The sequence below is a fragment of the Peromyscus leucopus genome, chromosome 15, assembly GCF_004664715.2.
Source record: "Peromyscus leucopus breed LL Stock chromosome 15, UCI_PerLeu_2.1, whole genome shotgun sequence".
In the NCBI taxonomy this organism is placed as follows: Eukaryota; Metazoa; Chordata; class Mammalia; order Rodentia; family Cricetidae; genus Peromyscus; species Peromyscus leucopus.
The window spans coordinates 33,092,077-33,235,328 of record NC_051076.1 but is presented as its reverse complement, the minus strand read 5'-3'; the positions used below and the strand labels follow the sequence as shown (position 1 = coordinate 33,235,328).

Here is a 143,252-nt window from a genome sequence, read left to right as displayed (position 1 = left end):
TTCAGTGAGGCACAGGAGTCCTCGTCAGAGCAGTGGGCAAGAAGATATAACAAACATGCACGCTAGAAAGGAAGGAGAAACCTCTGCTTTCAGATGACATGGTTTTGTATGTGTATAACCCTGAAGATTCCACAAGAAAATACTGCTAGAGCTGGGCAGGTGGCGCATGCCTTCAATCCCAGCACCTGGGAGGCAGAGGCAGGCAGATCTCTGTGAGTTTGAGGCCAGCCTGGTCTACAGAGTGAGTTCCAGGACACGCTCTAAAGCTACAGAGAAACCCTGTCTTAAAAAACAAAAAAAAAACAAAAAAAAAAAAAAACAAAAAAAAAAAAAAAAAAAAAAGAAAAAAGAAAAAAAAAGAAAAAGAAAAAGAAAACACTGCTAGAAATAGTAAATCCAGCAATGTTACAGGACAGAAAATTAACATAAAACTCCATGCTTCTGCTCAAATGAGCAACCCAAGAAGGAAGGCAAGAAACAGTGTCATTTAAAATGGCCTAAAAAAGAGTGAAATGCACAGGGAAGAGTCAGCTTAACAGGGAAGTAAAGCTCCACACACAGAAAACCACAAAACATTGAAAGAATTAAAGAGGCTAAATAAATAGAAAGACACTGTGTGTTCATGGATCAGAAAATGCAATATCAATAAAAACCATTCTTCCCAAAGCTATCCAGTCATTCATTGTCTTTCCTGTCAAGGCTGCAATAGTACTTTTTGAAAAACAACAACAAAACCCCACCAGAGATATTTATTTGCAAAATGCACATGGACCCTCAAGGGACTCCACATTACCCTATTGGGGAAATTATAAAGGCCACTCCACGTAGTTAAAAGGAAGATTTATTTAGTGGGTGACTTACAAATGAAGGAATAGATAGGTTGCGGGGGTCTGGGGAAGGTGTATCGCAATCCAGCGGTGTTCTCTGGAGCTCTGCTCAGTCAACCTCCACCGTCCAGGGTCCAGGAACAGAGAGAACGCTGGCCCATCCAGGTCTCGGGTCTCCAGACGCCTCCCTTGACCTCGCCTCGTAGGCGTGACAGTTGCCAGAGTCTCAATGGGGGTTGGAACTTCCAGATCCAAGCTGGAATAGCTACCCACTACATTACCCAAAATCTTGGAAGTGGCAGGCCTCAAATTTCCTGAATTCAAAACATATGACAAAGCTACAGTAATCAAAACAAAGTGAATCCTGGCATCAAAACAGACAGGCAGACCAAGAGAACAGAAGAGACCTCAGAAATAGACCCTCATGTCCATGTCAAAGGATCTTCAACAATGGAGCTGGCATCATGTGTGGAGAAAGGGTCAGCCCCGACACATGACAATGGAAAGAAACACTGTGCACTCATATGCTCAAGAAGAAAGTGGACCCTTGTCCATTATATATAAGAATTAATTCCAAGTGAATTAAAGGCTTGGCCTTGTGACACAGACCTGCAACTTCAGCTACTCAGGAGACACAGGCAGGAGGATGACATGTTTAAGGCTAGCCTGGACTACAGAGTGAATTCATGGGTAGCCTGGAAAACCCTATGTCAGAACGAAAAGTAAAAATGAGCTGGGTATCTAGCTCAGTGGCGGGGCAATTGAGGCCCTGGGTTCAATCACCAGTACAAACAAATAAATAAATAAACAAACAAGCAAATAAAAAAATTAAAGACCTAAAACCAAGACCTACTGTGAAAAGGCACAGCATGGATTTGGCCATGGTTCCTTGGATGTGACACCAAAAGTGCACAAAACAGTGGCCAAGATAGACTCAGGGACTTCACAGACCTGAAGAGTCTGGACACTAAAGAGAACAGCATGGCGAAAGTCAAGCTATGCCACTGAAAATAATCATGCATCTGATAAAAAGTTTAATATTAAGAATATACAAAAATAGCGGGGCAGTGGTGGCGTATACCTTTGATACCAGCGCTTGGGAGACAGAGGTAGGTGGATCTCTGTGAGTTCAAGGCCAGTCTAATCTAACAGAGTGAGTTCCAGAACAGCCAGGACTACACAGAGAAACCCTGTCTCAAAAAACCAAATGTGTGTGTGTGTGTGTGTGTGTGTGTGTGTGTGTGTATGAAAATATACAAAAACATGCAAAAGAAAGAGAACTCTTATAATTCAGCAACACACTAAACAACAACAAAATCCACTAACTCCGTTAAAAACCAGCTGAAGGACCCGAGTGTGCATTTCCCTAAAGAGTGTATGCAAGTGTAAGAAAGGACGTTCGATGCCACCAGCCATTAGAAAAACAGCAGAATCACAGTGAACAGTGACCTCACACCCATTTAAGACAGTGACTGCGGAAGACCACAACTCAAAACACGAGGAAGGGTAGTTGTTGGGAGCACAGCATGAAGGTCCTGTGCACAGAGATCTCCAGAAAACCAGGAATGTTAAGTACACCACAGGATTGGTTGTCTTTTCAAAGAAACAGACTTTTCCCCAAATTCTATTGTGTTTAAATATGCTGACAATAACGCCCCCGACATCAGACTCCCCGAGGTTTGATCCAGGTTGGCAAAGTCAATCTAAACTCAGTTTTCATGCTTACCTCTTCACAATTCATTTCCCTGACTGCCTACACCTGCAGGGACCCCCTCAATTAGTAAGGGTGTGGCAAAATCAGAGCCCCTGTGCACTGCCGTCCAGAAAGCTGGGAAATGGAGGTGATTAGCAGCCTGGTGATCTACATTACCTGTTGGGGCAAGCTGTATCAAGCTCCTAAAACCAGGACTGGAGGGGGCTAATAACCCAAATGACCTCTACACTATCTGTATGACTGAGATCACACCAGATCCTCTCTTGGGTCCTTAAGCTCATATTGGCAGCCTATCTATAGAACCCATCTTCTTAGAAGAAATGGCATGTACCCTGAGTTGAGTTTCAGTGTAATTATGCTTCCTTGTGCATGGGGGATTGTGTTACACCAGGAAACTGTTTTTTCCAAATTCTATTGTGTTTAAATATGCTGACAATAACACCTCCCTGACATCAGACTCCTGTAGTCAGACTTTCTCATCAGACTTTCTTGGACCACCAGGCCCTAAATAATGATATGGAGACATTATTGATTATGGAAGCTTGGCCTTTAGCTTAGGCTTGTTCCCAACTAGCTCTTATAACTTAAATTAGCCTGTTTCTATTCATCTATATTCTGCCATGTGACTCTTTACCTTTCCTCCATAATGTATGTCCTGCTTCCTCAATGTCTCGCTGGCATCTCTCGCATGCCTCAGATTCTTCTCCAGTTCCTCTCTTTCCCCAGAAATCCTGCCTATTCTCTCCTGCCTAATTATTGGCCATTCAGCTCTTCATTAATCCAATCAGAAGGCCCCTTTCACATAGTGAGATCAAATATCCTACAACAGACTCCCTGAGGTTTGGTTCAGCTTGACGAAATCAATCTGATCTAAGTTTCCATGCTCACCTCTTCATGGTTCATTTCCCTGCTTGCCTACACCTTTAGGGACCCCCGCCCCACCCTCAGAGAGTATGGAGAAATGGAATCCTGTGCTTTGCCAGTGGAAATGGAAAATGATGCAGTCCTTGGGAAAGACAGTATGGAAGTTCCCCAAAAATATAAGACAAAGGTAGAGGATGTAGCTCCATGGTAGAGCACTTGTCTAGTATACAGAAAGTTGTGGGTTTGATCCCCACCACAACAAAAATAAATTTAAAATTATACTATCATGTGATTCAGCAATTCAACAATGGTATATATTCAACAGTATTGAAAGCAAGATCTAAAAAGAAAATTGCAACCTTATTTGTTATAGCATTGTGTACAGTAGCCAATATCAGGCAGCTGCTCAAACATCCACAGAAAGATCTATGAGGGAACATCAAATAGCTTCAGAGTAACAGAAAATCTTGTTGGATCTACCTTGATGAATCTTAAGGACATTACAAAGTCAAAAAGGAACACATAACTTCAATTATATTATAGAGTACTCAAAACTGTAGACGCATGAAGAAGAGTGGAGGTCACCAGTGCTGGGCAAGGGAAGCTTTTGCTTAGTTTGTCTTAGTATTTATTTATTTTTATTCTGTGTGTTTGTTTGAGTTTCTACATGTATGTATGTGCAGCATTTTGTGTGCCTGGTGCTAGAGGAAGCCAGAAGAGGGTGCTGTGGACCTAAGCCCCTGTTCAGGGCACCATCTGTGGGGGGCCAGCTCCCACCTTTTAAAAGGTTCCTATGAGGAGGAGAGAGCAATAAGACGTATTAGGTAGACTGATAGGCCTAGCCAATGAGAGGAAAGAAAGAAACACAGGATAGCTTTGGGAGGACCTGGGTCAATACCCAATGGCCCAGAACTTTATTCAAACTGGCTTTTTATAGCAATGCCACAGGGTGACGCAAAAGACCTCCCCTTATGGGGATATTTTATTTGTGCTGATATGTGATTTTATTTGACCATAAGCTATGGTCTGCCTCAGGAAGGTGTGTATTTTCCAGGACTGAAGACCACTGGCTGGAGAGATGAAGGCAACTTCAGACAATCATCCACGGGGTGTCAGAGTCAGCCGAGATGTGATCCAGGTGAATGACTTGACTTTAGAGGGGGTTGCTAACGTGGGCCAAGCTGAGCAGTGGCAAGGGGAGAGGCAGAATACCCTGGCCTGGGCTTTGCACGCTGCCTCAGTCTTTGGTTAGGCATTGAGACTAGCTGTGGAAGCCACAGCAGACACAACTGGATCCATGTTTGTTCTCTTTGCCAGCCGTCTCTGAATAACAATGATTGGTGTACCAACCGATGATGAAATGCATGATGAAGAGAGACAATGCTCGTAACGGTGGAATCTGCACCCCATGTTCCACACACCCAAGCTCAGCTGCTGATGAATGGGAGGAGTTCTTCCTGAGGCTTTGGGTCTTCCAGAGCTCCCAGCATGGTGCTGGCCACAGTTTTGCTGTTCATTTTCTGTGTCCACCCCCAATCCACTCTCACCCCTGCATGAAGCATGTGTGTGTAGTGTTTCAATCATTACCCTACCCTGCAAGCTGCAAGACTTCTGTGAAGGCTACCACAATCTGTTTGGTGAAGCCTCTTGAAGCCTCTGTGTGGTCTTCTACTATGGATTTCTATAATCCTGGCAAATTTGCTTGTCCAAAGACTGGCTTGTTAGGAAAATGACCCATATGGATAGCCTTTGAGGCTGTGATGGTCACACAGGAAAGTCACAATGCCATCTCATCATGATCCTTGTAGACGGAATTTTCTTTGGGCCGCCAGCTCACAAATAACAACAGGGAGACTTCTTATTAATTATGAAAGTTCAGCCTTCGCTTAGGCTTGTCCCACTAGCTCTTATAACTTAAATTAACCCATTTATTTTAATCTGCATTCTGTCACATGGCTCTGTCATTACCTCATGTCTCCATACTGCCCATGCTGCTTCCTCCGCATCTGGCTAGTGACTCCACCTTTCTTCTTCCCAAAGTCTTCTCTGTCCCCGGAAGTCCCACCTAACCTCTTCCTGCCTAGCTATTGGCCATTCAGCTCTTTATTAAACCAATCAGAAGGTGCCTTGGCAAAGACACATCTTCACAGTGTAAACAAATATTCCACCACAGATCCTCATCAAATATACTATCCTTCAGGACATCTGAGATGGTCTCCTGGCAGCTTGTGGTGAGGAACTGCATGCTGGTGTCCACCCTCACAGTGCCTGTGGTGTGCTGTCCTCAAGACATTGTAGGGTGGATGCATGGGAGGCTGCCAGGTTGCAAAGGTTCAGTTATCCTCCTGACTGCGGCGGCGGCGGCGGCGGGGACTTCTCAGCAACACTGGCAGGGGAGAGGGAGGGGGGTGGTACAGGAATGGGATGCGGTGGGAATCCTCCCAGACCTTGACTGTTCCCCCTATTGCTGTGGTTCCCATCTTCCTAACGCTGTGACCCTTTAATACAGTTCCTCATGTTGTGCTGACCCCAGCCATAATATTGTTTTTCATACTACTTCATAACTGAAATTTTGCTACTGTTATAAATCGTAATGTAGATATTTTTTGGAGATAGAGGTTTACCAAAGAAGTCTTGACCCACAGGTTGAGAATCGCTGCTCTAGGGGAACACATTGATCCACCTGGCTCCAGAGGCCTTCTCCATGGGTACCAGGTGCTTCTTCAGGTACTGTGGCACATGGCTAAGTCACTTGCTCTCAGCCAACCCAGGATGTGCTCCAAGTCAGGAGGAGCCACCAGCTTTGAATTTTCAGGAGACCTAAGTCAGAGTGAAATTTAGGTTATGTATGTGCATGTTATGTGAATAAAATATGTATTATGTATTCACTTACTTATTTTGAGGTAAGATCTCACTATATAACCCTGGTTGGTCAGGAACTGGCTATGTAGACCAGACTGGCCTCTAACTCAAAGGGATTTAGCTGCCTCTGCCTCTCAAGTGCTGGATTAAAAGCCTGAGCCACCGTACCTGGCCTTAATATAATATTTTCAAGATTTACAAAAATCTTTCTTTGTTTCTTTCTCTTTCTTTCTCTTCTTTGAGGCAGAGTCTCATCTAGTCAGGCCCCAGGCTGACCTGGAACTCTTTTGGTTGTTGAGACAAGCCTTGACTCCTGACTCTCTTCTGTCACTTCAGTGCTGAGATACAGCATGTGTCATCATTAGTGGCGGCCATGACTGGACTACCGGTTTGTTTTTTTATTGCTCTTCAGTTTGCCCAGACCAGGATGTGCTCCAAGTCAGGAGATGCCACCAGCTCTGAATTTTCAGGAGACCTAAGTCAGAGTGAAATTTAGGTTATGTATGTGCGTGTTATGTGAATAAAATATGTATTATGTATTCACTTACTTCTTTTGAGGTAAGATCTCACTATATAACCCTGGTTGGTCAGGAACTGGCTATGTAGACCAGACTGGCCTCTAACTCAAAGGGATTTAGCTGCCTCTGCCTCTCAAGTGCTGGGATTAAAAGCCTGAGCCACCGTACCTGGCCCTTAATATAATATTTTCAAGATTTACAAAAAAACTTTCTTTGTTTCTTTCCTCTTTCTTTCTCCTTCTTTGAGGCAGAGTCTCATCTAGTCCAGGCCCCAGGCTGACCTGGAACTCTTTTGGTTGTTGAGACAAGCCTTGAACTCCTGACTCTCTTACTGTCACCTCTCAAGTGCTGAGATTACAGGCATGTGGCATCATGCCCTGATAACCCTTTGGAGTTTCTGACTCAGCAAGCTAAAGTCTCTTGCTATAAAACACTATCTGGAATATTCCAGGAATCAGACAAGTTCCAGTTCTATCCCAATTCCACTCTTCATTTATTCCTTTGAAAGATACACTGGTCTTGTTTACCCAGCTGTTTGCCCCAGGAGCAATGAAAGAATCCATCCTTTTTCCCCCCATTTTATTTTTTCTGAAAACATCAACAGCAAAGCCCTAACCATCACCAATTCAACACAGCAAGCAGGGTACAGTCACCATATACTGAATAATGAGCATGCTGCCTGCTAAAAACATCTGGCTTGTTTTCTTGGACCTCTTCCTGGAGCACAAGGGTCGGGCAGAGAGGACCTCATGGGGTGGGAGGAAGAGTGCATAGGACCATCTTACTAGAAGACATGGGTCTTAATTCCAGATGATGTTTTCACTGTTGTGGGTTTGGGGACCCGTCTAAGGGTTTCTATTGCTCTGAAGAGACACCATGTCCGTAGCAACTCTTATAAAGGAAAAACATTTAATTGGGGTGGCTTACATTTTCAGAAGCTCAGTCCATTATCATCGTGGTGGGACGTGGCAGCCTGGAGACAGACATGGTGCTGGCTACATCTTGATATACAGGCACTAGGAAGTGGTCTGAGTGTCACACTGAGCAAAGCTTGAGCAAAAGAGATCTCACAGCCCGTTCCTACAGTGACATACTTCCTCCAACAAGGCCATACCTCCTAAATAGTGCCACTCCTTTGGAGGGATCTTTTCTTTCAAACCACCACGGGACCAATCATGCAAACTCTTTTATCATCTGTCTCTGTTTGAGAATCTGAGGGGAAGCGCCTGCAAGCTGTTGCTAGGATTAGGTAAGATCGTGTCCAGAGAGCTACCTAATAAATAGGGACTAAGGCAGAGGAGGGAAGGAATCCTTTTCCAAATTGCTTCTTTTAATCCTTCGATCTGCCCCCCTTTCTTTTCTTCTCACCTCTTGCTGGCACAAGGGATCCAGGGTGCTGTTGCTGTGGTCAGGATCCCATCCAAGCTCCCCCTGGGTGTCCTATAGCTGCCTGAGTGGTGTCGCACTGGGGAGGATTCTCAGAAAGGACGACTCTGGGGTTAACGGAAGGCTCCAATCAGATTCTGTGCAGTCTGTGAAGCTGACTGCAGAAACGGCTTCCTAACAGGACACAATGATGAGAGAGGAGAGCTAAGCTTAGTGCTCCAGATTAGCGACAAGGAACGGGGTCTGACTGGGATGTGTGAAGGGGCCTGGTCTGCATCCAGCCCTGCATCCAGGGGAAGGGCCACTTTCCGGGGCTTTTTGTGAGGGACAGGTTTATATTCTAGGAAGATGACTCTGACAGCAGAGACAGGGCAGCACATTTGTGGACAGGAGAACCGGTCAGGAGAGCATGAGGGTGAGACCCAAAAGCTGGAAATGGGGAGGAAGAGTGAGATTTCAAAGACATTTGAGTCGACTTGTCAAGCTAGGATGGGCAAGGGAGCAGAAGTGGCCGGAATAGCAAGATTTCAGAATAAAGCTGTCAGATTTCTTAAATGCAGGCACAGGACATCCAGTGAACACGGAATATCAAATTATGGATAATTTTCTGTATAAATATGTCCTGTGCAATATTAATCCGAAGTTCTAAATGAATGAAGTGTCCTGTATTTTATTCAGAGAGCTTTATTTCAGTCTCATCTTAGATATAGAACCAACCTGTTGTCTTTCTTCTTTTTATTTCTTTGTTTATTTTAAAGTTTCTTTTTTTTTTTTTTTTTTTTTTGGTTTTTCGAGACAGGGTTTCTCTGTGTAGCTTTGCGCCTTTCCTGGAACTCGCTTTGGAGACCAGGCTGGCCTCGAACTCACAGAGATCCGCCTGCCTCTGCCTCCTGAGTGCTGGGATTAAAGGCGTGCGCCACCACCGCCCTGCAAAAGTTTCATTTCTTTGGGTCTTTTTCTTTTAAGATTTATTTATTATGTACACAGAAGTGGGCGCCAGATCTCATTACAGATGGTTGTGAGCCACGGTGTGAATGCTGGGAATTGAACTCAGGACCTCTGGAAGAGCAGTTGGTGCTCTTAACCTCTGAGCTATCTCTCCAGACCTTCTTTGGGTCTTTTGATACAGAATCTTATAATGTAGCCCAGATTGTCTGTGAACTTATGATCCTCCTGCCTCAGCTTGCCCAGTGTAGGGATTACAGGCAGCTTCACGTGTTAGCCACATCCAGTGACAATGGCCACTGTGTATTGAATTCCCCAGTAAATGGTCCTGCTGGGAAGGAACAAAATGCTTGTGAGCTAGAAGGAGTACTTGATCTTTCACTTACAACTGGGGCATGAGCAGAGCTAGGAGTGTTTCTCAGGCATCATCTTTGTTTCCATGTCATGGGGCTTGCACCATCATTTATTGAGTATGTTGAGTATGTGCTTGCGTGTGCATCTGGAGGCCAGAGGCCAGGCTCAAGTGTGAGTCCTTGGGAGCTGCCTACTGTTTTCTCAGACAAGGTCTCTCTCTCTGGTATAGATGGAGGTTTTTTGTTGGGACCTCCAGCCAGCTCCCAAACAACCACACTGAGACTTAATATTAATTATAAATGCTTGGCTGCTAGCTTAGGCTTGTTACTAACTAGTTCTTATAACTTAAATTGACCCACATGGCGGTGCCTCTGTCACATGGCAGTACCTCCTTCAGCATGGCACACTCGTTTTTCTTCTCTCTGAGTCTCCTCCTGATTCCCATGACTCTGCCCTTCTTCTTCCCAGCATTCTCTTAGTCTGGTTTTCCTGCCTAACCTTATTCTGCCTAGCTATAGGCCAGTCAGCTTCTTTATGAAGCTAATCACAGTGACATATATTCACACAGTAAAAGGAATATTCTATACACATGGGACCCAGGGCTGGCTGACTGGATTAAGCTCCCAGGCCAGAGGGATCCAGGGATCTACTTGTCTCTATCTCCCCCACACTGGATTTACAAAGGTACTCCACCACGCTCAGCTTTAATCTAGATGCTGGAGGTCAAACTTGGTCCTCCTTCTTGCAAGGCAAAGACTTTGCTCTCCAAGCCATCTCACCAGCCCATGGTTTTTACATTTTAGCATTGTTCTAAGTAACAATCAGAAAATCACCAGTTCTGGGGATTGGTTATTTTTTTTCTATGCCCATTATACTAAAGAAATAACCATAGTATGAGTTTTTAAGTCCCTCTGATACCTAAACCTTGATTCACACTTTAGGAAATATCAGGAGAATAGGCAGGTCTGCCTGGCTGGTCTAACTCAAGGAAGGTCTACCAGCCACTGTCTGAGTGAAAGGGAATTGCCCAAGTGTGTTTGCAGACACTGGACTAGACTGGATTAGCCTGGTACGAGAGGGAAATCTAGGATCCTATTAAAGGACCCATGAGTGGGAATCATCACTCAGCTCCCAGACATCCAGCAGGCAGGAGTGGATTAGGATTGTCTATGTGGATGGGCCTCACAGCCCAAGAGAACTGAGAACTGGTAAGAGCCAAGGAGGTGGCTGGAGAGTGTTGAGGGGTTCAAGTCCCCAGACAGATACCACCTCCCTCCAAGCGATTTAAGCTGATATTCAAGAACGCTTGCTGGCCCTGGGGTTGGGACACAACCTGTAGCCAGGCTCCTTGCACAATGTTTAATTGTTGCTAGTTCGTTCAGACAGCGTCTCCTGATACTTGGTAGGGGTTCAGGTTGATGTCAGCCCTGGGCTATCCAGCAGAGAGCTTTCCCAGGTTTCTCGCTGCAGACTGGAGCCACCAGAACTGTGGCATGCTGACCTTGACCCAATCAGCCATTCTTGCCCAGGCATCTCTGACCCAATAGGTCACGCCAAGAGCTCAGAAGCTTCGATCATGATCTTAGCCCTTCATCCACACAATGGCTCCCACTGTGGAGTTCACAAATGCCACAGGCTCCCCTTCCTCCAGGCGTCACAGAACCACTGTCCTGGTAAAAGGACTCCTGGCTTATGGCAGGGAGATGCCGGTCCCTCTCTACTCAACACTCTCATTAAATCCCGCATGCACTGCCTGCTTTGGTTTGCTGGGTTAGAAACACAAGAGGCCGCAGGATCTGCTCAGTGCTCTTGTGACCCAGGCTGATCCATCTGGGGCAGGAGAGGGTGATGTGTAGGGAGAGTTCTGAGTGGCTTCGGGCCAATATCATCATCTCCATTTCACAGGTGAAGAAACAGAAACTCAGAGAGTTTGGCCCGGCAGAAAAGGCTGAACTAGAATTAGATCTCAGGATTCTTGACCTCAAACCTGGGGATTTTTATTTTTTTGGTTATTTATTTGGTTATTATTTTATTGGTTATTTTTTTTTTCGAGATAGGGTTTCTCCGTGTAGTTTCAGTGCCTTTCCTGGAACTCACTCTGTAGACCAGGCTGGCCTCGAACTCACAGAGATCCGCCTCCCTTTGCCTCCCGTGTGCTGGGATTAAAGGCGTGCACCACCATCGCCCGGCTGCTCAGAAGGTTTGATCTTAGCAAGTCTGTGTAACTTCTTCAAAATTCACCTTTTCCCTCTGCTCAATGAAATGATGAGAATTATTAATCTCAAGAGGATATTGAGAGTCCCAAATAAATGAATGAATCTAGAGCCTGTGAGGGGCTGTCAGGCCAGGTGGAAAGTGAAGTGCCACTCTCCTGGGATGCCTAGAAGGCTGCCTGTCTTGTTTTCTAAGTTTTTGTTAGTGTATGCTAATTACACATCATAGTGAGTTTCATAATGACATTTTCATATGTGTATATAATATGTTTTACATTTTGATCATAGTCACTTCCCACTGCCCTCTCTTATCTCCCCCTCACTCCTGTTCATTCCCTTTATCTGCCTAGCTAGTCTCCCTTCTACAGCCAATCCCCCCCACCCCCCCACTACCCCCCACCCCCCACAATCCCACCCTTGGAAATCCAATGAGCCTAATATGAGTTGCTTACAGGAGCACCTTATCTATTGAAGAAAAATCTCTCCCTCTTCCAGCAAACATTAACCTCCCATAGATCCTCAGGTAGGGTGAGACCTCATAAGTCCTCTCTTCCATAACCAAGGCTTAATGGGCCCAGTCTTGTACAGGTCTCCTTTCAGGTAATCAGAGTTGCTGCGAGCTCAAGGCAGGTCCTGTCGGAAAACAGTGTTCCACAATGCCGTCAATGCGTCTGTCTCCTTGAGCTCTTTTTGTCCTTTCTTCCCTAATGACCCCTGGGCTTTGGAGAGGGTGATACAGGCACCCCATGCAGAGCTGAGTATTCATCAGTCGATTCTCAGCACCTTGAACAGTTATGCGTCTCAGCAGTAACTGCCACCCACTGCAAAAAGAAGCGTCTCTGGCCAAAGCTAACAGCCTTACTATCCTAGAACCATAAGCCTGAGCATCAGAAAGGCAGTTTGACAGGTACAGCATACACATTTAGCATTGTTTCGGGACGTTTTTAACTTGCCAGTGCAAGCCGGCTCCCCTGGTGTGGGTGAGAACTGCGAATCTGCAGCTCTCGGGTCTGCACGCCCGCTCCGTGTTCTACAGTGGGCAGACCCTAGTGTGCCCATGCTCTGTCACATACTGTTCACTTCCGAGGCTCCACCTACACAGTGTGGCCCACCCCTCCTCAGAGGCTCTGCTCCTGGGCTCCCGGGCTTCCCTCTGGTGGGTGCCTGTTGGCTCCTGAGCGAGCTGTAATCACAGGAAGCTGATGAAGGTCCTGAAACTCACTCCTCGGTGAATGGGTTTGAGTATCAAGACTAGTGCCTTCCATAAGAAGGAAACCATTAGACGTCCACCCCACCCCACCCCGCGCGCGCATGCCAGCCAGAGCCACCCTCCTTCCCTTCCACGCAGCAAGGAACAAAAGCAGCCTTAGTACCCGGCCACCCTCCTGGTGGAGTCTGTGACAGTCTTCCGTGCTTGTTCTACCGGAACCTGTTCTTAGCTATTAGCTTTTAAGCTCCTTAGGAGAAAACCTTTTTTTTTTTTTTTTTTTTTTTTTTTTTTTTTATCACCTATTACATCACCCAGGGACAGATAAGGTGCCAGCATTTGCCCCCTGCCAGCAGGGATTTGAGCTTACTTCCTGGGAGGGGAAGAGCTGAGGTTGTGGAAGAAACTTACACAGTGCCCCACAACCAACACAGGGAAGGAGGTAAGATTCGAACGCAGAGCCTCTGTGGCTGAGTCTGGCTCTCTACCTGAGTCCAGGACTACCGTTTAGAATCACAGGTAAGCACAACAGGGTGGGAACCTGAGGTCCTTTGTGGGAGCCTCCGTCAACACTACCATAGCTTCATGCCCTTGATAGGCACTCCGAAGAATTCGGGTGAATGGTGGTTATCAACTGCTCCTGACCCCACCCCCACCCTGGCAGTGCACAGACAGTATTGTGCTTATTGGGTATGCTTTGGTTGTTAGATTGATATATTTTTTATTTTTTAAAATTTTATTCTCTGTGTGTGAGTGGTTTGCCCACCTGCACGGTTGGGTACCATTGTATGCCTGATGCCCAGGAAAGAGGGTGTCAGATCCCCTGGAGATGGTTGTGAGCTGCCATGTGTGAGTTGGGGATGGAACCGGGTCCTCTGGAAGGACAGCCAGTGCTCTTACTGAGTCATTTCTCCAGTCCATGGATTAATATTTTAAAACAACCAGACTAGCATTCCAAGAGCTGAAGGTAGAATGCTTTGAAAAGCCTCCACAATGGGAAGGGCTTCCTGTGGTCCTTTATGCTGGGAAACCTGGAGCAGGGGCTTGGCAAGAGCCAGCTGGGACTGACGTCTGTCATACCCACAGCCGTAAAACTGTGGCGTAAGCAGATGGCACTTCCAACAGGTGTCCACAGGAGAGAGAATGTCCCAGGAGGCATGGGCACCCCTCCTGGTTTCCTGGTATGGTCCAGTCTCACGTCTTTTTGTAGAAGGGTCTGAAGTCATTCATACATGGGGCTCAGATAAAGCCCTGTGTATAAAGGTGCTTGCCACCAAGCATCATGACCTGAGTTTAGTCCCTCAGACTTACATCATGGAAGAAGATGACAGAGTCCTCTGACCTCTACATGCACACTGTTACACACACACACACACACACACACACACACACACACACACACACAACTGTAATAAGAAAATTAAGAGACTGGGCGTGGTGGCGCATAACTTCAATCCCAGTGCTGGGGAGGCAGAGGCAGTGGCAGCGGCAGGCATATTTCTCTGAGTTTGAGGCCAGCCTGGTCTACGTAGAGATCTCCTGACCAGTCAGGGCTACAGAGTGAGGTCCTTTCTTTAAAAAGAAAGAAAGAAAGAAAGAAAGAAAAGAAAAGAAAATAGAAAGAAAGAAAGAAGGAATGAAGGAAGGAAGGAAAGAAAGAAAGAAAGAAAAAGAAAAGAAAAGAAAGATTTCTTAAAAATAAGTAAAAGAAAGAAAGTTAAATATGCTAGCCTGATAATGAGTCTTGGGGTTTTTTTGTTTTTTGAGATAGGGTTTCTCTGTATAGTCCTGGCTGTCCTAGAACTCACTCTGTTGACCAGGCTGGTTTCGAACTCAAAGAGATTCTCCTGCCTTTGCTTCCCAAATGCTGGAATTAAAGGCATGCGCCACCACTGACCTGCAAGGCCTGTTTCTTGATTTGGAAAGCACAGTTAAAGCAGGCTTTTAGAAAGACCCAGCAGATCAAAGGCCATGGAACTGGCCTGCCTCTGCACAGCCCAGAGATATGCATCGCTTTGCTGTCTTCTTGCTCAGGTCAGCAATCCAGGAGGAGCTTTCAGACAGAAAAAGCACGCTGGTCTGTGCAGGTCATTATGGCCCTCGGGCTGATACAGGAGGGCCGTGGTTGGAGGCCTGACTGGGTTATCTAGTCCTGTTTTGATAAAACCAACCAAACAAAAAACAACCAGGGCCACATCAACTCTGTTTCCTGAGGATTTTGCATGGAACCTTGGTGATAGGAGAGCAGTGAGGGCTGGAAGAGCGGTTCATGATTAAGAAGAGCACCTGCTGCTCTTTCAGAGGACCTGGGTTTGTCCCCAGAGCTCACATTGATGCATCCATAACTCCAGTTCCAGGGGAAGTGACACCCTCTCTTCTTCTTCTTCTTCTTCTTCTTCTTCTTCTTCTTCTTCTTCTTCTTCTTCTTCTTCTTCTTCTTCTTCTTCTTTTAAAACCTCTGCAATTATTAGTTTATTAGTATCATCCAGGACTCATGTTCAGTATTCCTCCTCAAATTACATAAACAAACACAAATGTAAAGAACCCAAGTCAAAATTATGTAACAAACAGCACTCCATCACAAAAGCGCATAACATTACAAGAACGCTATTTTAAAACACTGGCACTTTAAGAGAATGATAATCTCAAAAAAACCACAAAATTGCCAAATTGTTCCCTAACTGCTAAGAAGATTAAACATGACTAATGAATGAGTTTGGGTTTTACAAAGAAAAACCAATGGATCGGACAACTGGTACTAATGTGCAAAGTTTATCGTCTTCTCTTGTATCTGATTTATCAAGGAACAAATCACAATATAGGAAAATATACCCTTACTTTAATTTTAAATGTGGCATAATTTTAAGAAAAGCTGGCTCAACTAATTAAAAATACTTTTTAAACAGCCAAGTTTCCTGAGCAATCCTTAGGTAGATGGGCAAAGGCATTACAGCAAGTGTTCTCATCACAACTGGTGCCAACAAGAAGTTTAATATGGCAGTCTTGTATTTTAAGCTCACGCTTTTGGGGATACAGTGACACCCTCTTCTGACCTCCAGGCACGCACATGGTGCCCAGACGTATAGGCAGGCAGAACACTCACACGCATAAAGTAAAATAAACAAAAACCTTTAATTTTTCTTTTTAAGGAAGCAGCGGCTGCAGAACTATTCCTTTGATCTCATTGCACAAAAGAAAAGGTGACCCAAGGTCCCTGACGACACATGTAGAATTGCATCTGGGGGAAGTGAGCGTGCTCCCAAGGAGGCCTTCAGATCGGTGACTCGCCGTGGGCGGCAACCCCTTGCAGTTCCAGCTCTTTCCACACGAGGATGGGGTCACTGCTGGGTGACAGTGCACTTCTCAGTGCCGCCAAACCAAGCCAAAATCTTGTTTGTTTTCTAGGGTCGGTCGCTAACTCCTCCCAGCCCAGTCATGGAATTCCACGGGTTTTGTTTTGCAAGAGGACTCAAGAGATCCACAGGAGCTGGCGAGATGCCTCAGTGGCTAAAATCCTATCCTTGAGAGTGTGAGGACTTGAGTTCAGAGTCCTAGACCCCCTGTAAAAGCCAGACAGGGTAAGACACATTTGTAATTCCAGGGTTCCGATGGCAAGATGGGAGGTGGACAGAGAATCTCTGGGTGTAGCAGGCCAGCCAGTTTGGGGGTGCAGTAGTAACGGAAAACAAAAGGTCCTGTCTCAAGCATGGTAGAAGATGAAGGCTGACACATGAGGTTTCCTCTGACCTCCACGTGCACAATTTCACATGTATGCACCTCCTCAGGCACATCAACACACACACACACACACACACACACACACACACACACACACACGCATGCACGCACGCTATCTGCAGTCTCACCCTGAATCCCTAGGTGTCTCTGTAGCTGTCCACACAGCACTCTCTCTCTCTCTTCCCTTCTCACTGTCTAAATGAAGCAAAGTATAGTTGTAAAGGATTTACTACAAAGTGACTGCTTACTTGGCCCTGAGGGGGTCTGTATTTCAAGGCACTTAAACTCATATATGTTGGTTTTCTTTTTTAAAAAATATAATTTATTTATTTTTAATTTTATGCACACTGGTGTTTTTGCCTGCATGTATGTCTGTGTGAGGGCATGAGATCCCCTGGAACTGGAGTTGCAGACAGTTGTGAGCTGCCTTGTGGGTGCTGGGAATGGAGCCCAGGTCCTTTGGGAGAACACCCAGTGCTCTTAACCACTGAGCCATCTCTCCAGCCCCTGCTGGTTTTCTTCAGACCAGTGAAATCTGTGCAGGGGAACACGCCGCATTCACTTGTTTCACCACGTACAGCTCTGCCATAGGTCAGCACTGCTGACCCTCTGTGTTCTGAGTCCTGGCAGGGATCAGGCGCTTCAGATGGACATCCATGTGTAGTCCTCCCACAGCATCATGGGATGATACTTCCATTTAAAATGTTTTATTTATTTTTACTTCATGTTTATGAGTGTTTTGACTACCGATGTTAAGGATACCTTGTGCACGTAGTGCCTGCAGAAGCCAGAAGAAGTTATTAGATGCTCTGGAATCTCCATGTGGGTGCTGGGAATAAAATTTGGGTCCTCTGCCAGAGCAGAAAGTGCTCTTAACCGCTGAGCCATCTCTGTAGCTCCAATACTTCCATTATAAGTCAACAAGAGGGTAAGCAAACTTACTCCAGGTCATTTATCTCTTATTCTAGTTTAGACCTGAAGCTGATGCTTTGACATCCTGGTCACAGGAAAGCTACAATTGCAGATCTGGAGCACTGAAAACATGCCTCACTGCAGAAACATGGGACCCTGGGACATGGCAAATTTCTTCAGTGTCCATCCACGAGTTCCACAGTTCTCATTTTTTGTTTTTGGTTTGGTTTGGTTTGGTTTTTTTCATAAGCATTTCTGGGCTGTGACTGCAAGCTATGGAAAGAAACAGTGCCCTCTTGTGACCAGAGGACGCCACACAGTCTTCAGTCTTAGAACTGCAGAGACACCCACCTCCTCCTTCCCTCCTTCCCTCCTTCCCTCCCTCCTCCTCCTCCTCCTCCTCCTCCTCCTCCTCCTCTCTCTCTCTCTCTCTCTCTCTCTCTCTCTCTTCTCTCTCTCTCTCTCTCTCTCTCTCTCTCTCTCTCCATTTCCTCCCCTCCCCTACCTGTTTTTACTCTGAAGCTGGGTCTTACTGTGTAAATGTAGAACTCACGAAGTAACCCAGGCTAGTCTCAAACTCAAACTCCTAATCCTCCTGCCCCAGCCTCCCGAGAGCCAGGATCACAGGCTTGCACTACCCTGGCTTCTTGCTGTGTTCAAAGTAAGGCTGGTGGTGTGATTCCAGAGCAAGATTGAGTGAAGCATCCAAGCAAGTGGGCGAACACTACATCCCAGAGAGACAGTAGCCTGCTGCTCTGATACCTTGGAAGGTGAAGTTCAGAACTGCTTAGAAATTTTAAATGAATGGACCACACAGTCTCAGGAAATCCATCTGAGCTGGATATTACTTCTCCTGATTGACAGCAGAATGCAAACTTGCATTCTCTTGAAAGAGGCTCTGCTGCCGCTGCTGCTGCTGCTGCTGCTGCTGCTGCTGCTGCTGCTGCTGCTGCTGAACAGTAACATTGCTGTGTTTTAAGGAATTAAGGAAGAATAAGGGACAGGCAAGATGGCTCAGCAGTTAAAAGTCCTTGCTGTCTGGGCCTGAGGACCTGAGTTCAACACCCCCAGATCCCATGTTAAAAGTTAGGTATAGTGTTCCTGTGGAGAGATGAGAGGTAGTGACGGGAGAACAGGCTGGCTAGCCTGGAGTACTCAAAAAAAAAAAAAAAAAAAACCACAAGACGCATGAGACTCCACTTCAACAAAATGGAAAGATAGTGCTGCCGCCCAAAAGTTCTCCTATACCTGGAACACACAGAAGCACATTTTAAAAAGGGTCTTTTTGAGAAAATTGCAAAGATTTTACCTAGACACACAACCCCCAGTGCCGACTTCATCTCACAGACCCAGACCCGAATCTCCTTTTGACGCGGCTATTGTTTTGATACCTCATCTCACAGTGTAACCCAGGCTTACCTTGAACTTGACATCCTCCTGCCTCAGCTTCTCAGAGAGCTGTAGCTGCAGATGCTCCTGCTATCTCTGGCTTCCAAGTCTCTTTCAGAAAAACAGTCTGAGTCTCCTGTAGCTCATTAAAGAAAGGGAGGCATCCAAAGGATTCTCGAACAGGAGGTGCTGGGACGCCTTCTGTTTGTTAAAGACGCAGCCTCGCTCACAGATCTGACACCATTACTCTAGACTGGGCCGGAGGAATCTGCTTGCTCTAGAAGGAAGCTGAATTTTTCAATAATTTCAAGAAAGAGTTGGAAAGGGGTATTTCGCCACAGGAAGAAGGTGATGATTCCAGCTGGGAAGGGAAGTCAGGGGAGATGGTTGCCATTGCTCACACGACGAACATCTCTCGGCAAAATGCTTTGACTTATGTTTATTTTGAACTGTGGTTTCTTTCTGTTTAAAAACAGCCTATCTTTTATTTATTCTTTGACAATATCATACATATAAACAGTGTATCTTGATTGTATCCATCCTTATTCCTCTCCTCTCACTCCCCACAGGCACCCCCAACAATCCTCTTCCCTACTTCAAGGTTTTTGTTTTGTTTGTAACCCACTGTCTCTAGGAACTGATGTGATTTTAGAGCAAATTGAAGCCACTAGATCAGTTAGGAGTTTGTGAGGCTTATGTGGTCTGGACAGCATGGATTGCTGAAGACCAGGGCGCCTCCTTTTGTTGCCATATTTGCTGTGCTGTTCAGTGTACAGAGAGAACAGCCTTTGTCTGGACCACTGCTTCTTAGAGTCTCTCTCTCTCTCTCTCTCTCTCTCTCTCTCTCTCTCTCTCTCTCTCTCTCTCTCTCTCTCAACAGTCCTAGCTGTCCTGGAACTCACTCCATAGACCAGGCTGGCCTCAAACTCACAGAGATTCGCCTGCCTCAGCCTCCCAAGTGCTGGGATTAAAGGTGTGTGCCACTTTCAGGCTAGGCTTCTTTAAAATTAGACTCCCACTCAGGACAAGAGTGGTTAGAACTCTTCTGAATTAACCAGACCCACTCTTGGGTAAATGACACCAAGAATTTGTCTTTCTCCTTTCATGCAATATCTATGTTTATTGTGTGTGTATGAGTGTTTCCTTACATGTATGTGTGTGTACCGTGCACATACCTGGTGCCCTCATCCCGGATGAGAGCCTCAGAACTAGAGTTACAGGTGGTTGTGGCCACCATGTGGACCTGGGAACTGAACTTGGGTCCTCTGGAAGAGCAGCGAGTGCTCTTCACCACAGAGCCACCTCTGAAGCCCTTCCCAGTGAACTCCTGGCACTTCCATACTGATGTCAGTAGCAGGAGGTGACTTTTATTGTTGTACAACGTTCCTCTAGGTCAGTGGTTCTCAGACTTCCTAACGCCATGACCCTCTAATACAGGTTCCTATGCTGTGGTGACCCCCAACCATAAAATTATTTCTGTCGCTACTTCATAACTGTAATTTTGCCACTGTTATGAATTGTCATGTAGCTATCTGTCTTCTGATGGTCTTAGGTGACCCCCCCCCCGTGAAAGGGTTGTTTTGACCTCCAAAAGTTGAGAACCTTTGCTCTAGGTGAACATTTCCTACATTATCCTCCCGCTGAGGAAATTCCAGCAGGTTCTAGTTCATCTTATTCTGCTTTTCTATTATAAAAGCTGAGCAAGGACTTCTCGAGAATGTTCTTCCAATAATGTGGGCAACCAGGTTTAAATTTACAAGATAACTGTGAATTGTTTTCCACGCGGACCAAGCCCTCTTACGTTCTCACAGTGATGTAGAATACAACATTGATATTTGGTTTAGTCAGACTCACTTTTTGCCCACCTGTCGGACACGGAGCCCCTGATCTTATATAATTTATAGTATGGGTGTGGAACATTTCCACAGTAGCCTCACTCTAAACGTTAGTGACTATGAACCAATGTTCATCGAGCACAGCTTTGATCCGTAAACCGTCCTAGTCAAAGGGCCAAAGGCTGAAGAAAGAAGAAGAAGAACCAACTCTCACGCAGACAGATTTCCTCGGAGGATGCTGGATTTGTGAGTCATGGAGTGTGACTAGAAAACCACGGGCTTTTGCTAAGGCCGGTTGGTCTGAGAAACCCAGGCTCGTCGAGGATGAAAAGCAACCCAAGTTCCCAGGGATTTTATGCAAACAGACACCTCCTAGGTTTAGTGGGACAGCTACACCCCGCAGCAGGCTCTGTCACAAAGGAGGGACACGTGACTTTGACCAAGAATGTGCTCTCGTTAACCTGTGTCAGGAACAGTCCCCAAGAATCCGTGACTTGGTCTAGAGACGGGATGATGTGATTTGCCTCCTGGTGTGCGATAAAACACCATGAACAACAGTAACTGGAGAAGGAAAAGGTTTATTTTTTATTCGGCTTGCAGGCTACAGTCCATCATCACGTGAAGCCGCGGCAGGAACTCAAGACAAGAGCTTGACCCAGAGGCCATGGAGGAATGATGCTTGTGGCTCGCTCCCAGGACGCAGCGCAGCTGCCTTTCTTACACAGCCCAGCACCACCTACCCAGACGTGGCATCACCCATGGAGGGCCGGCCCTTCTCCATCAATTAACAATCAAGAAAATGGCCCCAGAGATATGCCCACAATGCAGTCTGATGGAGGCAATTCCTCAGTTGAAATCCCTCTTCCCAGATGTCTCTGGTTTGTGTAGACAATGACTAACCAGCTCATCACCAAACACACAAATTCCACAAAATAGCAGGAATTAATAAACCTTTTAGGAATAACTCTGAATATCAGTGAACTCGACTCTCCTAACAAAAGACACAGACTCACTATGGGTTCAAAAAAACAAAACAAACAAACAAACAAACAAACAAAACAGGTTCACTGCCTCCAAGCAACACCTCACCACTAAAGACAGAGTCCTCATCAGGGTGCTCGAGGCTACACAAGACCTTAACACTAGAGGGCGCACTTGCGGCTGCTCCTGTCTGCCTTCTGCCGTCTCTAGATTGTCAAATGCCAACGGAGACAAAAGCTGCCCAAGGCTAATATTAAAGAGCCTCTCCTTGTCGAATACGATTTCTACCGAGGGTTAATAGGATCCCAGGCAGCTCACTGGGAACAATAGGATCTACCTCACAGGGTGCTTACGAGGATTGTGATCAGTGAATTCAAGGTGGGGTAGGTTATGTGATGATAACTGTATTAGTCAGGGTTCTCTAGAGGAACAGAACTTATAGAATGAATATATATATTCTAATAAATATTAATTTATAATTTATTAATTATAAGTATATAATATAAATATAAATTATATAATTTATTAATTTATTAATATATATTAATAAATATATTCTAATAAATCCAAGACTGGCTTACAGGCTGTGGTCCAGCTAGTCCAACAACGTCTGGACTACCAATGGAAGATCCAAGAGTCCAGTAGTTGTTCAGTCCACAAGGCTGGATGTCATGTACCAAGTGTATGTCAGTTGATGTCTAACACCACTCTATTGTGTCTTTTTGCAGTTTTATAAGCCTGAAAGAAGAACTTTGAAAGTATGCCCAGAAAGCCAGGCATGGTGGTGCACGATTTAATCCCAGCACTCAGGAGGCAGAGGCAGGTGGATCTTTGCGAGTTTGAGGCCAGCCTGGTCTACAGAGTGAGATCCAGGACAGCCAGGGCTGTATATACCGCCTCCTTTCCGCCCCTGCCCCCCACCAAGTATGCTCAGAATGTCTACAGTGAAAGAAATATATGTCCTTTACCAAAATGCTCAGAAAGTCACTTTGATGTATAAAAATGGTCCGGGGGCCTGGGTGTCCAGGATAACAAAAGACACAGAGCTAAGTTAGCATACATATTAAAGTGAAAACAATTTCATTCTTTATCAGAGAAACTTCCTAGACCAAGGCTCCAAATATTCAATTTCAGATACGCTGCTGTGGTGGATCGTGTGTGACTCCACCCTAAAGACTGAACAAAAACCTGCGACACTTTGGGTAAGCTGTGTTTCTTGCCAGGAATGACAATAAGGAGTTCGGTGAATTCATCATAAGGAAGAGCAAGTGCCAAGCAAGCCGGACTCCAGCAGGTGACAACCGGGACCAACAACTCTCGGAGGACCCACCGGCATCGTCAGAGGGAAGTGCTGAGCTTCACAGCCCAGCGTTTTGGTTTTATTAATTGAACAATTAATTTTTTCCTGGTCCAATCACAGTTTCCCCTCCCTCCATCCTCTCCTCCTAGTCCCTCCCCTCCACCTCCCCTGCTTCCCTTGCTAGGAGTGTGTTATGTGTGTGTAACTAACACGTTAAGTCACAACGGCTGATTTCTTTGAGAAATGTCTGCCCCTTACTAGGTGAGACGCAGCACCTGCAGCGTTGAAATGCGTGGAGCTTGCTACTACATTATTACTTTATTACAGACCTGCTTTGCCGTGGGCCGCTGAGGCCGGAGCCCGCTCAGCCTGTGAGTCTTGTCCCTGAACATCCTTCCACCTCCTGGTGAACTTATGCAATCACCCACAGCCCCTGCGGGAGTCTGAGCAACCACTGAAAGGGTTTAATAGACCTCCCCGTGCCTCCTGTCAAACACGCCTTCTCGACATCCACGCGGAGCTGAGAATGATTTAAGCGCATGCGTGAAGAAATAGGGCGCTTTGGGGTGTTTGCAGAACAAGACGGAGTGCTATGAAGAGGGGACAGCGACATAATTCACGGCTAAAATGACTTGTCTTTCGTGTTTATGGCTTTGTGAGGGGAACCTGGTTGTAATGTTTGTAATGCATCAGCTTTTGAAAATGTTTGCCATGGGTTTTTCTTTTTTGGTTTTGTTTTGAAGTGTGTGTGTGTGTGTGTGTGTGTGTGTGTGTGTGTGTGTGTGTGTGAAGGCTTGTTGAAGATCAAGGTCAGTGGGAAACTGACCTCATGTAGACACAGGGCTGGAGGAGCCCCTGCCACAAGGAACACTGGCCCAGCCTCCCTGGGAGCTGGAGGACCTGGCTGGAGCTCTATACAGTCCCTTTAAGTACCTTACCTTTCCTTTTCAACAAGTCATCAGGCTTTAAAAAAAAAATCTATACCATTCTTGAGGGAGAGAAAAACTTAAATTTTGATAATGGCCAATGAGGAAACGAAGGAGGGAAGTTGGAAGTCCAGTGTTTTCCTCATCAACGCTTGCAGAGACAAGGCACATGACCGTCAAGGAGGCCCTTCTCCCTGCCCGGACTCAGCCCCAGAATAGAGAGAGACAGTGCAGGGCACATCGCCCTAGTGAGGCAGGCAGCCCTGGGCTAATGCAGTAACTGTGGTAGAGTTACTGGCTAAGCAGAGAATGTGTTCACATTTGTAATCATTTAAGGAGCCTTAGCTGGCCTTGAACTACTGATCTTCCTGCCTTAGCCTTCCAAGTGCTGGGATTACAAGCATGCATATCTCTATGCTTTGTGAAAGATTTGTTTTCTCTTTTAAGACTTATCTGTGTGCAGTGTGTGTGTGTGTGTGTGTGTGTGTGTGTGTGTGTGTGTGTGATGTGTGTGGATACTCTTGGAGGCTAGAGGATGATGTCGGATCCTCAGGAGCTGGAGTTAGTTATAGGTGGCTGTGAGCTGCCCAACGTGGGTCCTGGGAACTGAACCTGGGTCCTCTCCAGGAAAAGCAGGAGTAAATGCTGAGCCAACTGTCCAGCACCAAGACTCATTTTAAAAAGTTGAGTCTGCCGGTGTGCACACGCTTTTCCACACTTACAGAGGGCGATCTGTGAGTTCGACAGCTGACTACAATGAGTCCAGAAAGCAAACACAGAGAAATGTCTAAAAAAAAAAAAAAAAAAAAAAAAAAAAAAAAAAAAAAGTTGAGTCTGGTTTACAGTTTTCACAACTTCCTAAAGAATGAAAAGCTTTGGCATCTTTCTTTGTTCGTAGTTAAAAGAATCTTCATCAAAATAAAGCCAGAGGAAGACTTGTTCTTTGATTTTAGCCAATTGCTCTTTTCGCTATTAAAAAAATGGGACAAAGGAAATTGACACACCATCTTATAAATTGTAGTTGAAAAGCACAATGTCCAGCTGGGTGGTGATACACACCTTTAATTCTAGCACTCAGAAGGCAGAGGCAGGGGGATCTCTGAGTTCGAGGCCAGCCTGGTCTACAGAGCAAGTTCCAGGTCAGTTGAGGCTACACAGAGAAACCTTGTCTTGCAGGGAAGGAAAAAAAAAAGAAAGAAAGAAAGAAAGAAAGAAAGAAAGAAAGAAAGAAAGAAAGAAAAAGAAAGAAAGAAAAGCACAATGTTCACGTTAGGAATGCCTGCAAATTTCAGCCTAGGAAGAGAGATGCTATTACACACTTTACATAACAAATTGACAATACATAGCTACATAAAACTCTCTTATTTTTATTTCACAAACCTTAATGAATACAGAGTGCCTGGTTTTCACAAATGGTTCTTTAGAGAGAGAATGGTTATACTGTAACATTTCTTACCTTGCTGACTTGCTGTACAATCCTAGTTACTTAGTTTTCAATGCCTGTATTTGCACAAAGTGTAGATTTCTAACCTTAGATATGAAATATAATTTATGTTACTCTTTCCATTTGTGGAAATTAAGAACAGGGTCCTTCATACTTCCATCATCTTCTCCCGTCTGTTTTCATAGCTCTGTAGTCGTCACAGAATACAAACGTGTCATCGTGTATTTTGCGAACATGATTTATACACTCTAGAGAAGCCCAGGAAAGAGGCCGGATTCACTAGGGCTCCAAATGTCCTCCTTAGCATCCTGGTGCTGTGCCGCTCCACCACACCCCAGCGCTGGCTCCCCTGCATGGATGGAACCAGCTCACCCTGGTCATTTTCCTAGAGGGATGGGGTTCATGGTCTATGTCAGGAGGAGCTAAAGCCCATACTCTGTCTAATCAGCAACCATGGAGCTGCTGTGCAGACTCTCCATGGCTTCCAACTCCATATGGTGGCCGATGCTACTGAGTCCTTGTCTTTAAAAGCCACCCGAAGCCGCCCCCACCCCCAACAGCCAGACTGAAATCTACAGGCTGCAGGTTGTAAATGAAGAACAAAGCTGTGTGGGTTTTTAGCACTAAGACATGCCCAAGCTCAGGGGTTAAAAGTCTATGCTCAGGAGCTGGAGAGATGGCTCAGCAGTTAAGAGCACTGGCTGTTCTTCCAGAGGTCCTGAGTTCAATTCCCAGCAACCACATGGTGGCTCACAACCGTCTGTAACGAGATTTGGTGCCCCCTTTTGGCCTGCAGTCATACATGCAGGCTGAATACTGTATACATTAAAAAAAAAAAACAAAAAACAAAACAAAAAAAAAAAAAAAAAAAAAAAAAAACTCTATGCTCTTCCACAGACTCCTGGTTCAATTCCCAGCACCCACTTTCAGCTCACAACCATTAGTAACTCCAGTCTCAGGGGATCCAATTCCTTCTTCTGGTCTCCTCTGGCACCAGGTGAACACATGGTATACAAACATACATGCAAGGCAAAACACCCACACACATAAAATAAAAATTTTAAAAATTCAGACGTCATTCCGGGACCTTGAAAATGGTATAACTGGACCGGACACGTGTTCTCTCCTCTGTCACCACTTGCAAGACCCCCAAAGACCAGTTCTTCCTTTCGATGATACATGAGTGCCAGTTTCAGAGTCAAACACCCAAGAACAGATAGAGAGAGGTCTGTCAGTTGAGACAGAATAGAAGGTCATTTGTTTCAAGTTGCTTTATTTGTGAAGGAACATTGTGAACTCTTCCCAGCCTACGGGAAGGTAACAACTTTGACAAAGGGCAGTTACGTGTCTTGAAAAACCTCTTTGGTTGCAACATTCTTATCCTTTTATTCTCTTCATTAATTTGTGTATAGTCAGGCTTCTCTAGAAGAACAAATACACATATACATATATGATATATGTAAATATATAAAGTCAAATGAGCTCATGTTAAAATAGTAATAATAGTTACCTCATATCTAAGCAGTGGAGAACGGGTAGTTGCTTGGTCCTTGAGGCTGGTGTCTCAATAGTCAGAGCAGTCCCACAGTGGCTGTCTGAAGTTGGAGAGCAGCCCAGGAGGCTGGATTTCTCGGCAGTCCCTTTCTGGCACTGAAAACCTGGATGGTTCTTGGAGAGCTGCTGGTCCTCAGTCAAGGCTGGAAGCCTGGAAACATGGGTTCTGACATCAGCGAAGCAATCAGGAACAGGCAATGAGATCAATTAACTCAGCCACCAAAGGCAGCGCAAGGTAAATAGTTACCCAAAGTGAGGCCCACACTTAATGGGTTTTCCACGTCAGTTAAGGCAACCAGGACCGTTCTGTTGAACCTTCCCATTCAGGTGACTTTAATTTGTGGGGTGGACGTTAAAGCCACCCATCACAATCTGTGTATTTTGCCCTTGCAAGACAATTACTCTTCCAGTACAAGGTTCCCAAAGCAAAGTCAATTACAAATAAATGAATGCCAGCCATGTCATGGCTAAGACTCCAGGGGACTTTTTATTCTACCTTTAAGCTGGCTAACAATTGTATCGCCATCTTGTAACGAACCATGAATGCCCGGCAAGCCGTCCGTCCCAGTGATGCCCTTGAGGGTTATCATACAGTCCTTTGGAAGAGTTTCCACCGCTTTTGTGATGTCTTTTCCATTATCTGCCACATTTCTGCAGTTTTGACGAGAGGGTAAATAGGAGTGCATGAAGCGATGGTCTAAGTTGGTATCTTTCTCATTAGGAAAGGCGGCACTTTGATCCAGCCCTGGCAGCGATGTAGTTACTTAGTTTAGCTATTCGTATAGCAGGAGCAGCGGGACAGATAGTCCCAGTAATGGGCAGCCACAGCGGGGCGCTCTATCCCACTAGTGCTTTCTCTCCCCGCAACTGGTCCTGTGCCAAGGCAGCTTCACATGGCTTCCTCCCGCCCACTCCAGACCCTTCTCTTGCTCTCCCGATGCCCCTGAGAGGGCGGAGAGACTGAGGGCTGAGGCCACAGCCAGCAGACCCAGGAGAGCGGTGGTAGAGCTTCGAACCTTACGGAGGTTGGACTGACCCTGCTCTGCGCGCATCCTTGGCTGGGCATCTCGGAGTAGCGAAGCTTAGCAACCTGGTATGTGCGGGGCAGTTAGGAAAGAGAACTGGGCACACTGCAAGCTGGGCAAGAGTGTGTTTGAGAGACAATTACTTACCCGGAAATGGAGCAGAAAGCGCGGAATAATCTAAAGGAAAATAATGGCTGGGGATGGGAAAAGTGAATATGTGTATGGGGGGGGGTGCAGTCGGGGTGGGTGGGGGGGAGGTGACAAGGAACACAATTATAAGAAAGCAAGATAACGGAGCAAGCTTGAAAAGCGCGAGACAATCCTGGCTCAAGAAATTAAACCTGCTCCTGCCTTGACAACTTCCTAATCGGATTTATAAGGCAAAGGTTAGTTATACACAGTGTTCTAGAACCCAGCAAGGAAGGGTTCTTGAATCACAGTCTTCAAAATTCAACCACCTGCGGGTGTGAAAACGTGTGATTATCAAAACTAGCACATCTGGTTTAGAGGTGTGGCTCTTTCTAACGTGCAGATGGACAAATATTTAGCAAGCCTTAGTTTTAGAAGAGGGGCGTGGTGCAAGATGTAAACATGCAGAATGCCTCAACAGCCGACGGTTCTTTCGTTTTTCATTTCTTTCTCTTCTAGAAAGTCACCAATGCACACAATTCCCACTTTCCTGTCACTTTCCTCACGAATAGAATAATCCTTCTTGAAGGCTATCAATGAGGAACTCAGGGACAGAAAGAGCATTCCCAACTGAGGCCAGTGGCTTCCAGTTTAGCACCGGTTTTTATAACAGGCCTGGAAGAAATGAAGATATTCTAAAGAGACAAGCTTGTCTCTCACTCTGAGTGTCAGATTATTGAAACAATGGACCCCTGAAGAATTTCCCTAAGAATCTCATGCTTCATAAGGTTCTAACAACTTGTTAGACTACCCTCCAGGGTGAGATGAAGCCCAGATAAGGATGGGACTATCGTGGACAGGGCCACATCTTGACCAGGGCTGCTTAGATGGGCACATCCTTAGTCCTCTATTTAAATTTCATCTCACTGCAGGATCCTGAAGACGGACTTGGGGGAGTTCCTGGGTCGCTTGGAATAAATCTCCTTTTTCTGCTTTCCACTAATTTTTTTTGTGGGGGGTGTGGGTTTTGAGACAGAGTTTCTCTGTAGCCCTGGCTGTCCTGGATCTCACTCTGTAGACCAGTTTGGCCTCAAACTCACAGAGATCCACCTGTCTCTGCCTCCCAAGTGCTGGGATTAAAGGTGTGTGACACCACTGCCCGGCTTAGTTTGGTCCTTAATTGACTAACTGAAGATGTATGGCCGACGTATGATAAAAACAAACAAACAAAAACATTTTGTTTGTTTGCTTTTAGCATATAAGGAAATTTACCAAGGCACATGTCGTGAGCCCCAAGTTCCATACCAGGTTTACAGAGGAACTCAGATTCTGCTATTGCCAGGCATGCTTGCCACCATGCACTTTCAGTTTCTGTGACTGAAGGATTTTAATCCTCTTCTTCCCCTTCCCATCATGCTCTGCTTCCAGACCAAGGCCAAGGAACTCAGGCAGCTGGCCTAAAGAATACAAAGAAATTGTAGGCTTCTTGTGTCATATAGCGTCTCCTCGACTCCAGAGTAGTGTTTCCCCTTGGGGTCATGCCCTGTGTTAACCCTCTCTCCTTGAGCGATGGATGTCGTTCTGAGATTATAAAGAGTTGAAAGGAGATTCCAGCAGAACCAGAGAAGCCTTTCGGGGGCAACGAAAGATGCTGAGCTGGAGCTGAGCTGGAACTGCTAAGTAACCCACATCTGGATTCCTGACCACAGAATGGTGACGTAACATCTGATGGCTTAGCTCATTACATTTGAGGGCAATTTCTTAAGGAGAAACACAAGCATTCACACAGGAAAGAGTGCAAACCAGAGCAGGCTCTGGGGTTGTTTACCAGGGCACATCTGTGTGAGCATTCTCCACTTCAAAAAATTAGCATTATGAACGGAGGAGCTTCCCCCTGCCAGGACCGCTCCAAAGAGGCTTCTGTTTTCCTGTTGTCCTCTGCGAATGGCTTGTCTACTTCTGAATTTCATAAAGGTCAAGTTGGATGACATGTTCTTTGTGTCTTGTGATTCATCCACGTTGCTACATTCATTGCTGCAATATTGGTCGAGGTCAGACTGTACCCTGCTCTAGGTTACTTCATAATGTGGGAAAGAGTGGTTTTCAGAATGGACTGTGTCCTGGCAGACGAAGCACTGGCCTCCATTTTGAATGCCAGCAGAGAAGCAGGATGACTGTGCACCAGAGTGGGCATATAGACGATACCATCTGTCCACCACAGAGTCATAAACGACTTATTCTTAAAAGTAAAAAGCGTTGGACTGGAGAGGTGGCTCAGGCATTAAAGGCTAGGTCTACAACCAAAAAGTCAAAAGAATGTTATCCTGTAAATTTACCAAAGTAGATTGGGATCATATGAACACATCGTATATTAAAACCACCTAAGGGGCGGGAGAGATAGCTCAGTAACTAAAAGCACTGATTGCTCTTCTAGAGGACCTGGGTTCAGTTCCTCAAAGCCACATGGACAGTCACAGCCATCTGAAACTCCAGTTACTGAGAATCTGACTCCCTCTTCTGGACTCTGTGAGCACTGCACACACATGGTACGCACACATTCAGGCAAAATACACAAAGATATAAAATAAATAAATCCGAATTATTTTATCATATAAGGAAACTTATCACACACATGAGACAGAGAAAGGGGCTTCAACTGAGCCCCTTAAAGAGAAGGACACTTCACACTTCACTTGTGATCCCCCTTCCCCACATACACACCCCTGCCACAACCTGCCATGTGACCACCTGGTATGTCAAGGGATCAATAGGCAGAGAATTCTCAACTGTCTCAAGTTCAGCTCAGCCCCCACTGCTGACGCAGCCTTCTCAAATGGCCATCCATCCGGACCTGTTAGCCATTCGCTCACCTAGATCCAGTCCTGTTCTCCATCTCAGTGGCCTCCAGGGTCCTGCATCTTGGCTTCTGTAGTTCATCTGGCCCTGGGGTTGCACTCTGCAGCAGAGTCTGTAGCAGACCTCCAACAGTTAATTGTGGGACACCCCCTCCCTGGCTCCTTGTGCTTCTCTATCAGCTTCCTATTCTGCCTTTCGGGTCTCTTTGGAACTCCTCAAACTCTACTGTGGTGACCCTTTAATCCTTTGTAGCCCTTCTGTAACACACGCACGCGCGCGCACACACACACACGCACACACGCACACAGAGCGAGAGCGTGTAAGAGAGAGAGAGAGAGAGAGAGAGAGAGAGAGAGAGAGAGAGAGAGAGAGGCAGACAGACAGAAATAGAGAGAGAACATTTTATTAGGCAATGTGTGACCTGAGAATTAACATTATTGGGGTCGAAATATGAGAACCTATGTTTGCTTTGGCCAAGGAAATCAGGACAACTTGGCAAATTGCTGCCAACCAAACCAATACACCGTGCAATAATTTATGATTCAACACATTTGTATACTTGTAGTGGGTAGCTGTTCTATGGCCTTGAAGCACCAGCCCAGAGATGCAACAGGTAACTGCTCCACCCGCCTATGACTTTGAAGTACATGCCCCTGGGCGTGGCCTTGTGGACCCTTAAAACTTGGGATGCATGTAGACTTCTCTCCCTCTCCCCTCTCTCTTTCTCATGGTTTTGGATGCTGAGACGGACCAGGCAGAAGAACAGCTTGGACCATAGTTCAGCTTTCCAGGACCCTACCATAAATCTCTCATTCTGTATTGAGTTTTTAATCCCCTAATAAATTCCTTGCCCTTTAAACAGACTCCGTGGATTTCTCATTATAGATGCTGGAAAGACAGCTTCTGACACAGCCCACACATGACAATATTTCACCACGTGAGTATACTTCAGCATAATTGTCTATTCTACTGTTGATTTATGTTTGGGAAATGTTACACAGATAATGCTGTTTTGGGCCTTCTTGTACGTATCTCTTGGCCAATTCATAAGGATTTCGGCTGAGTGTAGACTGAGAAATGGAATTTCTGGTTCCCATGTCCAGTAGATCCTGCAGTTAACCTGCTCATGGTCTCCTAGCAGAATATGTAAGCTCTTATTGTTCCTCAGTCTTGCCCACCCTCAGCTTTTTAACTTTGGCAGTCTTTGGGGTGAGGTTAATTTGAGTCTTGAGAATGGTTATCAAGTCTAATGCCTTCTCATGGCTCGTACACACCTTAGAACTCTTCCTGGGGAAAGGCTGTGAGGCCTCCACAGGATGGGTTAGCTTCTTTCTGCCCTACCTTGTTCCACTCCTTTTCTGAGTACTCTGTGTCCAAACTCTGTACCGGTATCTTTAGAATCCAAATAGCAACAGTTTGTTCCTACAATAGTTCCTACATCTTAATTGATGCCATTTATAGTGTCCTTTTGACTTCTGAACTTGTAATCACGCACATCATTTGTTTCTTATAACGCTGAATTAGCACAGCTGATTTAAGTCCTATAAATGTGATCAACTGGCATGTGTTGTGGAATAATCTTTTTGTACACTGAATATATGTCACTCCTATTGGTTTAATAAAAAGCTGAATGGCCAATAGCTAGGCAGGATTTTTCAGGGCAGAGGGAACAGTGGAAAGAAGAAGGGCAGAGTCTCAAGGAAATGGCAGGACTCAGGGGAAGCAGCATGGGCAGTACAGAGTAAAGGTAATAAAGCCACATGGCAGCACATAAATGAATAGAAATGGGTTAGTTTCAGTTATGGGAGTGAGTTAGAAACAAGCCTAAGCTATCAGGCAAGCTTGCATAATTAATAAGTCTCTGTGTGGTTATTTGGGAGCTGGCAGGCGTGACAGAAAAAGTCCAAATATGGATGTGCTCACTAAAATTATACTTTACAACTTTAGCATATTATTATTTGCACATAGTGTGTTTGATATTTCTGAGATACATTCTTTCTCGCTATTTTTCTTTACAAAAAAATTTCTTGGTGAACCTGCAAAACTACAATTCTAGGAGGAATTTCAGAAAGAGTCTTCTGTCAGAGGGCTGAGTGGATTTGAGTTGGAAGCTCTGACTTGCAGACTAAGAGAGTGTGGACAATCTTATAAACTGCATTTGCCTGCTCAAGAATAAGGAATGCTCTGAATGATTTTTTATGAATTCTACCTTTTTTCACTATAGTTTCCACATAGCTTGTAGCTAGTGTGCTGGAAAGGTATTGGTTTTATGTTTGTCTTGAGTTCCCTCACTTTATGACATTTGCTTAGGTTTAATAGCCTTTCATGTCATCAGCTTGACTTTTCTAGGCACAGCATGAGTATATAAGGAAGTTTTATTGACAGTCTTTCAAATATTTGTAATTCTTTTCCTGAGTCAATGTCTTCCCTTCCTCCCTCGCTCCCTCCCTCCCACTCTCCCTTTCTTTCCTCTTGTGGGACTCGAACACAGAGCCCTGCAAATACTAGTTAACTCTTTCACCACTAAGCTACATCCCTGGCCCTTGATTTTTCTTAAGAAAAAAAAAATTAAGAATTTTCTATGGCTTCCAGGAGTCAAAAATCATGTCTCCTTGACATGATCCATTTCTCTACCCAAATGAACACACCCATCTCAAACATTGTAGGGTTTTTGTTTTGTTTTTTGCTTTTTTGAGACAGGGTTACTCTGGGTAGTACTGGCTGTCCCGGAACTGGATCTGTAGACTAGGCTGGCCTCGAACTCACAGAGGTCTCCCAAGTGCTAGATTAAAGGACTGCGCACCGCCACCTAGCTTCACAAACATTTTAATATTCTCTTTGGCTTATAGTTACTCTTCAAAATCGATCAGGCATCCTTGCCGATTTCCCTTCTAATTCCTGGTCCCCTCCTTCTCTCTGTCCTACCTTATTATTGTCTGCTAACCTATTTATCTTTCAGATTTTAACTAAAAAAAAAAAAAAATTACCTCTTATGTGAAGCCTTCCCTCAAGGGAACTTCCTTGTTCTCTACATTTTTTTTTTTACATTGCACTAAATGATCGCATTGTACATTGTCTGTTTGCTTATTTGTGAATCAATTAGAATTTCCTCCCAAGGATAGAGACAATGTCTGCTAATATTTGATTTCTTAGTTCCTGTCATGATGCCTCGGGTGTGGTTAGCACTTTGTGCATTCTCATTTTCCTAGGTGGTTTCTTGTTTTATTTCTTTCTCTCTCTCTTTCTTTCTCTCTCTCTTTCTTTCTTTCTTTCTTTCTTTCCTTCTTTCTTCCTTCCTGCTCCCTTCTCTTCTTCCTTTCTCTCTCTTTCTTCCTTCCTTCCTCCCTCCCTCCCTCCCTCCTTCCCTCCTCCCTCCCTCCCTCCTTCCTTCCTTTCTTTCTTTCTTTCTTTCTTTCTTTCTTTCTTTCTTTCTTTCTTTCTTTCTCTTCTTTCTTCTTGTAGTCACAGGGATGGAACCCAGAGCATCACAAATACTAGGGAAATGTTCTACCACTGACCTATAGCCTTCGGTCTTTACATACACTTAATACACAAATACATACATAGTGTAATTCAGCATGAGGCAGGCAAATGAAGAGATAGTTTTTATACAAGTACTCTTTAATTCATGTTAAAAAGTTACTGGGCTGATGAGGAGACAGACCAGCCTTGAGTTAGGACACACTGACTTCATCATTTTATCCTGACTAACAGATAGCTTTCTTTTCCTGTTAAATAATATTGAGATACTAAAATGCTGAGAAGGCTACTGTTCAGAAGCCTAGTTGAAATTTTTTTAGTTCAGTATTTTATTGCTGTTTTTTTTCTTTTGAGTTAAAAGATATCAGACAACAAAATGAATAAATCTTAAGTATGCATAAGCCAGTTTCCAAACGAAGTGTTTAATAGCTTGCTTTAAGCAGTAACAACTGTTTGATACTTGAATTAGATTTGTCTCCTAAAATAAATACACAACTATTAAAGTACAAAATGTTCTTGAACATTCTGCCTGGTGTCAATACCCAATCTTCCCTTCAGGCTACACAGACCTACATTTTTTTTCCCTTTAATCCTCTCAGCTGTCCTCGTCCTAGTTACTATGAAATGAGTTCCAGAAGATTGAGGTTCTATTCCCAACACCCACATGGAGGCTTATACCTTCTATAACTCCAGCCATATGGGATCTGATGTCCTCTTCCAGCCTCCGAAGGCACCAGGCACACATGTGGTGTGCAGACACACATGCAGGCAAAATACCTATACACATTAAAAAAAAAAAAAAAAAATCAAACAGTTTTAGTGTTGTCTCTTCCAGTGAGGACCATATCTCCTTTTAGATGAGGACCGGAATTCAGTGTGTGCTACAGGCTGGAACTCACTATGTAGCCTGGGCTGGTCTCAAACTCATAGTAGTCGACCTGTCTTAGTGCTGGGATTATGTGTACAAGCTACCATGCCTAGCTTATAAGAAAAAACTAGGTCAAGCCTGGAACCCTGGGGCAGGGCTTGCACAAAGAAGGTGGGTTGGGGAGCAGAGTCTCTGACTCTGACTGAGTTAATGTAGAGGAAAGCACACTTGGCGGTGTGTGTGTGGGGTCCAGAACAGATGCATGGGCAGACTGAGGTTTTAGATTATCCATTGGTGCTTTCTGCCTGGAGTACAGGGCATGCATGTGCTCCCCGTCATATGTGGTCTCCAGGTTCTGTTCCGAGGTGCAGCAGATCACTTTTTGGATCATCTGCTTTACTTAGTTCCTTTTTGATAACTATGAAACTGAGACTCAGTATCATCCAACCTAAGGTCATGCTTAAATGGCAGATCTCTATTTCCACCACTGTGATTTGAAGCATGTACATCACAAAACAGAACGTGTCTGCTCTTTCAGAACCAAGTCCTGAGCGTTTGAAGGCTGAGAACCCTCATACCTTGATAATACTACTTGGATGCAAGTGACTTTGTCAACAACACACAATGAGCGCTAGATGCTAGCATGGTGTGCCGGGACACAGCGGTGACAGAGACACTGCTCTTGATCTAGAAGGAACCACACTTGGTGCTAACACAAATACACAGTGCATATATACCCTAGGAAAGAGAGAGTTTGCAGGGTGGGTTTTTAATCAGGATGAAGCCCAGTGATGAAGGGAAGATTGCTGTTCATGGTGGGCCATTGCGGGGTGGAGATCCACATTGCTCAAATAGTAACACTGAGAAGAAGAAGAAGAAGAAGAAGAAGAAGAAGAAGAAGAAGAAGAAGAAGAAGAAGAAGAAGAAGAAGAAGAGAGGATTGTTTAACAACTGTTGGCTGGGAGTTTCCCCAACATCCCAACAAGGAGGACTTACTAATTAAGAGCTAAAGCACTCAACTGTTAGGAAGCTGTTACACTCACAACTCATGGCTGATTTTATACATCCGTGTGCAAAGAATTTCACCAGCTGTCATTCATGAACTCAGATAGTCATTTGACAAATATTTACGGAGCGCCCACTCTGCTTGGGGGATGTGGAGGTGGACAAGATAGACAGCATTCCTGCCTTCCGGAAGCTCTCGTTCTACCAATGGACAATGAAGACGTCACTAACGAAATAAATGCAGTTATTACAGGGTGTGGTGATAGTCATGAAAGAAAGTGTTGTCTGGTGAAGGGTAACTGGGGGAATCTTCCCAGAAAGAGTGGTGTAATGTGGGGCTTTCATTTATTTATTTATGATGTTTGGACAGTATCTTGCTATGTAGCCCTGGCTGGCTGTGAACTCACAGAGAACCACTTGCCTCTGCTTCCCAAGTGGTAGGATTATAGACATTTGCCACCATGCCTGGCCCAAGGCAGGACTTCTTAAACTCCTTTCTACTCACAGTCCCCTTCCACCTGAGAAATTTTACATGACCTCAGGTCTATACAAAATATTTATACTCAATAGATATACAAATAAAAATTTTACTGTCAATAAATGATAAAGTTATCAGTGTGTGTGTGTGTGTGTGTGTGTGTGTGTGTGTGTGTGTGTGTTTATGTGTGCTTGTGATCACGCCTTGCCATGCAAGGACCCAGCACAGCACCAGGGAAACAGAGGTGAGAGGGTCAGAAGTTCAAGGCTATCCTCTGATACATAGTGAGTTTGAGGCTAGTCCTGTCTCAAAAAAAATATACTTTGGGTGAATGTTTGTTACTGCAGGTAGAGCATGTTGGGCATTTTACAGAGTTGATCAACATTTTGACTTTATAGTTGACAATGTGGAGAATACATTTCCACATACATTGTCATACACAATGGCAGAAGTATGTTTCAGCCATTTCAGAAACTGTTAGGAATTTCATCCTAATCCCAAATCCAAGTTCACTGAATGCTACAGGCCGCAGGAAAATATTATAAGAACTCAGCTGGTTATGGCAAAGGCACTACCTGGAGGGACCAAGGATTTCCTCCAGAGGAAGCCAAATCCCAAGGAGCTTTTGGTGTTATTGGGCTTGTTATATATCAGCTGTCTTCTGTTACGAAAATCATGTGTGCCTCCATAGTTTTCCCAATTGACTTTTCCCTAAGAAATGCTAACAGTGTGGACTGATCACTCTCTGGACGTACACATTCCAGGCATTTGGAGAACAGTCTCAGGAAAGGCTTCCTTCCCCCCAGTCCATTCCTTTCTCCCCGTTCAGCACTGGAATCAGATATCTCCCTTAGCCACTTTCAAGGACTAACAGAAATAACAGTCCAAACCATCACATAATAAGTCTCCTGATTTAAGGTAAATTCCACAAGGGGACACTGCCTAGGTCAGGTGGACCTTAAGTAATAGCTTTACACAATTTAGCTTGGACCCTCCTTTCTCACAGCCTTACTAACTTTATAGACCCCTAACTTTTTACCTAACCACTTCTCGGAATGTAGACTGAGCACATAGATCCCCTTTTTCATATACTAACGGTCATTAGCACTAAGTTGACCTCCTCTATTACCACTCCCATTTTGGATTATAAAAGAAAGCCTGGTGGTCACTGCCTGAGGAAAATTCTTACCTGCCTTTATGACCCTGTAGAATTCAAGCCTGGTGACCTTGCTCAGCCAGAGGACTGCTATTGCTTGGGTTTATAACTGGATTCCTGGGAGATTTAGAACTGAGAGAATAAGGAGACGGAGAAGAGAAAAGAGAATGGAAGAACTAGATGAGTAAGAACTTGAGAGGAACAAACTGAGATGGGGAAGAACTAGATTGAAGGGCTAAAGAGAGTACCAGAGGAACGAGATGGGAGATGAGGAAGAGCCAGATGGGGAAGAACAAGATGAGGAAGAGCCAGATGAGAGAGAAGGAGATGGGAGAGGAGCTGATATGGGAAAAAACTAGATGGATGAGAACCTAGAAGGGGCAGAACTAGATGAAAGAATTAAGATAGAACCTAGAGGTGAATGCAGATTAATGTAGAGAGGAATCAGGCAAGGAAGGAACTAAAAATGAGAGCAGAATAGAAGCTGTGTAGAGAGAGAACTAACACAGAATAAAAAAGTGTATGGACTAAGGAGTTTCGTGTACATAGATTCATTTCTTCTCATCAAAGATTAATTACCAGCTGGTTGTAGATTCTTCCTGGACCCTGGGAGGGGATTATTGAGGGGCTGGACCCCCCACAGTCCTCGATAACTGAACAATTTTTAAATGATATGCAAGCAACTCAAATAGCAGTCTTTTCAAGTCAAACATTATGACATAAAGCAATCCAAAGTTATATTAATTTGATAGTAACATGATAAGGAAAAATGGAGAGAAAACTTTCTTTCCTACAGTCAAACCACTCTGTTCCTGTGAGGGGATCAACTGTGTACATCCAATATAAACACTGCAATTTTATCATGCAATAGTCTTCAGCCTGAGCCATGGTGTTTCAGGCCATGTTTATGGGTGTTTCAGGCCGTGTTGGGGGTGTTTCATGGTATGATGGCTCATGGACTGAGCATAAAGTGAGGATGCTGTGCGATTCAAGTCAAAACTACAGGGAAGTCTTGATGCAACACTTATTGGTAGATTAGTACTACCAATAAGGCCTCAGATTCACGATGAGTTTGGTTTTCAATTAATTTTGCTATTGTCAAGAGCCGTGGACACGTGACTTGCTAGTGTTAGACTTGAGGTTGGAACTCCGAATTTGGCTGTGTGAACCCCTTAACACATCGAGAAGGGGCCATTTCTAACAGACAAGCACTCAAACTATTTATGGTTTTTTTTTTTTTAACTGAGTGACTGACTTTCCTTCCTTGAAATGTCTCCTGCTTAGTTCCAACTAGCTCCAAGTTCTTCTAAACTCTGGTTGAAAAGCAACTCAACTTGGACTGAACGTTGCTGACACTACTCTCAGCTAAATGTGGAAATCAGTGTGACACAGACTGGTTACCAGAGGGAACTGCAAACTCGTGTTCAGAGTGCAGGGTCATGTTTTGCTGAATAGCCTCAGAAGTTGCACAATGTGGGGAGGCAGGCCTTCAGAGAGAAGGTGGAGGCGGGACTTGGGCTCCCACACCTGTTGCCCACACTTGCTCACATGACTGGTTCACGGCTCTGAAGGAAACCAGTTAAGGAATGAGGCCTGGGAAGGTCAGGTATCACCGGATTATTACTGGCAAGTCCTCACACCGATACCACTGCATGGCTTTTGTAAAAACTGAAGTATACACAGCAAGGACCAGAGTTGGCACAGGACACAGCAAGACCAAGCACAAAGGAGATTTATTTGCCCCAGAGGGACAAAGGGCAGGGAATAAGAGACAGAGACAGGAGAGAGAGGACAAAGGAGGAGGGAAGGGAGGACCAAGGCAGTGAGGGGAAGGGGTATTTGTTGAGGGGGGGGTTGATGGGGATGGGACACAAAGGACTGCCTCTGGAGAGAGGAGACAAAGTCCATAGGCAAGTGGCAGTTTATAAAGGGAAAGGGGAAACCCCATGTTAGGAGGAGTTGGTTTGTTTTGATTGGGCATGTTAATTAGGGCAACCAAATGGGAGCTTTTGATTGCTGGACTTTAATACTTGGATGGCTGGACCTTGGTGGTCAGCCCCAGGAGGAAGAAGTAGCCAGTCTGTAAGGCAATGGCCCTTGGTGGCTAGTTTTAGGAATGTAATCTATGGTTTAGGACGGAGGAGGAAAGGGCAGGGCACGCCAGAGCCATGTTTGCCATGCTCCAGCTTATTAGAGCCCTTCATACACCCGAGACCAGGTCAAAAAGATGACAATTTGAAAAGATGTGACTGTCATAATGGACAAACAGCATCAGTCTGTCTGCAAAGGAAGCAGACACAATTCCTTTCCTTGCAGTTTAGTAGGAATCCAGGGCCTGGAGGTGGGAAGGGCAGCAGCAACATCATTTATGGAGCACTACACATGACAGAGCCTGAATGGAAGGAAAGGCTTCCCTCTAAAGCCCAGAGAAGAATGTCATTAAGAATGTGAAAGAGAGAGCTAAGGAGAGAGGCAGACAGAGGGACGGGTCTGGGAGGCAGCTAGAGGCAGATCTCAGAACATCTTTCCCGCGGTGTCCCTTAGGAGTGTCACACCGATCCCTAGAACAAAGGGAAAGTCTGGTTTTTATAACAGTCTGGTTTTTATAACCTTCTAGAGGTGACAGAAGTTTCTCACCCTATGATTTAGTTCACTGTGGGCTACGAGACAAGGAGCTGGGTGCCATAAACTAAAAAGAGCTGTCAAGTCCCTGCAGTGACTTTATGAGAGAGCTGTGGAGAGGCGAGGCCTGATTCAGGTTACGGGATGGGGCTTAAGGGTTCTGTGTTCTAACCGTGACGGAAGTTTAAAATGATGAAAACTATGAACCAGGTTGTATGCACACATTTTCTAACTCCCCAAGGTAGTGGAATGGAGATCAGAACGGCCTGGAGGACCTGCCAGGGCAGTGAATGCACGAAACCACGAATTTAACCAATCTAGATGACTTAACAGGTCTCAAACTGGCACTAAGTCTTGAGTGGGATACTGATAGTCAATCGTCTCAGTGGCTTTATCTAAGGGCATTCCTGGGCCAGAAGTTTGTAAGTCCCTCCAGTTCGGTACTTCTGCCGTTTACTACAAGGAAGTTTGCTTGCTAACAGTGAGTAAACAGGCAGGGTGGTGGCGGCGGCGCCTTTAATGCCAGCACTCGGGAGGCATAGACAAGCGAATCTCCATGAGTTGAGGCCAGTCTGGTCTTCAGAGTTCCAGGACAGCCAGGGCTACACAGAGAAACTCTGTCTTGGAAAAAACAAAAACAAAACCCAAATAAATAAATAAATAAATATAAAAAACAGTAGGTAAACAGAAAAGAGTAAGAGCATACGCAGAAAACTTGTTTTCTCTCATATACCAGGCACGCATACTCAAAGACGCTAGAAAAGGAGGTGCGTGCATGAAGTCAACCTTTTTCCTAGCAGCGTGATTTAGGCAAGTTGCCTAATTTCTTCTAAACCTCACTTATTCGTCTGTAAAAAACAAAAAACACCAAAAAACAAAAAAACAATAATAATGAGCATTTCTTTAGTGCAAATCCGCAGTCTCTAAAGAGCTGAGCGCAGAACGGAGCGCTGGCTGCACAGGGGCCACGCCCCCTCCTGCCTGCTCATCTCTGATTGGCCCCCTCGGAGGGCCGGGACCCTGGCGGGCTCCAGTTACCCGGGCAGGGTTAGGTGGCGGGGCAGGGACTCTGCAGACGGCGCCATGGCTGGCAGTGCTCTTGGGCCTGCGCGCTCCCTGCTCGCCGCCCTTCTGGCACCGGCGCTGGTGGCACTACTGGTGTCGTCGGCCCGGGGCCGCGGGGGCCTGGACCACGGGGACTGGGACGTGGACCGGAGACTGCCTCCGCTGCCACCTCGCGATGACGCGGCGCGCGTGGCCCGCTTCGTGACGCACGTCTCGGACTGGGGCTCGCTGGCCACTATCTCCACGCTGGAGGAGGTGCGCGGCAGGTCCTTCGCGGACGTCATCTCCCTCAGTGACGGTCCCCCGGGCGCAGGCATCGGCGTGCCCTACATGTACCTGAGCCCGATGCAGCAACTAGTGAGCGACTTGCAGGTGAGCGGGAGCGCCGCGCGGTTCCCCAGGCTGGGCGCTGCGGGGCTGGCAGCCACAGGCAGACCAGGGAGCGAGCCTCTGAAGTTCAGTTCGCCCCGGAGAGCGTGGGTCTTAGAGATAAGAATTTTAAACCCAGTTCAGATGACTGTCCCTTCTGGCCGGCTCTGGCTAGGCGGAGACTGTAGCATCCCAGATGTTGGGCAACTACCAGGAAGTTCCTGCTCGCCCCTGCTACTGTTGTAAGCGCTTGGGGTAAATTCTTTGCCTGTACCTGGAGGACTTCACACCCTTCAAGCCGTCACGAGTCATCTTAAGGGACTGACTCTGCATGAACTGGGCGCTTGTCATTTAAAGGCTTTGCAAAGCATACAGATGGTTGGATAGTTCAGCATTTGGCTTATGTGACTTCAGAGCTTCTCTCTCCTACCTCTCCAGAACTTTCCTATCAACAGTGGGGAGCTACCACACAACATTATGACTGACAGCGTTCTTTGGACTGCATAAGCAGAGTGGCCTCAGTAGAGAGCAGGACTCTTGGAAGGGCTGGTTCCTCTGTGTCCTTGGCCTACTCTCTGGTGGAATACACCTTGGGAGGGAAGAGCCACACAGGTGTCCAGAATGGAGCCTGACTTGGTGGAGGGTCTTTGTGGCAAAGCTGGGAAGCCACAGTGCCCTGGTACAAGTGAGATGAGAGAGAGAGAGACTTTAATCGAGTGCTTGTATCATGTTCCGAGAGCTTTCCTGTTCCATTCATTCCATTTACTGTCTCTTGGAATAACTCTTAGGAACAGATTTGACTATTTCCACTTCACAGTTGGTGACATGAGGTTAAGTAATATGAAAAGGCCAACCCTAGTTCACCTTAGATCCACCTGTCTTCAAAGCAAAAGCCACAGACTGGGACCCATGAACCCAGAGACCAGTTTCTGTCAGCCTACACAGAGTTCTGTTTCGTTCTAAACAAATTTATATTAGTTACTGCCTTTTTAAAATAAATCTACATATTTATATTTTATGTATGAGTGCTCTGCATGTATACCTGTGGGCCGGAAGAAGGCATCAGGTCCCATTATAGATGGTCGTGAGCCACCATGTGGTTGCTGGGAATTGAGCTCAGAACCTCTGGAAGAACAGACAGCATTCTTAAGCGCTGAGCCATCTCTCCAGCCTTAGTTACTGTCTTTTAAAACTGCAATTGTATGGGCTGGGGAAATAGCCCGGATGGTAAAGCACATGCCATGGATGCATGAAACCTGGGTTAGGTCTTCATTATTCAGGTAAAAAGTGAGGTGTAAGGGCATGTACCTGTGAGCCTCACTGGACAGGAGACACAGCTCCTCATGCAGTCAGCCTTGCTGAGTCAGTGAGCTTCCGGCCCCAGCAAGAGAGACCTTGTCTCAAGTCTCAAAAAACAAAAGTTGGACAGCTCCAGTTTCTGAGGAGTGACATCCAAAGTTGACCTCTGACCACACCATACACTCATTAGTACATGTACACCTGTGGTATACCTGCATTCTGCACACACACACACACAGAGAGAGAGAGAGAGAGAGAGAGAGAGAGAGAGAGAGAGAGAGAGAGAATAACAAATACATAGAGTTTGTTTAAATTTTTGTCTAATTTGTCTAGACAGAAGAACACTTCAGAGACCAGTGGTGAGGTTTGAGTCTACTTCCCAACGGGACGCTCCTCTTGTCTAGTTTTCCAGCGTGTAGTGTTTTTGTATAATACATGTTTATAGGAAGAATTTGTGGCTGCTGGCTGATAATACAGTACCAAGTTGGGCTGTAGAGCCAGCGAGTCAAAAATAAAATTGGTAGGGATGCAGGAAGCTCTGAGCTGTATCTCAGTGTCTCATGAAGCAGGCTCAGTGGTGCAGGCCTATAGTCTCAGTGTTTGGGAGCTGGTGGGCAGAAGGGTTAGCGGTTCGAAGTTACTCTCGGTTGACTGGTGAGTTCACAGCCCGACTGGACTGTAGAAGGTCCTATCTCGAACAAAACAAAATCCTTTTATCTTCCCTTCCTCCTTGGCTACTTCTCTCTTGTGATATGACCAGGCTGTTCTTTTCCCCTTTGACCCACTAAAAACAAGACAACTTCTTACCCCTTGGTTCTTCTGACACAGCACATTATATGCACAGTCACGGTTTTCCTTCTGCTGAGGATTTACTTCCACACTTGTTTTCCTGTCGGACCTCACCAGTCTTGAATTTCTGGTCTTGTATTGCCTTCATTTAGTATCCGTCAGATAAGAGTCCCATTTCCCTCTTCTTCTTGGACATTGGCTCCCCTTGACTGTCGGTGTCCTGGTTTGTGGAATTGGTATTTTCTCAATAACAAGTTAGAATTCTCGCTGCCTCTCCAAATCCCTCTGTTTCTCTTCCGCTTCCTTTGTTTCCATCTGTGCTCCTTCCTCTTCATTCACCTGGGCTGAGGCCAAGTCCTCACCACTTCCTGCTAGAGAGTGCTCCAACAATTTAACAGACTTACAGTAACAAAAAACTCACCGCCCTCCTCACAGGGGGCTTAGCTAGCCCAACACTTCCTCCTACTGCTTAAGAATCCCCCTAAATGTTTCTCAACCTGGGTGTGGGACCTGGGGAGATGGCCCATCAGGAAAAGAGCCTGACGTGCAAGTGTCAAGGGTTCAGATCCAGAGCACCCACATAGAAAACCAACTGGACTGCCTGTCATTCCACTGCTTAGCAAATGGAGACAGGGAGTTCCTGGGACAAGGTAATGAGTTCTGGATTGGGAAAAAAAAAAAAAACCCTCCCCATCTTAGTAAATAAAGTAGAGATTGATCAAAGAAGATACCAAGGTCAACATCTGACTCCCACACATGTATCTGCCTACATACATGGAAACACACACACACACACACACAGAGAGAGAGAGAGAGAGAGAGAGAGAGAGAGAGAGAGAGAGAGAGAGAGTAAAATAAAGAAAACCTTGGGTACAGATTGGTGCCAGGAACCATCATTTTAACAAACCCTGTAGGGGATTTGGAAAGCACTGCTTGAGGATGGATTGCAAATTCCAATCTAGACACCTGAGCTTGGGTTTGCTCCTCTCCTCCCTGGCTCCTCCACCCCTGGCTTTCCCTTGCGTTGGCTTTCTCTGTAATGGCTATGGTGTCTTATATTTCCCTGTTGTGTGTTACACAGTCAACTTTCCCTCTGCCTTAATACACCGCCCTACTCCCGTCCTGATTTTGATGTCTGACTTTTCAACTAGATCTGAAATTCACAGGGAGAAACCTTACCTGAGCTCTCTCCCTTTTTGGGGGTGGGGGTAGGGGGAGGTTTGGGGGGAAAGGGTGGGGAAGTTCCTCTCCTCGTCTAACAGCTTGAAGACAGCGAACATTTTAGCTAGAATTAAAGGTATGGCACCACCATGTCCAGCAAGATTGACTTTATTTTTAATTATGTGCATGTGTGGCTATCTGTGTGTGGGTGCCCTCATAGGTCAGACATGGGATCCCTTGGAGCTGAAGTTACTTACGAGTGGTTGTGAGCCACTTGATGTGGGTGCTGGGAACTGAACTTGGGCCCTGTGGAAGAACAGTACATGCTCTTACCTTCTGAGCCCTTTCTTTTCCCTCTTTCCTGAGGGTCTCTGAGACTCAGTGTTTTTGATGGGTCATTGTGAAATAGTAAAGTTCACCGTGAAAACACTTGGGGTGAATGCAGTCGTGAATTTGCCGTAATCTGGAACGATGCCGGGTTCTGAAGAGAAATGAATTAGGAATCGCTCAGCCTTTGTGTTTTGGATCTGAGTTAAGACTTCTCTTGTTATAGAAGCTGGGAGAGAAATAAACAACTCTCCCTTGTTGAGATCACGTGACAACTTCTGCGGCTGCGAGATAACCATGCAGCATGATTCAGCTACTTTCTTGTTTAAATTATGTAATTAGGCTGTTCAGGCAACTGTGGGGTTTTTATGCACTGTTCTGTTAAATTAGAGTTTGACCCTGTGATATTTTGTTGAGGGCTGTCACCAGCCCTGATTTGGGGGATACTATATTTATAATTCTGATAATTATGGAACAGATATGCTAAAACATTCCCCATAGTTTGTTAGTTTAAACCGTGATACATCTCCACACACACTTTGTGGAGATCGGGACTGGTTTCTACCTGTGGATTGTATCCCCCTAGTTTAAGGTGGCCTACAATTCACTGTTTTATGGAAGTGTGATACATTGAGGGATGGTATGTCCGCAGTTCATATTATACCTTTCCAGAAACCGTATTTCACACTGAAGGATTTTCTTGTTCTCTCTGCAGGAAAACCCACAGGCTACGCTGACATTGTCTTTGGCACAGACTGTCTTCTGTAGGAAACATGGGTTTGATCCACAGAGTCCCTTATGTGTCCATATAATGCTGTCGGGAACTGTGACCAAGGTAAGCAGTGACTTCCATGAAGAGAGATGGCTTGAGAGAACATCGTGGTATTAACACAAGGAAAGGGTCTTTGGAGAATATCATGCGATTGGTTTGTTAGTGGGTGCATGGTAAGAATATGTTCTAACACATACAGTGATTCCAGGAACTAACAGCTCTGACCAGGGTCTGTAATGTAGGTGTTCAGTAGGGCTCTTAAGGGCAAGGGTCCTATGTCCTGGAGCCACACATGTGCACCCAGGAGGCTCCTGTATAAAAACACTCCTGCTAAGAGGTATCTGCTCATCCAGAACAATTGCCCTCTAGTTTCACATGGGCTCCATGCCCCCATGTTTGATACCAACAAGAGGAGTGTCTGTCACTAACTGGAAGTACGTTTGGATGGTTTGGGATGAGTGCTGTAGAGAAAAGGTTAAATGAAATCAACAGTGCTGAGTGTGGCGGCGCATGCCTTTAATCCCAGCACCCAGGAGGCAGAAACAGACAGTCCTCTGTGAGTTCGAGGCCAGCCTAGTTTACAGAGTGAGTTCCAGGACAGCCAGGATTTCATAGTGAGACCCCGTCTCTAAAAAGAAACAAAAACAATGAAACCAAATGACCCACCGAATGCCAGTGGACAGGTGTCACGTACACCGATCTTATTGCTGAGCCAGAGATTTGCTTCCTGGCCATCATGACTTCTGGTCTGGACATCCTCTGTGGGTGGAGCCCTTGACGGACAGGAGTGAGCCGGGGAGTTCCTTGGGTTCCATTGTGTTACTTCTCGGCATGTTCACCCTTCACACATGCGCTTTTAACATGTGCTGGTCCTGGGGTGAGTGTGACGGTACTCTCACACCCGGGTGACATTACCGTTGAACCACGAACCTCCATCCTTACAGTCGTTTCTACTTTGATTTGCGTGTTGTTACAAGTTTGAAATCCTTGTTATCTGTTTTCTGAAGATCAGGATTTGCAACTGAGTTAAGTTCTCCGCGGGGTGTGTGGAGTGAGAACCACAGGTTCTTAGGAAAGAGAATCGAAAGTGCTGGAGTGAGACTGTTTCTCTCCCGTTTGTCCTCCAGGTGAACGAGAAAGAAGCGGACTATGCCAAGAATTCATTGTTCCTGCGACACCCTGAGATGAAAACTTGGCCTTCCAGCCATAACTGGTTCTTTGCTAAGTTGAATATAACCAACATCTGGGTCTTGGACTACTTCGGTGGGCCCAAAGTCGTGACACCTGAAGAATATTTTAATGTGACGTTGCAGTAAGTGATCACACATCCTCTACCTTCTTAGCATTGCCGCCTTTCCCAGCCTCCCGAGGCAAGGGGCCTGATCGTCTCCTATGATGTAGATAGACCCTTGCAGAATATAGGATCCCCTCTCAAAATAATGAAACACATAGGATTACAAAAGAAGCCAGGCACAATAGCACGTGCCTTTAGTGCCAGCACTTGGGATGCAGAGGCGAGAGGATTAGGAATTCAAGGCCAGCCTCAGCTATGTAGTGAGGTTGAAGCCAGCCTGGGTTTCAAACAAAAACAAACAAGGAAGATCCAGTGATGAGCCTGTAACTCTCAAAGTAGTGAAGACCGGAGACCATCTGACATTACCACAACCATAACTATAACACAGTTGGAAGGGAGCTTTGGGTTCTCTCTTGCTGTTGGAGACCGTCACCGAGACAGCTCACCCCTATGATTTGTCATCTGTCATCATCACGGAGGAATGACAGATTTCACTTAGCGCTCAGTGAAAATGGGGGGAAGTTCCATTCAAGTCCCAAGCCCCCATGAGCTCTCCCTGGGGTCTGGGCTTCCAGGTTGAGAGCCAGAGTTAAGGCTGTGCCTGTCGGACTCTAGACAGAGCGTATGGGTGACTTGGGGTGACTGTTTCTAGGAATCAGAGCTGCTGCTCTGGACTGCGCTCTTTCATATCCGAGTCTGAGCAAGTGACCCTTCCCTGTCAGCATCACTGGGGAGAGAGAAGGGGGCTGGAGGTGTAAGGTCAGCAACGGGGTCCTGGAGCTTGGGTACGAATCTCAGCATTGCAAAATAAGAAAGATAAAATTACCAAAGGCTGGAGACATAGCTCAGCAGCCCGAGGTTCTATTCCCAGTACCATCTTGTCTGAGAGTAGAGGAGAAGCAAAGATGGCCTGGGGCAGGAAGAAGGGGATGATCTGATCTGGGGTGAGGTCAGAGGACAGAGTGTTTCCTAAGTGACAATAGGAATGTTGGTGGGTATGACATCCGCAAGCCTGCCAGGTGACAATGGTAATACTAACAATAGCAGCTGGAGTCTGTGGAACGTGTTTTGCAGGTCGGGGCTAGGCCGATTGCTTCATGTGGTTAGCTTAATTTCTCACCACACCCCAGGGCAGCAAGCAGTGATTCCTAGGCTGTACAATAGAGCGTCTGCCTGAGAAACGTCAGGCTTGCTTAATGCCTTTCAGCCAGGAGGTGGCAGTGCTGGGATTTAAACGCACGGTGTCCTAGCTCCGTCGCCCTCAGGGCTCCTAACCGCGCGCTGTTGCTGGGGCTGCCCCTCCAAGTTCGTTTTCCGTTTTCTTCCCGTTTGTAGTGACCGCCGGCTCTGTCGGGGGATGGGTGAGGATTACTAGGATAGATTTATATGTCGTGCCTGAAAGAAACTGGGTGCAGTAAAGAAACCAAAATAGCCGGGTGAAAAGGGAAAGTTTATTCCAAACTGCCAAGGCTGTCTCCCGGGAAAGCAAGGGGAAGCGGAAGGGGAAAGATTTCTAGGGTTAAATGAGAATGGGGGAAAGGGGTGGGGCTTGTGAGCAGGGGTGGGCTTGTGAGCAGGGGTGGGGCTTGTGAACTGGGTGGGGCTGGTGAGCTGGGGTGGGGCTGGTGAGCTGGGGTGGGGCTTGTGTGCAGGGGAGGAGCTTGTGAGCAGGGGTGGGGCTTGTGAGCTGGGGTGGGGCTTGTGAGCAGGGGTGGGGCTTGTGAGCTGGGGTGGGGCTTGTGAGCTGGGTGGGGCTTGTGAGCAGGGGTGGGGCTTCTGAGCTGGGGTGGGGCTTCTGAGCTGGGGTGGGGCTGGTGAGCAGGGGTGGGGTTGTGAGCAGGGGTGGGGCTGGTGAGCTGGGGTGGGGCTTGTGAGCAGGGAGAACGGAGCTTAGAGGCTAGCAGTACCTTGTCAAGGTTCTTAGGCACCACAGTCGCATGTTAATGGAACAGCCACAGGTTCCTCTTACAGGAGATAAAGAGAACGACTCCCTTTTTAGCAAGCAGGAACTTTCTTCAAGTTCCTGAAAGAATGGTGCCTTTTGTCTAAATGCCCGACCTTGGGAAAAGATACTTCTCCGGGATCAGATGATGCCCCGTTCTGGAGCTGAAATTCCTAGTGTCTATGTATTCTCGTGTCTTATTCTGTTAGCGAACAGCCCATGTTAAACTATGCAACCGCCACTCAGTTGTAAATTTTAACGGCAAGGCTCAGGGTTATTTTGTTTTCTTGTGTCTGGATTCTGAGCAGAGCTGAGGGAAGTGCATGGCCCAGGCCACAGCAGGTGTTGGGGAGGCAGCTGCTGATTGGCAGCTGATTGTAACAAAGACTTTCAAATCGCCTGAGTAAAGAATCCAGCCGTCCCAGCATTGATTTTGCGGCCCTGTGTGCAGAGAAAAGGCGCGGGGCCTCTGACCCTCCTCTGGGCTGGCCGAGCATCCTCCCTTATACGACTGTGGAGGTAGCAATTGCGAGATTATTACCAGGCACCACATTATCAGGAAGAGTGACAGCAAGAATGATGGGCTGCTCCTTGAGGTTAGAGTTTACCTTCCCGGGACATCACAATCTCTGAAGTGCAGTTATCTCTGTGTAAATAACATGCCCCGGGCAGCGCTTACTTTAATAACAAAATAAAATTATGTTTTCCCATAAGTCTCTGCTCTGAGTGAGTAAAATAGAGGCTCCCGCTCTGTTATAGAGACGGGTAAGTGCTTTTCTGCAGCTCAGAGATAAGACAGAACCTTTGGTCTGGTCCTGAGGGAAGGATGGGAGACCAGGGCCAGGCATCCCCTGCCGCGGCAGCACTAGGGAAAGAAGTCGCCTAAAAACTGCCGCAGGTGCCTGTGGCCTCTGATTGCTACTTCCGAGTGAGTGAGACCTCCTCTTAGCTCCACACTGCCATTTGCTGCCAGAGCCGTTACAGTCAGGGAGTGTACAGGTCTATCTGTGAGGACCAGGGTCTGCACATTCTCAGGAGCCACTAATGGGGGCCTCACGGCATTCTGGAGTTTCTCTATGTTGGGGCCACCTTGAGGGGCTTGCCCAGATCCGCCTCAGAAGATGTCATTTCTCTAGCTAGCACAGACCCTTCTGCATGCAGCTGACGGCCGTGACACTGAGATGGTATCCTGAGAAAGTGTCCACACAGGGACCCGGAAGTCAGGGCTGACGTGAGACCAAACTAAATAGCTTGCGTCGTTGGTTGCTGGACCAAGCCGGTCTGCTAATTTGCATGTTGAGGGAAGGTTTGAAGGACTTCAGGATGTGTTTGCAGACATCCTGGAGGCAGCCCATTCTCAGGAAGGGCTGGACAGGCTTCACTTTGTCACTGACTCACTCAGATGTCTCCTACCAAGACAGAGGCAGAGATTTCCTAGTTGGATGTTAACTCCATCAGGGACAGGAGGACAGACAAGGTCCCTCCCAGCGTGGCCCAGTACCGTCAGGTATAGGCCAGGCACTTCTCTCTTGTTCTAATGTTCAGGACCCTTTTGTTTTGTAAAGGTTTCTGCTCCCTCCCTCCTCTTGGAGAGTCTTCTGTATCCCAGACTGGTCTAGAACTCTCTATGTAGCCAAGGATAACCTTGAACTCCTGATCCTCCTGCCTCCACCTCCAGAGTTCTGGGATTACAGGTGTGAGCCACCTTGCTGAGTTTATCCAACTCAAAGTTTTGTGAATGCTAGACAGACACCATCCTCTCCACTGAGCTGCATCCCAGCCCTGTTCCCGATTGTTTGTTTGTTTTTCGTTTTAAACCTTCAGAAATTCTTTTTAAACGAGGTCCTGACAGCAACAGGTATCCTGGCACCCTGAGGCATTTCTCGAGACGTCAGAATCATACATGGAGGGCAGAGGAGCTTGCTAAAGGATTATTCTTGGTCCCTGTCCCGCACATCTTACAACATTAAACTTTTAGGTCCTGAGTTTCTCTCGTCTTTCCTGGAAACAAATGAACTTTGAAGACTGGCCCATCCAGCTGATAAGATAACTAATTGTTCGTCTCTCTTTCCCTCTCCAGGTGACGCAGAACATGGTGACACCAGCGAGGAGTCTTGGATGGCTCCTGCATACTTAAAGGGCTTGACTTATCTGCACCTTCCCCGGGCTGACTCTGCCCCCTGCTGGTTGATTTGGTGGCTTGCCTGTTTACAGAATGTTGGTGGTCCTAGACCTGATCTCTTGGAAAGATGAAGTTGCTGGATTTAAAACATGTATTTTGAAGCCATTTTCATAGAAAAATGCCATTCATTATAATCAAGGATTTTCCCCCATCTATTCCCAGTGTTTTTTCTTCAGTGGTGCCCATAGATGGGCAGCATAGGCCAGGTGTAGATTGCCCATTGGCTTTGGAGGTACAGAAGTCCAGGCGCTTTATTCCTGATGGCCACTGTCCCTGGAGAGTGCCCTCCCTCACCCAGCTGCCTTGAGCCTGTGCAGAGGGGCCTGGAGTGGGGAAGCCTGGGCAGCGGGTGTGCCCCGGATGCAGAATGCCCCTGTGAACCCTTCAGACGTGGAAGGGGGTGAGCTTCCTATTCATGTCTGCTTGTATGGCTGATCCAGCACAGGACAGAAGTATCTTCTGTAAAACTCTCTAAACATTTTACATGATAAAGTCATAGTTACCCAGAACAAACAAGTAAAAAATATTTCCTGTTTTCATTTTCAACCTAAGTAGACACCGAATATTCATTCTTCATCCTCCAAAATATATACACACGGGCTGGGGGTGGGTGCCGCCTGCTGGATAGAGTGCTTGTCCAGCGGACATGGGGCCCTGGGTCTCGTCCCCAGCATTGAAACAAACGGGTCAGAACCCCAAACAATGTTTTTTTACTTGCAGAAGAAAAGAAAGGAATTTTGTCTGTGTTGGGTTTTTTTTTTACATAAATAAATAAATAAATAAAGAAAGAAAGAGAAGAAAGAAAGAAGAGAGAAGAAAAAAAAAAAAAAAAAAGAAAGAAAGAAAGAAAGAAAGAAAGAAAGAAATGCAAAACAAGAGGAATTAACCCAGGCACCAACCATAGCCCAAGCCTTCCTCAGATGTTCTGTATCTAGAAGCTTCTAATGCTGCCACCTGAGTCACCCATCTGTGGGAGATAACATGGTAACATGATATTAAAACATGTGTCTGGGTTAGAGGGATGGCCCAGCTTTTAAGAATGTAGACTGTGCTGGGTGGTGGTGGCGGCGGCGGCCGCAGCGGCGGCGGCGGCGGTGGTGGCGCACGCCTTTAATCCCAGCACTTGGGAGGCAGAGCCAGGCGGGTCTCTGTGAGTTCGAGGCCAGCCTGGGCTACCAAGTGAGTTCCAGGAAAGGGGCAAAGCTACACAGAGAAACCCTGTCTCGAAAAACCAAAAAAAAAAAAAAAAAAAAAAAAAAAAAAAAAAAGAATGTAGACTGCTCTGGCAGAGCCCGCTCCGGAGTTGGCAGGCACAGCTGCCCATAACTCCAGCTCCAGGGAATCAAATCCCTCTGGCCTCTGAGGGCACCTGCACTCACGTGCTTGTACCCATACAGAGACACTCTCGTACACACAGCTAAAAATAATACATTCACAAACGTTTCTTCAGAAGAGGTACCACTGAGTTTCGTCCCCTGTCACACCTGTACTCATCTCCGATGACATAAGATTCCTTTTAAGAAGGTGTGGGGTGTCGAGCCACGGACCCCTTCAGCAGCAAACAGAAGTTAAACAGGAGCCATCATGTTGGAGGAATAGATGATAAACTTAACAAATCCAGCAAACGACTTCTCAAGACAAAAGTTATATTAAACAGGGAGAGTCTGGTCATTCAAATCAGTAACAATTAAAGGCGGTATTTTAACCAGGTGGGCTGGACTGCTTTCAGAGGTTCAGAAGTGTGTTACAAAGCTTCGTGGTACCCTTTGCTCAATCGATGGTCACGTTTAACCACACTCTTAAACCAGCCACTTGTTCTGGAACTCCGAGGGAAGCACACTGCTCTTGCCCACTGCCGGAGAGCTCATCCTGTCCTAGAATTTGGGGAGTGTCTGGATCCAGGCTTTGTCACCGGCCCTTGGGTTCCAGCACGCTCTGTCGGGCTGGGCTGAGGCATTTCCCTAGTTTTCTCTCTCTGTCCACTTACAGTGAGTTCTGTCTTCAGCATTTGGCACCATGGACAAACTGTCCGTATTCAGGTCAGATCCAATTATCCCGCAGGGCGAAGTCACCCAGGTCTTCACAGCCGGCTCTGCACATTCCGTTATAATTGAACCTGTAGACTGTCTCCCGAGCATTCGGAATGTCCACAAGGGGGCACCAGAGACTACTGTTAAAGCCGATCCAGGTTGGGTTTTTGGGGTTTTGGTGGGTTTTCTTTTTTGCTTTGTTTTCTATGTCTTAGTGTCTCTAGACCATGTAGTTCAAGGTATCTTCAAACCTGTGATGCTCCTGCCTCAGCTTCCTTAGTAGTGGAACGACAAGTGCGTGCCACTCTGCCGGGTACAGGGCCAATTTCTGCCGTAGCTGAGTTAGTTTAGCCAAATGTCAGGGTGTGACCCTGTATGTCACTATGATGGTGACCCTGTAGTAATGGCAATTCAGCAAGGGCAAGAGGTGAGATGAAGGTCTGGCCTCATGCTGCGGCTGGTGGCTTCATGGCTGTCACTTCCATGGGCTTTGCTTCAGACCTTGGGTCTCACACCTCACCTGCTGCAGATAGAGACTGAGCCCCAGTCTCAGCTAGGATAAGGTGTGGATGAAAGCCATGTCTCCAAGAACATGCAGCTCCTGATCAAGGACATGGTGCCTTAGGCTGTGGCCGAGAGCCCCTGAAGCTGAAGAGCCCCTGAAGCTGCCGAGCCCAAGTGGTTGCAGTTGGTAGATGTTTCCCTGACCACTGTTCTAACCAAACCATGACTAACAATCAGATGAATCTGTCTTCTAGTCCAGGTTCAAAGCCCTTGGGATTGTGTGGGGATGGGGATCCATTATGAACTAAGGCACACATAGTTCAGTGAAACAGGAATCTTCTGCATCGTGTGTCTTTCTCAGTGGTATTCAGACCAAGAATCACAAGGTAATTGAGGACTGCTTTCCTGTAATGGCGCATTCTGTAGCTGTTTTAGTGCTGAGAAAATAATACTCTGTGGGAGCTTGTTGGCTGGTGTTTTGTGATGTTTTCCCAGCTCTTCAAAACAGATGTTCTGTATTTTCATCTGAGAAGACAAATGATAAGTTTAGAAGAGAGTATGGAGCAATTGTTTTCTTCGGTTTTTTCCTTTGAATTGTAGGATACGAATATGAGAGGGAGGGGGAGAGGGAGGGAAGGGGGGAGGGAGGAAGGGGGGACGTGAGAAATGAAAGTTCAAGACTTACAGCCCCTATGGTTTGTAGTGGGTTGTTTTTACGCTTTGCTCTTTGAGGGCTCGCCACCCAGCTCCCAAATAATCACACGGAGACTAATTCTTTCTTGTGAATACCTGGCCTTAGTTTGGCTTATTTTTATCCAGCTTTTCTTAACTTACATTATCCCATCTACTTTTTGCTTCTGGGCTTTTACCTTTCTTAATTTCTGTGTATCTTTTCTTCCTTTCTTATTCCATGTCTGGCTGTGTGGCTATGTGGCTGGTCCCTGGCATTCTCCTCTGCTCATTTTCTCGATAGCTTCTCTTCTATTTATCTTTCTACCTGGCAGCCCCACCTATCCCTCTCCTGCCTAGCTGTTGGCCATTCAGCTCTTTATTAGACCATCAGGTATTTTAGGCAGGCAAATTAACACAGCTTCACAGATGCAACATAAAACAGATGCAACATAAAAGAACGCATACATCTTTGCATCATTAAACAGATGTTCCACAGCATAAACGAATGTAAGACATCTTAAGATAATATTCCACAACGATGATTAGCCTAGTTGTTAGCATTTTGTGGTTCTTTCCCATCTCTGATGAATTGTTGAAGGATCATGCTGAGTACTGACCAGGTATCCCAATGCTTCCTACTAATCTTGAATTTGTTGTGTTCCTAGAAATTGTTTACAAGGATAACTTAGTAAAAGGCAAAAGACCTGTATATCCTGAAAAGAAGCCATAGTATTCCAGGGTAACACACACAATAGCTGCAGAATCTTTCCTCAGCAGCGTCCCCAGGCTACAGAATAGCCACCCATGCTCAGAGTCTTGCTGTCACGGGGATGCAAATCAAAGGAATTTAAACACAGTGGAGGAGTTTGCTGTTTCTAAAATAAAACAGTCCTTCGGAACACCTTCTTCGCAGCTTTCCTCTGTGTTAGTTTTAATTGCAGCCAGCAATTCTGACAACGCTTCCTGGTTGGATCCTCGTCACTCCTGAGTAAGCAGCACTGTGTCTGAGGTGGAGGGCTCTCAGTGACTGAGCCCAGGTCCCGGGTCTGCAGACACCATGCTTCATTGGCCAAGACTTCGTCATCTGTCCTTTCCAGGAGATGGGGGTCAGAAGCTTGAGGACTTAGAGAGTTTTGAAGGGGACGCCCGAGAGGAGGTCACCATAACTGACAGGATCAGACAGGGCAGACAAAGACTGATGGTGATCATCACTTTAGTTTCTTTCTTTTTCTTCTCCCTAGTTCCTTAACATTTCAGTTATATAATTTCCAAGAACGTTGCAGATTGTTTTTAGGGGTTGATACTAACTAACAGCTCTGCAGACAAATTTCACAATGGTCACAATGCTTGCTCCATGCTGAATCTCACTGGGGGGGTGAGGATGACGACGACACGACTCTACTGCGTTATTTTAATTGGCGAGTTTTAGGTTACCAGTAATATCTGACATGTAAAGTAGTAGTTTGGGCCAGTGAAATAACTTCATGAGTCAATGTGTTCACCACCCAGTCTGATGGCCTGAGTTCAATCCTGGGACCCGTACAGTGGGACGAGACGTTGTACTGTGCCTGCCAGGGGCCATGGCATGTGCATGCCCCCCCACTCATTAAATAAATACATTAAAAGTTTTAAAGTGTTCTGTCGGCTGTTTTTCCTCTTTGTGAACTGTCGGCTTCTGCTCAATGTCCAGGTGTCCTCGGGGAGTCACTTTAATTTACTTTCTGGTAGCTCTAGGGGTTTGTCAACACTTGGTAAAACTGTTTTCCATTTAAATTACTTTAAAATCAGTAGATTTAAATTTTTCCATAAAGCAAATTCACATAATTGGATATTTCCCCCTTAACGTATTTAATTTTCTTTAACTTTAGCTCTTTGCCTTTGGGAAATTTGGTAAATGTCAGTTCAGGTTTTTTTCTATTTTTGGGAATTAATTTTTCATCCTCAGTTCTTCAATCTGCCTGGAATGTTCTTTGTGTAGAATGTTTATCTCCTTCTTAATGACAATCTCAAGCCACACTCAGCTCTTTGAATCTGTTTCCAGTCTGAATCTGCCCACAGGTCTCTCAACAGCAGGGACAGACCATTAAAGACAGCGCTCCCCACTTAACCTGCTTGCAACCTGTGGGGCAGTCAAGTCTAGAGACACCCTGGGGTCCTCAGCTTGGGCCCTCAGCACTGACACTGGCCAAAGCCATGGCTCTTAAGAGTCTCATAGACTCAGACTTGGGAGGGTGTTTACTACGTGCACCCACGGGCTCACGTTCCTTAGCTAGAGTATCCAGTGTCTCCCGCAGCAAACACTTAGCTGGCTTTCTCAGCATCTGTCCCGTGGGGTGTGTGGTGGCATGTATACACACACACACACACACACACACACACACACACACACACACAGAGTCGCCGAGAGTCACACAATAAATAGACAAATAACTGTAATTTCAAAAAATAAACAGAAGTACTTGAAGGACGATGGCGAGACACTCTGACCAAGCCAGTCCGTTCTGAGAACGGTAGTCTAACATATTACATATGTGTGCTGAGAGTCCGTTAACACACGCTCCTTGTTTGGTCACCAGGGGTCATCCGTTAATGGTCTGCATCCCTTGAATTCATCTTGGTCTGAGTTTGCTCAGGCTGCCAAGACAAAATACCAGAGACTGGCTGGTTAATACACAGAAATGTGTTTCTTACCATTATAAAGACTGCAAGTCCCATCCAAAGTCACACCGGCACCCTGGACTGACAGTGCCTGTACTGGGTGCTCATTTCCTCTGCAAGGTGTTTGTACCTGTGCCTGGGATCCCAGAGAAGGGCAGAAGAGAGGCGGACCTTGGGCAGTGGGGAGGAAGGGCCCTGCTTGGGCGCCTAGCGGGCCGTGGAAGAGCTGAGCAGGACGTAACTCAGCTAACGTTGGGAACACAGACCAGGCTGCACCCAAACGCTCAAGGAAATAAAGAGACTTATTCAAGACAACATGCAGTCTGCAGAAACTGGGTCAATACATTTAATTTTATAAAATATATCCATGCATGACACTCTTTTTCTAACCCTAGTAACAAGCCCAAGAGATGGGTGGGGCACACGTGATTTATTTTTTTATTTTTAACTTCATACCCAAGCCGCGGATTTGCGTTTGTCCACACAATTCCACATGGGATCCCACAGCTCTGATTCAAGAAGGCAACACTAGAGGTCCCTGTGGACCCTTTAAAGAAATATTTTGCCTCGTGTTTTGTTTTAAAGGCTTGTGGTGTGGGGAAAAGCGGCAAGGGCCATGTGTTTGAAAACGCCGGGATTTTCACAGGTAGTTCTCTGACATCTAGGTGCGGTGAGCTCTGAAGCCACACTATGTGTTCAAATCCAAACTCAACCGCTTAGCCTGCGATCACCAGGACTAGGTCGAGGACTAGGCTAGACAGTGGCTATTGCTTAGTTATCTATCAGGGTGTGAACGACCCGAGGCCATTAGACAGATGGTAAGACCCGCGCAGGAGCAAGGAACCGGACGTTTTCTAAAAAAAAACGACGCGGCCGTGAGAAGGTCCCAGTGTCGAGTGTGCATTAGTGACACGCCCCCTCACTGTGAGTCCTACGGAAGTGGAGCGGATTGGAGACCCGGTCAGGGGTTCCGGGGTCAGACGTGAGCTGCTGGACCACCAGCCCCGGAGCGAGGGAAGCCTTGGGAACTGCAGTTTGAGTAACAGCCGCTAGAGGTCGCTGTGGAGACACACGGAGCTGCTTACCTGGGCAGCCCTTTGACCCTAGGTCCGGGACGGGAGAAGTTTGTCCTTCCGCTGGCAGACCCTCTGCCTCGACGGAACCGCGTCCCCCTTTTTGTCCTGATTATCATCCTTCCTTCCCTTTAAGGAAGCGGCCATCCTAAGGAGAGCCAAGGGTTTCTGACCAAGCAGGATCCAGAGGTGGTTGGTCAGACCCGCTCAGTTCCGCGCATTTTAAATCAATGTTTAAAAATCCATAGGATTTTTCCTGGTCTAAGAGGGACCTGTTTGGGCAGCTCCCCCAGGGTCAAGGCTGGCTCACCAAGGACTTCTAGCCGCCTCCGATACACCGCACGAGGTCAGGAGATCTAGTCCTTTTTTGGGATTGACCAAAAAAAAAAAAAAAGTGACCGCGTGAAGAAAGAAAATCTTCAGTACCATGGGATTGGGCTGAGCTGTCAGGTCCTGAGTCTGACCCTCCCTCCACTCTTGGACCAAAGCTAGGACCACACCTGCATGACATCTGGAACAGTGCCCAGAGGAAGTTCACAGTGCCACCCTGCGCCTCAGCTAAAGAAAGGTATCACCTGGTGACGCTGAAGGCATTGAGAGGCAAGAAAAATTATACTCAAGTACAGGGTCCGGCCGTCAAACACTTTGTAGAGACAGAGAATTCAGGCCCTTCAGGGGCGCAGAGGCCCATGGACGGAAAGTGATTTTTGTTTTTTGTTTGTTTGTTCAAAGTCACACAGCAAGTGAAGGGAAAAGCTGGGACCAGATCTCGGGGCTGGTGGCTCCCATAACAGCAGTAGGTCCGTGGCATCAGCTGCGGGAAGACGTTGTGGAAGAATCAGAACTGGGCATGAAAACAAAGCCAGAGTCAAAGGCGAGGAACTGAAGAAATTCACTCTCCGCCAGGTGTCGTGAGCAGCTTCTCGGCTGCCCTGGGGTCTTTGGGGTGAAGCGTTCTCATTTCAGAGAATGACTTTGTGTTTGCTTAGGTGCCTCGCGGCTGACTTTAGAAGGCTTCCGAGGCTGAACTCATCACAGGAGTCCGGGTTATCTGTTCCTAAGGAATAACGAGGCAGGAGCCTTGGGTCTGACTGAGTGCTCAGAAAGAATTAAAAAGAGGAAGCACACAGGCCTCTACTTGGGTTTGGTCTGCGCGCCTGCAGGACTTATCCACCACCTGCTCTTCTCAGTCTCTCACTCATCACAAAGACCAAGGCCCACTCCTTTCCCCCAGCTACCATCATATCTAGAAGATTCTTGCCAGAGCTTCTGTGGTTAAACATTTAATAACCCTCTGGCATCCCTTCCCCACACAGTGACAGCAGTTATCGCCTCATCCGAAGTACTCACGTACTTTTCCCAGCAACCTCAGTACATAGATACACGATGCAGAAAAACCGCTAGAAGGCATGCTATCCATTCTTCAAGCAATGCAGTAAGCTGGGCGTGGTTAGCAAACTCAGGGCAAAGGTCAGGTGCGCCTTCACTAACCAGAGTCTGTCCATCCAAAGCACATGTCTTTCCACTACCATGATGCTCCCGCATCCAGAACACTTGACTTCCAGTCTTGATCTGGCCACGTGCCAGCTTGTGATAGTGGGTTAAAAAAATTCAAATTCCTTAACTATAAAGTGGAACGTGAACCTCAGTAATGGCCGTCTTCCTGAGTCACCTAAGAAGATTAAAATGACAAAATGTGAAAATGACCTGCCAATGGCGGCCACCCCCTCCAGCAGGACAGGCTCACTCCCCAGTGGAACGTGTAAGGCTAGTGTACTGGCTGGTGGTGTGTGTCAACTTGACTCAAGCTAGAGTCATCAGAGAGGAAGGAGCCTCAGCTGAGGAAATGCCTCCATGAGATCCAGCTGTGAGGCGTTTTCTCAATTAGTGATCAGTGGTGGCGGGCCCAGCCCATGGTAGGTGGGGCCATCCCTGGGCTGGTGGTCCTGGGTTCTATAAGAAAGCAGGCTGAGCAAGCCAGGGGAAGCAAGCCAGTAAGCAGCACCCCTCCATGCCCTCTGCATCAGCTCCTGCCTCCAGGATCCTGCCCTGTTTGAGTCCTTGTCCCGACATCCTTCAATGTTGAACAGCAATGTGGAAGTCTAAGCCGAATAAACCCTCTCCTCTCCAATTGCTTTACAGTGATGGTGTTTCATCACAGAAATAGAAACCCTAACTAGGACAACTCTCAAGGGCAATATTTAACAAGTAATCAATTGCTCAGCTCATCTCTTGATAGTACCTGTGTGATATTATCCACACTCCCAGCTTATTTTATTATCTTTTACAAAGTTTTTTAAAAGATGTTTTTCTTTTATTTCTTTGTGCAGTTTATTATTGTTGTTTGGTTTATTATGTTTATTGGTACACTTTTCCTCCGTTTTATCTTGCTGAATTAACAAAATGTGGTTTGATTTCCTTAAAAACAATTCATCTTTTGAGAGAAGGGTCAACTAAAAAAATAAGCCTCCCAATAAAACGGGCCCAGGTCAATCACATCCTCAGTGGCCACATGTTCTCAGCATCTGTAACATCAAAGAGCATTCCAAGTGCAAATTTCAGATTTAAAGTCAACTTTCTTAAGAAAAAGTTATTGGATCATAAAACAGAAAAATCCATGAAGCGGGCCTTTAGGCATGGCATAATCCAGGTTCTCAATGGGTGTGCTGAATGTTTTCTACACATCTCTTACTCTGCCCATCTCTGTGTTGGCTTCGTTCCTGGGCACAAGGGCAAAAGTCCTTTACTTGGCATGCCGAATGCTCACTGCTCCCCAGTGGCACCTCTCCAGGAGACAGGATGCTAGGGTGGCCTCCAAAATGTCCACACCATGATGCATATATCAATGCAACTTCCTTGATCGCAGAAAACCTGTGCCTGGAAGAGCTAGCGCTCCTGTGCTTCTCTTGGGGCCCACGATAAAAGGAGCGGTTACCTTGAGTGGGTCGGGCCTAATCAGGCAAGCCCTTTCCCAGCAGACTTTCCTCCTGCTGGCTCTGGAAGAGCAAAGCAGAGTGTGCTGTGGTTGGCTTGGGGGAAAACTGCTGGGAGGCCATATGTTGTGGGATATTAGTTGAAGATGTCTTACATTCGTTTATGCTGGAAAACACTTGTTTAATGATGCAAAGATGTGCTTCATTCTTTTTTTTTTTTTTTTTTTTTTTTTTTGGTTTTTTTCGAGACAGGGTTTCTCTGTGTAGCTTTGCGCCTTTCCTGGAACTCGCTTTGGAGACCAGGCTGGCCTCGAACTCACAGAGATCCACCTGCCTCTGCCTCCCGAGTGCTGGGATTAAAGGCGTGCACCACCACCGCTCGGCGTGCTTCATTCTTTTATGGTGCATTTGTGTAACTCTGTGAAGCTCTGTTAACTTGCCTGTCTAAAACACCTGATTGGTCTAATAATGAGCTGTAATGGTCAATAACTAGGTAGGAGAAAGGATAGACAGGGCTGACAGGCAGAGAGAATAAATAAAAGGATAAAAAGAGAAGGAATGAGAGAAAAGGAGAGGAGGACACCAGGGACCTGCCACCCAGCTACACAACAAGCCACAGAGCAAGAAGTAAAGAAAGGTATATAAAATAGAGAAAGATAAAAGCCTAGAGGCAAAAGGTAGACAGGATAGTTAAGAAAAGCTGGCTAGAAACAAGCCTAGCTAAGGCCAGGCATTTAAGAAAAAAAAAAGTCTGTGTATTTATTTAGGAGCTGGGTGGTGCTCCCCTCACCAAGAGCAAAGAGTAAAAAATCAACAACTACAACCATATTGCAAGGAGCTACAGGTATCCTCTAGAGGCTGAGAGAGTGATACCTAATCAGTGATGATCAAGAAGACAGGGACCTCGTTCTTGTAGCTGTAAGAAAAATGTCCAGCTGGAGCTGCAGATCCAAACCATAGCCAAGCCAACACCTTGGCCTTAGCCCGGTAAGTACCTAGGCCGAGGGCCAGCGTGCTGTGCCCAGACTTCTGGCTTCTCTCACTGTAAGATTATAAGTCTGTGCTGTTTCAGGGCACTATGTTTGTGATAATTCATTATGTGGAGAAAGCTAATTTAATTTCCCCAAATCCCAACACATAAATTAGACTCACTTGGCTGCCAGTGACAGAAATTGAGTTTGGGGAACAAGCAGAAGCAGGTTTTCTGGAGCAGTACTCACAGTAGTCACACAGCCCAGTAAGCTCCCTGAGTGAAGTCAAGCAGGACCAAGGAACTGGAGATCTTTCCAGGCCAGAGTCCACTTTGAAGACTTTATTTTTGTTTGGTTTTTTGCTTTTTTGAGACAGGGGTTGTACCCTGGGCTAGTGTCCAACTTACTGTGTAGCTGAGGGTGACCATGAGATTGTGACCTTAGTGCTGGAATTACCGGCCTGACTCACAGCACACAGCCACTTTGGAATTCTAAGTAAGTGGGCTGGAAAGATGACTTAGCGGTTCGGGGAACTTACTGTTTTTCCACAGGATTTGAGTTCAGTCCCCAGCGCCCACAGCAAACAGATCACAACCACTTGTACCTCCAGTTCTAGGGGGACTCAATGCCTCTGGCCTTTGGGGGCAGCCTGAAGGCATATACACATCCTCCCTCCCCTACACACATATACATGTAATTAAAGAAATAAATCTCTTAAAAAATTCTAGAGAAACAGCAGCTGAATTGCCTTACCTGCCAACCTCATCAAAATTATAAAAAGTTGGGGGCTGGGATGTGACTCAGTAGAGTGCTCGTCTACTGTGTAGGAACTTCTGGGCTTGATCCATACTCTCCACCCCCCATAAACTGAGCATGGTGGCACACCCATGCATCTGGGAAATAGAGATAGGAAGCTTAGAAACTCAAGGTCATCTTCATCTACATAGGAAGTTACAAGCCAGTCCTTGCTACTGTCCCCCCCCCCAAAAAAAAAAAGATTATAGAGCCAGATGTGGTGGCAGAGGCAGCCTAGTCTACAGAGAGCGTTCCAGAACAGCCAGGGCTACACAGAGAAACCATGTCTCTATTTATAAACAAATAAACAAACAAACAAAATAAATAAATAAATAAATAAATAAATAAATAAATAAATAGTGCTTGTTGAGGGAAATGGTTTGCACCAGCCTCCTTCGATTTGCTGGTCCCCCTCGGCTAAGGACTGTGGACACAGCCTGGGTCATTATACTAGGGCAGGTGCTGGACAGGCCTCTGGTGGAGAAGCCTTGAGGGGGTGATGGTTGCCTCTGGAAACTCCAGGACAGACAGACGAACCTTGGTATGTGAGAACTCTAGTTAGCCCACATTTTAGGAAACACCTGATAGTACCTCACTGCAGTTTTGTCTTATTCATAATGTCCAGCATCTTTTTATCTCTTTATCGGTCATTCACATACCTTCTTTTGGGGACTGTGTATTTAAACCTTCTGCCCATTTCCTTAACAAGTTGGTTTCTTACTATTAAGAAAGAATTCTTTAGATATTCTAGATAGCCTAACAGATGTGTTTGCAAATAATTTTCTTTCCTTATGGCTTGCTCTTGTGCTTTCTAATGGCATCTTCAGAAAGATGTTTTGATGAGACCCAGTTTATCATTTTCTTATATGAGATGTGCTTTTGTGTTTTGTTACAGACATCACTCACCCATGTTTCATTCCAGCAGTGTTACTGTTTTGGATTTTGTGTTTATATAGATGATGCATTTTGGGTAATGTCTGTGTACAGCATGACATAAGAACAGTGTATGTCCCCTCATAGGTAATTCAGTTGATCTAGTATGGACCGCTTACTTAAAAGTCTAGCATTGTGCTACTGAAGTTTTCTTTTACTTTTATATAAAACAACTTGACTAATTGGATGTGTAAGTCTCCTAGCCCAGCACAAGCCAGGCCTGAGCCTGCTTGGAAGTGAGAGCAAATATGATTGGGCACGTTCAGGGTAGCAGAGCTGATAATGTCATAGACACTGTTTAGCAATGGTGTTCATTCCTAATGTTGGGCTAGCTGGCCGATTATTTCACATCCCTTGCATTTTATTTGTTCTAGCTTTATTTTATACTGGGATAGAATTTTTGTGTCACAAATCCACTCTTTTAACATGTGCACTTCAGCGGTTTTTAGCATCTTCAATTCTCTGGCACACGATCATCTAATTCTAAAACGTTTCATCGTCCCCTACAGAAACCTCACAGCAGCCGTTAGCTCGTCCGATTGCCTGCTCTCCTCGGTTCCTCGGTTCACTAATCCACTTTCTCCTGGATTTGCCTCGTCTGGCTATTTTATATAAGCAGTCATACCGTAAGTGGCCTTTTTAGTCTGGTTTCTTTTTCCCCCCGTGCCTGAAGCGGTAGCATCTCACAGTACCTCGGGTCTTTTCATGGCTGTTATACCCCATTGTTTGACCCCCCATGGCTGCTTGTCCATTCCTCAGCTGTGGCGAATTGTTTCCAGTCTGGGGTCATTATACATAATGCTGTCAAGATCGTTTCTGTACACGGCTTCTGTACAACATATGTTTTCAATTCTTCCGGGTCTATACTTGGTAGTTTCTGGGCCATGTGGTAACTCTGTTTAACATTTTAAGGGGCTGTCAAATTGCTCTGCACAGGCCCTCGCCACTTTCCAGCGCCAGTGGACAACATCAGTTTCTTCTCGTCCTCGTCCACACAGACATTGACTGTTGTGTTGTCCTGTGGCTCTGTGGTTTTGACATGCATCTCCCTAGTGACGAGGAACACTGAGAGTCTCTCATGTGCATGTTGGCCATTTGTCTATCTTCTCTGAAGAAATGGCAGTTTAAATCTTTGGCTAATTTTTATTTTTTTTTAACTTATTGAATTGTAGATTTACTTACATATTCTGAGTACTGGACCATAATCAGTTTATGATTTGCAAATACTTCCATTTACTCTGTGGATTATTTTTTAATTTTTCTTCCTAGTTCCTTTTGATCCATAGAACTTTTGAAATTTGATGATGTCTAATTTATGTATTTTGGTTTTGATTGTTTGTGCCTTCTGTGGTCTAGCTATTCTTACACATCAAGTTTTTCATATAAACTCTGGAATCGGCCTGTTTTGTTTTAAAAATTTGTTAACATATTTTTAACATTTATTTGTGTAAGTGTGTATGTCTGTGTGTGTGTGTGTGTGTGTGTGTGTGTGTGTGTGTGTGTGTGTGTAGGGTGTGTGTGTGTGTTGTATATGTATGTGGTGTGCATGTGTGTATGTGGTGTGTGTGTGTGGTGTCTCTGTGTATGTATGTGTGTGGTGTATGTTGTGGTGTGTGTGTGTGTGTGTGTGTGTGTGTGTGTGTGTGTGTGTGTGTGTGTGTGTGTGTCTCAGAGGACATCTTGCAAGAATGAGTTTTTCTCACCCACCATGTAGGCTTTGGGGTAGAATTCTGGTTGTCATGCTTGGAAGCAAGTACCTGGGCCATGGCTCCGCCTCCAGACTTGAGAATATTGTCTTTCAATTTGGTAGATTAATTAATTAATTTAGAAGTAACTGTGGGCTTAAGAGAGATTTTTTTTTAATCAAAGGAGAAAAGCTACATCTTTCTTTTCACAGTCTCAGTCTTGTCTCAAAGTTTGTTTTATATATACCTCTCACAGCTCTTAGTTCTGCTTGATTTTTCAGTTTTAATTTTTATTTTGTTTTGAGGCAGTCTTACTAAATAGCACAAGTTGGACTTGTACTATTAGTTCAGTCTGACCTCAAATTCACAATCCTCCTGCCTCAGCCACCTGAGGGCTAAGATTTACAGGCATGCATACTATACCTAACTTTTAATCTTTTTCTTATTGTAAATGACTCCAAGCATGAAATGCATTAGACCTAGGTTTGGTGGCACATGCCTGTAATCCAGACAACTGGGAAGCTGAGGCAGGAGGATCGAGTTCAAGACCAGCCTGGACTGAACAGTGAGATCCTGTCTAGGGGGAAAAAGAATTTTGAAAACGACGTGAGCTACAGTATTTCACGCTATTTATGGCCTGAATTGAAGCCAAGTTCAGAGCTATTCCTCCAATGATCTCTTTTCTTGCCCTTTAGATTAAGAAGCCTGAAGTCTGGAGATGCTGAATGCTTCAGGCAAGGTCACAAGGCGACCAGGGAAGTGGCGACCTCCACATTTAGCCCACCCTGTCACTCCTCCGGCCTCCACAAGGGCCAGTGTTCTTACGTGCACTGGGAACTTAGATATGCCCAGGGTCTGACTTCAGCAATCGGAGTCAGGCACAAATTAGTCAGGAATCAGAAGAAAATAAAGTACGTAGAAAGCACAGTCAAATAGAAGAAAAAGCAAAATTCAGACGGATACACATTCTTACACCCTAAACCCCCAAACCTCCAGAGCTTCCTGCCTGTGAACCGAGAGGGGGAGTGTGAGCGTGTCTTGGCGTAACTGGCAGGTGCTGTCTCAAAGGCCCACGGTCCTCCACTTCCTGGGGTGGCAGCCACAGAGCAAAGCCTACAGAGACTCCTTCCACACCTCCCTCTCTCCCATCCTCCCAGGCTCAGCTGCCTCTGGGCACCATCCCGGGGCGGTAGAAGATGAAGTGGAAGGTGGCTGTTCTCGCTGGCATCATCCTTCAGGCGCAGGTCCCAGGAGCAGGTAAGGGTGCCGTTTCCGTGGCTGGGCTCTTTTCGAGGCTCTTTGTGTGTTTGAGTGGCAGCAGACGGGTGCGGAGGACCTAGCGTTTCTTTTAAAACCTGTCCTCCCAAAGTCCGTGGACGGAGGGGCAGGACCGGGTCGGGTCCCACGCAGGCGCCCGCCCTGTGACAGCCATGCTGGGTACCAGTTCAGTGCCAGCTGTTTGAAAACACAGTTGTAGGTTGTCCAGTGATAAAGGAAGAGGAGAAAGTCTGTGGAGGGAAAGGGTGAGGGGAAACGAAGCAAAGAGCAACCGAGGCAGGTCGGCGTGGAGAGAGACAGCGTTATCGACGGAAGCCGCACACGATCGATCGGGAACAGCAGCTAGGCCGCGCTCTGTTCTGCCTTCCAGATATCACGTCTCCTTCCTTCCCCCTCGAGGTTGTTATTGCCACTCTGCCCCGTTCTTTCCTCCTTTGCCAACAAGTGACATTACCATGGTCAGTCGGGGAGGGTCCTAGCCTGTGGCCCCGGATGACCTGGAACACCTTGTAGAGGTAGAGCCAAGGGGACCAGATGGAGGGAAGTGTACCAGGAAGCATGTGTGTTGGTGGCCTTTTGCAAGGCACAGTTGCCACTTTCTGGCCCAGAGGCTCAAGTCTATGGCCACCCTCTCAATGCTGTCCCCACGCCATGGCCGCCAGCCCTGTGGACACACCCATCTCTGCCTCCGTGACACACTCACGCGGCTCTCTATCGGACCCTAGCAGCCAGAGACAGCGACAGAAATGTCGGGAACAGGAGGAGAATACATGCTAAGTCGGTCAGGAGTCACAAGCAGCCCAGAAGAGAATTTGTACCTGTGCTCACTGCAGCCCTCGGAGGCCTGGCTTTTTCTGCATGGTGGAGCCTTAGCACACTTCCTAGTTCAGACTTGGGGTGGGGAGGGACGTGGTGTTTTTTTTCAAGAAATGGGACAGTGTCTGTTTGACTCTAGAGAAACAAAGGATGGTGCCTGTAAGGAGCAGCCTTCCTCCATTTTACAACTCGCCTCGGGTAGTTCGTTAAGTGGTAAGGCTGGGAGGGCAGGAACGGCCACCATCATGGTTGCTAACCACCAGGGAACACAACAGCGCTGGGCTAGCACCGCCGGGGTTGTGAGGGCTCCACAATCGGCTTTTCTGCATGCTCATAGTGCTCTTCTCAGAAAGGGCCTGGCGGGTATGACTCACAGGGTACTGTGGGGTGATACCTCCGGAGGGAGCCCACAGCAGTCCTGCCTCATGGGCAGGGGCAAAACATTTTCACAGCCTGGGAGGTTCACTAACTTCAGGGGCAGCTGCGGCAGGCAATAGCTCTGGACTGGGCGCAGCAGGCTCCCAAGAGCTGGAGGGAGGAGATTGTCAACCCTCTCCACTTCTACCTGCTCCTCCCGATCCAGGTCGGCAAGCTCTGGAGCTCCAGTGGGAGCTTAGGGGAGTTAGGGAGAGAAATGAAGGGTGGCTGGGTTGGTGGTGGTTGCTGAGACCAGTAAACAAACCCCACCCGGAGGGCAGGAGGCCTGTGGCCATTTCCACCAAAAAGGCCTATGGCCTTCTTGGGAAAAGCTAACATCTAAACTTTGAACTATCAGTCCACTAAATGTTGCATGACCATGTCCAGGCCCTGAGGCAGGAAGAGCTAAGATGGAGTGCTGGGTGGCACAGAACATGTCTGTCCGCCAACCGTCAGCTTCTTGGTCCTTCTAACTGCCCCCGCCATGGCGAAGAATGAACCCAGGGGTCAGTACAGTCTTTGTCCACTCTCTAGTGAGGAAACGCATCTCCAGTGTGAAGCCTCAGGTTTGTGAGAAGCTCTGCTTCCAAGAAGGCAGCAGGCAGGGACATGCCAATCATAGCATTCTCCTGGTAGCAAGTCCCTAAGCAACCTAGTGGATCTTGATGCTCCTGGGCCTTGTTAGGTTTCCCCTAAAGCAAAGATACTAATGCCTTCCTTGCAGAGATGTGAAGGCAAGAAGTGAATGTCATGTTTCACATATAGAGATATACATGTATATATATGCATATATGCATACATACATGTACAAAAAGGACAACCAATAAACAGACATTGAACTGATGATTAGGAGAAGGAAATGGAAACATATGGCTGAGATTCTTAAGTTCTAAAGCACCAACAGGCATCTCCTCTTCAGAGAATGCAACTTGTCCCTCCTCTGAATTCTGGGCACACCGACACCAGGACAGAAACCCAGCGGTGTGTCCCCTGGCAAATGTGGATCAAAACCTGGGGTGGACCCAGGATGAACCTTGCATCTACAATTTCAGTATCTCCAAAACCCCGTGTAGGAAAATGTTCCTTCAGAATGAAAACGTAAACAGAGAAGAGGGGGGAATTCAGAGCAAAATACACACGTAGTCAGCATGTTCAGGGTGGCCGCCCAGCTCTGCTGGCGTGGCTGTACACTGACTAGGGAGTTATAGACAAATACCTCCAACACCAAATCTTGGGTGATGCTTCTGGAAGTGGACTTGAAGGAAACACAAGTGATGGCGTCGATAGTGTTTCGCAGGATGGCATCTTCACCGTTTCTTTGGCCCTCCAGTCGCTGACTGTTTCCAAACCTTCCGCTTCACTTCCCTACTTCAGCTCTGCTCTGACTCGGTAGACTAGACACTACGTTTATTGCTACAAAACACCTCCACTAACAGCCCTGAGACTTCAGCCTACGTTTATTAAGCCGCTCTATTCATTTAGCATTATGTTTAGGTTTGCTTTTATTCTTTAAAAAATAAGACTAGAGCCGGGCGGTGGTGGCGCACGCCTTTAATCCCAGCACTCGGGAGGCAGAGCCAGGCGGATCTCTGTGAGTTCGAGGCCAGCCTGGTCTCCAAAGTGAGTTCCAGGAAAGGCGCAAAGCTACACAGAGAAACCCTGTCTCGAAAAACCAAAAAAAAAAAAAAAAAAAAAAAAAAAAAAATAGCTGGGTGCATGGTGGGGCACGCTTTTAATCGAAGCACTTGGGAGGCAGAGGCAGGTGGATCTCTGTGAGTTCAAGGCCAGCCTGGGCTACATAGTGAAACACTACATAAAAAAAAGTAAATAAAAATAAGATTTAATTTTCATTGAATATACACCTTTCTTTCAAAAGTCACCCAGCAGGTATGTGTCTTCTATTTTCATTTAGTAGGTTCTAGGCACAGCAGAGATTCGCTTTAGATTCAATTAGTATAGGCACACAATTGGAGAATACCCTTTCCCCGCTTGCTTTTATATCTCTAGATCAGGTAACCAATTAAATAAAGGTCAGAAATAGTTCAGATTGATTTTTTTTTTAGTTCCACTCGTGACAAAGCTACTACTTTGACAAAATGATGGTAGCTACAACCAACAGGAACATATTCAGAGAATGTAGTTGAAAAAAAATTAAACCATGCCATTCGATCTGTTAGCTGGAACCAGTCACTTTGCACTATGTGTGGATAGTGACCACAGTCCCCGAGGACGGTGACCACAGTCCCTGAGGATGGTGACCATAGTCCCTGAGGACACCCTTGTCTGCTCTGAGACACATCCCCAGTGCTCAGCACAGTGTTTAGAACATAATCAACGCACAATACATAGTCCAGTGGTTTTTTGAGTGAATTAGAAGGTGAGTGGGTAAAGGGAGTCTCCATGTTTTCACACAATTAACTTTAATGCTTTATTAGGTGGCCTACTGGATTTGGATCTTTCCTCTCGACAACTTAGTATTAAACTGTGAATGTTAAAAACAAAACTAAATGAAAAAGTCAGGAATTAAAGGAGCAAAGGTGAACAGAAGAATTCAACATGAGTTACAAAGTTAAAGATTTTAAAAGGCAACTATTAAAGTGTTTGTGTTCAACCGTATGAAATTCTACTGTTAAGTTTTGCTTGTTTTGCTCTGGAGGTACTAGCAGTACCTCATGCATGCTAGGCAAACACTCTACCACTGAGCTGTGTCCCCTTCCCCCAACCTCCATTTTTTCTTTTGTCAAGATCTCACTAAATTGCCCAGCCTGCTGGACTATTACTCATTTTATAGTCCAGGTCAACCTTGAACTGGCGACGTTCCTGCCTCGGCCTCCTGGTAGCTGGTGTGGCAGGCCTGTGCTGTCAGACCCAGCTGTTTATTTTGGACCTGGAGAAAAGATCATTTCAAACGGCTAAACTGACATTCTGTCTTAAAGCTAAGCAAATGCACTCTTCTGCTTTTGCTCCGATGCTGGAGAAAAGAAGGTGATCGATGCTGTGCAAACTAATGAAGCAATAAAAGTATCGCCAGAATAGATGATTTTGTAGATCATAGCTTGAATCACAGTCCCGGGTGACTTCCATGTTTGGTCCTCGTGACCACTTAGCAAACGCATGCATCATGCTTTTTCCAGTATTTCCTTCTTGGCGGATGTTTAGGCTATTTCTAATGCTTCTTGTTTTCAGGAAAAATATCCATGTAGCTTTCTTTATTGGTGTGTGTGTGTGTGTGTGTGTGTGTGTGTGTGTGTGTGTGTGTGTGTGTAAATTCAAGACGGACGATTAAAAGAACAGGTCAAAAGAGCGTTTCATGGGGGACTTCAGACTCATTCATCTTTTTGAGAAAAGAATGTGACTTTCTCTCCATGACCATGTACACATGGTTGTGTCTTTCTGGATCATGCTGTATGGTGAAGGAGAGCAGAAACTGTGCAGGAAGGAAAGGTCTGGATGGAAGTCGGGGTTCTTGCGTGGCCTCTGTCAGTCGGTGAGGGCCCACCTCAGCTTGTTCCTTCCTAAGATGGCGGGGGTGGTGCCCTCCTCACAGAGTGGAGATAGTGTTCAGGAGTGGCCAGGCTCAGAGTGCTTGGGAAGTGTGCCTCAGTTTCCCAACTTCCCAGTCTCCAGAGTAGAATATCATTTTCCCAGTGCAGCAAGGCAGGAACCCGGCTAGAGTGTGCTTTCTTTTTCTTCCTTTCACTAAAGTGCAGAGTAAACTTGGGCAGAAATGTCTCTCTGAGGCTTCATTTTCTCACATGCGCAATAAAGAACGATGAGAACCGTTGAAGATTCCCTTCAGCTACAAAATGAACTACCCGTGGTCGTACATTGCTAAGGTTTTAGGAAGGCTTTCTCACCTAGCCCTCTAGTCTCACCCCACCCTACCTCACTGGTATTGACTCTCGGAATTTGAAGAACCTTTTTTTCTACCCAGAACTCCAAATGCTGCTTCTGGTTGGGACTCCCACCCTGTCGCGTTGTTTTAAACTTGGTAGGCAAGGCCTCTGCTTTGAAAATGCCAACATCTTCTGGCTTGTTCTGTGCTTACATACCGGCTGCAGATTTACTGGGGGCCATGCAGGACTTGGTTGGTGAAAAAGAATATTGATGTGTGAAGTAACTGGATCGCAGTGGTGGACATGCGTGGACACTCCCATGGTGCCTCGTCTGTTAGCTGTGTGCTACTTAGCAACAGTTTCAGACTCCAGGGGGAAAGTAAACAGAAAGTTCTAGAATAAGGACAGTCAGGATCCAAGTCCATCCAGATGGCTCTTTTCTTGTATGCCACCCTTGGTGTTTACAGAGAACACTTGTATGATCTCGACTATCCTGTGGCCCGTAGCTCAGAAAGTTGTTGAATTCTCTTCCTATAAGTGAAGAAAATGAGTCTTGGGATGGCGGCGTATGCTGGTAACCCTAGCATCTGGAGGTGGACAGGACCAGGGGTTCGAGCTTATCCTTGGTTATACAGCGGGTTTGAAGCCAGCGTGGGCTACCTGGGATTGGTGTCAAATAAAAATAAATATAAAAATACGGAGAAAATTACTTTCAAACATCTGGTGACTTGCTCAAGGGAGGGCTGGGCCTCCACCGTATTTTCTCTGGTCCTCGGTTCACAGTATGCGCTGGAATACTCTGCGTGGCTGCCCTGCCTGTGTGCTATTGATTGGCATTCACACACAGGAAGGATGAATTCTGAAGCAGGACTTTAAAGAATCCCCCTTAGGAAGTGCCTCGTTCTATTTTCTTTTCAAATTTTGAAGTAAAAAAGAATCATTTTGACACTGAATATCTTGGTTTGGTATACAGTTTTCTGCTGACTGGGGAATATGGGCTTGTTAGGAACGGGACTCTGCTCATCTTTGACATATTATTATAGATCTGGACTCATATTTTCCCCAAACCTAGTAAACCCATATTTTCCATTCTAGTCTTAATAAATGTAAGCATTTGGGGAGGTTTCCTTGAGAGAGACATACCTCAGTTCGCAGTTTAATCCATTCCTATGTGTGCTCAACCCCCCTCCTACCTTATGCATGAAAAATAAATTAAAAATGTAAATTAAACCATATTTGAGAGGGGCTGATCCCAAACAATTGACTAAATTGATCTGTTAGAAATGTATCTTGACCCAGTGACAAATTTTAGGGGTATTTAATTCTTTCAAGGAATAGGAGGACAATGTTAGACATTGATTCTAAAGTGAACTTTTCAAAACTAAGTCCTCAGAGAATGGCAAAATTGTCAATGAGTGACAAATATCTTCAATCAGTTTGCAATTACATCTACATTTAGCACCAGGCAGTGCATCTGCCTAGGCAATGTTCAGGGAGAGCAAGGCTTTGTGCTGTTGATGGGGCAAAGTAAGGCCCCCTAAGAAGGCTGATGCTTGGAGCAAAAAGCAGGAAGCGTTGCAGAGCCAGACATGCAAATATCCCCGTCTCCTAGAGTGACCACTTCAGCGGGACGTTTGTCCACACCACAGGCTGAGGCACTGTAAATGCTGTTGCCTTAGCCTCCCTGTGGCAAAACATATACTAACACCGCCATCACTGCTTAGAATTAAACCATCCCCACTACTTTCTTGCTGTAGAGACTGGGAAGCCAGCCATGCATACCGGTATAGTTTGCCTGTTCTTCCCGGACCCCAAGTGATGGTGGGAGAATCCAAGAGAGGAGTCACAGGGGAGGGAGAAGCAGAGAGAGTCTGGAGAGGGGGAGCAGAGAACAATGCATCCTATTGTTCAAAGGGAATATGGGGGGTGGGAAAGGGTGATCAGCCTGCTTCAGGGAGAAGGCCACTGAGCCAGATGGACTTGTTATGGAATAGCACAAGCCTAAGTGCTGTGGGTTCAAAGCTCAGTGTGAATGCTGGTGAACACACCTATCAGGGCATTTATCCCCATGCTCTGGTGGGCGCAAGTGTCTATGCCCCGGTGTTCATACACAGACAAAAACATGTCTTCACTCAGTGTGGTTTTTGGATAGAATCTAAAGGGATAGCATCCTCAAAGATGCAGAGTCTAAGGTGATTGTGTGTGCGTGTGCGTGTGCGTGTGTGTGTGTGTATGTGTGTGTGTGTGTGTATTCTGGTATGGGTGTATTCTATATGAAGGTATGATTGTGTTAATGTATGTGTTCCATGTGCATACTCTTCTGTATGCTGATGGACATATACTGCTATCTGCAGGTATGTGTATATGTGTATATCACCTTGTGGCCTTGTGTGTATGGTATGTGTCTTTAAGAGGAGCTGTGACAGTCCGGATCCCCTGGAACTCCTGTCCCCAAAGTAAGCCTGGCATTTCCTTCACTGCACCTCTCTCCACCTGGTTTCCAAGATTGAAAATGCTTAACTCCACCTTACTCTCACCTCTGGAAACCCTGCCCATCCCAACACTAAGCCCAGATACAGAAGGAGTCCCAGACGCATAATCATCACACATATTGCATTAAAATGGCAAAATAAGGTGGAAAATTGTTGTTCTCGGAACTCAAGTTTAAAAACACCACACAAATGTTTCCCTATCGTGAGCTCTTCTCAGAGTTTGAGGCCAGTACACAGATAGTTTCAGGAACACATAATGATGATCAGAAAATGTCACCAGTTCCCCACATTCTCACCAGTTCCTTCCACAATAGTCACCGTGTGTTTTGGGGCAAAATAGCCAACGTACATTCGATACTTCTTTTCTTGCGAGCGCTCCATCCAGGTAGCCCCTAGAGAACTGCCTTGGCCATCAAGGCAGTCGGTCAAGCTCGTTTATTTTTGGTATCTGATTATCTAAGCTACCCGGCTAATTCCATTATTGATTAACAGTCATTAAATACTCTGCAAGCATCTGTCGCATAGATGATTGGCCCGACCAGCTCATGGAGCAGGTCCATTTCTTAGAGTTGGACATTCACAATGCCGGAAATTATATTCTCTGGTTTTTTAAAAAAAAGAGTCTCAATGTGGCTTCCGGCACACTGCTGTATGGTCTGGCCTCATTTCCATCATTTCTGTCGACCTGTGCTAATTTCCACACTGAGTTCAATAGCAAAGAAAGCATGTATGGATGGAATGCCACCCAGGACTGTTTTGAGTTAAACTAGAGGGCTTCAGAAATTCCTCCTTTGATTTCTCGGAGCAGAGAAAAATCTTTGTCTTTTCTCCCACTTAACTATCAGGCCTTCAAAGCCCAGACCCATATAAAATACACAAATGCTTTCTAGACAAAATGAATCTTGCCCGTTTTCTTTGGGCTTCGCTGGGAACAATAAAGATCGAACTACAAAAGGTTGGCAAAGAGGATTATTCTTTTTCTTTCTATTACGCATTGAGGCTTCAAAAGAGCAACCCAGAAAGTCAAATAATTGTATCCACCACTGTTCACCCATCCATCTCCCTGCTGACCTGTCCTGTGAAATACCCTTGAAAATCTTGGCCGGCTCTCACCTGCCCGTTGCAAATGCTGCTTTGTTAAATGTTCAAGTCTGTAATTCCGTGAGAAAGACCTGATAAAACAAACTCCATTTCAATGGCCACCTCATCAGGGAATAGCTCTCTGGGCTGGGGGTGCTTCTAATTTTCGGAGCTTTGAAGTCTCTGTGTTGGGAGGGAGCTACTTGAAGACTTGAAAATGAGCTGCAGGCGAAGTCCTACAAATGTTTGCTACCCAAAGGGGCCAAGGTGGACACTGGAGGAAGACTTAAGAAACAGGTTTTTATCTCCATGGCACTTTCTCGATTGCATTGATTTGGAAAAGCACATTCCTTTCTTTAAATACAAAGTTTTAAACTTGAAGCTGGTCTAATTACTGGTTTCCTTTCATCTAGCAATTCCTCACAAGACTCTTGTCACTTTGAAGGGCACAAAATGGCTCCTTGACACCAGAGACACAGAGAAGATTGGGCTGTGTTAGGGATTTTTAACTTCGGGATGGAACGTTTTTTCTAGCAGCGTCCAAGTCTGGAATTGTTTCGGTTTTAAAAAGCAGAACAAGCCAGGCATCTAAAGTTCAGGGCAGAGTGACCACAGAAGAGAGCACCAGGTTGCTGGCTCAGGAAGAAGGTCTAGTTCTCTTGGTTTGGGATGCTGTCCCTAAACAGTCTCTTCAGACACATGGTCTCTCTCGCCTGGGTTAGGGAGACGGCTATGTGGATAACGTGCTTGCTGCGCAAACATGGGACCAGAGTTTGGCTCCCCAGCACCCACATAAAAACAGGTGGCTGTGTGCACCTGTAACCCCAACTCTGGGGACAGAGACAGGAGTCCCAGGGGACCACCGGCCAGCTATCCAATTGAGCTATAATAGTGAGATCTAGACTCATTGAGAGAACCTGTTTCAAAATATAAGCGGGAGAAGGGATGGAGGAAGATGTCCCAATGTCAGCCTTTAGTGCCACCAAGCACACCTGCACACACGCATATGCCACACGTGCACACAAGCGCATTTTGCCTCTGCAGATGTTCAACTGAAGTTCAATACGTGTGCAAGTAACCCAAGTACTTTGTTATAAACATGTGTACGTGTAGACGATGCTAGCGTTATGATAGGGGAGTTGGGCTGAAAAGGGGGAAAATATTTACTAAGTAACAGGAACCTTCACTCACTGGATGGGGCCTTTGGAAAACTTTGTGCAAGAGAACATAACTATCTAAATACTTAGTATTCTTAGGAGAATGTCAGTTAAGGAAAAGCTATAGTAAATTCTTACTTTCTAATGTAGTTATTCCCATGAGTGATCATTTTTATTAGTTGGATTTTCTCAGAATCAACAGGTATACTACACTTTTGAAAATCATTTATTTTTTATTTTACTTATTTATTTTGTGTGTGTATGATGATTCTTTCCTGAGCCTATACAGAGCCAAGGATGAAAAGGATAGTGACCCACTGGTCCTAGGACCTGACTACCAAACTCACCTCCAATAGGGAAGGGCTGTCCTGCTAGGCCAAGCTAGTCAGGAAAAGGACAGAAACCAAACAGAGAAGAACAAGTGATTTTTCTATTATTGAAGGCCATGTTTTCCATTGAGGCTGGAGAAACAGCTCAGCGGTTAAGAGCATTGGCTGCTCTTCCAGAGGACCCAGGTTCAGTCCCCAGCACCCTCATGGCAGCTCACAACCACCTTTAACTACAGTTCTAGGGGACCTGACACCCCCTTCAGACCTCAGAGGGCACCAGGCACACCAGGTACACATAGATACATGCAGACAAATATTCATCCACACAAAATAAATCAATCTTGGAAAAAATGCACTTCATGGGCTGGAGATGGGGCTCAGTTGGTAGAGTGCTTGCCTGGTATGGACAGAGCGCTGGGGTGAATCCTCGGACCACACTGGTGGTGGTACATGCTTCAATCCCAGGTAGAGGCTGGAGGGTCAGAAATTTAAGCTCGTTCTCCAATATAGAACAAGTTTGAGGCCAGCCTGAGCTGCACAAGAATGTGCCTTGAAAGACATCAATGGTGGGAGGGGGCAAACACACACACACACACACACACACACACACACACACACACAAAGGGAAAGGATGCACTTCATCACACACACACACACACACACACACACACACACACACACAAAGGGAAAGGATGCACTTCATCACACACACACACACACACACACACACACACACACACACAAAGGAAAGGATGCACTTCATCACACACACACACACACACACACACACACACACAAAGGGAAAGGATGCACTTCATCACACACACACACACACACACACACACACACACACACAAAGGAAAGGATGCACTTCATCACACACACACAACACACACACACACACACACACACACAAAGGAAAGGATGCACTTCATCACACACACACACACACACACACACACACAAAGGGAAAGGATGCACTTCATGAGCTGGGTATGGCAATCCCAACACTCAAAAAGCAGAAGCAGATGACGTGTTCAAAGCCAGCTTCCCCTACAACACAATGCCAGCCTGGGCGACAAGAGACCCTGTCTCAAAAACTAAGCACAAAACCAAAACAACAATCAAAAACACTTGTCTCAGACATGGCGGCGCACCCTTCAATCTCAGCACACGGGAGGCAGGGGCAGGTGGGTCTCTGTGAGTTTGAGACCAGCCTGCTCTATGCGCAGAGTTCCAAGACAGGGCTACATAGCGAGAAACAACAACAAAAACCACTTATCAGAAAGAAAATACGGAGCACACGTATTTTGAGTTTTTGAGCAAGCAGTACTTAGCGTCAGAGGCTGTGTGCCCAGCTGATGGCCTCGGAATAAACATTTCAAAGAAATGTCAGATGAGGTGCTACAAGTGAACAAAACAGACGCTCAGTTTAGAGGGGGTGGCTTTTGTGTTTACAGGCTCAGGACAATGAATGCTGTAGCACTGTTAGTGATGTCCCGTATTTCAGGAGGAGCGATGAGGCCCAGAGGTGCATGGCTAGCAGCGGGTGTCACCAGGGGTAGCCTGTCCTCACTGAAACCTCATTTTATCTCGGTGAAGGACCCACATGCAGTGCTGTAGTGACCCGGAAGTAGGAGCTGCTCGTTGGTCTGTCTGATACTGGCCATGGACTTGGAGAGGGGAGCTTGGGATTGTGTGCTGCTTGGAGAAAGGAGGAAAACAACAACAACAAAGACCAGATATGGTGGAAGGGACAGGACACCGCACCCTCAGAAACCCAGACAACCAACAGTGGCTCTTGGTAGCCCCTCCCACCTGCCGGCTGGGCCTTGGATGAAGAGGCCACCGCCCTCCCCTCGGCGGGGGGGGGGGGGGCGCTGCGGAACCCGGGTAGAGGCCACGCCTCCTCCAGGTGGGGTCCTGCCCCTTTCCGCTGTGCGGCTTACTCCCAGCACAGAGCACGGCCGCCGGCCCAGATAAGCATCTTTCTTGTCTCACAGAGACTCCTGGAGAACGATCTCCCTCCCGGGTGGTCTGTACCAAGTTCCTCAAATGATCCTTTCAAGATAGGAAGCTGCCGGGAGAGGAGCCTCCATGCATCTGGGAAGCCCTAGTTTAGTCCACTTCACACGTTGTAGTTAATCTGAACAATGGCTGAACTGAAAATCTGTGCCGCAGGGTTGTGAGGCTATCAGGGACCCCTCCTACAAGGCTCCCTAGAATTTGCCCTCATGGTGAAGTTGCAACTTTAGCTATTTAGCTATGGTGAGGCTCATTTCCTCACCATTTTCTCAGTGCATTTTTTGTTAACAAAATGCCACAGACAGTGTAAATTATAAAGAAAAGTTTTCTTGGGCTCTTGGTCCTGGTCCTAGGTTGAGAGTCCATATGTGGTGATGACCTCCTTCCTGGAAGAATGTCAGGGTGGTCTGTGCCCAACCAGCTCAGCCTAATCAGCAAGTCCCAGAGAAATCCTGTCTTAAAATATATATTTTTAATATATTAATTAAATAATAAATTAAATATTAATTTATAAATATATAAACACACATTTATAAACATATATTACAGCTGGGTATGGTGATACATGCCTTTAATCCCAGCATTCAGGAGGCAGACATAGATGGATCTCTGAGTTCAAGGCCAGCCTGGTCTACAGAGCAAGTTCCAGGACAGCCAGGAATACACAGAGAAGCCCTGTCTCAAAAAAAAAAAAAAAAAAAAAAAAAAAAAAAAACCATCAAGATAGATGGTATCTGAGGAATGATACCAAGTTTGATCTCTGGCCTCCAACATGTGTACATGCACACAAACATGCATACACATGTTCACCCACACAAACATGAACCTGTATGTATACACAGGAACCAAAAGGTTTTCAACATAGTTTTCTGAGGGGAAACAGTGTTCCATCCATAAAAGCTAATGTATCGGTAACAATGTGCCATTAAAAACTGCCGTTAAAAACTGAAATTTAAACTGGGAGATGGTTCAGTTGGTAAGGTAAATGTGAACACCTGAGGTTGAGCTCAGAACCCACTTTTTAAAAATGCGTGTTATGGTGGTGCACATGTTTTCCCGGTGCTGGGGAAGAGGAGACTGATTGACCCCTGAGGTCACTAGCTGGCCAGCCTAGCCTGCTTTGTGAGTTCCAGGCCGGTGAGAGATGCTGTCTCAAAAAAAGTATATAGTGTCTAGGGACAATACCTAAGATTGTCCTCTGACCTCCACATACATGCGTGCATACACATATGTGTACCCCCCCATATACATACATACATACATACAGAGAGAGAGAGAGAGAGAGAGAGAGAGAGAGAGAGAGAAACAAAAATAAAAAACCACATACTCAAGAAATTTATTGTTCTATAGTTCTGGGAGCTAGAAATCCAAACTCAAGGTGTCAGTGGGCCTGTCCCTTTTGTCCCTTTTGAGGGCTGCGAGGGACATTCCGCCCACACTCCTTCCCCAGCTCCTGACAGTGTGCTGGGGGGTGTTGGCATATCTTGGCTTGCAGAAGCATTTCAGTCGTCTTCGTTTTCATGAGGTGTCCTCCCCAGGTGTATCTCTGTGTTCAACTATCTCCGTTTTATAAGGACACCAGCATAGTTAGGTTAAGGTCCATCTGAATAAACCCCACACATATCACGTTCACAGGGCTAAGGGGGCGGCGCTCTGGCCTATTTTGGTGGACACAATTTAATGCGTATCATCTACCAATGTTTCCTGGGATCATCTTCCACATACACTGTGTGGATTCCAATCTTTGCCTTGAGTTCAGTCAAGGATATTACCTCGGGGGATCAGAGGTATCATGAAGCTTTGCTAGCACCAGGTAACAAGTGTCACAGAAATCCTGATCTGAGTCAACATTTTAATGTCTCATTTAAATGTGGGCCTATTCTTCTCCGACTTTCTGAGGACTCCAGGCAAGGTGGTTTCTAGGGTGACCCGGTCTCTACCCCTGGGCAGCCGTCGGGACAAGGCACTTGCAGCCTGGTGGCCTCTGAACCCATGCTGCTGTGACTGGCCCAGCTGCAGGGCACAGTCTCCGGAAGATGGAATAAGTGTGTGTGTCAGAGGGATGGTGCCTCCTCTCTCGGAAGCACCGGGGTTGCCCTTTAGAAAAACATCACCTGCACATTCTGCAGTCTCAGAATGAGTCTGCCGATGATTCAAACGGTGGGGCCTGATCTGGATGTTAGACGGTTCTACCCATTTCACAGCCTCCTCTTCCCGTTCCAACTCTGCCATCTTGGTCCCACAGAGCAGCGAACTGGCAGAGGGACCCTGACGTGAGGAGCCAGCGTGCAGCTGGGCCTTGACTCTTCTGTCTTCTGTGTGGTCTCCCGGGCTGGGGAAGAAGAGTGGGTTTCCAGGTCACAGCTGCCAGGCCCCACCTGTGGGGTGGGTGGCGTTAGCTCAGTCCTGAGTGAAGTGCTTCAAACATGTTCTCCTTGGGAAACTAGGGATCCGCTGTTTCTCCCATTAGCCTTCTGCCGTCAGTAAACATTCGAGCAACTGGGTTAGGGTGCAGCTCTCACCTGTGAGAAAACACCATGTGGACCAAGTGGCATCCCGTGTGGGGCTTGGTGACAGAATTTGTTGACTGACAGCAAAATTGCTTTGACCCTATTCCGTCATACCCCTTCCTGCTGCGGCGGCAGGCCACCTGTACTCATCATTTGTATTGCTCAGCTGTGTATCCTCAGGCGCTCTGTAGATCTGGAGCTCCTTGTCTGCTAACAGTTCTCTAGTATCCACTCAAAGGGCTAACTTTACCATGCATGAGAAGTGTTGAGTTTGAAGCCAGGCGGCGGTGGTGCACGCAACTTTAGTCCCAGCGAGTTCTGTGGGTTCGAGGCCAGCCTGGGCTACAGATTCAGGACAGGCACCAAAGCTACACAGAGAAACCCTGTCTCGAAAAACAAAACAAACAAACAAAAAGTGCTGAGTTTGGCGGCCAGCACATGCATTGAGTACGTGCCAGCTCATAAGGGACAGCCATACTGTGTTAGAACTGAGGGCAGACTCACGTCATCATGTAACTGTGGTATCACTCATTAGCTTTCCAGGTAGTTATATTTTGCTTTGCCAACAGAAAGACTGGTGAACAAAGACCCTGGTGTTTTATTTCTCTCTATTCTCTATACGCCTAAAGTCAATCTTTGGATGTTCTCAAAATATAACCTAGTGCTTAGGCCAAAGGACAGGTACTAACTAAATATTGTAGGATTTATGGTCCATATGAGCTTTTCCCGATTACTCAACACTATCACTATAGCACAAAAGCAGCCACATAAATATGCAAACCTATGAGCAGGAGATATGCCAATAAAACTTTATTGCAAAGCCAGGCAGCTGCCTATACTCTTTGGCTTGTGGGTCATCCTTCGCACATCCCTGGTGGAGGACAGTGGGAACAGAGGACAGATACCTGGGTCCACGTCTGCCTCCACCTCTTGGCTTGCCATCTTTGCTTAGGAGGTCCCTCCTAAGCCCTCCAGTAAGCCCACCTCCTCGTGTTCCGATCACACAGCACCAGACAGACACCTGTCGAGGACCACCCCCAGGCAGCCACACAGCTGGACTGGATGGTTTGCCTCCCCAAGCAGATAGCACAAGGCCCAAGGTATACATTTGTCGGGGGGGGGGGGGGAGCCTCCTCCAGGCAGATCGCTATCTTGCTGAAGTGAAATGGAAAATCAAATGTGATTCCACTGGCCCCGGAGATAAAAGCTTTTGTTATTGTTCTCAGTCTTGCTGTGTTCATGGAGAGTTTACTCATAGGACTTTCTATTCTCGGGAACTCATAGCACATCACAATACACAGCTCACTTACCTTCAAAATAGTGTGCTCCACATAATTGGGGGGGCGCAATTATGAAAAATCATGTGTGCTATGATAGCTGTCTATCATCAGATGAAACTTAATAAACAGCACATATGTGGTATACAGGCCACCTCTCTAATTCATACCAGAAACTCCAATGTCAGTCAAAGGATGACATATTTTATTTCAACCTTCTACATAATCTTTGACGGTGTTTTGATTTTGAGTGTAAAAAAATCCAGAAAAGATGAAAACCGGACTGGAATTAAAAAGCAAATTTAGTCTGGGTGAAACTGCATAAAGTCATGTCAGACACTGAGGCATTGGTTAATCTCAGGATTTTCCCGCTTGGAAAATGGAAAGGTACATGCTGTGGTCTGCCTCCTTGTCCTAGGCATTCTCCTCTTAATGGGGTATATTATCCTCTTGGAAGCAATCACCTCCTTGGGTTGTGAGTAAAGTAAATCGAGTTCAATGGTTCTCTTTCATAATATAAGAGAATATTTCTCCAGTGTAGCATAAGAAAGAGGATCTCACCCAAGAGAAGCTTCACATACACAGAGGTAATGGGAAGAAATCCAATAAAGACCCCACTCCGCCACCTCCCCACCTCACGGAGGGGAACCCTGTGTGTAAAAGCATTATCAGGTGAGTACTCAGAACACATCTGAGTTATGTGGGAGACTGTTATGGGACAGTCTTCATGAACAGTCCACGGCCTGTAAGATGTGGGGCCATGGCTAGCTAGCTTTCACTAATGGAGAGACAAGATTAAAGAAGATAAGACACTCCAGACAGTGCTGAGTAAAGTCAGGATATGAATCCCAAGTGCTCTCTCTCTCTCTCTCTCTCTCTCTCTCTCTCTCTCTCTCTCTCTCTCTCTCTCTCTCTCTCTTTCCACACACTTGCATAAGGCCATTTAGGATCTATTGCTGGCCTGGAGAGGCTGGGCATGGCAGGGACAGGGCGAGTAGCTTTATAGGAAACCTAAACCTTACGCCTCAGCTTCCATTATTACACAGATCTCTCATTTTCTGTTTGTTTCCTCTTAGAGGTTACATTTTCCAGTCCTGGTTTTAACCCAAAGAAACATTACGTAAATTCCATAGGCCACTCTTGAACAAGGGGAGCTGGAAAAACTACGTGAGGCCCACGGCCTAGCCTAACAGGATGTGGACACTTCAGCCATGGCTAAGTCTGAACAACGTAAGCCCTGTGCCTTTCTGAGGACAAGAATCACTTTTGTATTTGGTCCGTCTCTGGCTGAATCAAGTCCCTCTCCACTGAATGCTGGAAACAGGGTACCTCAGCCTGAGCTCTGTTGATATTTTGACCTAAATAATCTTTTGTTGAGGCCTGTCCCCTGAGCTGTGGAATGTTTGCTGGCACCTCTGACCTCCACTCATTAGATGCCCAGTAGCACTTCCAAGCTGTGACAAGCTTAAGTGCGTTTGGATGTCACAGAATGTCCCCTGGGGACTGAGAATCAGTGAGAGGGGATGTGACTTTGGTTCAGTTGCTCAGTGATGATTAGCCCATGACAGGCAATTCTCAGTGTATCTGGTCATCAAATGGCCCAAGAGGCTGTAACTGATCCGGTACTAAGCATTTTCCCAGCATGCATTGAAATGATGATTTTGGAGGTGTCACATGCCATGTGAGCATTGATTTTTGAAGTGGTTCTGTCAAGGACAGCCATCAACCAAAGCCGGGCAACCACTTGACTTCAGGTGCCCCCCCGGCCGGCCGGCGGTTCCTTCTGTCTTTCATCTGCGTTTCTGACAACGTGAAGGGGTTGAGGGAGGTCAGTTTTAGCGGGAGTGAAAAGATAATAGATTTATGATCCATATTAAAATTCTGCATTTATCACGGCTAGTTATGCGACCTCGGGTCAGTTCCTTGGCCTCTTTGAAACAATCTTCTTAATTAACCTTGCCTACCTTGAGGCATTGCTGGCAGGATTAAAGATATTGCATATACAGAGCCCAGGTGGGAGTAGGCACACGGTAGTGCTATAATAAATGTATTCTAGTGCTATGAATTGAAAAGGGATGAATGACTAGTGACTGGGTAAGTAGAAGGGCCAGATGGCACACTGGAAATATCAATGGTGATGCCAGTGGCCGTGTCTGTCTGTCTGTCTGTGGCCGATCTCCAGATTTTCTGTCAATCTCTGAATTACATTCTTCCTTTCGGCTTGCAGGAAGCCATCTCCACTTGGCTTTCCCCTCCCTGCCTCTACTTCTCTGGCTCCTGGGGGACCTGAGTTTTCCAGGACGGAAGGTTAGAAAGATGTGAGTTTGGGTAGAAAGGCATTGTTGGCTTTGGCCAACAATCATCTGGACCCAAATGTGGAAAAACAAGCGGACCCTGCAGTGTGGGCTGCCAGCGGTGAGCAGGAGCTCCTGGCTCCATGAGAGAGAGAGAGAGGGGAGAGGCCAGAGGACAGGAGGGGTTGCAGAATGCTACCACAGCCCCGGGTACCCAAGAAGAAGCCACCAGCATCCATAGCTTATGACAGTAGGGTCAATGTGAAGAACCAGGGAGAAAGCGCCCAAACTTCAGCAAACGATCTGGTCAGCGAGGCCGAAGCAAAGGCATGAAGCGGACACTTTTTTTTTTTTTTTTTTGAACACCTCTCCTCTCCCACAGATTCCAGGCTGAGCCAGGCATGCGGCCGGCAGGCAGGCTTGAGGTTGCATCTGGGCTTGGCTGCCCCTGACATGGAGAGTACTGCTTGTTCCTGGTGGGACTTTACCATTCTAGGTGTGCTCTGAGCCTGGTGCCCTGCTGGGCCGGGCCGTCCTTCTGCTTTACCTCTTAACTATCGTGTTTTCATACCAAACGCCAACTACATTTGCAATCTTTATGTCCACGTTTATTCATGGATGCCCTAAAAGTCTCCCTTGCCTTGGAACCATAAAGGAAATGAGAATTAAGCACAGGGGATCGATCTGGAAGTCAGCACCTCCACTGCATCCCAATTATAATTGAATAGGCTTCATTTTCTGCATTTGGAACCTGAATACACACACTTTAAGAGATATGATTTATAATATTTTGTGAGGTCAAAGCATACTTAGTACAGAAAGCTTGGAAAATATAGAAAGAAGAGAAAAAAAAGAACAAAAACCACTCTTTAAAAAAAAAATAGACACCACAACTCCTGAGTCTGGTTGCTATTTTCCTGGGTGGGGAGGAGGTACATGCATTTAACGTTGTAACTGTTCTTTCAACTAAACAGTAAATCACAGACATCCCGTCTTCTTCAGTCTTAGTCCCTGTAGAGGGCTGTAATTTATTTTACCTCTGCCTACCGGACATTTAGATGGCTTCAAATTTTGACACATTGTGAATAATGTCACTGCGGACACTCCCCACATTCCTGTGAATGCAGCCGCTGCCGCTGTGTGATTATCGCCTTGGAATGCGTGCCTGGCAGTAGAGAGTCTGGGCGTCACTCTCCTGGCCGCCTCTGGTAGCTCTGCGGGGCTCCAACTTTGTGCCACATGCTTCCTTTGTGAAGTTTTCTGAACTTCAGGCATCTCTCTATCAGTGTGTGACATGGGTACGTCACACACCTGGCCTGCTACTGTCCCCTGAGAGAGCAGATGGGCACTTAGAACCGCCTCCCAACCTCAAACACCATTTAGACTTCTAGCCTTGCATGATAATGTGCTTGGTCGGAGTTTTTCCTTCCCAGTCCCTGCCCACTTTCTGCTCTACCCAGAAGACCGTACTTACCAGTCGGCTCTGCCAATATCTTTCTTAGGCCAGCCCACCCGAGACTCAGTTGTTCCTACCAGGTTCCTTCTTTCTAGTCCCTGCTGCTGGAGCAAGCTCCATGGTCAGAGTGAGAAGCAAAGCCTCGTGGTTTCTGGACTCAGTGGCAAGCCGCTGATTTGAGCAGCCCTGTACCGAGGCATGCACAAGTATTACCTCTGGGATCAGAGGAGATGCAGGGCTCTCAGGATTCAGGTGTGGCCCCAGGCCAACTGGGAGGCCTCCTGGAGTCAGAAAACTGAAGTTACCTCCACAGTGTCTAGTCCTACCTCTCTTCCAACTGCGCTGTCACTCAATGGCCTCGCCCCAAGGTGCAGATCCAGTCTCCCGAGAACGCTGCTGTGATGAGTAATCCAAGACACAGCTTACTCTGCTTTGTCCCACAATGCCTGCCACTCAAACCATGCACACAAACAAGAACAACCATTAATATTATTCATACATTTACTAATTCAACAAATACTTGTCAAGTATGTATAAGGCCAAAGGGGCTTTATAAACAATCACAAACAAAATAAAATAAAACAACAGATCCAAAACCCTACAGAGCTAATATTTTGAAGACAGAGACAAGCAATAAAACAGGGTGAGTAAGTAAATATGTAAAACAAATAGTGATAAATGCTAAGAAGAGAGATAAGACGGGGTGGGGTGGGGACAAGGAAAGTGGCAGGCATCGGTAGGGGGTGTGCAGGGATTCATCTGCTGGTGGCGCCAGAACAGAGTTGGGAAGGAAGTTCATGGGTGAACCGGTCTGTGTGGGAGAAGGCAGAGGGCTGCCATGCAGAGACAGCCTATGTCCTGAGCTCTGAGAGCTGCCGAGAGATGGGCAGAATGTGGGGGAGGCCTGGAGAAGGCAGGCTCAGAGGTTCCGAACTCAGCCGGGAGGCTGGAGAGTGACAGTTTTCCACAGGATTGAAAACATGTGACGCTACGTGAGATGGACGCCGATACCTGGAGCCAAGAAACATGATTTTATGTTGTGGCAGGCCTGTTCAAGCACTTTACACAGAGAGGAAAAGACAGAAGGACTTGGTTGTGGGCTGAGCTTGTGGCTCCGTGGTAGCGCGTGCCCAAGGCTCTGGGTTTGAGTCCCAGCACCACCAAAAAATAAAATATCTCCGGAAGTAAATGCAGTCAGCTCTTTGTACTTGCGGGTTGTGCTTCCTCGCAATCAACCAAATTCAAAACTATTTTTTTAATTAGAGAACGTTTCAAAAAGCCAAACGTGACCCTTTGCACATGGAACACTGCACAGAATCCATGCAAATGGGGTGACGTGTGAGCCAGCTTCCCGCAGCTTCTTCCCACAGTTTCACAAGTCTTCAGGTTCCCTCTGGCGTCCGCTGTTTGAGTCAGGCCTGTGGTGGTGTTGTCTGTCTTAAAGTGTAGTGTTGTTGTTGTTGTTGTTTGAAGAGAAATGTCATTGTTTCCTAAAGAACTTTAGACAACACAGTCATACTAGATGTTACCAGTCATCTAGAGACAGCCAGGTGAGCGGGAAGGTATTCGTAGGTTATATGCAAGCACCTTGCCATTTTTGAAAGGGACTTGAACGCCCTCAGATCTTGTTTCCACGGGGATTTCTGAAGCAACGTCCCATGGCAGATTGGCCATGTACTCAGTGGCGTTTGCTCAGTACATATTCACTGAGCTCCTATCTGCCCACACTGTATGGTGGTGTGGATGAGACCGAGAGCAAGCTCTCTCCTCCATCCCAACAACATGGCGGATACTCCACATCATGTAATGAGCAGTCACTGGTGCCAGCTGCTCACTGGACACACCATCTGCCACCACATTTATTCCTTTAAAAAAAACCCGAAGGCAAATCCCATGATATTGACATTTTACAGGGGAGGAAACTGAGGCTCATAGAAGATAGACAATGTAGCCAAACCTAGTAAGTACCCAGTCAGGATGTAAGCCCTGGACAATGCTGCCCAAAGTCTCTAAACCAGTCCTGTGTTGCTGCTAGAAGTTTTCTCCTACATTTGAACTGGACGGTTCCTCTCCAACCGAATAAAAAGTCCACTGAAATCTTCCAGGTGGCCTCGGAGGCCACCAGCCACCCCTTTCCACAGTTCTACTTCCAGAAGCATCTAAATGGAGGGCCTACCACTCTCCCTCCCTGGGACACAAGAACCGTAACAGGACAAGTCAAACGGACACACTGATTTCCCTGCTGCAGAATAAGGGCCTGGAACTGGTCTCTAAACCTGGCTCTAAAAGCCAGGGAGTCATGATCTGATGTAATCACTACTTGGTGGTAATGTTTGTATATGTGTGTGTGAGCGCATATTTGGGCATGTGTAGGCCAAAGATCAATGTTGGGTGTCAATCTCAATTTCTCTCCTCCTTATTTAAGACTCGGGTTCTTTCTGAACCTGGAGCCCTCTGAGCCTGCTAGGCTGGTTGGCTGGCACTCTCAGGGATCCTCTTGCCTCTGCCTCTCCAGTGCCGAGGTCGATGATGCACAACACACTACCACACATGGCCTTTTTACATGGGTTCTGGTGTTCTCAGGTGATTATGCCGGCCAGGCACTTTAGCGGCCGAGTCATCTCCCGGGTTCAGTTTTTGATGAGAGCTTCTGTTATTTTACTTAATGTTCCTCCGAATCCAGGTCTTACAGGGGAGATAAAAGAACAAAGTTCCCGGTCTCCTGGAAACACGGGTCTGTGATCATTTGTGACCCACATAAGAACTCAGAGATGTGAGTGGTAGAGGACCCAAGGGCAAAATAAATCAGAGACACATACATGACCATAGGGCAGCTGAATGGTGCTGTTCAGTAGCTAGTACCCCCACCCAGTCCATACCCCGACCCAGTCCTTCACTGGTCCCTCACGACAGCCTCAGGTAGTTTCTGGGCTACAGAATCCTCCACCTCTTGTACAGGTGAGAAAACCGCAGCTCAGTTATTTCTTCCAAGGTCTTACTCATTCCAGTATAGAGGGGGCCACTGTATTTTTGATTCAAAATCCACCACCAACTCAACAGAGTTCTCTAGAACAATCCAACCTCCCAGCTGTTTGAGCCCTTTGAGAAAATGTGAAAGAGATCCTTGCCAGCATCTTGCTGAACTGGCCCTGAAAATTCCACCTGGTTGTAGCTACCACATAGAGAGTTATTAACCAGGTTTTGCTGGCTAGTCCCATCCATCCCACCCACCCATCTTTCACAAGTCACCCCTGCTGCTGCTGCTGCTGCTGATGATGATGATGATGATGATGACCTATTACAGTCCTGGCCCCTATTTCCAAGGCCAGGGAAAAGGATCAGTTTCCCAGGGCTGCTCCTGCCGACAGTGAAAACATGTAAAACTATGCGCACTCATGAGGATGTTGTTTGGGGTCTGGGAGTGAGGGTGTGCTAGGTGCCTTCTGGATCTGCTGATTCTAGATAGGAAAGCCTAGCAGAGCTTTACCTATGGAGAAGACTCCAGAACAGGAAGCATCTTGGGATTATGAGGTCTGTTTGGGTGGGGCTGTGAGCACATCATTTGATGCCGCTGATACTGCTAAAGTCTCAGTGTCATGGGAGCTTTGGGTAGAGATGGTCAGTCAGATCCCTCTGGAAAAGAAGACAAGAAATAAATCTGGAAACATGGATCTCTACATTAATGTTGTCAGCGCCAAATGCTGGTAGCTCTCATCTCTGCCCATCCGCTGCCACCTGCCCCATGCCCAGCCATGCTTGCAAATCCAATCTCCTGCCAACATGGTCGAACATCAGAACAGGGATGACAGGAAGAAGTTATGGAAGGGGAATGAGCGGGGAAAGGAGTACTTTTTGCAAAACAAAACAAACAGAAACAAATCCCGCAAAATAACTTAGTCATGCACCTGGGTTCTGAAGCTAGACTATCAAGGTTCAAATCCAAGCTCTTGCTCTGCCATTTGCAAATGTGTACAAACCTGGACAAGCTACCCTATGCTAAGCCTCTGTAAAATGGTCACAATCCCACCGCCCCACAGGCTCACTGCTAGCTCTGGTCTCCTGCTTGGAGCAGGGAAGGTGCCAGGCTGGATGAACAGCTGATCCTGGTAGGCTGTGCCTATGAAACAGAAAGTGGGCAGATGGAGGAAGTCAGGAGATGGAGAGAAAGGAGAACGGAGGAACTATGGGACTTGTGGGGCATGGGGAACACCAGGAGATACTTCCCACCTGCTAGGAAGAAGAACAGTAGTATTCACTCCAAAAGGTACTCTGCTCCTCTCCCATGGCCCTGCCTGCTTCGCTGTCCCCAGGGGGCTCCAGAGCACCCTTGCACACTCTAGGACCCGCTTTTGCGAGTTTACCACCACCCTGGTGTCCTGGGACAAAGCAGGCACGGGTTCTGCCTCTCTCCCCTGTACCCACAAAGGATCCCTGTGAGCGGGATCTCAGTGGCTACCCACCTCCTGCCAGGGGCCAATTGCCTGTTCAGGAAGGGGGTTGGGGAAAGGTCTCCCCAGCTGGGGCTAACTCTGGCTGCTGAGGAGGTTTGGTTAGGTGAAGGTGAAGATGAAAGGAAAAGCCCCTCCCTGCTCCTCAGAAGCTGGCAAGTTCACCCATCTGCTGTTTTCTTTCTTTCTTCCTTCCCCACCCCTTCGTGAACACGTGAGCTTCTGAAATGTACCAGTTGGCACCGACCTTTAGCTCTGAAAGCGGTAGAAACTGTCTGTTGGACCTGCAGAAGTTGCTAACAGACAGTGGGAGAATGAGAGAGATTTGTGGGTACCTATTATGCTTGGTGCTGCAGGGGGGAAGCCCATCACCGACTCCTACCTCTGCTTCTCTTAGTCCCCCCACAAGTGAACCATGGGCATCTTAGAATACTGATTTATTATGTTATTTGGTGCCTAAGACAATGACATGTACTTCTAATATTTTCCCTCAGGGTAAAATACAAACAGCATAAAATTGACCACTTTAGCCATTTTGGGGCGTGCAGTTCAGTGATATTAAGTTCGCTCGTTCTGTTGAGCAACCGTCTATCTCTAGCGTCTTTTCATCTTGTAAAACTGAAACCAAATACCCACTAACCTCCAGCTCCCAGTCCCCTCCCACCAGCCACCACCCCTGCAACCACCATCCTTTCTGTCTCCATGGTTTTTGACTTCTCTGTGTACCTTATATAAACAGGATCGGACAATATGAAAGACTGGATAGCATTCCAGTTGTGTGTATGGACCCCACCTTGCTTGGCCATGCACGGAGTGGTAACACCTAGGTTGTTTCCTCTCAGTACTGCGAGTAGAGCGCTCTGAGCGTGGCCATCCTGAGCTCCCTTGGAGAGTCTGTTTTCCGTGCTTTTTAGATATGTCCTTAGAAGTGAGATTGCTGGATCGTGTCATCGTTGAGCATGTGCTTTGTGCGAGAGCCACGGAGCTGTCTTCCACGGCGACTCCGCCACTTGACATTCCCACCAATAGCGTCCGACACTGCGATTTCCTCCACGTCCTCGCCAACACTTGTTTCTGATTTTCCATCATAGCCATTCTCACCGGGGGGACGTGATTTGAATTTTGAAGGGACAGAAACACCCAAAATGAAGATTTCTTTAACGTCAGCACTCAGGAGTTCTATGAGTTCAAGGCCATCCCGGTCTATATAGTGAACTGTAGCTAGCCAGGGCTACACAGTGAGAGCCTATCAAAAGGAAGGACGGGCAAACACGTGCTACTTTAAATGTGCCATGCTATTTTAACAAGCTAATAATTTTAATGCATGTCAAAATATAATACTGATACATGTGGTCCTTCGGAGACAATGCTCATAGGAGGGGAGGGAGGAAAACAGAGTGTCCAGAATTGGAGAGAAAAGTTAAAGTGGATCAAGATGGCGTGCGCGGAGGGTGCCGGCCTCTGAGGCCAGCTTTCTAACTGCAGAAGGATGCAGCTCAGCTCTCAGTCATGGGTCCTGTACACCTTGCCTGGGGACACCGACTGCTTCCACAGCAGGAGAGGCCTTATGCCTCCTGAGGCCGACCCCATTTAGGGGTCAATCGCCCCTCCCCCACTTGTGCCCCTGTGCCTCTGTAGGGCTGGGGCAGAGGCCAAAGTGGGTGGCATTCAGTCTTGGGTTTCACACGCGGTTTTTAAATCTGCTTTTGAAGGAGCAACTGCTTCCCACCCAGCCCTTTGATGTCAGGGAGACTGCCTCTGAGAATGGGGGAGGCTGAGCTCAGGAGGGGCTGCCCTGGGCCTTTGTTTCAGGAGGCTGCACACAGCGGCGGGCCAGGCGGTCTTTTCCTTTGAAAACCCCTGCCCAGGAGCCCTGAGCTTCTCCTCTGCACGCCAGCCACATCACATTTTACAGACCTCCGCCAAGGGGACCCAGGTCCAGGGCTGAGCTACTCTGGGTGTGGGTCCTCCTCTCCGACACCCTATTTTTCTTGGTAAACACAGCATGTAGGGGGATGACAGCACTTTCCCTTACATCCCTGCAGAGAGTCAAGTTTCCACGGAATTTCACCACCCAGTGGATGAATAGAAAGAAAAGCGAACAGAGCGGACTAAATAGACGGGGCATCTCAGTGGCCCGTCACCTCCTCACAAAGCCGGCAGGAAATCTTTAATTAACCCTGTTTCTAGACACAAAGCCCCCATAACATGTCATCCTATTTGAATAAATATTTTCAAAGAAAGGGATGTGAACGTACTTTTATTCCTGCTCTGGGAGCACTAATTTACCGCCACATGTTATTTTCAACTGTCAACATAAAAGCACCGAGAACGAGGGAGAAATTCTTCCAAAAGCTCTCCTTTCTGTTTCATTTTTAGTCCATGGTGACACATCCCTCTTGGGAAAATCCTGGCCCAGATTTTACTAGTCTTTTGTCGGCTGGCGTCAGGAATTAAAACCTCATGAATACAGCCTGTGGCTCAGCCCTGCCTTGCCAGCCGCCTCGCCCTGAGATGTAGGCGGATGAAATGGTTGGGAAGCAGTTGCCTTATCCGGGCAGAAGAAGCTGATCCCCAACACAGAAGTCAGCCCCACCCCCACCCCCAGAAACCTCCCCTGTGCTCAGTGACCCTGGCTTCCTTGAGCGGCCACTGCTGTGGAACTGTAAGGACGTGGTTGTCTTTGTGGTATCGACAACAGCCGAGCACACACAGAGATGGTTGGTTTGCTCTAGCACAGGTCTTTTGGGTTTTTTTTTTTTTTTTCCAAAACATGTAAGAATTGCCATTATGTCAGTTGACGGTCTCTGCTTGAGCAGCTTTAGTCAAGCTTTGGACACCCCTTCTAGGTCCATGTGTGCTTCATAAAACACGGAGATTCTTGCTAAGTCAGTTCAGCACGAAACTCCCACCTGACACCTGGTCACCCCTGGTTTCTCAGAATCCGATGAGTCCTGTCTTCCACCGTCCCGCAGGGACACCTCATTCTGCAGTGTGTCCTCAGCTGGGACCCTGTGACATCAGTTGAGCCAGAATCTTCCTCACTGCTGATGTTAGCAGTTTTCCATCCACTGCCCCCCACCTGATGTTTGGCTACACATGCCCACTTTCCCATGCTGTGTTCAAGCTGAGCCCCGCCGCCCTCTCCCACTGAGCATCCTGCTGAAGTGATCCTTTCTCTGTCTAGGTGGCCCGGGTGACAGTCCCTCTTACTGTACTTCAACAAGGTCTCTGAGTAACTTCCCTCTAACTCATCCTGTCAATCATGACTAATGGTTTTTTACAGTGTATGATGATAATCTCTGATAGCTCTATTCTGATGGCCATTTTATAAGGGGTTCTCATTATGATGTCATTTGTACTCCACGGAGATTGTGACTGTCACTTCCCCCTGACGCATCAGGATACTGAGGCACTAGGAGACTAAGTGAGCTCCATAAGAGAACAAAGCAAGGGTTAATATTATGGGATGAGGACTCCACCTTTTCTTTTTTCTTTTTTTTTTCTTTTGGTTTTTCGAGACAGGGTTTCTCTGTGTAACTTTGCACCTTTCCTGGAACTCACTCTGTAGCCCAGGCTAGCCTCGAACTCACAGAGATCTACCTCCCGAGTGCTGGGATTAAAGGCGTGCACCACCTGGCTCCAACTCCACCTTTTCTAACACCTAGTCAGGTGCTCATTCCAAGCCATGCTCTCTTGCCGTGACTCCATCATGGCAATGGAAGGTCAGACAGTGTGCTGGACCCGCCTCACAGAGGGAGATCAGGGATCCTGTGGGGCAGAACCCCCAAGCAGAGCAATTAGTTTGCTCCCCTGGGCAAGGGCAGCAGGTCTGGGGTCACAGAGTGGCTGAGGAGCACCCACCCAGAGGAAGGGCCTCTGGCCAGCCTGGCCTTCTCCCCAAGGCACTGCCTTCCTCTGTTCACACAAAGAAGAGGGGGATCCCAGCAGTCAGGGTTAGCATCGGAGAGCTCTCATGAGGGGGTGTGGGGGTGTCGCTGTGCAGACCCTCTGAGCAGCAAGCCAGACAAGAAAGGATGTGGTGGCAGAGACGAGCTTCTAGCGTGGGAAAGTGATCTGCGTGCCATTGGTGGCACGCCTGATACCTCACACGCTGGCTGCTGGGCTCCATCAGGGCGCTGGCCAGAGGGTGGGGGGGTAGGACCTGAGGACACCTAGGCCATCTTCATTCATTTAATGTTTAGTTTTCACTTTGCTGTATTTTCCCACAAGCAGCCTGAGCTGCTCCTCAGGGCAACCTTTGAGCTGCCCTATCCCTGCTGTGCCGGGATGTGAAGTGACTTGACCGAGACCCACAGCCCCTTCCCTGCACCTGCAGCAGGGTGCTTTGTATCTCTTTATGGACCTCTCCCTGGCTTCGGTGACTCGGGCAGCTCCCGTGTTTGAATTTGATTTCTTATTTGAAAACTGAGGGCACAATGTAGGAGCCTAGAGTTTCTTGGACTGTGATTGAAACATGTCTCCTCCACCAGCTCTTCCAAGCGGCTCGCTTTACCCTGCCCATGCCTCTGCTCTTGCTGTGTCTTGGGAGCAGAGCTGAGGCCCTTAACCCCTCAGAGCATGCCTGGGTCAGAGGGGGCAGTGTAGACAGCAGCGTGACATGGAAGGATGCTTCTAGAAGGTGACTCATGGGACTACTAGTCCTCTCCAGCCTTCCAGTCGTCCTGGTTATAACCGGATTGATCCTGTGGGACCCACGCTCAGCTGCTTGCCAGCCTCGTTTTCATCCCTCTGCCTTCTCTGGAGTTCGACTAGGAGGAAGTGGGGTTACACCCATGTTCTTGTGGGAAGGATTGAAGATGACCATGCCTGCTAAGAAGGGCCTCGTGGGATTTGGGGCTGGGGCTAGGACTGTTAAGAGGGGTCCTGGAACTCCAGCCTCTTTGTCTGTCCTACCTCACTGCTCCAACCACCTTGTAAGCAAGCCATGGCAGGCAGAGACCGTCCCCAGGGTGCAGGCCAGCTGCCAACACAGAGCTCACGGGTGGTCAGGGGAGCAGGGGACCGGGACAAGTCATTTCCTGGATCTTCGTCCAGAACCAGCCTCTGCCTGTCCACTTGGTCTTTCTCCTTCAGCCATGGTGAGTGGCAAGCATCCACAGCTCACCAAAGAGTGACTGAGCACTCAGCCGTGCAGCACCCAGACAGAGTGGAGACAGGCCACAGCTCTCTGCCCTGGCATGGGAGGGTGCTCTTCCTCCTCAGCGTCTTAGATGGGTGCGCACGCAGCAGAAAAGACCCAAGGCAAGAGTGATTGAGACGGAGTGTAAGGAGCCCAGCTCCTTCCTCTTCCCATCAAGGCTGGGACTCTCCTGCTTGTCATTTACAGGGGAAGCTTGGGTTACAGATCTTATTTCCTGGGTTGCTCAAACACCTGACATTCAGGTTCCACCAACTTAAGGACACGGGGACAAAGCCTGGAAGAGTGGTGGCCTCTGAGATGCGCCCAAGTCCATTCCACCTGGTCTCATCTAGAAGGCTGAGAATGATGATAGTCTAAACCTTTTTATTTTTTCTGGCATCCTTTTTGTTTGTTTGTTTGTTTGTTATTGCTGTTTTTCGAGACAGGGTTTCTCTGTGTAGCCCTGGCTGTCTTGGAACTCTCTCTGTAGACCAGACTGGCCTTGAACTCACGGAGACCCGCTTGTCTGTGCCTCCCAAGTGCTGGGATTAATGGCATGTGCTACCACCACCTGGCTCTGGCATCCTTTTAAAACTCCAAATCTTTCTAATAGGTGTTAACACCCACCTGTTCTATGGGGGAGGGGTGGCAGCTCCTCCCTGCACTGCCTTTGGGTCCTTGACCACTACTGCGGGTCATCTGCATGTGCTCCAGGAGCTCGGGCAGGGACATCACCCCTTCGGCAGCCAAAGACTTGCCGCTTCAGTTTTCATAAAGTGACAAGGGCCGCTGACTGTGGGCTGTGGCTTTTGAAATGTTTGAACTACAGGCTCCCAGCAAGTTCTTATTACCCAGAACCTTCATCCTGGGCTCTGATCAAGGGCCAAGGGATGCAGAAGGACCTCTCAGGGAGTCAGGAGAAGCCCCGCTGTCCTCAAAATTGAGCTGGAAGCAGCTAGCTTAGCTGCGAGCAGCGCCCGGCCCCACCCCAGCAGCAGGGGTGGGAGTGGGGTGGGGGAGGTGGGGGGAAGGTAGACAGGTGTCGGCTCTTCCAAGGTGAAACAATCAGTCTCTAAAAGTCCAAGCTGCTTCTAGTGAAAGGAAGAATCAGAAGGGGTAGGTGGTCCCTGCCTGTGTTGATGCCAAGAAGGATGTCTGGGAAGGCTACACCCACCAGCTTCCCAGCCCTTTCAGCCCTTCCAGCACCAGCCTAGCTCAACGCTCTGGCTCTTCACAGAGGTGGCACTGAGGCAGAGCCATGGGCTGCTTGCTCTCGGCAGCCCCTGTCAAAAGTGGCTCACTGTCACTGTGGCCAGCCCAGTGGCCACCACTTCTTCTGTTTCTCAGGAAACGGCTGAAGGAATTCTGTGTGTGTGGTGGGGGGGGCACACGGATGGACGGACAGTCCCTCTTCTTGGCCTCAGTGTGTGCCTCAGATTCAGAGCTAAAGAGCCTTGCTGCAGGCTGACGAGATCGAGATCGTTCAGTGGGTAAAGGCACATGCTGCCGAGCCTGATGACCTTGCGTCTGATCCTCAGGACCCACATAGTGTCTTCTGGCTGCTGCATGTGTGCTGAGGATGCTCATGACCCCACCCATAAATACATTTTTAGAGTGTGATTTTTAAAAGGAGTGTCGCACAGAATATTGTGGGTCGTACAAACAGTACTTTGTGCCATCAAGAGACTGACCGTCACGCTTTCTGCTGTTCTTTGGGGGACGTGGACCTTGCCGCTCTTTGGACAGGTCTCTGTCTTCTAGCTGTGTGATCTTGAGCAAGTGACTAGTGCTCTAAACCTCAGCTTCTCCTCAGTATGGATGAGAATAAGGTCCACCTCCCTAAGCAAGCTCTGAGGATGCACAGACAAATGTTTATGACCAGAACTGGGAACGCAAGGCGGTAATAAATACCAGCTTCCTCATGGGAAGGACTAGCATGAGTTTTCTAAAGGCCATAAGGGTATGTAAGGTTGGTGAGAAAATAGGAAGGAAAGAGCAGCTACTTTTCGGGTCCCTGAGAGGGACCCTGATCGATTTTATTGGCACCACAGTGCATGACCTAAAAGGCCCCAGGAAGGTACTAAGGTCCTTGAAGCACAGGCTGCAGAAGTAGTGATTGGATTAGATGTCTCAGAAATAGTGGGACGCAGGACTGCTCAGCTTTGTATCTACCCTTGAGGCTAGCTCTGTCCTAGGAGAGTGGGGGTACCATATGCAAGAGAAATCATCTCCCATCCTCTCCCTTCCCAGGTGGGAAGCATGGGTCCTCTCGGAGAAGAGACCCAGAGCCTTGGGACCTGAGTCCAGATGGATTCCTTAAGGTATTCCTGTGATTGTTAGTGGGTGCCTGGATTCCCACCCAGCCTCCGGGGGGCTGCTGCCTCCTTTGTGCCAGCTGGGTTTCCTCTAATGTAGTGTCCTTCCTCCTAGGTCTTAAGGGTCAGTGACTGGCCCGGCTGCAGAACCTGTGCTTCAGGAGAGAGTGAGGGCTAGAAAGAGACACCGGAAGAAGGGGAAAGGGAATAGTCAAGGCAAGGTGTTGGAGAAACATTCTGAGAGGAGAGAAGCCCAATTAACCCGCACTACAGAGGCACAATTCAGAACAAACCCAGGAGAATCTATGACAATGGAGAAGTCTTGGTGGGTGTGTGTGTGTGTGTGTGTGTGTGTGTGTGTGTGTGTGTGTGTGTGTAGCAGGTATGCATGTGTGTGCTGCCCTGTGCCTCCGTGTTTCCTGTAAACAAAGCTATAGGAATACCTGGCCAGTCTCCACAAGACTGGATAGAGTGAAGAGTGTAATGTGGCCTCCATTGCCTTCCCCCAGGGGAGCTGGGATCTTGGTGCTGTTTGACCCACCTGGAATATCAAATGTCTGTCAATTTCTTAAGCTCCTGTGCTCACCGTTATTTGTCTTGTGGACGCTGTACTTGTTATGAAGCTTACAGTTCTAAAAAGAAATAAGACCCTTCATGCAAAATGATCGGAACAATTATTCTGTGTTTTCCTTTCAACCTCAACCTCACTAAATGAGAATTCTAGGTCTGCTTGCTGAAATCTCACTCTTACCCGACAAACAAATTTCTTCCAAGTTAAAAAGCTTTTGAAAGCGAATGAGTGAAAATGGTTCCAGCAGAGGCTTTTTGTTGCACATTTTCACCTGCACACTTTAAATAGAAAGTGCTCCTAAGGCGTGTGCGCTCACTCTAAATACCAATTATCTTTAATATCTCCGAGCAGACAGTGGTTGAGATCCAATAGACCAGAAATCAGGCCTAACACAGGATTACAGTTGTGCTCTTGGCCAGCCTTATTGTTGATTTCAAGTTTTACGTAAATCTTACAAACTATGGACGAGTTGTTTTTTCATAGCCCAAGAATGTACAAGAAATCAGACTGCGGAGATGGCTCGGGCATAACGCGCTTGCCACTCAAGCCTGATGACTTGAGTTTGGATCCCAGAACCCATATAAAAGCCAGGCACAGTGTGCCAGCACCTGTAATCTCATTGTGTCGATACAGGGAGGACCAGAGGCCGCAGGAGCTTACGGGCCAGCCCGAGAGCACAGTGTATGCAGCAGAGATCCAGTTACAAAAACCCAAGGTGAAGGCTGAGGATTGATACCCAAGGTTATCCCGAGACCTGCACTCACAGAGCATGGCACACATGCCCCTGCACTCACACACTCCAAGAAATTACAGGCAACCATAGGTCAGATGAACGCCTCATAACCAGATCATTTCAACGGCAAAATTATAAAAATGCTCTCAAGTCTTTTTTTTTTTTTTTTTTTTTTTTAATCGCTGAATAACTGTCTTACATGGGTGGAACTTGTATCTTTATTTTTATTTAATGTGGAATGGGTTGAAGACTTGAAAGGTTAAAGGGTCCTGCTTAAACTGTCTTCTGAAATGCCCTTGTTGTCTTTAAACCGATTGAGGACACCCCACAGTGGCCGCTGTTCACCTGCTCCAGCTGCTTGTAAGAACTCCCAAGCTGAGCTTCTGTAACTCGATAAGATCCTGTGTTGGCTGTTTAGCTGGTTGAGCATGAAGAGATCTCTCGGCTATCAGGGAACAGGGTGGGAAGAGGACGTGGTCTTGAAGTAGCATCCAATGTTCACATTCCTGACCATTTTCCTTTGTATGGAGTCTGGTGGGGGCCTGTATCAGCCGGGCTGTAGCTGCCTCACTGTTCTCAGCAAAGTGCGAGGAAGTTGTGTTTCCTTTGCTTCTGAGCAAACGGTGTCTTACTGATAGGGCTCCACACACAAGTCCATTTTAACTGGTGGCCCTACTGAATTCGAACATCCACTGAGTGGTCACCTCTGCAGTTCCTGGCTTCTGACAACTTGGGGCTAAGACAGCAGACCTCATAGATGGGCATTGGGTGACAGTGATCCAGCTGGAGCTGGCTTTGGACTCTGGACATAGCTGCAGCACCCAACTAATGTCTTGGCTTGGGACACTAGCAACAAGAGAGCAGTAGGAGATGAGTTGCCACAGTCAGGAAATCCAGATGAGAGAGGTGAGACTCGGCACCACGAAAAAGCGAACGACACTCAGCCACGCTGAGTTAATCTGGAGCAGGTTCAGAGTGGACATTTGCACAGGGGGAGAAGAGATAGCTTGACTTCCTGAGGGACACTGACTGAGGGAGGGGCGGCATTCCAGGAGACGGATCAGAAAAGGTCTAAGCATGGAGAGGGCAGGTATCACTGGGTCCCCAAAGACGTAGGCGTTACCGGCTGGAAAGGCCATTGGCGGCTGACACAGGTGGAAAATAGGCTGACCACAGAGTGAGGCCCTGAAGCCACATGGTGGGGTGGGGGTAGGTGTTCAATGTGTGCAAAACCAAACCCGTGCTCCCGGGTGGGCTGAGCGCAGGGGGGCGGCACAGCCACCATCTGACCAAGCTGTGCAGTGACGCCAAGTGGAAGCGTCACATCAAATGACGGCCACCATCGTGTGGTCACAGCACTGTGAGTGTGGAAGCGGGTTGGCAGGCGTCTGGGGGCTTCTGGCTAATCTAGACTGACCACCTTTGCCTTTTTAGTTTAGTTCTTACTTCTGGTTAGTCTCACCACACCACACCCTCATTTTGAAAGCAACAGACACAGTTCAGAAAATTCCAAAATGCAGAAAAGAATATGGAAACAAACCTGGTCCTCCATCCATCCCCCGAGGGCAATCACTGCTGCCAGAATCACCTAGTCCCTCCCAGACTTCATTTTTATATATTACTTTAACAAACAAAACACGGTAGGAACTAAGCAGAGCAACTGGCCATTAACCATATGGGATTAAAATTTTTAGTGCCAGATGGTTTAAACCTTTTTAGTAACTAGGATCACAGGACATTTTTAAGTAGGCTTTGCCTACCTAGACATCACTTAAATATCTTTTTCCACTTATGAAACAATATATCTAGAAAACATGCAATGTTAAAAACTAAAACTTTAAGTCTCTTTAATCCTATCGTCCAGAAATCACTACTATTGATATTTGGGATATTTTCTTCCACAGTAATGTTCATTTGAGAAAAAAAAAAAACTAGAAAAACATGGGCACAGTAGCACACATGTACAGTTCCAGTCATTCTGCAGACTGAGGTAGGAGGATCTCTTGATCCCATGAGTTTGGGGTCAGCCTAGGCAATATGGTGATAACTCATCCAAAAACAGATAACTGAAGATAGAAACCTGGGGCTGGAGGGATGGCTCAGTGGTTCACAGATTTGTTCTTCCAGAGGACCTGAGTGGTTCCCAGCACCCAGGGAGTGTGGCTCACAGCCACGTGTAACTCCAGCTCCAGAGGATCTGATGCCCTCTTCTGGCCTCTGTGGGCATATGCACATATGTGGCATACACTTCATCTCCACCCCAGCTCCACATACACATACATTTTTAAAAAAATGAATCTTTAAAAAAAATTAAACCAAATTAGAGTCATGGCATGTGTAGTTTGGATGTTGCTATTTTTGTCTAATACTAAACCATAGAAGTTCCCATTTTCTCACAGCAGTGTGTATGATATTAATCTAACATTTATTGATTAGGTAGCTCCAGCCAGGCCATTCAAAGCATTTGACTTATGTTAACTCATTTGATCCCTACAACAACCTCTCCCCAAAAGGGCCACATTTCATCCTTTCACAGATGGACAGAGAGGTGCAGGGGTAGGGTTTGGAGCCAGGTCCTTTGACCCCAGGCCTGCCTTCCCATATGCATGCTGCGGGATCTCAGGGGTGCTTCCTTCCACACACCCCAGCTCTGTTCCACTGGTCCCCACACACTCTGTGGAGTCCCCCCACCATCACATCACATATACACATGCTCATGCACATAACACACACAACACATACGCCCAACCTCTTCTCTATGAGAAGTCTTTCAAATAGGTAAACATCTTTGAAATCTCCAAGTCCTTTACAGGCTTTGTATCTGGTGTCCACGGCTCAAAGACCCTTCTCCAAGCTGGCTTCTTGGGCAGGCATGATGTCTTGTATGTGGGTGCCTAGATATAAATGCATGGCCCAGGAAGTTGGAGCTGGCCTCTCTGTCACGTGTGCTGGACCCTAAGTGCCTGTCTACACAACACTGGCTTTCCACGCAGTGGCTGAGCTGCGCTAGAATGCTTTCTTCATATCCTCTTGTTCCCACAGCCCATGGCTGGGTTCCACCAGCCATTTGAGCCTCTGTCTGGTCCTGTCAAGCATGGCCTATGAGAGGAGAAGTTAAGAGTTTCCAGGGGTCACAGCACCACTGAAAATGTTCCAGGGGTCACGGCACCACTGAAAATGTTCGTGACATCCTGGTGGAGACCAGCATGGCAGCGTCCTCCCACCTGCTCACTGGAACAGGAAGGGGACTCAAAGCTAGCAGCTGGCCTAGTAGCTGTCTCAGCGGTGCTAATGGCTCTCCAGACGGCCTCTAGATTTGGCACTAACGTGTCCTAAGGTGTCACTGAAAGTCGCAGGGCTAGTCTGCAACAGTCCGAGTGGGTGGGAAGAGTTACTGAGGAAGACAGACAGACAGAGAGAGAGAGAGAGAGAGAGAGAGAGAGAGAGAGAGAGAGAGAGAGAGCACAGCCTGACTGACTACCCTAGGGGCCTTAACTTCCACATTTTGTGAAATGAGAATAATCATAGCACATGATTCCAACAATTTTTCAAGAATCGAGATAATGCGATGTAAAGCTTATATGGTTAAGTGTAACTCTTAATATGTATCAGTTCCTAGTCATTATTGCTGGGAGTTATTTAATTTATAGGATGGTGTGATGGTTTGTGAGAATGGCTCCCATAGGTTCATATATTTGAATGTTTGATCCCCAGTTGGTGGAATTGTTCGGGAAGGATTAGGAGGTGTGGCCTTGTTGGAGGAGGTGTGTCATGGGGGGTGGGAGGCTTGAGGTTTCAAAAGCCCACACTATTCTCAGTTAGCTCTCTGTCTGCCTCATGCTTGTGGATCAGAGCTAGGCTCTCAGCTACCACTCCAGCGCCATGCCTGTCTGTCTGCCGCCATGCACCCTGTTATGATGGTCATGGACTCTAACCCTCTGGAACTGAAAGTCCCCAGTTAAATGCTTTTGTTTTTTTATAAGTTGCCTTGGTCATGGTGCCTCTTCACAACAGTAGTAAAGTAACTAAAACAGATGGATTCACAGATATCATGTTATTTTATTCTGACAACATCCCTGATTACGTTATCCCTATGTTATTGCTTCTGATCGAGAATCAGGAGCTTTTGCAGCTCAACACTACTGATATCGAGCCCAGTGCTCTGGAAGGACTGAGAAGGGCACACAGTGGACCAGATCTTTTCCAGGTGCCACAGAGGGACAACAGAAGGCAGAGAAATAGAGCCCATCATCAGGATGCTCACACACCTCAGGGGCAGAGTCAGGTACCTGGAAAAATTCAATCTAGATGGTTCGTCCACCATGTTTGCCTTCTAAACATGTTTAGCTTTCAAACTTATCGTCTAAAAGGAAGAACCCAGAGCAACTTTCTAGGGTAACTTCCTTTGTTTCAAAAATGAGTAAAAGTAGAGAAAATAATACAATAAACTACATAAACACATTTTAGTGTGTATTTCTAGAAGTACACACTATTGTAACGTGCTGTAAGTAGAGTCCTGAACTAGAGACCAGACTCCAGCTAGGCAGGTATCATCAGCCAGGCTTTGGCAGACATTCCTTAAATGGTTAGCACACCTGTGTGCAGAGTTAATCAGGGATTTGGTCCTGATCGAAGGAGACAGATATAAAATGAAGGCAGAGATTTCAGGGTTTTATCCGACTTTTTATTACCTCGCAGGCCCAAGGGAAGAGTCTGTACTTTTTTAGCAAGTGGAGGTCCAAAGTACCTGTTACAATAAGAAGTTTCATTCTGTTTTTGTTTTTTGAGATAGGATCTTGCTAGGTACCCCAGACTGGCCTCCTGACTCAGACTCCTGAGTGCTGGGATTACAGCCACATGCCACATACCTAGGGAAGGTTCTTTACAACAACCACAACAAAAATGTCACAACACCATTGTCCCACCCACACAATTTACATTAATTTCTTAATATCATCAAATATCTACTTGATGTTTAAATGATTTCTTCAACCATCTTACTCTTTTCTGTTTTTATTTTACAATTTGTTTCACCCAACTGGCATATATTTCTTTGACTCTTGAATCTCTAGGCTCCTTCCTGCACTCTTGAATCTCTAGGCCCCTTCCCCCACCCACTTAACTCCCCTTTTGTTGAATCGTATTCATTGAGGAAGCCAAGTTGTTAATCCCACCGAGTTTCCCACAGTCTGGATTTCACTGGTCGCACACCTGTGCTGTTATTTAACGCAGCGTTTTTTCCCTTGTCTATACACGTGGAGACTTGAGAGGACTCAGGTCTGCTGTCATGCGAGAAGGTGGCTGGAACACTTTCTCCTGAGGTTCATGACATCTCACACGTGTTTTCTTGGTGGTGCTAAGAGGAGCTATTTCATTAGGAGTGATCTCTTTTTCATTTAGGGGTTGGAAAAGTTCTATAGAGAGATGTCTCCTCATCACCTATTTGGCTACCCTGATACATCCTCCGGATAAATGTGAGATTCCTTTCCTTTATCTACAATGACTTTCTTATATAAATAATATGGCACCTGCAATTTAATTCAGAATAATGCAGTGGAGAGGGGGCTGTCGTATGAGTGTAGAATAAGAACAGCCACAAACTGATCATTGTTGATATCGAGCGGCAGGTGTATTTTATTGTTTCACTTGTATAACTGTTTAACAATAATTTAATTTTTGTCAGGAAAATCTTTAATTTTTTTTAAATTAAAAAGTATTCCCCATCAGTCATAGGTCACTTAGTGAATGCAAGTGGATAAGAGTGAATAGGTCTAAGCTGGGTGTGACAGAGGCAGGCAGATTTCTGAGTTCAAGGCCAGTCTGGTTTGCAGAGCAAGTTCCAGGACAACCAGGGCTACACATAGAAGCCTTACCTCAAAAAACAAAATAAAATAAATTGAAAAAAAACAAAACAAAACAAACAGAGTGACCAGGCCTGAACACAGACTCGAGTTGCCTTCATCAGAGGCCATTTCAGCCATCTACTGAGACACTGGGGCTACCTTGCTGGGGGAAATAGGTTCTTATTAAGAGAAACACCCATGTGTGGGGCAAGTGCTGTGCAGTGTGGCTGGTACGACTTAGAAAGTTTCCCTGTCTTCGTCACGCTCTGTACTGAGGTTTCTGTCATGCCACTTTTTTTAGTGGTTTTTTGAGACAGAGTTTCTCTGTGTAGCCCAGGCTAGCCTCAAACACGCAGAGATCCGCCTGGCTCTGCCTCCCGAGTGCTGGAATTAAAGGCGTGCGCTGTCACTGCCGGCTATGATGCAACTTGAAATGAGTCCGGTCTAGCCATGGCTAGCACCTTTTCATGATGCCTGCCGGAGCACCTAGGACCACCCTTCAGGGTCCTACTCGGGAGAGCATTCCACGGGCCAGCATCATGTACAGGGCAGTTGCAGCAGGTTGGGACCAGCCCAGCAGAGGACACTTAGATGGACTGAGCAGAAGAGGAGTCAAGCCGGCATCACTGGGACCGCCTCGGTATCGCTGCAAAAAAGTGGCCTGAGATGAGCTTATATATAAGAACAGAGCTGCGCTCAGCTGGCCAGAGGCTAGACCCCAGTGGGCACTCGGGGGTCTGTCGGCTATGGTTACCATGTTTCACTTCAGACAAAACAGGGCCATATGGATGGACTCAGGAGGCAGATCCCAAGAAAGCAGTTCTCTGCATGGATGATTGGACTTTGCTGTTTTTGTATTTCCTAATCTTTATAGAATGAATTACATGGCAATACATTTCTGTGAAAATGTTAAAAAAAAAAAAAATTCCCCATCATCCTCAAAGGTGATGTTTTAGGATCATGATGAATGTGTGGGTTTAAACATACCTATATCTTTTAATATATTACAGTTCCTTATCTTATGAATGCATGAGTTGTTCTATCATTGGCTACTGGAAGACTCCTCAGTTTTAATATCATTAATTTGGCTCCCAAACTGTACATGAGTGCTGGAAGGCATGCACATATGTGTGCATGTTTACATAGTTGTATGTGTGTGCTGGGGGCATGCACATATGGGTGCATGTATGCATGCTTGTGTGTGTGCTGGGGGCATGCACATATGGGTGCATGTATGCATAGTTGTATGTGTGTGCTGGGGGCATGCACATATGGGTACATGTATGCATACTTGTATGTGTGTGCTGGGGGCATGCACATATGGATGCCTGTATGCATACTTGTATGTGTGAGCTGGAGGGCATGTACATATGGGTGCCTGTATGCATATTTGTATGTGTGTGCTGGGGGCATGCACATATGGGTGCATGTATGTATGCTTGTATGTGTGAGGGTCAAAAAACAAGTTTGGATGTCCTTCTCCAGGAGCCATCCACCTGTTCTTCTTGAGTCCCTCGCTGGCCTGGAACTAATGAAATAAGTTGGCTGAATAACCAGCACGACCCAGGGATCCGCCTGACTCCAGCACTCCAGGATTATAAGTATGTGCCACCATGCCGGGCTTTTACATGTGCACCCTGGACATTGAACTCGGGTCCTTGTGCTTGTAACCAAGCACTGCACTGTCTCCCTGGAGCCCCAGATTCTTTTTAGCAAGATTCTAGAAGTGTTTGTGCTCTAAGGCGATGTGGCTATCATTTGAGTGTGGAGTATTTTCCCACTCAAACTTGGGCTCGGCCAATTCTCCAAGGCAGGGCTGTTGTCTTCAAAAGGGTCTTCGTGTATAGGACTTACTGTTTCTGCTTGGCCATCATTACCTGGAGATATCTTTGAGGCTCCAGTTAGACTCTGTGGTCAGGAGTAGAATTCTTCTCCCCACATATCAAGCAAGCGTTTCTCTGCCACCCTCCACCCCCCACTACCACAGCACCCCACCCCCAACAAGCAGGTGTGTCAGGATGCGTTGACTGCTGGTGGGTGGGTGGAGAGAAAGGAGATTAAAATCTAACTTTAAAGGCTCAGGCACTAGCTAGTTTGAGACTGGCTCCCCTTTCCCAGCCCGAGGCTCACCCCCAGACCAGTAGAAAGAAGGAGGCAGTGAGAGTGTCCTATCTTCATCTATCTAGAATTAGGCAGGTTTATCTCACACACCGAATCATGAACTTAGAAAGCAGGCAGTAGGCTATCTCCGGTTCATATGGCTCTTCCTAATCAGCTGGGGTAGGGTGGGCTGCACAATGCTGGCCCAGGCCCCCCCCCCCCCGAGATAAGCACAAGACTGAAAAGGAGACAGGAAGGAACTGGCCAGACCAAGTGTGTGCAGCTGGAGGAACCACACAGAGTTGGGAGTCCTGGGTCCCCTCAACCACACCGTGTGCACATCCTCATCCCCTCCGAGAAGAGTCACCTCTTCTGCAAGAAGATGGTGTGTGTCTAGTCAGCGTGTGAGAAGCTTCCCCTTGAACACTGCTGAACGTTCTGACTTGGCAGAACATCTGCCGTGAAGGGAACGTCCCTGCTACCCAGAGCAGCCCCACATTCTGTCGCTGGGTGGCTTCGCCTGTCATCATGTGGCTGGGCGGGAAGAATCATGCTTGTTCTCAAAACAGTGTCAGAGTTCAGGCTGCTCTCAGGAGGAAGGTGACGAGGCCTAGAATGGTGGATACAGAAGGCAAAGGGGGGCAATGGAGGTGCTGGGGCTTCTGGTCTTCACAGGAGGCAGAGCCACCCCGGGGCAATCTGAGAAAATCCGCCTAGGAGACCAGTGATTTCAGGGAAAGACTTTACAGTTGATGGGTAATGCAGATGAGATGCCGGTGTGTGTAAGGTTTAGAGAAAACAACGACTTCAGATGCCGGAGAGGTAGGTGTCTGTCATCTCTCGGGCCAAGCTGTTTAATGCTTCTGTGGGTCAAAAGAGAAGGGTGATCTGGCCAGAAGAGCAGGCTAGCATGGACTATGGGGAACCAAGCCTCAGAGCAGAGGGTTCCATGTGTGGGCAGGTGGCACAGGTCTAGACCAGGACACAATGAGTCCTCTTAAGGACATGCAGGTCACTGGGCCATGAGGCCATTGAGTCAGGTGCTTACAGTGTGTAAGGGGTCATACAGACATGGAACAACTGTCTTTCTCAAGAGTATGTAGAGACCGAGGTATACCTTCGTGGGGGAGTCTTGACTTCAATACCCAACACCAATAAGCAAACAAGCCTCTCAAACCACTCACATGTATGTATAAATATTATATGCAATTTATATTATAACACACACACACATATATAACCTGGTGCTACTTAATGACACACAATTATATTTAGAATTGTGTGTGTAGCCGGGTGGTGGTGGCACATGCCTTTAGTCCCAGCACTCTGGAAGCAGAGGCAGATGGATCTCTGAATTCAAGGCCAGCCTGGTCTACAGAAGAAGTTCTGGTACAGTCAGGGCTACACAGAGAAAACCTGTCTTGAAAAAAAAAAATTGTGTGCACACCTTTAATCCCAGCACTCTGGAGGCAGAGGCAAACAGATCCCTGTGAGTTTGAGGCCAGCCTGGTCTACAGAGCTAGTTGTAGGACAGCCAAGGCAACACAAAGAAACCCTGTCTTGAAAAACAAACAAACAAAACAAACACACAGGCTACCGGAACCAAATCCTACCAGGAGAGCACTGGCTTCCTCTCTGACCCAGCCGTGGAAATGCGGTCCTACTTCCCTGTTTCTGCCCTGGAAAAAGCCAGCACCTTGTCTTATTCATTTCACTGCCTTTAAAGAGATAAGGTCTGTCTTCCCAGGCTTGCTTTTCTCATGTCCTACGCTCTGTGAAATGTGTGTGTGTGTGTGCGCACACACACAAACACATTTAACAATAGATAAGCTGGGCTCCTGCCGAAACCACTTTCCGATTTTTGTTTTGTGACAGGACATCTTTGGAAATAGTGCCCCCAAGAAAATATAATATCTTTGGTCTCAAAATGAGAGAAGATTTTCTAAGCCTACAGGTAGAAGAAAAAAACACACAAAGACCTCCTAAATTACAACTTGTATGTATCAAAAACACCAAATGAAAGATGGAGAGGGAAAGAGAGGAAACATTGACAATACATATGATATGATGGGAAGGGATGAACAGTGCTAAGCATGTAGCACACTTGGATGAAAGCTCACAAAAAAAAAAAAAAAAAAGAACAAAGCTCATCGCCATCCAATTCATAAACTAAGAAATGCACATAGTGAAGAAAACGTGGGAAATTGTCCAGAATTATTAGTAAACAGATGCACATTTAAAGATAGATGCTGTGTTTTGCTTCCGGGTAGACTGTATTATTTTGTTGTTTGTTTAATAATAATACCCAGCGTTAGTGAGAATGTAATAAGTCAGATTCTTTCAAAAGCTGCTGAATGTAAACTAGCTCTATTTATTGGAAAGTAACTCACTCCTAAGGGCTCTGAAAAACACTTCCCCAATTTGTAGCTACATGGCTTCATGACTCTTCACTTGTTCTTTTAAAAAAAGATTTGTTTTTTTTTTTAAATTTTATTTTACATGTGTGGATGTTTTGTCTGCATGTCTGTCTGTGCACCGCACACATTCCTGGTGCCCACAGAGGTCAGAAGAGAGCATTGGATCCCTTGGTACTGGAGTTGTGGATGGTTGTGAGCTGACATGTGGGGGCTGGGACTCAAACCTGGATCCTCTGCAGAAACAGGTGCTCTTAACTGCTGAGCCATCTCTCTGGCCCTCTTAATTTATTCTTAAGAAATAAGGGGTGGCTGGGCGGTGGTGGCGCACGCCTTTAAACCCAGCACTAGGGAGGCAGAGGCAGGCAGATCTCTAAGTTTTAGGCCAGCCTGGTCTACAGAGCAAGTTCCAGGTCATCCAGGGCTGTTACACAGAGATACCCTGTCTTGGTCCCTGCCCCCCCCAAAAAAAGAAAGAAAAATAATTAGGGAGGGCTGGAGCATAGCCCAGTGGTAAGTTGGCAAAATAAAACTTTAAGTGCAACTCTCAACACTGTGGGGCAGAGAAATCACAGTGAGAAAGCTATTTGTGTTCGAGGCTGTTTATTATAAGAAGATAGGACTAAAAATCTATTTCTAAAGGCAAGGGTTTATATACATCACTACCTCAAAACAGTGAAAAGCAGAAACCATAAGGATGTGATCCGAATCTTTAAAAATACATTAAAACAAACATTAGAAGAAAGTATCAAAATGCTGTTAGCAGTGATTATATTTGGGAGGTGGGGTTGCAGGTAGACTTCAGTTTTCCTTTATACTCTCCTGTAATCAGCATTTTTATTTCCATAATCAGAAATGCCATATAGAAAAAAAATTTAATTTACCCTAATTTTGAATTAAGAAATCAAATTCTTCCTAGTATATTCCAACGACTTGGGGAAGAACAAGTTTGGTGGGAGAAGGTTTGGAGGACAAAGCTGTCTGCTAGAGCTAGAGATGTCTTAGTGTGTGTAAACACTCCGCAGGGCCGTCATGTTTAAGTGGCTGGCCCAGGCTGGCTTTCAGGGGAGAGCCGTGGCTGCAGATGCGAAGGTTGAGGTCAACAGCCCACAGAAGGTGTTTTAAAGCCCCGAGAACGAGTGGATGAGATCACAAAAGGAGTGAGTTTCAGCAGATTAGAAAATGGGTCCAGGAATGAACTCTCAAGTGTCTCCAAGACATTTGGGAGAGGCAAAACTGTCAGCTGATAAGAAGGGGCCCAGTGTGCTCCATGTGGTCGGCCTGGGGCACCGGGTAAACTTTCGGCAGTGTTGGTCGGATCAAACAAATGAACTCTGGGGATTACTTATTTTAAAATCCCTGATTTTTGGCACGGACGCTTGCCTTCATCTAGCCTTCTCCTTTCAGGCCCAGCTCTCATGGGTAAGAGGTGTATGTGCGCGCGCACGAACTGTTCTTGCGGGGGAAACATGTCAAGATAACAAAAAAGATTGGAAAATGCAGATTCAATGTTTGAGAAGAGCTTAAAGTTAATGAACGTGTTAAGACGCCACAATAACCACTCACCCAACACTGGGAAGGAGAGTAGCAGGAGGCGACAGGCAGAGGTCCGACTTCCTTCCCATTCTTCCGGTATTCTCCTTGATAAATTGCTTAACCGGATCTTGTATCTGAAAAATCGGATTCATGTCCACCTTCCAGTCATGGTCACGAGCCTTGCAGGTGCTCAGGTTGGCCAGGCCACGTTTGCTTAAATGGGCTCGGCCCCACAAATGAATAAATCGAACTTGTCAGCTCCTTTTTGTTTTGTTGTTGAAATCACTTGGTGGTGCCAGGGATTGAACCCAGAATCTTACACCCGGCAAGCACAGCACCACTGAGCTACACCCTGCCCTTAAGTGTTTACAGTAAAGGTTTATTTCAAGATCAGATCCCAACCTTCCGGCTGTACTCCTGCGTGCGGTAGCAGTTGCGGCTTCTCTAGGTTTGGAAATGAGACCTCCTTCCCTGTCTGTGAAGAAAGAGACTCCCACCCCCCACCCCCCTCATTCATGGGGGCGCGACTTGGCTGAGGTTGAACTCTCACAACTAGCTATTCATTAATTACAGTTTCGGAGAAGGCACAACTGTAGAAGGGGTTGGAAAAGAAAAGCGAGGGTCCCTGGACCCAAGTGCGCCCTCACTGGGAGGAAGACGCGGACGTGGACCCTAGAAAGACTAGTTCTCCGTGGGGCTGGACCAGGGTGATGGGGCTCAGCGCAGCTCCTCAGTGCCCTGAAGGAGGCTGAAATGGAGCCTGCCTGCAGCTTGCGGCTTGCAAGGAGGCTGGCTTTGAGGTGTCCTCGCATTAACCTGATAGATGGCTGCTTCGTGCCCGGGAGAGGTGTTTTGGCTCAATGTCAGGGCTCCCATCAGAGGAGCCTGAGCTCCAAGGGCTTTGAAAAATGGCTTCGATGAAAAAATGGACTCTGTTCAATAATAAATTATAATGATGGTTTGTATTTATAGGGCATCCTCATGACTGAGGGAGTTCTAAGTTCTTTATGGATATTAACTCGCCCTTCCCGCAATAGAGAAAAGATAATTTTATCAATTCAATATTTTTGGACCTCCTCTCTCCTTGCTCCTGCAGTAAGAGGGTAGCTATTACAGCGATGTTTTCTTGTATTAATTTGGAGGCCATAAATCTTCCTTTCATTTTTTTTTCTCTGCTGGAATTTTTTTTCTTATTGGCTATCACACAAAGAATTAAAAATGAACAACAGTGCCTAAAATGTGTGTGTGTGTGTGCATTTATATGTCACTGTGCGTGTAGTATCTACATAAATATTTAATCTTTATGGGCTCAGCCTTCTCCCTCAGTTTTCATGAGCTAGAATTTATTAGCTACTGAACCAAGGAGCTATTATTATTTGCTTTTGCACCTAAATGATTTAAAAGTCAATTATGAATTGGCTAAGGGGATTGGAGAGTTGCAGCATGTACTAGGCTCCTGTACTTCGATTTGTTACCAAATGTCTAGAATGAGAAAGTGTCCACGATGGGAAAAAGCCTAACAAGGAACCATACAGATATTAAACTGGCCAGACAGTGGCCCTAGGTCACTGGAATATGAGCCACTCTGCTGGGTTTCATTTGGGTGAGCTGGGCAGTTGGGGAGACGATGATGGGGGTTACACACTCAGACAAACAAATCAGACCGCGAAGCAGAGCCCCAGGACAGCTCAAAACAAGGACTCAGCGCAGGCTAGCCCGAGGAGATGCTGTGGGACACACAGGTCTGAGCTTCGCTGCTCTGGCTGGTAACAATGAGAACCAGCATCAACCTGCTTCCCAGTCCCCTGGGAAGATGTGTAAACACGGAGTGTGTTTTCTATTTTTCTGAGATGTGCAGTCTGGAAGGTAGTCATAACCATTACAACAGAATTATCTGCTGGACAGAGAACTCCTGTGAAATTCATGTCCTCTGCACACTTGAATTATTTGGGGGTGGGGGGGTGGGGGGGTGGGGGTGGGGTTGTTGCAAAGGAACAGGACAGAAGAGCAAGGCATGCTTCCTCAGCCAAGTCCTTTACCGGGGCACCGGGATTTTAGGCTTTGTGTCTGTAGGAAGGGCTGCAAAAAAGCAGTTGATGTTAACTTTAGAATTAGCCAGGAGCGAATGGTAAATCTTTGTTAACAAGCTTGGAGCCCGCAATAAATTTTTAAAAGTGAGAGTGCACCACAATAAGCATGTGTAATAAATCCTCAGTTGCCTGTGGGTTCTGGTTTGAAGCTGAAAAGTACTTCTGGAACAAGAGCCGGGTTCTGTGATGCCTTTGCTTGTTTACTAGCTAACCAAAGTGTTCAGTGCTCCGGCTTCTGTGGCCGATTATTACCAATCTACCACTTTGAAAACTGAGAAGTTTTCTTCTGAGAGCTTCCTATCTCCCAACCCACCCAACTTTATGTTCTTTTTCTCTCTTTCAAAACAAAAGACAAATTAAAGCCCACAAAAAATGACTGCAAAGCATATCTTATATGCATATGCTGCATGCATGCATGCGTGTGTGTGTGTGTGTGGTTGTGTGTGTGTGCATACCTGTGTGTGCATTTACATATGTGTTTCAGTCTGTGTATATGGGTCTGTGCACATATCAACAAACACTTGCATACCCACCCACATGTGTTTTCCCTCGTAAATGAAATCAGATTTCAAGTTCTCTTCATACAGTATGTTTTGATCATGTTCCTTCTCTCTCCCAACTCCTCCCAGATGCTCCCATCTCCCAACCCACTCAACTTTATGTTCTTTTTCTCTCTTTCAAAACAAAAGACAAATTAAAGCCCACAAAAAATGCAAATCAAAAGAAACAAGCCAAAGACCAATAAGACAAAAACATTTTTTTTTTTTCATAAAAGCCAAGATGAAACAAAAGGTTTGCAAACAAAACCAAGCGTGGGGTTAGTTCCACGTTGGCCAACTAGGCATGAGGCCTTCTCAGGAGTGCAGTTGATACACCCTCTGACACACCACTGTGGCCAGCAGGTGTCAGTTGCAAATGCCTTCTTGGTGTTTGTCTACTTTCCCTTAGTGTTGGGACCCCCTCTGGCTCGAACCTGTGCAGGTCCTGTGTGCTCTGCCACAGTCTCTGTGAGTTTATCTGTGTGTCAGTCCTGTGGTGTCTAAAGGACGATAGTGAAACTAGATTAAATTTCATATTCTGTATTTGGGAGCCTCCTAAAATTAAAAAATGGAGAGGGAAAAACCATATCTCTAAATGGTAATTTTTCTAACAAAATTGGTTCCAAATTTTAATATTTAAAAAAAAAAAACAGCTGGCATGTCAGCGCATGCCTTTAATCCCAGCACTCAGGAGGAAGAGGCAGGAGGATCTCTGTGAGTTCGAGGCCAGCCTGGTGCCTAGTCTACACTTGGTGCCAAGCCAGGAAAAAAAAATTAGCCAAAGAGATGGCTCATAAGGACAAGAACTTCGTGTGTAAGCTTGCCAGAGAACCCCCAGACCACATAAGGGTTAAGGAGAGAACTCCACAAATTTGTTCTCTGCGTTCCACACTGGCACCATGGTATGCATGCCCCTACACATCACCCAATTTAAAACAAACAGAATGTGGTACGGTATAGAGATGGAATTAAAATACAGACCTATCTACTACCTTGGGTTAATTTAAAGGCAAGCTGACTTCCCCCTGAAGTCAGTCACAGTTAGCTCAGACAAATAGAAAAGTGTGCTCAGAGGAGGGCACTGGCATCGGCTAACTTGCGTGGTTTCTGGTCTGCTAAGTGGCTGATTGGTACCCATAATGAGATCTGTGTGGAGCCACAAACTCCAAAGCTGCAACCCCGGCCCCCAATGAAGTTAATTAAGTCTGAGTCCTGGTCTCCACAGCGAGTGGATGCCAGAATAAATCCAGTGTGTTGTCAGCAGGCTGAACCAGGAGCCCGGCGTTCCAGAAAGGCTTTTCTATGCAATAAATATCACTTAAATTCCTCTCAAAGTTGGAACTGGTGTCAAAGTCCAAAAAAGCAATATTCCCTGGCAACTGCTGTCAGGAGTGTGTGTGTGTGTGTGTGTGTCTGGCCATGGATCATCTCGGCACTCAAATTAGCAGAGGAGAGAGATAGTGAGTTAATATCACCCAGCTGGCTGCTAGGAGAACCGCTTTAACTGTAGCCAGAGAAATTCCGAGAGGGCATGGCCAGTCATCAATGACCTACAAACGACTAGATGCTCAAAATTCCCTGGTAGCCTGGGCCAGATAAATAACTCCAGCTGCTCTGAAATAAATGGGTTCCCCCAAATGTTTTACAGGAACCAGTTCTTTCTCTTGCTGGTTACAGAGCTTGAGACATACCACAAGCGGAAGAGGAAGGGAGGCAGGGAAACCTCTGAACTGTTAGTATCCATGCCTTCTGTGGTTTATGAGAGCCTGGCTACCCAAGGCAGGCTGGTGTGGCGAGGGGTGGGTGCGGGTGTCTTGTAGAGACATCACTCTGTGTCCAGACAGGTCCTAGGAAGGAGATGTGTGGAGGAGGAGCTTGAGAGTGGGGGGAAGAAAAGAAAGGACAGTGAAGCCAATAAAAGGAGGTAAACAAAAAGATGGCAGGTGCAGAAGGATGGGAGAGGTCTGTGTGTCACTGAACACACTGTGGATAAACACTGGGATCTTTCCAGGAAACGTCCTCTCCCTCGCCCATCTTCGTTTTTTATGTTATTTTATTTTTTTATTCGAAATGTTGCCTCTGAAACAAAGGTGACTGAGGTTTGATGTCGCTGCTGTCACCCTCTGGTCCCAGGTGTCCCACAGCAAGAACCACCTCAGGCAAATCCACCCCTTCCCCTTCCTGTTATTCACTTTGCTTTCTCAGCTTTTTGCTTTGAGAAAAGCGGTGGGAGTGGAGAACGAGAAAAATGGCTTTGGGGGTTTCCCGGGATTTGAGAGTTCTGCACCCTTGCCCCAGGCAGGAGGCAGCGAACCCTGTGCCCAGAGAGCTGCTTCTGCTGCAGAAGGGCCCTCCTGGGCTGTCTGAGCCACTCCAGGGAAGGCAGCCCTCGGACATGCTCAGAGTGCAATTGAATTGGCACTCCCCTGGAGAGAAGCAGGGCTCTCTAGAACTCACCTGCGGTGGCGGCGGCAGCGGGGAGGCAGCCTCTGCATTTGGAGCCAAGTGTTTGTAAAAAGGCTGCCAGAAATACAACTGGGAAGGTAGGCAAGCTGCTCCAAGGCAGCCCAGCACAGCATCAACGTTCAGCGAGCTCCATGGCAATCCCCGGGACGACCATAGTTCAAGGAGAGTGGCATCTGCTTGGGGGAAATTATAAACTTGTTATTTCCATTTATAAATCAGCCTCCTCTGGGGAAAGGACCTTGAAAACAGTTTTTATTATTGCCCACTGCAAAGACAATTGCTACTGGCCACAGTTGGCACATTCTGCAGAAATACAATGTCTGTAGCACTTATTGTCGAAGGCATGTGTCTGATTAGCCAGTGCTGGAATTTCTGGAGGTGTTTTGTTTTCTCAAGTAATGAGAAAGCCATCTCCAGGGGTGTGTGCTTCTTAAGTCAGCAAACAAGAACATGAAAAACAAACAGTGGCCTGTGGTTCCCACCTGTTGTCCCAGGCTGGAGGATACAGGAGTTCAGGCTTACTCTGGGCTACTGAATAACGTCCTGTCTCAAAATACCAAAATCAACCAAATAAAAAAACTCCTGCCGGGCGGTGGTGGCGCACGCCTTTAATCCCAGCACTCGGGAGGCAGAGCCAGCGATCTCTGTGAGTTCGAGCCAGCCTGGCTACCAAGTGAGTTCAGGAAAAAGCGCAAAGCTACACAAGAAACTGTCTCGAAAAACAAAAAAAAAAAAAAAAAAAAAAAAACTCCCTTTGCAGTATTTCTCTGGCCCTCCTCCCATAAATCTATAGAGCATAGTACTCACAGAAAAAAGGAGAAGTTTGTTAGCTTATGAGTCACTGTTTTTGTTGTCGTTCATTTGTTTTTTTTTTTTTTTTTTTTTTTTTTTTTTTTTTTTCTCTGTGTAACAGTTCTAGCTGTCCTATAACTCTATTTATAGACGAGGCTGGCCTTTAACTCACAGAGATATGCCTGCTTCTGCCTCCCGAGTGCTGCAATTAAAGGTAAATTACTGGTTTTAAACAGGTAGTAAGTGGTCATTTCTATCAATTTAATGGATTTAGGGAATAACCTTATGTAGATTTGGATCCAATTCTTGACAGTCTTTTGTTTAAAATTAATTTATTTTATGTATATGGGTAGTTTGCCAGTGTGCATGTCTGTGAACCACATTCATGAAGTGCCACAGAAGGCCAGAAGGGGCATCAGATTCTCTGCGACTGGAGTAACGTGGTTGTGAGCCACCATGTGGACGCTGGGAATCGATCCTAGGTCCTCTGCAAGAGCAGCCAGCTCTTTTAACTGCTGAGCCATCTCTCCAGCTCCCTAAATGATCATTTTGATGAGGTCTGTTCTTTTAAAATTGCTAGAAGTTCCATTTTGGTTCCTAAAATACAGACTCTTTAAATCTTATGTTCACAAAAAAATAAATAAATAAATAAATAAATAAATAAATAAATAAATAAATAAATAAATAAATAAATCTTATGTTCGAGCTCCAACTAACTAGAATCAAGAGAAAAGAGAAACAAACCATAAATCCCGGATACTAAAAATCCCAAGTAATTTTTAAACATATATGTGCATTATCTTTTTTAAAACAAACAAACAAACAAACAAACAACTTTCACAGGTCTCTCTGCTACTCCATGTGACGGATGGGCTTTGGACATTTGAAGTCAGATTGGAGGCAGGAAGGGGACTAATTGGGAACAGCCTCGTATGTTCACTTTAAAGGGCAGGGAATGTACTGAGGGCTTCCACGTGGCCTGTCCGAGGAGTAAGAAAGCTTTGCTGGACCCAAGGCACTGGTCACATTGCAAACTCTCAGTTCTCTGGATGACTCCTGCAGCTAGTATAATCGTCTATGCCAAACAGTCCAATGGACCTCACGTGAGAAGTTGCACTAAGATGCCATGAAGGCTTTGCCAAGATGGTCCAGCCATGTTCCCTCTGGCTGTGGCCATTTCGTCAAACAGAATTAAAGGAGCAAGAGTAGATGGTAGAGGAAAAAAGATGGAGGGGGAAATGTGAAGAGGAGACAACAGAGAGAACAATCTAGAGAGAGAAAAATACATAGGCCAGAAGACAAGATGACCCAGGAGCAGAAAGGTGCCTAGAAAGGTAGCAGCCCCCCAGTAAGGAAAGACAGACCTTTACCAGAGGTGGGCAATCAGACTGGCCAGACCTTTACCAGAGGTGGGCAATCAGACTGGCCAGACCTTTACCAGAGGTGGGCAATCTGACTGGCCTCTTTCCCTGGCTGGTCCTAGCAAAATCTAGGCTGGGGAGCAGCTTGTGTGCCTTCTCAGTGCCAAGGAGTCTAGAGCAGAGACTGTACTTCCCCAAGCTATCAGGGGCTGACACACAGGGCTGCCTTCCCAGCCAGGGCTGCCTCTTCTGCCTCATGCTGCACTGGGGAGGAACTCCCACAATGCTGACTGGGCACGTCAGAACAGCCTCAAACTGGACCTAAAGCTTGTCCTGGGATGTGAGGAGAGACTGCCAGGCTGTGGGGGAGTAACAAAGACGCACTTCCATGAGCCTCCTGGGCATGAAGAGAACCCTGTGGCCAGAGGACCTGGCTTCTATGTAGGCTGGGTATTTGACCAGCCTGCCTGGGCCTCCCAGACCCTTGGAACTTGACCCTGCTAATGATTCAGCCCCCTGTATTAATGGGCAAATTGGTCAGAACCAACCTTTAACTTCAGTATCCCATCAGCTGTCCCCTCACCCCACCCCACCCCACCCGAATGTACACATGTGTGCAAATGTAGTGTAATTTAGCTATTCGCAGACAGACCTAAAGTGCAACCGAGAACTGGTAGGGCTGGAGCTGGTAGAAGGAGGTCTGGTTGATGAAAGCTGTAGAATTGCACCTTGACCATTTTTCTCTCCTTTCAGAACTATGTATTTGTATGCATTGTAGAAGCTGGGTAAAGAAGAGGCACAAAGACTAACCAGATAACCCATAATTTCACAACCCAGACTTGAAAACACTGCAGGGTTTGCTATGTCCGTCCCCCACCCCCACCCCCCCACCTTCTTCGGTAGACGAAGTATCATCAGCGCCTTAGAGTCCACAGAAGCAGTTCTAAGGTGCGTCCTGTGGCTCGCTCTCACGGGTCCCTGGCCACCCTGGTGAGGCGTCTTGGACTCTCGGATTACGCAGCAGCCGGAGAGCACCACGAGTTGAGCGTGGCTTGTCCTGGGCTACCCTGGCATCCCACGCAGAGCACGGGGCGGCCAGGCTGGGTGTGGCGGCCGGCAGGGTGCACTCCTTCCCAGGGACAGAGCAGCCACAAAGTCGGGCCCACCGCCCCTACCGTAGCATTGCGCTCCCCGCGAGTCCTCAGCTTGGCAGCTGCAGGCGCCGCGGGCTCTGGGGGCCTTTGATCCACACGAAGTACGTCATAGGCGAGTGTTAGGCGGGCGTGGGCTGGGCACCCGAGGGTTGCCAAACTGACAAACAAACACACCTCCAGGAAAGGACTGTGATGTCGCAGGGCTCTGGCAGCTTCATTCTAGCATCCCGAGGCTGGGAAATGCGAATGCCCTGTCCCCTCGGAGAAGCAGCCAGCCTCCAGAACTCAGAACACAGTCACCCAGGAGGCAGGACTAGAGGAAATGTAGTCTCTTCTCTACACCTTGCTGTGCACTGGGCGGATTCTTCTGAGGCTGCATTTCTCTTTTTCGTCTTATTCGTGTCAAACATTTTAGGAGACTAGGCACAGAGATCTGATAGCTCAGGAAGGACGGGAGGTGGTCACTTTAGGCTCGACTGCATAGAGGTGCAAACCATGGGCCTCCATTGGCATTATTACACCACGGTGGCCTCCTGCTGTGGCCAGTGAGTGATGTAAAGGGAATACAACGTCTCCCACCTTGCAAGAATTCTCAGAGTTTTTTTGTTTTGTTTTGTTTTGTTTTGTTTTTAACAAGGGTAGAGTTCTCATCAAATAATTAGTAAAAATGGGCTCAGAACAGTGGAGTGTCAGAAACATAAAATACGACCAAACTTACTTTGAAAATGGAGCTGGGCACACAGGAGACCCAATCTTCAGAGCTAAAAACCAGTGAACAGGACTTTAGCTAAGGTTTGATTAACAGGCCCTATGTGTTTCCCACCAACCTCCAGATACTTTCTTATGACCCCTAAGTTTAAAATAATGGACACAATTGTTAATACGGAAAAAAAAAAAAAAACTACAAGAAATACAGGCATCCAAAAGAACTGGACATACAGGGGAGATAGTGTATGGGTGGCTTGTTTTTTGTTTTTTGTTTTTTTTTTTTTTATAATACACAGCCCCAAGATTTATTTATTTACTATGTACACAGAAGAGGGCACCAGATCTCATTACAGATTATTGTGAGCCACCATGTGTGTGGGAATTGAACTCAGGACCTCTGGAAGAGCAGTCGATGCTCTTAACCTCTGAGCCATCTCTCCAGCCCCGGCTTGTTTTGTTTTTTAACTTGTTTTGAAAAGATCAGCAGTTCTATGTTCCTGCGATTCAAGTTTGAATATATTATTTGTAAATACTCTGGTATGTTTTGTTTGAGCTGGGGTCTCACTGTGTCTGTTGGCCAGGCCAGTCCTGACTGCAGGACACAAGTGATCTCCTGCCTCGGCACCTTAATTGCTGGGACTCCAGGTGCACAGTGGCCAGGCAGCCAAACCGACATCCTGTTTAACTGTAAGTGTCCCCGTGATTTCTGACTTTTAGGTCACCCTGTAGATTAGAAGCCACTGGAGGCCACTCTGCTTGAACACAGCACAGACATGTGCTGAGAGCGGGAGCCTTTGTGCTGAGTGTTGAAAGGAGAGCGCTTTGGCACGCTGAACTGGAGTGGAAGGGTGAGTTGGAGCTGAGAGCTGTTGGCTGGTCTTCCCAGAAGGCTGGCACCCCCTTCCAGATGAACTCAGGGTATTGTTATTATTTTAATCATTTTGTGCTGATCCAGGCTACTCCCGCCTCAACAGGACCTAGGTCTGTGTCAAACGCAGGGCAGAGGCCTGATCACAGCCAGGGCCTGACCCAGGAAAACAGGAGGGGCCAACCCCCTCCTTAGGGCTGTAATATACAAGCTCGGACTGTCAAGCCCCTGTCAAGGCCAGCAACTTCGGGATCAAAGGGACCAAGAAGGGCAGTTTGGGAATCTGACCCTTTGTAACCGCTTCATGAGACCATCATAAGCAGTTTTTCTCTTGATGCCTAGCTTTGAACCCTGGATCCCAGAGCGGAACCCCACAGGACAGAACCAGAGAAGTTACTTGGCTAACAACATATTTAGGAGGCAAAGAACCCAGGGGGAAATAATTTTACAAAGGTCTCACACCACAGTTTGGGTGTTAGCGTGGCCAAAGCTCCCACAGGGTGGGGGTAGGGATGGGGTGGCGGTGGCGGCGGGGGGGGGGGCAGGTTTCTTTCGAATCTCACATACAGACTTCTTGAAATGTAAGCCACAAGATTCATTTACTTTATAGCATTAATGACCTTTAACCAATCAGTCTTCTAATTATCCAAGCAATTATGTTATTAATGAGGTGGGAGGGGGCTGCCTAAAACTGGGCTTCTTGCTGGGTAGAGAAGAAAGAACTAGAAACCATGGTGTTTGTCCTGAGGCAACATGGAATTCATTGACTAGGAAAGAACAGCCCAGAATAAAGTGTGCTCTTTGCACTGAAAAACAAAGCAAAACAAAAAACATGACTATGGTTGAGGTGGGTGTGGGCTGGAGCGCCTGGAGGAGGAAGCCTCCATGGAACTGGAAAGCTGAGAAAGGCTTGAAAGAGCTCAGCGTGGAGGGCATAGGCGGTATCTGGGAGGGGAGCACGCTGCACCACTCAGGAGCACCACTGTGTGCTCTCCTGACCTCCCGTCACAGCAGGGCTCTCCTTCCAGGCTCACTAGAGGAGACTGAGTTTGCCCTAGTCCATCCTACATCAGTCGCGTCTAGGCAGGGGAAAGATTCCAGCTTCGTTTTGGTTGCAGTATTTTTATTTTTTCCAATCTTTTCTCCTTCGCTGTCATTCTGGTCTGCAGGGGGTTTAGATTTGTTCTCTCTGACAAATTGTGGAAGGAAGACTGGAGATACGCTACAGACTGAGGTTTCCCACCCCATTATGCCACCCCACCTCTCAGCCCCAGCAGTCTGTTGAGTTTCTAATTTGTCCAGAGTGGCCGCCTGCAGGGCTGAGGACACCACTCCTGCCCTACGCAGGCTGGCATCATCTTGCACCTGTTTCAGAATCCCCCAAGACACAGGTGGGTGGGAGGTCCCCAGGGTAGTCACCAGCAGCCTCCCAGCTCATCCTCTTCATGAGGGAGCGGGGCTGGGAGAACAGAACATTTTCGGACACTTTGTGTGTTTTGAATAAAGGTATGCACTACACAGTGTCCACATTGACAGGACAAAATGTGAGTGATGAACACAAGATACCCTTACAATGCCAAAGTCAGTTCTCTTGGGAGTTTCTACAACAGAGAGACACACTGTGGCTTCAATTCCTATTGAGAGACTACCGAGGCTGCCTTCCCTTGCAGAGTGGTATGTTGGCAAATGCTAGGGGAATGGATATATTTATAGTTATAGAAATTTCCAGATTATCAACCCCAGAAGGCAGTGTTTCCCAAAGAGTATTGGGCATTCGGACACCGGAGAACAGTTTTAAACATTCACCCTGGAGGCTCAAATGATTCCAGAACAGGACTCCAACCAGCAACCCTTTTGCTCACTTGGTGGGCTCTGCTCAAAGACAGAGTGAGGAACCCCCTCCACGCACCCTGGAGCTAGCTTACCCCATATATATATATTTCCCCCCGTGAGAGAAAGTATGTGCATCTGCAATTTTCTTGAGTGCTTTCTCATGAGAACTGGTTAGCTCAACTCAGAGAATGCCAGCATAGGCCGGTAACCACCATCCCTTCTGCGCCTAGCCCCTCGCTCCTGCCGCGAATGGGAGGCCACACAGCCCTGGACATATTCTAGCTCATAGCCACGTCCGTCCGAATGTCCCATGAACGATGGGGCGAATAAAATCGGCGTTTCTCCACCTGCTGGGTGGTATGTGAGCCAGGAAAGCCCTGGAGCTCCGAGCTGACGGCGGCGCTTCGCAATGAAAGCAGCTCTCGATTCTGAGTGGTAGTTTTGACGACATTTGGAGTCCCCCTGTGTGAGAGCAGAGAGCCCTTCTGCTTCCCCCCACCTCCGCTCTCTCTGAGAGGGAGGTGGAGGGTACTTGGGGGCGGGGACCAAGCCCCACCAGCCAGTTTCGGCCCGCGGGGCTTTGAGCTGAGGATCCTGTCCTTCCCCTCCCCCTCCCCCCCATGCCACCGTGGACAGGCGTGAGCCTGGGCTGGCCTTACTCTGGTCACTGTCCCCAACCCAGAAAAGCTCCTGGGACTGGCCCTTTCCTTGACTTTCAGGGCGGGAGGCGCCCCGGGCAGCCCTCCGACGTCAGGAAGCGGCCCCCAGCTGCCCCCCAACGTGCTCCGTCTCCCGGGCCGGCGGCGCTGCGAACCGGCCGGGGGCGGTGCGGTTCCGGGGGCAGGGACCGCAAGTGGGGGCGGCCGTGGCGGAGTGTGAGCGGCTCAGATGGGAGATCACCGGCGATAACCCGGCCCAGGATGGTGTCGCTCGACAGGAAACCTCGAGCAGGGAGCCAGCTGCGGGCCAGGTGGGGGGAGGGCGCCGCTCGGGAACCGCATCGCCGCCGCCGGCGGGACAGTCGCGGCTCGCGTGGGGGCAGCGGCCTCAAGCCTGCTGTCCCCTCCCTGCTCACTGCCCTTCACCTTTCGGGCTGCCTTCCCTCACGCCAGGGCTCTGGGTGGGGTTGGAGAGAGAAGCCCAGCCCAGCACCCAATTTCAAGTGCTGCCGCAGGACGTTTCACGGCAGGTGACCCCAGGGCAGGCAGTGAGCGGACCCCTCTTTACAGTCCAGGTTTGCTCTAAAATCAGGATGGCACGTCGTCCCCCAGCCTCCAATCCAGACGAGGCGGGGTGACACACCCACAGCCTGATTCATCCGTGCTGTGCGCTGCCAACCCAAGCGCCTTGCAGCCTGAGGGGGTCCCCGCGGGGCCACCGACTGCCCCGCCCCCGGGAGCTGCCAGCCGCAAGCAGGCAAGCTAGGGTGACAGAAACCTCTCCCCACCCGGTGCCCTAAACAACTGGGCCACCAAGATCAGCTCCAGGAAGACTCAGGTGACAAGGTGCAGCCTTCTTGGTTCCTTTGGCCCCATGGATTCTCTTGGGTAACCCAGGCAGCCTTAACTCCTGGCTAGGCTGGGACCGCTGACGGTACTTGGGGATCTAAAAGACTGGTTCTTGGTTCACCTGCCGCACCCCACTGGTGCTTAAGTGTGTGTTGGGGGCTTGGACAGTGAACGCGTCTCATTTCTACAGCATTTGGACAACAGCAACAGTGGCCGGCACTCGGTCTTTCTCTATAAACGTACAAATGTACATAATAAAAAACATTGTATGTGGTGTACGCACGTGTACACCTGTTCTTGTGTGTGCAGTGCGGAGGCCCATGTCACCTTGCTTTTTGAAGCAGGCCCCTTCACTAAGCCTAGGGCACCAATGTGGCTCAGGGAGCTCCTGGGATCCATCTGCCTCCTGCTCCCCCAACCCACTTCCAGGATTATAAATGCAGGCCATTGACAGGGCTTCTATGCCAGCGCTGGGGGTCTGAACTCAAGTCCTCACGCTCAAGCAGCAAGCGCTTGCCTTCCCAGCTCTCTCCCCTACTACGCCTGCATGATTAATTATTTCTGAGTATATGTATAGTCCATCTCATATATATATATATATGTATGTATTTTAGCTTCACTATTATGGTAAATCATATGTATTTGGGGGGAAGAGGCAGTGCTGGGGTTTACCTGCCCACACTAGGAAAATACTCTACTACAAAGCTATGTCTGGCCCCGTCTTTAACATTTGTAACTGTGACTGACTAGCATGAATACCCACAAGGCCACACAACCACACCACTGTTTATTTCCACTATTTTCACTATCCTAAACAAAACTGAACTCTAGGTAGAGATAAAGTTTTTTATGCACACATACATACGTAGCCTATATGTTTCTCTTTTTAACCTACAAATTCTATATATATCACTCTAGAGCTTGCTTTTTGCTCTTTTATTGTTAATCTAATTATTCCGGAGATCTTTCCAAAGTAACAAAGATGAAGAATTCTGCTGTCAGTGTGATTTTTTTTTATTTTTCCGCTCCCCAGACAGAGTCTCGTGTAGCCTAAGCTGGCCTTGAATTTCCGATCACCTGGTCCCTCAGTTCTCCATGCCGGCCTTACACGTGTTGTAGATTAAACCTAGGGCTTCACGCATGCCAAGCAAGCGGTCTGCTCACTGAGCTACATCCCCAGTCTTATGTGGCATTTTAAACTGCTACATAAATATACCATAATTTATCAGATTCCTGGTCAGTGGACATCTTTGTTATTTTCACAGTTTTTTTTCCTTCTGCAGACAATGATGCAGTAAACATTTTTGTAAACACACCTCTGTATATCAAGAGTTTTTAGACAGAATAAGGTATACGCTCAGAGAAGTGGCAAAATCCTGCTCAGCATTTTGACATAGAATCTGTGACCTGAGTGGATTTCTTTTAAGTCGTCTAATGTGCCGACGGCTGTGAGAGAAAGAACAAAGGCCCGAGGACACCTGGTCTCTCTGTCAGGCTCTGTCACATGTGTTCTGTCAGACCACAGGACGGTCACTTCACCTCTGTGACCTTCAGCCTCTTTGCTTGCATAGTGGAGCAAATCAGGACTGCCTGCCAGTGTACCCCAGCCAGTTGCTACCATCCAATGAAACAGAAGGAGAAGAGCATTTCTAGACTGGAAGTCAGGAGCCGGTGTTTAGTATGACCGTGACCGTGACAGTCGGTGGCCGTATGCCCAAACTGGCATCAAGAGGAAGGAGTGAGTCTTCCTCTGTCTCTGCAGAGGTATGCACACCATACGTATATATTGTTCTCTATATATACAGTTTTGGTTTGTTGGTATGTACGTTTGTTGAGACAGGGTCTCACTATACAGCCCTGAATAGCCTGTAGCTCATATGTAGACCAGGCTGGCCTCGAACTCAGAGACCTTCCTGCCTCTGCCTCTCATGTGAGGAATGTACCACCACACCTGGCTCTGTGTACATTGTTTTGCATGTGTATATATCCACCTGTAGAATACTGAAAGGATTGTTAGGAGGCCATTAAAAAGGGTGTTTAGGGGCCGGCTCGGCAGAGAGAGGCACCTGCTGCCCAGGCTGATGACTTGAGTTCATCCCTGTAACCCACATGGTGCAAAGAGAGAACCAACTCAGGAAGCTTCTGTCTGACCCAAGTGTAGGCACGCATGCACGCACGCACGCACGCACACACAAACCAAACCAAACCAAACCAAACCAAACCAAATCAAAAACAGATGCAAAAATAAAGATATTCAGTAAAACCATGAAGTAATCTGAAATATGAAGTGTGATTATATAAAACACGAAATGTTATAACATATGAGAAGTTACAGTACATTCTGAAGAAAAACAAAAGTTTTTTTTTTTTTCCAGGAAAAATGTTTTGATTCAGGGTGATTGCAAGTGACAAACAGTGGACATTTTGGGAGGCAAGCTGCTGTTGTAGTTACAAGTGGCTGTGTTTGAACATAAAACCATGAGAGATTTTGATAGTTTTTCTTACCTTTCTGCACTTCTATAATGAGTTCATTTTACTTGAAAACAGGAAAAAACAATCACGGAAAAATGTAAAAATATTGCACAAACCCCAACTTTAATGGAAATAAAAATACAGAAGGGGAAAAACACAACCCACGATGACTCTAAATCTAAGAAATACAATAGTCTCTTTCTCCACTTGGAATCTCGGCTCTGGGAACGTGTTGTTTGTGGATAACTGTGAGCAGGTGGACGGCTTCGAACGGAACAGGAATGTGTGTAGCCATACACGGAGGAAGGGAGAGGAGGCTGGAGCGACTTCCAGTGGGCAATGACATGCTGTGTGGCCCTTGCACGTTATGGAGAGTTGCTTTGAAAGCCAGGGTTATCAGGGTAGCTCCGGGGAAGCCAGGCACTGAGGACTTGGCCAGCGCGTGTCCTGGCCTTTGGTAGCCGTCTGTGTAAGACAGCTAATTCCGTGTGCCTCTCAGTACAGCCAGGGGACAACAGAGGGTACACAGGCTTGACCCTTGGGGGAGAAAGGGCTCTGGAACCCTCCTCTTCAGTCCTGACCCCCAAGACCCCCAAGAGCAGCACTAAGTGGTGTTTCAAAACCTCTCAGAGACTCAGTTTCCCCAGCTGTAGAGAAAGAGTCACTGTGATGGCTACAGAAAACTCCCCTGTGGTTCTAGTCACCGAAGCCATCTTCGGCTAGTGGCTGTCACCACAGTGCTGCCATGTGTCTAGCTTGTATCCTTCTTGTTGCAATGAAAATAAAAGGTAGCAGCCCCTGGTGGGGAAGCCTATGTGCCCCCATGTTGTGGTCGATGGGTTGGCACCATGTCCAGTGCTCTGACCTACACAGCCCCCCCCCCTCCACCGCTGGTGCCACCGCCTTCCTGAGAACATGTGACTTCCTGTTTTCTGAATTCTTACCCTACAATGTCATCGTCAGTTGAATCTGAGACTGGGGGTGGGGATGGAAGGGAGCGAGACCCTGGGTTCCAAGCTAGGCTTCCGAAGGTGGGGGGAAGCTTCGGGGCTGGGAGGGGGTCTGTTCCTACCTAGGCTGTGAACTATTTGATTAGCGGGGATGACATTACATCCTCTGTGCTGAGTACTTATGAGGTCTGAAGGACCATATAGCCTGGGAGGGTCCTAGGATGGTTCCATGGTCACATGGTAGAACCAGGCCTTGGTCTCACATTGGCTCCCCTCCGAGGATTTGTTCTTATCTGCAATGCTGAAGTACTTCCTCTAAACTGGACATGAGTGGAACTTGAAAGACTGAGAATTAGAGATCTCCTCCAGGGGTTGGTGGGTGAGGAGTTTCTTACCGCCAGATGTATTCAAGCAGAGGCCAGAGGCACTGGTCAGAGAAGTCCCTGTGAAGGTCTGGAGCTATCCAGATGAAAGGAACCCCTGAGGGACTGGGACAAAGTGGGGGTGAGAAGGAGCTTGCTCCATGTGCACTTAGGGACTTTCCAGCTGGGTGACCTTTGGGAGTCCTGCTTCTTTTCTGTGAAAACGCAACTATGAACCTGCCGGGATTGTACAAAATGGCTCAGAGCATTAATCTCTGAGCATTCCACCAGACCATGCAAGGAGAGTGAGTTTTCTAAACAGTATGCAGAGCAGCACAGATGACATGAGTCTCATCATGGTCGGTCTGTGAAGACAGGAGTCCTCCGAATGCCCTGACACAGGGCGCCTTCTGTGGACCAGGTCCTCCACACACACTGGCCATCTGACTTTATCCTCACGTGCTCCTGAGAGCCAGGTTTCACCATTGTGTGATGGAGAGTCTGCCCGGCTTCTGTCCCCAAACCTAGCATGAAGGGGAAGAGAGGACCCGTCCTCTGTTCTTTCTGCCGCTGGTACCTACAGAGCCTCTGTGTGACAGGAACGCTGCTGGAGACCTGTAAGGTGGGCACACACCAGCGTGCAGGGACCTTCTCCATGCACTTGGCCGCATTCGCTCAGCCCTGCCCTGTGGTATCAGTCTCATTAAATCATCTTTGCAGGCAGAGACCGACGCTCAGAGTTAAGAAATCTCTCAAACACTAAGCCAACAAGAAATAGACTCCAACCTTGTCTCTGAGTGTCTTTCTACCTCGGAGGCCTACGCTCTTTCTGCACATTTCCTGGTTAGTGATGCACCAGGTGAGGAAAACCGGATTGAACCGGCCTGGTTGAAGAGGAATGCACCAAGTGACATGCTCACACACTGCTGTGACTAAGTGTCCCAAGTAAGGGCTGTGCATTCACAGGAGGGCGGGATTTCTGGAGCCTGCACCAGAGACGAGATTATCCTTGACAGAGGGCCAAGGAAGTGTCCGGAGTCAGGGGACACTCCAGCTTTGCCATTAACTGGCAGGTGTTCCTGATGAAATAACTTCAACCTTCTGGTGGTCTCAGTTTATCAAGCTGTGAACTGGGCCCAACAAAAGCTTTTTTTTTTTTCTACCTGCCTTCTGGACTCTTTCTCAGAGTCAGACTCGATCAGACTCAGGGGGAAGTCATTTTTTTAACAGCAGAAGCTGTGGTCCAATGGTTTGAGGTAGTCGAGCAGATACCCAGCTCCTCAACCGGATTTGCTACCAGAAGAGTTTGGTGTGAGGACCCAGCAGGGTGTGTCAGCGGCTATGACAGGTCCAGGCTTATGAAAACCTAATTCCTGAAGCACAATCCCGGCCGAGAGACCCTGACATCACGATACAAGTACATGCCACGGGAGGAAGGAGACTGTCCTAGGACTCCTGTCTCCCCAGGCTGCCCTCTGGGCCTTAAAAGCTTCCCGCTGATGCTCAACGCCACGACACCTGAACCAGGGCTCTTGTGAGGGTGACTACAGCGTGTTCAGGGATGGCTAGACTCACGCCTGCTAATGACCCAGGACATTAGTATCTGAGCTGACAGGTGCTCTGACAGACACTTCTGGAGCTGTCGATAGCTGCCCTGAGGGCCTCCACCGAGTGAGTGTCTCCCACGGTCTATTCCAGGTGTCCTGCTCCAAGGCAGAGACACCAGCTTTTACTCATGGTCTTAAAGTCAAATAAATAGAAGTGACCGTGCTAGCTGGCATCATGAGGAACAAATGGGTCCCTCACCTGGTAAGTGTAGCAATACCTAATCCTCCATCAACAAGGGGATATGTAACCGTACCCTCTTCATACAGTGGGGAAACTGAGGGTTGAGATGCTTGGAGCCAGGAGCATGCAGCCACTGCCTTAGAGCAGAGGGACAGAGTGTGCGTGTGGTTCTCTTCTCCAACGGTGACGTTTTCTCTTGTGTAGATGGTATGGCTGCACAGCTCTGGAAGGCCAAATTTCCCTCTTCCTGTTCTGGGCTGTATCAGCTCCGTGGGATGCTGGCTCAGCTCCGTGGGATGCTGGTTCTCCCCAGCCAGCACTGAAGTCTCCCTACCCGGGTCCTAGCCCAGGCTGGCTCAGTCAACCTCCACAGGGAGCCCAGGGAGCCCTTCTAACAGGCAGGAAGGCTCACAGGTCTGGGCTCTAAAACCCTGGGTTTTCTCTCAGGCACTGGGTTTTTCCTGGGGACTGTGGATCTGGAGTGTGGGTGGGAGCGGAAGATAAAATGGCTTTCCCACTGTACAGGAAAGCAGTTCCCTAAATACCTCCTGGGAAGCAGGAGTGCGCTGCGTGCCGTGGGATGGAGTAGGGATGTGAATTAGGGTATACAAGCGGCTCGGGGAGGAGGTGGTCACGGGTGGGAGAGGGACAGGGACACAGCTGGCCGATATCACAATCACTATGACAAGTGGCACTGTGAAGGACTGTTGCTGGGGTGAATGCCCGAATACCCGACACCATCGACCTTTTAGGGGAAATCGAAAACCCGCCATTTACACCTGCTGAAGCATCCTCACCACAGCCCTTAAGGTAAATGAAAGTGCCCCCACCCCGCTCTATGGACAGGGGTCCTTAGGCCTAGAGAAGCGAGGTCCCTACTTTCCGGGACCACACAGCTAGTGAGCGGCAGGCGAAACAGTGGAGGCCACCTGCCCCCAACCCGGTCTCTTTTCTAGGGCTGCAGCCCTTGGCACGGAGCCAAGGCCCAAAAACCCGTTAATAAACCGTGTGACTGACACAGGTCCCCAGTCTTGTGTGGGATTTTCTGGGCTATCACGGCATTCTCCAGGCCCACCCCTGTTAGTACGCACACTATAGCACCCAGGGAGGTGACAGTCCCTACAAAGGGTCAGGCCCCTTCCTGGTCAGCCCCGCACGCTGCACTTTCATGGCTGGCCATAAAACTAAGCTGCTCTTTGAAAAGAGAGTAGGAGCCCTTGTTCCTATTACTCATCCTCGGGGGTGGGAGGGTGCCCCACTCTCCGCCTGCCCCCCTACTGTGCTGACTCTGCACAACACAAAGAGGTATTTCTTCTTATTTGTTCTAAATTTACTGTCCAGCATTTTTTTTTCTGTTCTCATTTCACACGGCAGGCAGCTGAGCGATTTTCTCCTGGCTCTCTCTATGAATCTCAACCACCCTGTAAATCGCCACGGACATCTTTCCAGCCCTAAAAGAAATTGTCACTCCAGCTTTGGGAGCCTTTACTGGGGGGTGGGGGGTGGCTGGCTTCTTAGGGGCTCCTGGACCATTATTAGAGCAAAGAGCGGCCTGGGGCTGGGGCCTAGCCTCTGCCCGTCATTGGAACACACCCTCCTCCTCTCAAGTGTAGAACATTTGATGAATACCCGTCCTGGGCATGGTGTTGGGGGTGGGGCAGGAAGCAAAATGAAATGCAGCCATTGGCCTCCAGTGCTTACAGCCCGAGAAGGGAAGTTTGAACTTCCAGAGGACTATACGGGAATATAGGCTCTGCAACCTCCACCACCCATCGATTGTCCCTGGGGGACTCTGGCGGTCGGACAGGGGCCTGATGTCTGCAGGTGTGGGGCAGAGCTGGTAGTGGTGGCCCGGAGGTGGAGCCAGGGGAAGAAAGGTGGGCATGATGGGCAGAGGAAAGCACCAGGATAACGGAGCATGGGGCATACAGGACAGGACGGGCTGGGATGTGACTCAGTAGGTCCAGGGTCTCCCTGCCGTGCATGAAGCCCTGGGTGTGATCCCCTGAACCACCAAGCATGGTGGTGCACACCTGTAAATCCCAGCCCACCAGATGTGGAGGCAGGAGCATTACAAATTCAAGGTTGTCCCTAGCTATATAGTAAGCTCAAGGCCAGCCTGGAATCCATGGGAAGCTGGAGAAGGGACCAGGTGGTAGCGAGTTCTTTCCAGCTTGGTCTGGAAAGGCACAGCTTTCCTGGGGCTGCACAGAATTCCCGCCTTCTTTGAAGGGTCTGGGGTCATCAACGGTTTCTGAGCAGGGACTATGGGAAGGTGACAAAGACATCTTCTGTCTGGGGCCAGGAGGGATCCTGGACTAGAGCTGGAGTGAAAGGCTGAAGATGGAGGGTCTCAGAGAGGTGGGCACGGGGACAGTGAACGAGAGTTAAGTCACCAGCTTCCGCGGCACGTGTGGGCAGCTGCAAGCGATCCATACCTGCAGTTCTCAGTGTGTTTCTGGCGGTGGCGGCGATCCGACAGCGCCGTAGTGATTGCACTCGAAGCAGAACAAACGCTGAAGACTTTTAACCTGTTTCACAGAAGAGGCAGCTGGAAGGATAACTTGCCCCCAAAATCACACAGCCGAGGCTTAGGACAGACGGCGCCTCTCTTCACCTTACCCACCGTCTCGGCCCCAACATGGCTGCCTAGCAGCCACCAGAGGGCGCTCCTGCCTCTGGAGACATGCTGGAAAGCCATAGAGACCTCCCTCTGCTGCTGTGGTTCTCAGGCAGGGCCAGAGTGAGGGTTTTGTGACGCTGGGTAGGTTCTCAGGTCCCGCTGCTGCCCACTTACCCAGTAGGAGCTCAGTCAAGCTTTGCTTGCTTGCACTGTGATATTTCAAATAGGAAAGCTAGCTTCTATTTAACTACCGTCTTTCCTTTCCCTCACGCCTCCCACCCAACCCTTCTTATCCAGCGACGGTGCTAACCACACACGCTTTAAGCGCAGTGACAAACATCAGCAAGATGAGAGGAGTTAGGAACCCACTGAATTAGTGAGAGTGGCTAAATACACTGAGGATCTGAGCTGAAAAGTGTAGGTTCCCTGGAACTTACTCCATCGCCCAGGCTGGCCTCGAACTCACAATCCTCTTGCCTCTTCAGTGCTGGGATTACTGATGTGTGCCACTACACCTAGACTTCACTGACAATGAATAGATACTGGGATGATTTGACTCAATTACTAAGTCTCTGAGCCCCACTTTCTTAGCCCCTAGGGCTCTCTCTGTAGGTGGACCTTAGTTACCAAGACCTAGGTACCTTTCTGAAGCTTCAAGTTCATAGTTTATGCAAGGTCTCACTTATAGCTGGGCTTTCATGTCACCAAAGCAGAAGTTTTGTGGACCGTGGACAGTTTTATCTTTCTCCAAGTCAACCGCGCTCCATTCTTCCCAGGCTCTCTGGCTATACCTGGTACTACACTGGCCACTGCAGGCTGGGTTCCTCAGATTGGGTGTGTGAGAGAGGTTGCAGGCTGTGGTCTGTGTGAGGTCTGAGGATCGGATCTGGTGTTCTTGTTATGATTTCTTTGGCTACAATCTGTCATAAAGTCCACCTGGGGATAGGGGGATGTGTTCCTGTAAGCTTGAGCATAGCTAATAGTTTTCTCTCTTGGCACAGAGGCACAGAGCTTTGGTCTGCTGGATCCCAAACTCTGCTACCTGCTAGATGGAATACTCTTCATCTACGGGGTCATCGTCACAGCCCTGTACCTGAGAGCAAAGGTGGGTTCCCCTGGGCTCTTGGGGGAGGATGTGGGTTCCTCCATCGGGAGGATGGGTGGTGGGGCTTTGGCACTGGGGAGTCTCAGGCCTGGGCTGTGCCCGGTGTGCACAGTAGGTGGGCTGAGAAGGTGGGGTTTCCATCTACAGCAGACAGGGCAGGACAATGAGCTTCATGCCAGGCCAGTTAGTGAGGATCTGTGCCAAGCCTGGATGTGAGAGTGTCCCACAGCATCTGCTGGCAAACAGAAGGCTTATGCTAGGCAGTTAAGGACAAGAAAGTGGAAGATGTGCAGCCCCTTCTTGGGGTCTGCCACTGAGCTGCTAGTCAAGGCCACACCGGCTTTCTCTCCAAGCCTCAGTTTCCCCATCTGCAACGGGAGTGTTGGACAGCATCTTCATCCTCACCAGGTGCCTGAAACCATGGATTTTGTGGAAGAACGCATCTGGGGCAGACAGAAGTCTGATCTCTTGAGGGCACTACAACTCATTTCCTTTCTGACATAAGATTTCACCTGAGACAGTCTTATTTATTGATTTACTTGGAAATGATACCCAGCTGATCTGTAAGATTCTCTCCAGGGCTCCGGCTCTGCAGTTCCTCTCAGCTTAGGTGGCACGTGTGGTTAGGCCAGCCTGGGACACATGCTCCTGACAGCAAGGAAGCACCCAGGAAAGGGCTGGTGACGGTGCCTGCAGGCCAACTTGGTAGCCGCTGTCTACCCTGAGTGTCCTGGAGTCCCTGGAGGAAGGAGCTCAGGAAGGTGCTCCTGGCTCCCAGCAGGCACACAGACTGGCAGCCCTCTTCACACAGGAGGAAGGCCAAGGCCTTCACTTGGGATAATTAGCTTCTCCCAAGACGAAAGTTGCAGACACTGGGCAGGCAGGAGAAAGGACAACTGAGTTCAGAGGGAGCTGCCACTCCTTGGGCCCCTGCAAGGACAGCCACAGCAGCAAGGCACACGTGGTTCGCTGTCAGCAAGGACCGAGGGGCTGTCGCCCAGCTCAGCACGGTAGCCAGCCTTCTGGACCTCGTGGGGATGGTGCTGAGCTGTGAATCTCTCTGCTCTATTCCAGTTCAGCGGGACTGTGGATGCTGCCGCCTACCAGCAGGGCTCCAACCAGCTCTACAACGTAAGTTCCCACTGTGCAGACCTGCGTGCAAAGTCTTGTCCTAGGACTCGGCTCCGCTGGTCCAAAGCTATCAGCCCGGTGACTGGGGGCAAGGTGTGGTTCCTCAGTGTCTGAACCCTAAGACTGGGGTAGCAGTCATGCTTGGCCCCCAGTGCTGCTGTGAGGACAGGAGCTTCAATGACGAGATGCGTGGTATATATAGCCCTGCCTCCAGCAGTTGGCATAGGCTCGGGGCCACCGCACAGGGGGAAGGCTCACACAGAAATGCAGTAGGTCTTTGGTCCGTGTGATTCCTCTCCGGGAGCCTTGGTTTCGCTTGCTAATGAAAACGCTGTTATGAACCCCATTAGACAGCTCGGCGGAAGGAAAAGCACGTGGTGACTCGGGGCTCCTGCCATGCACCAGCCTGGTAGCAGATATTTTCTGAGGTGCTGGCATGGAGATGAAGCCGTTCCCACCACATCTCTTGCCTCTGTTCATGCTTTTTTAAGGGTGCTTAGTGCTCTTGCAGAGGACCCAGGCTTTCCCCTAGCACCCATAGGGTGGTTCTCAAACACCTATAACTCTAATTTTGGGGGATTGAGGCCGCTTCTGCAGGCATGTGGTACACAGACATACAGCAGGCACACACATATACACATAACATAAATAAAATGTACAACTATTTTTACTTTTTATTGTGCTGTTGTGAGACATGGTGCACACGTATAGGTCAGAGGACTTCTCTCCTTCCGCCATGAGGGTCCTGGGGATTGAACTCAGATCCTGAGGCTCTGAGGCAAGTGCCGTTCCCACCGAGGTACCTCACCTTCCCCATGCTGCATTTTGTGGAGCCACCAGGCGGGAAACCAAGCCCCAGTTTCAGCTGATGTGGCTTCGTTCTCCTGAAGGTCCCTTCTCCTGTTCTAGGAGCTCAATCTAGGACGAAGAGAGGAATATGATGTTTTGAACAAGAAGTTGGCTCGGGACCCTGAGATGGGGGCCAAACAGGTAAGGATGGGGTGGGTGGGCTCTGAGGGAGGGCTGCTCATCCCGGGACAGCGGGCACTAGACGAACACGGAGAGGGCCCGGGACGAGGGCACGACAAAGAGCCACCTGCTGCCACCTTGCCCTGTCTTCGGGGCTCCATTCTGCACCATGAGAAGCCCTGCACACGAGTACGTCACCACAGGCTCCGCCCTAAACTCTGTCTACCTCCCCTCTACTGCTTCCTAGTCAACCCAGGATGCACACATGGTAGTATCACCTGCCTCCCTAGGACAGCCCTGACGTCAAGATACACCCAGGAAGGGGCTAAGGCCATGGAGGACAAATCCTGGATTCTGAATCACCCTTTAGAAAGAACATGGCCACATCAGGCTCCAGGCGCCTGTGACCTCTTGGCTTTGTAGACTCTATTCCTGTAAAGGGAGGGGGGGCAGATGACTCCTCTGTTGGACTAGAGGCCTCCTAATAGCAGGGCTCAGGACAAAAGTCCAGTTTCAGGTCAGCACTGCTCAGAGCTACCCAATGTCCTCAGTGTTTTTGGTCATCCCTATCCACTCAGGCCTGACCTAGGTCCTCTGAATTCTGTGCTGGGTGTGCATTGCTAGAGGATGTGGAAAGCAGGCAAGTCCCTAACCCCTATTCCATCCTCCAACCTCAGCTCTTCTCCTTAGGACCAGGAAGGGGTGGGGGAAGGGCGATGAGGGAGGGGGCCACAGTTTTCTGGGGCCCCACCTCAGTAGGACCTGATCAGCACTGACTGGCTTGGCTCTGCCCTGAATGAGGGGACCCCCGTCCACGTCTTGGTTTATGGTGCATATGGGAATACATCTGCAAAGAGGCTAAAAGACCATGCCCACAGACAACCCTGGGGCCTGCCTGCCCAGGCGGGAATGTGAAGTGTGTGTGCAGGCATGCATAAGCATGCGTGAGCTGCGGAAGGCTGGCCTGAGTAAGGCGGGGACTGAGGAGGAGACTGGCAGCGGAGCCAGCGGACAAGGCAGCATGGGGTTGGTCCCTTTCCAGCCTGGATTCTCGCCGTCTAATCTCTGCCCTTTTCTGTTCCTCAGCAGAGGAGGAGGAACCCCCAGGAAGGCGTGTACAACGTAAGTGTAAGAGAATTCACCGTTCACCCTAGAGAGCTGGAAGAAGGCTGGGGGAGGGCTGGTCTCTCTCCAGTCTTTCTGTTTAGGCCAGCCCTTCCCTGGATGGTTATATGTCACCTGCTGGTAGCTTTGGAACATCCCTTTAAGCTCAGCAGTGACACCTCACCCCCCCCCCCACCTTTTTGTTGTTGTTATTGTTCGTGGGCTCTGAGCCCGTGGTTGGGGAACAGGGTAGGAGCTGCAGGCTATGCTGGGCAGAAACGTGGAGCTGGCTGGCCTGAGAGGATGCTGACCCCAGGGGCTGGAGGATTCTGAGCGCTTCCTCTCCATGCGAAGTCCACGCCGCCACTGTGGTGGGAAGCTCTAGTATTAGGCGACCAAGTGGTGGTGCCCACAGCAATCGGCTGGTCCACAGCCTGTGGCTGGGAAGAGATGACGTGTTCCAATCAATGACTCATTGCTCCCCTAAGCCCTTACGGCGAGCAGTCTCCCTGCTCGGTTTTTACAGCTCTGACTCTCAGCTGTCTCCATCTCACCTGAACTGTTCAACGTACAGAACGGTAGATCAGAGAAGATTCTGAAGTCGGGCTGAAGAGTACAGTAGACTTGGTTGTGGGCAACAATGTTCGCAAGCCCAGGGCTTGGAGCCTGCCAGCTCGGGAATCCAGAGGCTTCCGGGGAAAGGCCCACTCTCTATCAGTTAGGACAAGACATCTCCTCTTTTCCTTCAGGCGCTGCAGAAAGACAAGATGGCGGAGGCCTACAGCGAGATTGGGATGAAAGGCGAGGTGAGTGCTGCCCTTCCTTGACGCCCAGGAGGGCTCCTTATGGTATTCCAGACATTCCTGCCACAGCCTTCCTCTCCCACCCGTTCCTCCTCCAACTGAGAAAAGTCCGTGTGACGCATGACAGACGTGGAGGTGCCCCTGGACAGTACATGAGACCAGGGATAGGCTGAGGTGTCGGGGCTGAAGGGCAGATCTAACATCCGCGGCTAAGCTTTGCTGGACGCAGACTGAACCTTTGCAGGCAGTCACTGTTCCCAGCGCAGTTGGGTGCCTGCTGTGCCCTGACACTGGGTCCCAGGGGAGAATCCAAGTGGATGGCTCCTTCCTTGTTCAGTCATGATTTCATGACAATCTCCAAATGTCAAGGGCAGAGCCTTGAGTTCTTCTGAGCAGGGGACCCTGTGCAATTGACCGGCCAGCATGTGTGGTCAGGGCCTTGCCTGCAGAGGATACCAACTTCCCTTGGGAGGAACAGGATCTGGGCTAACTCTGTGTCAGAGCTCAACCATCATCTAGCTGCCGTTCTCAGCGAGCCTTTCTGAGGCACTGGAGCTGTGCGGAGGACCATTTATTCCAAGCAGCCGGTCCTATGTCCCAGATGCCAAAGATCTGGGTTGGGCAGTGTGAACTTGGCACCCATCTGAGCCACGTGTCATCTTATTCTAGAGAGGCAAGGGTCTGGCCAGGGGCCGAAGGACCCCTCCGTCCCCGGGGGGAGGGAATGCTGGCTGGGAAAGAGTCCCTTCTGATTCCTTGAGTGGGGGCAGTTGAGCAAGGGTGCCGCTACTGATGCCCTTCCGTTCTAATCTCGTTCACAGAGGCGGAGAGGCAAGGGACACGATGGCCTTTACCAGGTGAGAGCTGCTGCCCCCCGGCAGCACTGTTCTGACACGGGGTAATGCTGAAGCCACCACGGTCTGCTTGCTGGTGGCACCAGCCCTTGTCAACAGCCCGGGAGCGCCAGCTCAGGGCACACAAGCAGACCGGAGGCCACTCCGCGGCCATTGTGTCTCTACAGCTGGGCTGAGACTCAGTTGTGGAGGCAGATACTTGGCTCTAACCGAGGGCTGTGGGAGCCCCATGCCATTTTGGCATAGGGGACAATAGCAGCTATCTGAAAGATGGGGGGGGGGAGCCCCCAGAGGTACAGGCAGAAATAGGTCAAGGACCCTACCCAGGCGACTGTTTTCTTGGTCCACTGTGTTAGCTCAGCTCTATCTAAGAGAGTAGGTGGGAAGATTGAAAAAAGAAAAAGGCAGCTTCAAAAGGGAAATGTCACTGTAATAATCAGGTGCATGGTTTATGTAAATTAGTGCAAATTATGCAAACTGTGCAGAGAACCTAATTTTCTAAAAAGGGATCCCCCTGTGGCTTCATCTTTCTTGTCGCTGGGCTCACCTGAGTGTGGTGATGATATTCAAAGCTGCTTACTGGAAGCTGCTGGAGGCCCCATTGCCTTTCCGGTCCCTGGAACAGAGAGACTTTCCAGCGAGACTGAGGCTAGCCTTGTCTGCCTGTCCAAATATACCACACTGGCCAGAGACCAGACTTTCCTGGCTGAGGACCGAGGCCATGGATCTGCTGCTTTCCCTGTGCCTAGTCCAGACTCTCTGTGGGCTCAGGTAGCACATTCTCTGGCACCTCCCAGTTTCCAGCTCAGTATGTGACATGGGTAAGCTGCCTTCCTCTTTGGTTGGATGGGGAGTCTGATGCGCCCTGGTACTGCGGGCCTAGTGTTTGAGAAGTTGAGAAAGGGGTGAGAATCAAGCTGGAAAAGAGTTGCTTCCAAGTCATTTGTAGCAGGACCAAGAACCCATCTTTCTGTCAGCATTCTCGGGCAAGACTCCCCACCTGTGGCGTGAGGGGACCTTGGGGGGGCTGAAGGCAGTGGCATCCATGGTTGAGCCACAGACAGTAGACTTGTGCCTGTGGACTCCTGTTCATTCTTTTGTGACTTGCTTTCACCAGGGGCTCAGCGCTGCCACCAAGGACACCTATGACGCCCTTCATATGCAGACCCTGCCCCCTCGCTAACAGCCAGCGAACTTCCCACTCATCGGCCTGACCTGATGATGTTGATTGTGAAGGACAATGCATTTCCAACTCAGTCCATTAATTTCACAGTCACCATTTGATGAAGAGGATGCTTCCAGCCATCACATCTGTCTTCTCCAGTTCCAAAGTACCATCTACAGAATGTCATCCCTGGATGCTTTAAAGGGAGAGCCCCCCCCCCCCCCTCATAGCCCAGCCTGGTTCTCTGGTCTTATGGCAGGCCCTTGTCACAGCAGAGCCAAGCCCTAGCCAGGGGATCGGGGTGGGGGCGCTAACACACCTCCTGTCACGGCTGAGTTCAGTTTGCTCTGTAAAAGCCCCAGAGAAGGCCTGGGTACCATTTGGATTGTTCCACTGGTGTGGACTTGCTTTGCTCCTGCTGTAAATTTGGCTTCTGCTGTCATCCTTCCCGCTGCCAAGACAACCTGTAATTAGGCCACACGGTGAAAGGCGGAGAGGGAGGGCGCCTAGGCAAGTGTCTGCCGGGACTGGCTGAAGGAAGGGAAGCGACATGCTCGGAAGGTCCCCAGCACAGGTACAAGGGTCCTCCCCCCACCAAGCACACTCTCTGCATCTCCCAACCACCGTGCCAGGCACTCAGGAATGGAAAGGTGCCTTCCCTTCATGGCGAACACACATGACTTGTGCCCAAACTGGCAGAGAAACAGGCCATGTCATGACAATGGACTAAGCCCAGGGGGGGGAGTGAAAAGGGAGTCCCGCCTCCTCCCAGGAGCTTGGTCCATTCCTTCTTGAATGGCGAGAAGACCAAGACCACCCAGGTCTGCAGCGCTCACACAGCAGTGACATTGAGAATCAGTCCAGCGGACTGCCAGCTCACGGTATAAAGTGCCTGTGACCATGGATGGGGGACCCTCTGATCTCCAGGGTTTTAATTTATACTGGCTTGCTAAATAAAGCCTCACTGCTTTGCATAATAAATGCTTTGCTAAAAATGTTTGAAGTCTTATTTCAATGGTGAAGCCTGGGGTAGTAATGGAGACAGGAAATCAGCAGGCTGCCTCTGCAGCAAGTGAAAAATTACTTTCAGTTGGGAGTAGGCAGGTAGGTACCAGTACACAAAGCCACCAGGAAAGCTGCCATGTAGGATCCGGCATTAGGCTGGTGGTTGTGCCTCCAGATAGGGAGATGCCTAGTGGAAGAGGGGGGGCCTGGCCTTCTGACTGAACTGGAAAAGGAGAGGCTTCCTGAGGTGAACCTCTCTAGGGAATGCAGAACAACCCAGCGCAGTGACATTCTGAGCAGAGCATCCAGGAGTGAAGGCAGCCATGTGGGCACAGAGGGGGGGTGGACAGTATTTTCAGGTCAGCTTCCCTCACCAAGTGACCTTTCCCTCAGCAGTACTTCTCTAAGTTTAGTGACTCTCCCTAACTTCTCAGGTCCCGGAGCCCAATTAATAAGGGATAAAAGACTAAAATTTGTACCTTGGCTTTTTCAAAACAGAAATCCAAGGCCATCTATTGAAAGGCCTTGAAAATTGAGGATTCCAACAACAATCCTGCACAGCACATACAGAAAGGCCTTCAATGTAAGTCAGTCCCGAGGGGGGGCTATATACTCACCTTTAACCTGAGGTCGAGCTCTTTAGACAGAGTGCCTCGTCTCCAGGCCTGTTCTAGGCCTCATTTCAAGACCAGCACAGCAGAGATGGCTGGAAAAGAAGAGTTTGACCCAGTTCTGTTAAGAACATGTCTCTCAGGCAGAGGGGGGCACTGGTGGTGAGTTACAGGGCAGGAGGCCTTACCTGGAAAGGAGCTACAGAGAAAGCAAGCATTGAGAGAGCTGAGCAGATGTGCCCAGGCATCAGAGCTGGGGAACCAGAGTTCCTGGGAGGAGCGCTCCAGAGTCAAGGCGACATTGGCTACTCCTGGGACAGCCAGGACTCCCGCCCTGCCTGGGGCCTGGCAGTGGACTCTAACCACAGTCTTTCACTCTGGATACTATTAGCTGTAAGATACGAGTACTATCACTTGCTTCAGAGGATTGAAAACGTGTTAAACATAAACATCCCTATTTCGTGGTTAAAATGGAAAGCCATGTGACTTAAAGAAAACCCTGGGGGCTGGAGAGACGACTCAGTGGTTGAGAGCACTTGTTGCTCTTGCAGAGGCCCCAGGTTTAGTTCCTGGTCTTGGGAATGGAGAGAGTCTCTTCACAGAGAGCCGGGGCACATGCTCATCTCGTGGGGAAATGCTTCCTATGGGGTCTTGGGAGCAGCTAGAATATAGCGAGTTTATAAAAGGATGGAAGGGTCACAGTTTCACTCCTTCAGAGGTTACACGGGTCTGCTTGTTAGTCTTTTTATGTAAGAAGCTGCCACTGTCTCTACCAAGGATGATGTTAAGATTTTGAAATTACTTTAAAAATAACTTTATAGACTTACATGCAAGACATAAATGTTAGAAGGGAAAAAGAATGGAAAAGAGTAAGTTAAT

The 143,252-nt window shown here is 47.6% G+C and overlaps 2 protein-coding genes across 4 annotated transcripts; both read left to right on the top strand.

Annotated features, from left to right (window-relative positions):
• The first annotated feature begins 41,638 nt into the window (after window positions 1-41,638).
• Creg1 (cellular repressor of E1A stimulated genes 1) lies at window positions 41,639-52,342 on the top strand. Of its 2 annotated transcripts, XM_028864376.2 has the most exons (4): window positions 41,640-42,025; window positions 46,314-46,433; window positions 47,498-47,682; window positions 51,687-52,342. In XM_028864376.2, the coding sequence occupies exons 1-4, from the start codon at window positions 41,672-41,674 to the stop codon at window positions 51,688-51,690; spliced, it is 663 nt and encodes a 220-aa protein (XP_028720209.1). In that variant the 5' UTR covers window positions 41,640-41,671; the 3' UTR covers window positions 51,691-52,342. The 2 variants fall into 2 exon arrangements, with proteins under 2 accessions (XP_028720210.1, XP_028720209.1); XM_028864377.2 differs by lacking the exon at window positions 51,687-52,342 and having other exon boundaries at window positions 41,639-42,025; window positions 47,498-47,686.
• A 14,697-nt stretch (window positions 52,343-67,039) lies between these two features.
• On the top strand, window positions 67,040-141,752 carry Cd247 (CD247 molecule). 2 transcript variants are annotated; one of them, XM_037211295.1, is made up of 8 exons: window positions 67,040-67,299; window positions 134,628-134,731; window positions 135,806-135,862; window positions 136,772-136,852; window positions 137,921-137,953; window positions 138,685-138,741; window positions 139,560-139,595; window positions 140,710-141,752. In XM_037211295.1, exons 1-8 carry the CDS (start codon window positions 67,239-67,241, stop codon window positions 140,773-140,775), a joined length of 495 nt encoding a protein of 164 aa, XP_037067190.1. In that variant the 5' UTR covers window positions 67,040-67,238; the 3' UTR covers window positions 140,776-141,752. The 2 variants fall into 2 exon arrangements, with proteins under 2 accessions (XP_037067190.1, XP_028720208.1); XM_028864375.2 differs by having other exon boundaries at window positions 67,048-67,299; window positions 137,918-137,953.
• The last annotated feature ends 1,500 nt before the right edge of the window (window positions 141,753-143,252 follow it).

Excerpts from the sequence above, each read along its gene's own strand:
- Creg1 (XM_028864376.2), top strand. The coding sequence starts at position 41,672 with ATGGCTGGCAGTGCTCTTGGGCCTGCGCGCTCCCTGCTCGCCGCCCTT. Across the intron at positions 42,026-46,313 it reads AACTAGTGAGCGACTTGCAG|GAAAACCCACAGGCTACGCT; the intron begins GTGAGCGGGAGC and ends TTCTCTCTGCAG. Across the intron at positions 46,434-47,497 it reads TGTCGGGAACTGTGACCAAG|GTGAACGAGAAAGAAGCGGA; the intron begins GTAAGCAGTGAC and ends TTTGTCCTCCAG.
- Cd247 (XM_028864375.2), top strand. The coding sequence starts at position 67,239 with ATGAAGTGGAAGGTGGCTGTTCTCGCTGGCATCATCCTTCAGGCGCAG. Across the intron at positions 135,863-136,771 it reads GCTCCAACCAGCTCTACAAC|GAGCTCAATCTAGGACGAAG; the intron begins GTAAGTTCCCAC and ends CTCCTGTTCTAG. Across the intron at positions 137,954-138,684 it reads CCCAGGAAGGCGTGTACAAC|GCGCTGCAGAAAGACAAGAT; the intron begins GTAAGTGTAAGA and ends CTTTTCCTTCAG.